Below are 140,086 nucleotides of genomic sequence, written 5' to 3' on the forward strand. Positions count from 1 at the left end.
CTGCCCCCCCATCACCCACCACAGGGATCACCTTGCGGGGACCAGGAGCTCGGCTGCCGTTTGAAGGCAGATCGGATGGAGACCCCCACACAGGTGCGGCCCAACCGACAGGCGTCGCCGCTCCCTCGGCCATATTTCTAGCATATGTTCGCCAAGCCTCCTTTACACCGGTTTTACACCAGTACGGTGCAGCCGTCCCAGTGCTCCCGGAGACCCGCTGACCATCCGGCACATTTCCGACAGCATGCGAGACAACCGCGTTTACATCTCAGATCTGCGGACAACCTGGAAACACCTGCAACGTGTAACCGCTGTGTGATCAACAAGAAGGGAGGATTCCTGTCAAGCTACACATTTTTGGAGACAAACATTTTGCAGTTTATTTGTTTATAGTTGCATTTCTTCTCTTAAGAAAGAAAATTTCTGCTGCGGAGTGAATGCAACCCGTGTTTCCACTCCGCGCCAATAGGTGGCAGTAAAGAGCACGAAAATGCAATGGAAACGACCGAGCGCCTTAATTCAACTCGCTTTCACAGTGTTCACAGCTCGTCTCACGTGTTTCTCGGTGTCGGCAATCGGGACGGGATGGGGAACGCGGTTTATGGGATGAAGTGGCCAAGGGACGGTGCTGAATCCTGAAAGATCTCCCCGGTGATAATGGATGTGGGATTTCGGTTATTTCAGTGTTTCGATTTCAAAATGTGACTCGCAACATTTTTGTTTCGGTGCAAATTGTAGCTCGTGAGAAATAAAAAGTAACGAGCAATTTCCTTTTTTACACAACCTCAGGAGCGAGCAGGTCGAAGGACAGTCGCATCATAGTAAAATGAGTCAGAGACAGACAGACTTTTAATCTAGTTTGTTAGGTATTTACTTGCTTTTTGGCCACATCACCGAAATGCCAGGCTTCAGAATTTGGCCTTTTCATGGATTCATCACATAATATTTACATTTATTCATTTAGCTGACAATTTTCTCCAGAGCCACTTATGATGTTAAGATACCTACCATTACTGACCCATTTATACAGCTGGGTAATTTTACTGGAACAATTTAGGGTAAGTACCTTGCTCAAGGGTCCTGCAGCTGGAGACGGGATTTGAACCTGCAACCTTTGGGTCCAAAGGCAGCAGATGCAAGAAGAGAATGCGTGTGACACATGTCAGCGCCGGGGCGTGTCAGGGCCGTTCTCACGACTCAGCAAACACTACGAGCTCTATTTTGCTGAGAAATGGGATGAGAATAATACGCGGCAGAGATATTATAATTCCCTGTTTATTTGGTTGTTTCCTCCTCGTCCAGCAGGGAGGAGAGAGAGACACGAAGCCCAGCTGTGAACAAACACCCCCATCTTCCTGAAGGTAGAGAATGTAACGATAAACCGAGGGAGGAAAACGTGGGCGATGACCCAACGTGACCTCTACGTGACGTCAGAGCAGCAGCGATGAACCTCAGTGCCGGCGCCTCCGGGACGGATCCAGAGAAACACACACTTTTTCACTGCATCCCATCTCCCCTCTTTCTCCGAGAAAAACCGGACTCTACAGAGCTCCGTCTTCTTTGCCGAACGGGTCTGCCTTTACCTTGATATTTACCACGCAGTTTAAGACCATGGGGTGCAGGGGGGTTACACCTCGAGGAAAGTTCAGTGACCGAAATCAGTGCCTTATTACTGACTGTAACATCGCCGTGTCATCACGCACTTCGTCAAGTGGAACCGTCACTAACAGCGCAGCATTAGCATCACGTGCTAGATCCTCTTCCCAAGGGTGGTGCCCCCGAGGGGACGCCCCCCCCCCCCCCCGCCCCACCTCCCGGTGCCTCGACCGACTCCTCCTGCAGCGGTAAACTGCACCTTTTGAAGTTTTAATGGAGCTCGGAAACCTGAGGAGGCCCTAAACCGCAACCGCGTTCCCGCAGGCCGGGTGGGCGGGGCTGGGGGGGGCACCTGCTGGACCCCAGAACTCAAACTTCTCACTTGTAAAAAAAAAAAAAAGATGACTGTAAAAGTAATAATTGCAGTTATTTTTAGGCAGATTTATTGAAATTTTAAAAGTAATGATGGGGGGTGGAGCAGGGTGTAGCGCCGGTGCCTCACAATCCTGAGCTGTACGTTTGGGCACGGGTTCGAATTCAGCTCGGTCGGTGTAGACTTTGCGTCTCCTCCCAGTGTCCGCGAGAGGTTTCTTACAGGCGCTCTGGTTTCCTCCCGCAGTCCAAAAATGTGTGTTTCAGGTGAGCTGATCAGTCTAAAATTGCTTTTGTGTGTGTGCTACACTGCTCTAGTGTCCAGGTGTCTGACTGACTGTAGGCAGATTACTGTACCGCATCTAACAGTGTAAGTCACCTTGGACGCAGGTGTTCGACAGACAGTAGTTAATAGTCACAGTGTGTTTTGCCTTCGAGAGAAGTGTCTATGGTTTAGCCCCCCCAACCAGACCCAGCGCCCCCCCCCGTGGCCCTCAGGTGGATGCGCCAGCCATGTGAAAGCAATCAGGGAGTCGTGTATCGATGTTAATGGGCCATGAAGGGGTAAATAAGACCTTGCGGCCATCAGCGATCGACACCCCCCCTCCACCTGCCCCCCCTGCACAAATCACACTTCTCATTAGCCACACATGGGGGGCGAGGGGACTGCCACTTTACCACGGTATTAAACTGAGCCTGAGTTTAAGAGAAACCGTAGTAAAGTTTATAGGAGCCGGAGGGCAGCGTTTGGAGGCGAGTCGCCGGGACCAATGAGGGCAGGAAGAAGAAACACTTTTCATGTCACTTTACTCGTCAAGGCGGCCGAGCTCTGAGGGACGGCTTGCGGACGCAACTCGACAGCGTTCCTCTAATTTGTCACACCTACGTGGATTAAGGAGCTCGTCGAGAAGTCAGGAACTGCCCGTGTGCGCAAACACGGTACAAGTGTGTATATATCGGTGTAAACGCTGGGAAGGAGCAGCACCGACCCTCCACTCACATCTCATCTTTGTCACGTTGTTGAAATATTTCAAGCGTCACATTTCACATGTATAAACAAAGGTGGCATCCTTTTCATCAACTCACCATCATTTACATTTATTTATTCAGCAGACGGGGGAGTGCGGTGGTGCAGTGGGTTGGACCACAGTCCTGCTCTCCGGTGGGTCTGGGGTTCGAGTCCCGCTTGGGGTGCCTTGCGACGGACTGGCGTCCCGTCCTGGGTGTGTCCCCTCCCCCTCCAGCCTTACGCCCTGTGTTGCCGGGTAGGCTCCGGTTCCCCGTGACCCCGTATGGGACAAGCGGTTCTGATAATGTGTGTGTGTGTGTGTGTGTGTGTGTGTATTCAGCAGACACTTTTCTCCAATGAACTCTATGTAGTGTTATCAGCCCACACACCTTATTCACCCAGGTGACTTACACTGCTAGATACTATACTTACACTGGGTCACTCCTCCATACATCAGTGAAACACACTCTCTCTGTCACTCACACACTGTGGGTGAACCTGAACAGCATGTCTTTGGACTGTGGGAGGAAACCAGAGCACTCGTAGACTTACGCTGCTAGATACACTACTTACACTGGGTCACTCATCCATACATCAGTGGAACACACTTTCTCTCTCTGTCACTCGCACACTATGGGTGAACCTCAACAGCATGTCTTTGGACTGTGGGAGGAAACCAGAGCACCTGGAGGAAACCCACACAGACACAGGGAGAACATGCAAACTCCACACAGACTGAGCAGGGATCAAACCCACATCCTCTCACACCACCCAGGTGCTGTCAGACAGCAGTGCTACTCGCTGTGCCACCATGCCACCTGGTATTTATTTGTTGACCTGATGATCATGTTTATCTCCAAAAGAACTACATTTATTTGGTCTTAAAAAAACAGTGCATCATAATAAAAGCAAACAGTTACATTCATTAATTTCTCCAAAGTGACTCACAGTGTTAAACTACTTAAAATTATTTACCCATTTATACAGCTGCATAACAGAAACTGAGGGGAAGTACCTTTCAGTGCGGTACATCGCTCACAGGTACTACAATTACAGGTGGGATTCGAACCTGCAACCAAGACAGCGCCTCTGACCACCACACTGCAAACTGACCATCATGTGGTCAGCTGGCCCTGGACTGGACTTCAGCTGGAGCAGACGCTCAGAACCCAAAGGTGTGTCCTTTTCTAGGGCGCTACTGTTAGTGTTCACAGTAAATTCACCCCTTGAACGTGGCAAACGGCGCGGATCGATGGTCCCGACCCGTCGGCGTCACTCGGAGTTTTCAACGCTTTGAACCGAGGGCAGGAGCAGCACGAGGACCCGGTGAGGCCCTTCAGCGTCTCCGCGGCGCGTCGCCTTTCCACACTCGCGTCCGAAGAGCCTCCGCTCCACACGGCTTCTTCACGTGCGAAAGGCGAGAGTCAGAGCGCTCTGTGCAGTGGGGGGAGGGGGGCAGCGAGGCTAAACCAAACAACCTTCTGAGTGGGTTCCTCTTCTCCCTGTTTGGAGCCATTCATGGCAACCCCCCCCCACCCCCGCGCTCTTGCTCCGAGCAGGACGAGTTCACGGAGGAGCAGAACGTGATACTGAACCAACACGGGAAGGAAAACAGGCTCACGGGAAGTTCGTTAAAAGGCACCGCGGTGACGGCGCGACGTGGGAAGGCGAAAGGCTCGGCTCCGTCTGTCTCGCCGCATGCAGACCCCCCCGCGGGGGTCAAAGGGGACGTCTCTAGGGCTTCGTAGCACCTGAAGACAGAGAGGAGAGGACGCAGAAATGTTCAAATCTGACACGGATCCATCAAAACTGGGGCCGCACAGCGGTGCAGCAGGTAGCGCGGAAGGACGTGGGTTCGAATCCGGCTCGGTCTGCGAGGAGCTTACACGTTCGCCACACGTTTGTGCGGCTCTCCCCCCATAGTCCACAAAGATAGAGATGGATTTTCAAGGCAATGGTGTAAGTCACCTTGGATGGAAAAGGTGCCAGCGCTACATCGTGTTCATTTAATGCAATTTGGAGAAAAGCGACAAGAATGAAGGTCAATAGGAGGGCAAAGAAATTAAGGACAATCATTTACTCATAATTAGAAATTTATTAATTGAATATACAGAATATTTATTCACCTCGTTTATTCATTAAATCAGCTCCCAAAACACGAGTCTTGGGCTGTAGAGCAACGTGACAGCACATCTGAAACCGAGTCGCTCTTCTCCAATCAAGGCAAGAAGTACACAACTGGTGGTGTAGTGTAGAGCTGTTCTCCATAGACCCAAAGGTTGCAGGTTCGAATCCTAGCTGCAGTACCCTTGAGCAAGGTACTTACCCTAAATTGCTGCAGTAAAACTCCCCAGCTGCTTAAAAGGGTGAACAACTGTGAGGCTCTTGGGAGAAAAGCACCGGCTAAATGAAAAACCGTAAATGAAGTCCACGAAAACGGGACAGTGTGAGAAGAAAGGTCATGGGTTCAAAGCCTCCCTTGAGGGAAAGGGATCTGCTCCCCGCAGGGGGCTTCGGGGCCTCATCAGCGCAGGCTCCCTCCCGCGTGTTTCCGGCCTCTCACGCACACGGCCGCTGAGACGCGCCGACTCCTTATCTGTGTTTCATATCAGCCCCTCGGAGAAGAATAAAGGCTCCACCATCTCAGGGTTCGAGTCCCTCGTCACAGTGGGAAGAGTGAAAGATGTGTCCTGCAGTGGGATGGCTGCGGTCCAGATCACCGCTCACCCGGCTATGAAAACAGCACACGCTCTGGCACCGGCACCGCATCGGATATTCGCTTTGAAAACCCGACGCCGAAACACGCGAAACCGGAGACAAGGACAACAAACGCGCTCGACATATTTTTAGCTTTGATTATAAAGTTTAGGACTTGATGAAAAAGCAAACAAACAGTCCTATTTAAAGAAATGTCATTTTCCTTAGAAATGCTTCGGTTCCAGACTCATTTGGGCCTTTTTTCCACACACGCTCAGGCTCTTCTTACGCTGCCACGTCACTCCTGGGGCTGTGATCGGCCAGCAGGGGGCGCAACGGTTAGAGTCGAAAGGTTATGGGTGGAAAATAATAAGAGTGAACATGCTGCTCCTTTAAAAAAATTACTCACGTGGAAAGCGCTCCAAAAATCTACGTGAGTTTAAACACAAAAAAAATAAAGTTTGTGCTCAAGTTACTGTGATTGAAATTATACTTTTTTTGAAATGGCTTCAAATATGTATTTTTAACTCATAAGAAATTTATCCACACACCTTGTAAATAAGCTCAATCTGCTGTGCCTATAAAATGAAAAACTGTCAACTAGAATCAAATAAAACTGTGTTATTATTAATTAACACACAGATAGCAGTGTAGTGGTTAGAACTGCAACCTTTGGGCCTAAAGGTCACAGGTTCAAATCCCCCTCCAGCCGCAGTACCCTTGAGCCAGGAACTTACCCTGAAATTGCTCCAGTAACATTACCCAGCTGTATAATTGGGTAAATCAGTGTACTTTGCTATGGAGAAAAGTGTTGCATAAATATAATTCAGCTAATTTCTCTGTCCCAGGTAATATATAAAATGTTTGCTTTGCACACTAAGCTACTTACACTTATTTAATCATTTATACAACTGGGTATATTTTACCAAAGCATTTCAGGGTAAGTACCTTGATCACAGGTACTGTAGCAGAAGTGAGGATTCGAACCTGTGCCTTTTGACTTTAAGGTAATGTCTCTAACCGCTGCATTCCCTAAAATAAGAAGTTATATTAATAATTTCCCATTTAGCAGAGGCTTTTCCAACTGAGCCCCCATTTAGCAAGGAGGCTATTTGTACTGCAGCCCTTCGGCGTAAGCGCATTGGTCAAGGGCAACACCGGGATTTGAACCCACAGCTGTTAAGGATCCAGACATTCGCCGTAAGTGCGACTCGACCGACTGTTCTATAACAGCAAAACTGAGTCAGAAAGCAAGAGTATAAAAAGAATTTAAAAAGGAAAAAGGCCGGTGAGACCAGGTGGTAAAAATCCAAAGAAAGGTAAAACCCCATCAGGCTACATTTAATTTAACATTCCATTCATTTGCTCTACAGTCAGTCCAGCTGATTCACCAGTATTACAATTATTAACAGTATTATATTACAGTACCTTATTGTGATACGTTTTTCAGATTGGAATCTTCAGGCAGTAAGAATTTCTATTCCTGTCAAAAATATTACCTATAATAAAAAAATCTTCTGAAATGATGTCGTATCGGACGCCTGAAATCCGCTGAAATCCGTTCTTTTATTGGGATTTCCTGCCCTCTAGTGGACAAGCAACATATACGCTGTTCGATGGAACATTATAAACATTTTAACGATTTCTTAAAAGTCAATCATTTGGACTGCTAGTTAGCTAGTTAGTTAGTTAGTTATAATAACGTCTGGGGCAAAATTTAACTGGTCCGAATACTGAATATTTACCGCGTTATAAGAACTTTAATAATGAGAAAAAGGTAGTCCATTGAAAAGGTAAAATTCATTTAATTCAATTAATAACCTAACCTAACCGATATTATTGCTGAACAATGTTCGTGCTTTTAAATAGTTCTTTGTATATGCGCACAGTCCATGCAGTAAAGAAACATCACGTTCTTTCCTGTTCGTGCGGGTGCGCTTTAGGCTTCCCGAGTCAAACTACATTTCCCACGATGCTTTGTGTTTTATCGACCAGCACATTCTTGGACTACGTTTCCCATGGAGCTTTGCGCCTTGTTTAAACGGGCTGGCAGTCGGCTGCTGTTACTATAGCGATACGCCGTCGATACCGCCATGGCCGCCAGTCCGTCGCGGGTGTTCGCTGCTGTGGTGCCCGCGGCGGGGGACTCTTTTCACAACGAGAACGCGGCGGGTTTGGACTGGAGCGTCGCTCCCCCGGGTCAGCGAAGCAAGCGTCCCGGTCCCGAGGTTCGAGTGACGGGCAGCGCCGAGCTGAGCAGACCGCCCGACCGGGCCACGCTCTGCATCCGCGTGCGGAGCCGCAAGGAGTGCGTCGGTGACGTCACCGACAGCGTCTCGAGGCGGCTCGAGTACATCCTGCAGACACTTAGACAGCGGCAGGTCAAGGTGCGTGTCGTGGCTCTGACCCCACACCTTTCTGGAGAAGCACGTGCTGACATTACTGATCCTCCCTGCCGCCTTTGAACGATTTCTGCAGCGAAGGAGCACTAACCAGGTCTTTTACACCCGGGTTCCTTCCCCACCCCCACGTAGGACGAACACAGGAGTGTGACCAGGACCGTGAGGCGGGACGACGGCTCCTACAGCATGGAGGCTGAGGTCAGGACTCTCGGACCTGCTCTCCTGGAGGGGTCACCCGAGGTCACCCGGGTCCGCGGAGCAGCGCTGTGACGCAAGGCCTTCTGCTGCTCCTACGTAGGACGTTTGGGCCAGTCGTTGACGTCGTGTGACTTGCAGCACATCAGGAAGCCTTAGGAACCTTAAGTTTTGTTCGGCACTGAGGACTCGTTTCGTTGCCCAAGTGATCCAAACATGAACTGCTTTTTCCAGCGGAGTCATCGGTGCTTTTCAGGGCGAGTTCCAACACACTTCGTCTTGTCTGGGTTACAAACCCCTCTTCAAAGGGAATATGAGCGAAACACACGTCTTACAAATCGAGGGTTCGATTTCTGGGGTCTTGTCCGCAGTTTCGGGTCTTTAACTGCGTCGGTCAGAGGGCTTAGAGCGGACCGCAGCCGCTCCAGTCACCTGTAGAACCTCTTTTTGTTTTTCTGCTTATGAGCACCGCATGTTGTTAACAGCCCACTTCCTGCCCCGCCGCCCAGGTCACGGTGGTCTTCACGGACTTCGTGAAGATGCAGGACGTGAGCAACACCCTGGTAGAGAAGCTGGACAGGAGTGTGTGCGTGAGCGTGCCGCAGTTCTCCCACAGCGCCGAGCACATCGATCGGTTGCGGTACGACTGACCCCGCCTCCTGACCTTGGCCCCACCCCCCAGCACATTCACAGCCACTCACCTGTCAGACAGCATCACAGAACCCCGCCCACTCCACAGTGGGCAGCTTAGACATTCGTTACAAAATACATTAGAAAATGCATTAATTTTAGGACTAAATTATCGATCTTTCACATCGGTTCTACAGTTACAACACCCAGCCTCCGGTGTAGTGCAGGGACAGCAGGTGGCGTAGTGCTTAAGAGCTGCTGCCTTCAACTGAAATGCCTCAGGTTTGAATCCCACCTACTGCTGTTGTGCTCTTGATCAAAGGATGTACCATGATTGATACAGTAGGAATTACCCAGCTGTATAAATGGTACCATATGTAGATTAACACTAAGTTGCTGTGGAGAAGTTTGAGAAAAATAAATCTGTGTGTGTGTGTTTTCCAGGCGCGAAACATGTGTGGCGGCAGTGGCCAGTGCTCAACACAAAGCCCGCGACGTGTGCAGGCTGTTGGGTCAGGCCCTGGGCCGGCCGCTCTTCGTCAGGGAGGAGGAGAGCCGGGAGTGGACCGGGGGGGTTGGCGAGAGGGATGGCGGCGGAGAGGACGACGGGGGGGACGCGTCCCTCCAGCAGCAGCTCACACAGGCCTCGGTGACAGTTTTCTCGCGGGTCTCCGCCTCCTTCCAGATCCAGCCGAAGAACAAAGGCACACAAGAGTGACGCGGTGGATGTCTTCTCCACTTTATTATATTTCAAATGCGTTAACAGCACCGTACGGCTGTGCCGGGAAAAGTCCTTCTCATTTACGGAGCAGTAAATATGAGGGCCACGTTCAGGAGCCTTTAAGGTCCAAACAGCGGTTCCACAGCCTTGTCCTACCAGAGCTGCTTTGTAAGGTGCCAGGAAAATTTACAGAGTAATAAAATGACCCTCTGATGGATGCTGACATCGAAACACAGCTGTGGAACACAGTTATATGTTTCACAGTTATGTTTTTCCATATCTTAGTAATTACCCCTTCTGTACAATTTACACTTTTGATTTTATAACACATTTACCTTTCATGGTTAAAAAAATAAAATGACAACATTCATACATTAAAACCTTCAGTTTTCCAGTTATATTGGAACACATTAAAAGTCTTCCATTGGGATGCATATTCATGTAAAGGATCCTGATCATAGAGTTTGGTTTCTGTTGTCCTGAGGGAGGAGCCGAGCAACAAGCCACGCCCACTGCGGTCTGACTCTGCCCCCAAGTCCATCAGTCCTCGGGGAACCGTTCCTGGAGCCACGGCTGCATGACGAAGCGTTCCCCGTCAAAGTGGCTGAAGTAATGATCCAAAGTGGGAATGCTGGGCTGCTAAAATACACCAGCGCTCAGTCGTAGCTCTACCCAGAATGCACTGGTGCAGACACTGCTCAGTCACATCAACCACGTCCTCCCACCCATCCCCAAAAAACAAACAAACCGAAATACCTGAAAGCCGGAGAAACGCATGAGCAACGTCTGCGGAAGGTACCCGACAAGGATCGATGACTGCCCCGGACCACTGAAGATCACCTTGTAGTGGGGGGTGTCCTCCACGGCTTGGAGCTGGAGAAGCACAGAGTGTGTTAACATGCCTTCACCGTGTGTTGAGCTACTGTGCTGACTGACACCATGCACGTTAACAGGGTAAATGTAGGTAAACTCGGCTCAGATCAACATGCGGTTCCAGAGGTTTTAGATGGGAGCAAGACGGATCCTATGGCACAGTGGTGGGTGGCATGATGGCCATCTTTGTTTGGGGGGGGTCTCTGCCTCCTAATAGGCTCATCGAGAGGTGTATCGGTAGCCTGCTGAGACTAAGGTAGAGGGTTTTATGTGGTTTGTCCACCATCCTTGTAGCGTGACTTTATCAGATAGAGACCTTGTGCCGAGCTATGATGCCAACCAGAGTGTGGACAGCAGCTCCAAGGCTACAGATGCTAAAGAACACCATCCTCTCGCTAGAGGAAACAGAAAGAGGTTGGTGGATTTCCTGAGCGAGTTTGCCGTGTTAGGGAGATCAGCCTCAGACTCCTCATACTCTCCGTAGAAAGATCTTCAGGATCCAGCAGAATGGACCGTCGTCCTTCTTCGATGCCGCTCTGCCAGTCAAGGTGAGCTACAGGAAAGTTCCGGAGGAGCGTAGGGTGCAGCGCAGACCATCCAAAGTTGCTTCTCTACCTTATCGAGTCTTTGTGGAGAACTGACAGAAGAACGGTAAACCACCACCATCTTTGTCCCCTTCCTGGCAGTAGATGTCGTGGGAGCCTTTCTGAGGAAGTCCCTCAGTGTTCTTCCTGGACGTGAAGATCAGAGTGACGACAAGCTGGGCATCTGGAACAGCTGCAGATGTTTCCACCATGCAGAGCCAGATGGATTTTGACACCTTCAAGAATACTTGAACCTTAACCGTAAGACTACATGCTTTATCGGATACCGAGGTAATATGTAGGTCAGCTGTGGCCATTGTTGGCGAGTCGTCTTCACCTGGCACCTTTATGAAATCCCCAGGAGAAAAGGACTCGGATACTACTGGTCACATGGACAACGAACAGGACTTTTTGCAGGTGACCAGGGGGTTGGCCGGGTATGTCGCCAGTACTGTGCTGGGGGTGCCACTTTTGATGGGCGCTCTCCAAAAGAGCAGAGTCAACTACCCGCCTCCCCAGTTGGACCAGATCACTCAGTTTTTTTTTTTAATCATTTGTCCGGGGAGGTGACTGCAGATTATCATGATGGCTTTGCGTGTTGAGTAATTTTGTTTTGTGTTCTGAGTCAGATGTAATAACTTTAAATAATGACATGTCATAATGGTAAAAACGGTGGGTAAAGGACAGATCCATCATGGTTTACTGTGCCTCGTGTGGAACCCCTCCCCCCCCGGAGAAGGTCTCACCTCGTGGCTCGCGTACATCCTCCTCTTCCATTCGGCTGGTGCCTTCAGCTTCTCGTCCCAGCTGACGATGACACCCACCATGCGGTTATTCTTATCCATGATGACCTCACCGACCCTGTGCAAGACGTGGGGGGGCCTGGGGCTGCGCACCTCCCTGGAGGCTGGAAGGGTAGGGGAGTGGGGTGGGGTGGGGTGGGGTGGGCGTTGCCTTGTTAACGGGCGAGATTGGTGTGAAATACTGCGGTGGCTGGAAACTCACCTCCAAAGTATCCCTGATCGTTGTCGTGGAGGAGAACCTCGAGAGCCACAGACTCGCCCTGGGGGTCCAGGTTCTCCTCGGCTGCAGGCGGTCTGCTGAGTGGGGGATGCCGCTGTGACCCCAGCCTTCATTCGACCCAATTTCACCCCCCCATTTGAACAAAGGTGACGAATCTGCTTACGTAAGAAGGTCGGAGACCCACTGCTTGATCCACTCTGTCCAACGTGTCACGCTTTTCCGTAAATCGTTCCAGACGGTAACAAGTCTGCAGAGACGGAGGGATGAAGAGTGAGGAAGGCGAAGGAAAAGTGGAGGGAATCGAGAGATGAGCTATGATGAACGTGGACGAGTGATGATGAACGGCAGCGAAGAGGGATTCCGAAGCGCAATGAATGAAGAGCTGTGAACAATGATGGTGAGGAGCGGAGAGAGTCGAGTTATGAAGATCAAGAGGGTGATGAAGAGGGATCAAGAACGACGTGAGAGCGATTAATACTGATGAGTGCTGTTGAAGAAGGGTGAAGAGCTACACTGATGAGCGATGAATGAAGGGGGAGGATTAAGCCTGGCAACGAAGACCGGTGGAGAGTCATGCTGAAGAGCGATGAAGGGTGACAACGGCGAATCGAGCGAGAAGCGGAACAAGCGATGAAGAAAAGGGATGAAGGAAAAGAGAAGAGAGGAAGGGAAAGTAATCAAGGGCCAAGAGTGACGAAGAGGAAGTAGTGCATTCGTTGTGCTCGAGAGTCAGGCATGTGCATCCAAACCTCTCCTCCGGCCCACGTGATGCACTTTTTGTACCGTTCTCCGACGAGGACCGACACGAGAAGTGTCCATCGTGACGATGAAGAGTGATTAAGAGAGGAACAGTGTTGACGATGATGATGAGGAGGCTACCGGTGCATGGCGCTCCTGCGCTCCGCCGCCGAGGTTCCGCTCCACCTGGCGATGAGAAGCTGGATGGGCAGCGCCGAGAGCAGCAGAGTCACGTGCAGAACCGGCACCGGGATGTGCGGCATCGCGACCTGGACACACTGACGGAGCGCTGAGTGCGGGTAAAATAAAGCAATAAAAGAAAGAAAAAAATAAGTAAGTAAGCGGTAAAAACATAGTGAGCGCGCAGTACAACACTTCTCACACACATAATTATTACTCATTGAAATTAGACATTATGATCATGTGCACACGTGACGTACCTAAAAACTTAGTCAGTGCATAAATTCCGAGCCACAAAAGTAAACGCCGGGTTTCATTATTGTGATTATTATTTTCTATTTTCATTAATATTAAGAATTTATTATGGCCACTCACCTGTTGCGCTCGTGTTTGTGTGAAAATCCCCGAAGCAGACACCCCGACAGCGAAGTGAAAGCACGGCGCCCGGACGCTCACATTTCCCACCTCTATTTACATAAAAACGCACTTTCGGTCCCGCACCTGCGCCACTCGAATTACTAAACAAACACTTTTATTCGCGTCCAATCGCTGCCGCCCACGAGAGGTTAGTGCGCCTCTGACACCGCGCCACGTCAGGACGGCGCGTCTCCGGGCCGCGGGTTTGAGGCGCAGGACAGGGCTCGGCCGCCAGGGGGCGCCGTTTCCGCTCCGCCCTGAAAAGGAGCGCTACGTTGTACACTTAGTCATTTCACAGTGTAACTGTGGCAGTTTCTCTTCCACTGCTTTGCAATATTCTAACGCTGTCGGTAAGCACAAGTTGTCAAATTAGTTTAGTGTTTATTGCACCAACAATACTTTATTTGAAGTGACTGTTCTATATCAAGGATCCCAGGGAAGTTTAATATCCATTTCTTTAAAAAAAAAAAAAAAAAAAAAAGACAAGATGTGGAAACACAACTGTTTTATTTCTTAAAAATATCAGTATGTACTAATATGACAGCAGTACTCCCTACACATACATTCTAGGTGAGGTTTTTTTTTTTTTTTAAGCCTTTTCATGTTTTTCTTATAAAAGTATCCAAACTAACATAGAAAGCCCACCCCTCAACAGTAGGACAAAATGTTCCAAACAGCGAGTAAGAAAAGTGTGGATGCGACACGTGTCGGGACAGATGGAAGCAGCGAGTTCCGTCCAGGTAGGACACAAAGAGTAAGGGTTCGACAAGCTGACCCCGTTTCGCCTCGCCCCCCCTCACCAGTCCCGTGAGCCGGGTTCCGTTACCTAGGCCATGTACAACAGGTTAACAGGCAGTCTGTCTGTTTTAAAAGGAGAGAAACTAGACAGCAATAAGTACAGGTCAAAATATTTAAGCACAATTAAATGCACCAGTATATCTACTGTATAGCTGCTCTTATAATGACAGGATATGATGTACACAAGAGCGACAACATGTAACAAGCAATATTTACATGTTAATTTGTTTTCCTACACAATATCAACCACCGTTTCTCATCACAAGACAAACTTACACCATGTTAAGCCTCCAGTGTCTCACCAAAAAGCTATTTGGTTCACTGAACCCGCTGACAGGGAATAAGCAAAACATTGTGGGGAAAAAAAATTAAGACATTCAAGAGAAGTCCTTCAAAATTAGCAGGACTGCACTACAGTGTTCATAAAAAATATAACTTACAAAAGAAACGCACGCCTCTAAAATCAGACAGTCTGCTGTTAGAGTTGGGTGTGAGGTGTCGCCGGGGTTCCCGACACCGCGAGTCCACAGAAGCAGACCAGACCCCGAGTAACAGAGCCACACCGTGAGGACAGAAAGAAACCCAAGAAGGGTACAAGGCACAATCATTGAACAGAGTGTGTGTGGGAATACGTCTCCTGCATCAGCATCAGACATGCCTGTCAAAGTGCACACAGATCCATGCAACGCTCAGTGAAACATGAGGAAAATCGCCACAGATGCGGCCACAGCCAATGGACAAGAACACAAAAAAAAAAAAAAAAAAAAAAAATACAGAAGTTAACCTAGTTTACAGCTTTCCGCCTAATAAATCAACATTGTGTTAAACTCCAAATATTGTAAGTGCATATTAAAGTTAAAGACATCTGTACCTTAGGTATTTCATAGCGTATATCTTGGCTACGTAGCGTCAACTGATGTGTACATTATGAACATCTGATATGCTTGACAATAACTTGTAATAACTTTGATTTCATGGTGAAAGCAAAGTTAGGTCATCCATGGGTTCCCCTCCTGACAGATGGCCTGGGGCTCATGCAGGGGGGCCCCTCGCCAGTGGGGGTGTCTTCCCACGGACAGAAACACGCTGAAAAACACTTGAATATCATGTCAGTCTTTGGCAAATGTTTGATGCTCTAAAACAAGGGGGGGGGGGATTAAAGATTATGGAATGACATCACCCCGTGCAGCTCTGGGTTCAGCGGTGTGGCCACAGAAGGCCACGGCCATGTCCATGTCCATCATTACGCAAAATGAACGTTCGCCTTCCCCATCGCGAGACATCGCGATGAAGGTCCTCACTGTCTCAGCCTCCACAAGTCTGGTGTCCGGAGACTCTTACTTCCTTCATCTTTTACTCCTTTTCGTCCAACCTTTCACCGCACTGGCTAACAGCCTTTTTTTTCCCTGCTCATTCCACATACCCAACGGCCATGAGTTGGAAAGTTACCAAAAAAATACAAATATATATAAAAATTTAAAGAAAAACATACAGGCCAGGTTATGCTGAAAAGTCATCCTGATACGAATTTACATTTTCCAAGGACAAAGGGAACTGCTGCTTCACAGGAAAATGCCTTGAGATCCCTTCTTCCACCCCAGAGAATGTGGGACCGTGTGTGCGGGGTTTCAGATGGAAAAACTGCAGGTGGAGGGAGCAACATCAACAGTGATTATGGTGATGTCACTTCCACTGTAACCAGCACAGCATCACTGCAGGGTACAGCATGGTACAGTGGGAAACTGCCACACTGTCTTCACATTGCAGTCCTGAGGGTGGCAGCACCACCCTCCTGCACCTGCAGCGAACACGTGGAGTGCTGGGAAGCTGCTGTGAACAGCTGGATCATACAGAATGTCTATCAGGGGACACTTGTTTGTATAAAAATACACAAAAAAAAAAAAAAAAAAAAAAAAAAACACCGTGGAATACGAGAGTGGGGGAGCTGAGCATAAAGAAGGTTCCTCCACAGCAGGTGCAAAGGAGTGATACTGCGGGGTAACAGGAACTCTAACCCAGGGCAGCACAGCCAGGCCAATAAGAGAGTGGAACGCCATTCTCCGTGCGATCTTTGGATTTGTCTTTTTTTAAAATCAAGTGCTGTTCTTGGAGGACGAGCATCCCAGCACTGAATAGCATAGGGTCAGCAGCTCTCAGCGAACAGCTTTTCTTTCTCAACCGCATTTAAACCAAAACAAAAAGTCGAGAACATGACCAAAGGCTAAAAGAAGAGGATGTATTGTACCTTAAATATTCCAGCATTTGTTTTGAGACACTTGCAAAAATCCACATCAGCTGCAGTTTACAGGTAGGGCTTTCACTCCAGGACTCATCATCATCAGGCTTCATCCCCTCATCATTGTATAGCTGATAGAAAAGTGGATCCCATATTATAGTTTTGGCAAGTCTGGTTTTGGGAAATCATTCATTTGAATGTCTACTGAGTCACTGTTGTACTTTCCTACACAGTGTTATGTTTTAAAAAAACCAAACATTTTCCATTCAAGGTAATTTTAAATAGTTCACAGTGGCTAAACTAGTTATTACTCATTTAGTCAGAGCTCCCAATCAAAGGCTAATAAGGCATAGAAATTACAACATTAGCACTCTCATGTGCACAGTAATGTGGTAAATGGGGTAATTACAACTAAATGTCAGACCTTGGGATCTCAACTCCACCACTTGGGGGCGAAACAGAGCTGCAGTCCAAGCCAGCAAGAGGACCTGTGCTTAAGAGCTCATCGCCCAACACTGACCCTCCAAGGTCTGCAAAGCAGGAGCAGCACGCTGTTGGTGTGATGTCATAGACGAGTCCTGTGTGACTGTTTGCTCTACCTGACAAACACAAGCATGTGACATGGACAACACTCCGTTTTGGCTTTCACAGGAGACAGTGTCAGAGTAACATGACCATTGGTCTAATGAACCCACTTGCAAGTCCCACCACAATCCCAGAGTGCCAGCTGGACACTGCGGACAGGGTGCGCCAGAGAGCGCCCTGCGTGGACTTTGTACGTGAACACATCTGCGCACACCCATCTGCTTGTGGCCGTGTGCCTACAAAGGCCTTTATAAAAGACAAACGTTTGAGGGCGAGAGGTGGAAAAGGGTAGATGTGATAATCATCCATTGCCATCAAACGACTGCAGTCAGGGTGCGATGAAGCTCTGGGAGCAGATGGACGGCGCATCGCCCCCATCCGTGATCTTCCGCAAAGGGCTGCACACATCACACAGAAGCATGTACAGCACTGTGGATTAAAGCTCCAGACACATCAATGAGCGATGAAGGTGAACAGGCAACATGAGCAATGTCAACCCTCAGAACTGTGGGAACATCGGAGACACTAAGGTAGTTAGCCGAGTAAAATAAATGTAAAAGAAACAATAGTTAAATAACTTCTGCGTTAAATTATATAAAGGCACAATTTATTGCTAAATTTAAAGACCTTTGTGTTCTCTCTCAAGACTGAGGACTAAAAAGAAGGGAAAAGTAACAAAAATGCAACTTAAATAAGTGTCAAAGCAATCCTAACAACCACCACATCTCTCAAAATAGTCATTTCACATTTTATACAGTTTTTGTACATTAATACACTAGTAGATGGCCAATCTCGTTAACCTCTAATACCCTACAAAAATATATTAAAAACAGAAGAACCAAATTCATTCACTTCAGGTAATGGCAATTTTGATCAACAGAGGCGGTATTAACAGGACAGGGAGTGGCACTGCCATAAGTCGACCGTGAAACTGGAGTAATTTGGGCTGTTGGGGTAGCGGGGGTGTTCACCCGCTTTACTTGGCTTGGCTTGCTTCACCAAACTCAGCAAGCTGAAGTCACACCAATGCCCGCAGACAGCTCCAGCGGGCACAAGTAGAAACCGTACAAAACATGAGCGATACAAAAAAGATGACAAGCACAGAGACACATTTTCAAGTCAATCTGAGCTTTTTTTTTTTTCTTTTAAAAAAAAAAAAAAAAGAAAAAAGAACCCCAAAAGTCTAAAGATGCAGTTCGAATCCACATCTGTGGCTGATCCAGGAGACTCGACGAGTTCCGCTTGGGACTCGGCGAACCAGTGTGAACCGGTGTGACCGTGTCTCCAATAGCAGGGCACTGTACCACACAAGCAGTGACTCGCTACACACGTCTCATCACGGAAAAGCAAAACATGTCAGTGTTGCTCAGATGGAGTGTTGGTATCTGAAATTCAGCGGAACCTCACGCTGCAGCGAGCACCTGGAGGTGCAGCGATTGCGATGGAGGGCGTCACGAGATCTGCACCGTGGAGTCATTTTGGTCCCGTGCCTCAGTTCACTGAAAGCACCGCGTTAGCAGCAAGTGTCACAGGCGTGTTTTGACCTGGGCAGCACAGGGCAGCCCGAGGTCCCCCTCACCAGCCGATCAGGTTCGCCTTGGCTTTCTCAGTCAGCTTGCGTACCCTGCCTTTGCTGGATGTGCCGAAGGTGATGGAGGCATCCTCAAAGAGCAGCTGCCTCTGCTCTTCCTCAGAGTCATCCTCATTGTAGAAGGCTGTCCTGCGGCCCTGGTTCCGGGTCTTCATGGGTGTCTTGGCAGCCGTCTCGGCCTCCTGTTCCTCCGGCTGCAGCGGCAGGCGCTCCGTCGCCCTGCGGTCCCCGTGTGGGGCGGGGGGCGTCGGCGCCTCCTCATTGTGCCGGCGGCTGCTTCTCCTGAGCACCCTGGGGCCGGAGGAGTCCTGCGAGGGCACGACTTTATCGGGAGACTTCAGAATCTTGGGCTTCCTGCCCCGGCGGGGGCGCCCCAAGTCCATAAGCCCTGCCCTACCCTCTGTGGGCGAGGAGGTAATTCCAGCTTCATCGCTGGCAGAATGGTCTCGTTCCTCCTCCAGCTCAGGTTCCAGCTCCAGCTCCGCAGAAAGCTCTGGCTCAACCTCCACTTCCGTGTTGTTCCATCGCTGCACCCCCCGCAGCGCCTCCAGCTCCTTCTTGCTCTTGCGGCCACGCTTCTTGCCTGGCAGCTTGTTAACTACTTCCACCTGCACCGGTGCCTCTGCCTTGGGCCTCCGGCCCCTCCTGCCCAAACCCAGGCTCATGTGACTGCTGTGGCCATTCAGCTGGACGCTGTTGTGTGAGACAGGACTTTGCTGGGGGGTCACTAAGAGGGGAAGTACAAGTACAAACTTACGTTGTCAACCCTGGCAAGCAGACCTATTGTACCATGCAGCTGTGAACAAGAATGTCGCAGCACCCCTACCTGGCTGACGAAGTGATGGAAGCCTCAAGGTCCGCCGTGTTGGCGTCCTGGAGTCATCAGTGGTCAGCGAGGAGCCCCTGGTGTAGTCACTGTCGCTGGAGAAACTGGGTGAGGAAGTAGAGTTATGTGCTCTGAGTTGCTTGTAGGGCGTCTCGGTCACTGAGCATGGAAAAGGGGGGATAAAAATAAGATTAAGATTAAAGGACAGTCAATTATGCAGACCTTTTATTAACCTTCTCATAACCTTCATACAGGCATGTGAAGACATCACTCCATTAACACGGTCACCTGGTTTACTGCGTGTGGACAACGCAGCACTGGTGGATGCTGACGTCGGCTCCGTAAGAGCGTGGTTTTCGTGCCGTGTTGCGCTGCGGGTGCGGACTGCTGCCAGGGGCTCCGCCCTTCCGTTCACCTGGGGCACGTTCTGTCTGAGGGCTGGGGGCCGAGAGGGTGCCTGCGACAGGGTGGGAACGCTAGAAGCCGAGGACTGAATGACCCTGGATGAGCGCCGTTTCCGCTCTGGGCTGTGGGAGACACGAGGGCAAATTCACTAGACACTAGGGGCACATAATCGGAGCCCACACACAGCAGGGTGTAACTGCAGCCCACTACACACCTGGAGGCAGTGCTGCTGGATGGAGAGGTGCTGCGGTGGCGTTTCATGCGCTGCCTCGTCAGCTTGTTGGCAGAGTGGAAGCGGTGGGCGGAACGGTAGTCCGACAGAATGGCAGACACATGCTCTTCAAAGAGCGCCGAGAGACGCAGGCTCATGCTGTAGATCTGCAGGAAGGTGAGCATTTGTGCCAACAGTCAGATGAAAGTGTTCCCTTTACACCGCTCAAAAGAGCAGGAAGCACACGAGAAAGGAATGCATAGAGCTTAAAGGGAACAATTTGCTATTTGTTCCTTTATCTGACGCTTTTACACAAGTCGAATTACATTGAGGTTTGTACGCTAAGCTAGTTGCAGCGATTTGTCCATTTATACACCTGGGTAATTGTTACTCTATCAATTCAAAGTAAGTACCTTCATCACACATACTGCAGCAGAAGTGGGGATTCAAACCTGGCTCTTCTGATCGCAAAAGGTAAGAGCTCTTACCGCTACGCCACATAATATCCTAACACCAGAATGCCTCTATACACTAACCCTACAGACAGAGGAGTGACTTTGTAATCCAGGAGAAGAAAAAAAAAAAAAAAAAACTTCAGTCCTCTGACACTGAAGCACTTCTCGTACCCGGGACTTCTTGCTGGGTGTGTACGCCTTGGAGTTACTGAATATGAGCCGGACATCTTTACACAGGTCCACGGGAGCCTCGTAGTCCCCATCCAGCAACCTCTTCAACACGGTGCCGAAGTCCATGGGTGTGTCGATGATGTCCCTGTAGTCCTTTGGAGGAATAAGAAGAGTCACAAATCTGACCACAACATTTCTGTGGAGCATCATGTCAACTGCAGAATTCCTTCTTTGAGCTTGCAGCAGAAAATATGACACGGGAACGTGCTGCATTAATGCACACACTGGTATAAAACACATCAATGCAGAGGGCAAAATACACAGAAGACAGGAGATTCTGTAGCTCATAGCAGGCTGTGCTTTGAGGCAACCTCGCTGGGCTGATACCGGGTACTGCTGCAGGTCCACAGGCTGCCGGAACGGCTCAGAGTCCTCGCACTGGAAGATGAGGTCCAGCAGCTCTTTGCAGCGGCTCTTCCAGGCCTTGATGTCATAAGATTGGGCCTTGTTCCGCAGCTTCCTCAGCATGGGCTTGTGCTCCTGGATGGAGGAGACAGGACACATGACACATTGCTTGCAGACAGGTGACCCCAGAAGCAGTAAAACGTGTGATACCTCACAAACAGTGGGATATACACATAACAGACCAAGGAATGAATAGGATTTAAGCTTCACTGTACCTTTTTCTTCCTTGTGGATGTTCCAGGAGTGTCTGCATCCTCCTCGTCCTCTTCATCGTCCTGTAAAAAAGATCAAACGGCAGCAGGTTCTGAGATCACCATCGCCTGGCCAGTATCCACTTGTAAAAGCAGAACAGAACACACTCCAAATCCCCCCACCCACTACAAACCTCTGTGTCTGAGAACACTTTTTTCTTCATACTGTTATACAAGGGAATAATATCGTTGCAACTTTGGTCCCTGAATCACAGAAAAAAAGAAATTAAAAATTAAAATTAAAACAGCACCTGATTTTTTTTTTTTTTTAACCCATAAAGGTTACCAGGATCAGGTAGTTTGTCTAGTTTGGTATATCAGTGAAACTGAGCATTCATGTACAAGTGCATGGAAGTTCATTAAGTGAAACTGAAGAGTAATTTCAGCACATAACACCCACTTGATGAACTGCAGCATTAAGTCTGACACGAATTTGGCTGCTCTGACGATGGGTGTCCCCGGCTCATTGAAGGTCTGGGCGTTGTGCTCAATGTAGCGCACCTCCCACATCAAAGAGGACATCCGCCTGCATGTGCAACACAAAGCCACAAAACAATAAGCCAAACGGAGAAAATCCACAGGTCCGATGGCAAGCAATCAGACAGCTGTGGGGCTGGACCTACCTGTAGAAGCGGTTCACGAGCCTCTCCTTGATGGTACTGAGGTCTGTTGGGTAGGCTACCACAGTGCAGTAGGTGGGATACGCATGCAGATCCACAGGGTAAGCAAAGGGTGCTGCAATGTCTGGATATGGACAGCGTGTGAAGCATGGTGACTGTTACACAAGGGACCTTTGGCTGGATGTCAGAGGAAATCCACTGTGCAGCAGCGTGCAGGGACGGCTGTGTACCTAGCGTGCAGAGCTGGTTGATCCCTGCAATGATGCGTTCACACTCGGCATCACGTGTGCGTGAACCCCACTCGCCCTCCAGTGGCACATATAGCAGCTCGTGGTGCTCCTCTTCGGTGAGGGGTACACTCATGCCCAGCTCCTCTGGGAACACAGCTAGTGGCAGAAACAAGCGGTCAGTACTGCACACTCTCCACAACAGACACGTCTGCCTAGGAATGAACTCCTGACATTACACCTCACATGGTCTCTACCTGAGCTCCCTGATGTCCGACGTGCAGCTGAAGACAGACATCCATCAGAAGTATGTCTCAGATGTGACACTTTTCTCAAAGAAATAAAAACTGGAAATGCAGCTTAGTGACCTAAAGCCATAGGTTGCCCCCATCCCCAAACCTTCAGCCACACTGTTAATACTACACCATTTCCATTAACAGTACTATTCATCTAAAAATGTGTACACCTCTATCTACTAATATCTCAAGTTTATATTGAATGCTTGTCAATGATGGAAGATATGTAGCGCAACACAAACTCACTAAAACGGTTTCTGATTAATTAAAGGGCCAAATATTTACTTACTCACGTGCCAACCAGAAGCTATAATACAGTCCTAATTCTCCAGTCTATCATTTTAATTCAGCATTTCCACACAAAAAAATACAGGATAAGAGAAACAAGCACACACATCAACCAAAACACCCAATCCAAACCCCTCCAGTACTCCCCTCAGAATAACTAAACTTTTGAGCAATTAAACAAAACGAAACAATATAAAACACAGATTGAGTTACGGCTGACTGTGGTTGAGCGCAAAGTCACCGTACTGACTGAATGAACCCCTATTAAGTCCAAACCTCATCTTCTGATTCGAAAGCCTTAAGGCCCCCCACCTCCACACACAGTTGAGCTCCTAGAAGATCAGGACTGAAGGAGGCCTTGGAGCCCAGAGTGAGTGCTCTAAGGTTCATAAAGCCATCACCTCTGAGATAGCTGTGAGAAAGAGAAAGCTAAAGTAGCTGCTGCATTTGCTTGCTTTTCATCGCTAATGGAGTTTTTAATTTTAGCCGCACATCAATATACGAGTTAATCTGGAAGTAATAAAGTAACACAGACACTTTAAAAATGTAGTCTACATACAACCTATGTATAATTATTTAAATATACACTGAACACTGTGCAGCGCATGTTCAGGTCCATTTGCTAGTGATCACCTGCTTATCCCTTCTTTACTGAAGCTACGACCAACCACCAGTGGCTTATTACAACTTACAGTAATTCTGCAAGCTGTATTTGTCTCTATGTAATATTTTATGCTCAGAATATTTATTTCCAGCTCCATAGTACCCTCAGAACAAAAACAAAAAAAACCACAAACCGCTTTGTCTAAACTACTTGAAATTACAAAAATCCCATAAAAACCCAGAGGTTTCTCCTACTGCAGACTCCTGTCTTTAACTGATGAGCTATTGATTTCCCCTGACAATCACAAACATACACACACAGCTTACAACAGCCACACATGAAACAATGAACTACTGCAGACAGCTGAAAAGCAAAAGAGATGCAGACACATCCTCTGGGGTTCATCACATTTCTGAGCTTCTGCACATTTCTACACAGACACACTCACCATCATTGGGGATGACCTCCATGTCCCAGGGACTCATCTTTTCTGTGTCTCCATTATCCCAGCTAGAGAGGCAGGGATGGAACACATCAGTGGAGATTTCTCCTTCTTAACATTTATCTGCAGCTTACCCATCTTGAGAAAATACACATGGGCACGCGCGCACAGAGACGTACCACACATTGTAGCACTGGAACAAGCTGTCAGGGTACTGCGCCTGGAAGGGCTCCTGACTCTCGATAGTACCGAACCACCAAGCGTCATCAATAACGGACCGAAAGCGGTCACCTGCAGGGTGGAGAAAGACAGGGTCAAACCCTAAAGCACAGCACATTCTGTGTTCCTGCCTGAACCCTGTGCACATCAAGGTCTCTGTGTTCAGTATTTGAAAACACTGTTCAGGTTATTTAATCAGTTCCAATTATTAAAGTTTTTTTCAGTTATAAAAACAACTGTACATTAGTAAAAGGAAAGCACACCGTAACCACTCACAGAACTCCTCATTTCTCTGTAGATGATTCATTCACTCATTTTGTCATTTCCCAGAATATGTTGCTCCCCCTTGTTCAGAGGGTGTGTTAAGCATATGCACACATAGACACACAGCAGCGCTATCCATCCATCGTTCTGACACATTCAGTTTACAAGCAGGAGTTTAGCTCATTACACAGAGATTTACACACTTCACCGCAGTAAATTCACCTTGATTTAACTGTACCTTGATACCATCTCAACATCTGTGCTACATATAGCAAAGCAATTCCTTACCCTGCCAAAAAGACTTTACAGTGCTCCGCCCTCCGCAAAACCAGAACCCCGTTCTTCCTCCACAAAGTGCAGAGAAAACACTTAAAATTAAGATTAATATCTGATTTCGCCTTCCACGTTAACTCCAGTTCTACAGTGAGTTCACAGCTGCCCCTCCAAAGGCTTCCATTAAAATGAGGTTCACAGTTGTGCTTTGTGCTCATTACATATCTCCTCACTGAGGGTCCTTTACAGGAGCATCCCATTGTACTGACACAGACCTATTCTCCACTGTCGGTGACGGACATCATCAAACTGCTGCCGCAGGACCAAGAAGTCGATCACATCAGGCATGTCGTGGTACCTGCGGAGAGGAAACGCTGATTGTTTCGAAATAACTGTGTGAACCGCTACACTCCAACCAGACCGCTTCACTCATGTACTTCTGCTCGCTTGGTAGTCCCATGCACGAAAAGTAAAAAGTGCGGAGATTCTCTGTTCTGGCTCTGTTGTGGTGGAATGACCCCCCCCTCGCCTTACTCAGAACTGCAGAAACTCTGTCTACATTCAAATTTCTCTGTAAATGTAATGAACTCAACCACTCTCACACTGCAAAATTACAGTAGTCTTTCTTTTTAAAAATCTAACTACTTTAACATTATGTATGAACAACTGTGCATCTGGGGGCAGAGACCCTTTGCAAATGATATGGAAAACTTGATTAAACTAACATGACAAACAAAAAAAAAAAAAAAATTGACACCATAATTTCACCTACTCTTGTCAAGATCATCATAGACACACACACTAACAAAGATAGAGATTAAAGGGCAGTAAAGAACTTGGAACCAAGTACTGTGTAGGTCAAACTGAATAACGGTGTTTATAAAATAACACTTACCCACCATTACAACATAAATAATAGCCCCAACACAAGCAGCAGACTCACTTCATGGAGAAAGAGCCTCCGGTGAGGCGGCCTGTGTCAGGATCCAGGAAGGCCAGCTTCAAGCAGCACAGCGTTGGCAGCCCCACCTCATATTTGAGGCCCACAATCTTCATCAGCTCCTGCTCCTGTCCAACACACAGCTCTGAGTGAAACAATATATGATCATGGCAGAAACCCCAGTGAGAACACACATTCCAGCTGGGAACACGGTATGTCACATCATCTCGTGCTAGAAGTCAGAAAATAAGGCTGAGAAAGCACAAAAGAACCTATCACATCCATCAACATCAGCTCGCAGCTTACTCTGAGCTCCATCTTGTGCCACGGCTGTTTCTTGGGGTTTATGCTGAAGATCTTGTTCTTCCTGGCCATCTCAACATAGGCTTCATGGCCCTGGCGAAAGTAGTAAACCTGCAGAAGAAACCACAGCGGTTCTGAGGTAAGCATGAGGAGGCTTCAGGGTTTCAACAGTAGGTCCTGCTGGGAAAGGGCAAGAGCCAGCGGGCTACCTCGTCACCCATCTGCGGATTGAAAGGACATCTCTGGGGAACTGTGGCGGTGATCCAATCTGAAGGCAGCCACTCCTCCAATGTAAGGCCCTGTTCCTGGAATTCACCCACAGGCAGCCTCTAATTGGGGCAATGGCAAGATAGAGACAGGGGTCAGCAGGGCCCCTGGGCATGGTACATTTTTTTGTACATAGTACAAACAAACAAACAAACAAAAAAAAAAAAGACACCTCATCCTTCTGCTCAAACGACCCCCCCCCCCGCCACACCACCACAGCCTCTCAAATACACAAAATAAAACCCAGCATATCTACCTGGATCAAAAACAGTGCAAAGTGTCGAGTAATCGACATCAAATAAACTACATACCTGTATATTTAAACAAGAAAACCGCAATTTCATTAGATTGTGAAAACTAGGGTAGATTTGACTGACGCATAAACAGTGGAAACAAAGTGGAGTACAGTTATCAGGTTTCACTTGACAACAGTGTGGAAAATAATCCAGCATAAAATGCACAGTTAGAGCAATAGGGTTTTTTTTTTTTTTTAAAAACAAAAAAGTGTAAGAGGGAAGAAGTAGAACCTTCCACTGCATCGAACCAAAGCACAATTTGGTAGAGAGAGAGAGTTGTGACAGAATGAGGATCCAAGTTGTGACACCTTTCTTTCATGTCATTCACTGTGTGCTGCGACACTGTCTTTGCTGCCATGGTCTGTCCGCTGTTATTGATCCTATTAATACAGGTATGAAATTAAACGATCCTCTCTGAAATCTAACCAAACTGTCCTAACCTTCATTCTCTCTTTGGCCTTCTTCTTCTTTGGTAGCGTGCTGTCTTTCTCCCTTTTGTCCTTCTTCTTGTCCTTTTTGCCATCTTTCTTCTTCTCCCCATCCTCCTCGGAGCTGCTGGCAGTCTTCTTCTTGTGTCGAACTGTCTTCTTTGGTGGCTCCAGGTTGATACCGGCATCAGCTGTCCAGTCAGAGTACTCGCTGGAATAATCACTGAAAAACAATTCAAGGATTCATTACCCTTCTTTTGTCGTCGACTCGATGCAGGGCCAAGTAGTGTCTCGCATGCATACACGGACCTGGAGCTGCTGTTGTCATCTGGCCAGGGTTCCTTCTCTTCCTTGTCCTCATCAGATGTGTCTCCACTGGGAGGCCGCACATCCTCTTCACCCTGCAGGAAAAACCCACGTCAGACTGACATCAGGGGGAGCCAAATAAAGCAATGGCAGGCAATGGGAATTAAAGGCAAAATCTGTCAAAGCGCAGGTGAGCAAGTAACAGTATCAGTGTCCACACCTCTGAGGAGCTGTCATCTTCGACAGGCTCACTCTGCCGGCTGTTCTCCTCTACAGCAGCCCGTGTGTGGTAGCTGTGCTGATTGGCCTGTGGTCTGCGAGGCTCGTCAGCAGGCGCCTCAGGTGCAGAACGTGGGGAGAAGGCCTGCGGTTGCAGTAGAGCTCAGTATCAGAGTGTCACCCAGCACCTCCCCTCCCTCTAACTGCACCAGAAGATCCCTTACTTTGGTCTCACGGTGAAGATGGCTGGCAAGGGATCGGCGCCGTCGCTCCCACCTGTAGCTATTGATCTCTTCCTCACCTCTAGCAGCTCTCCATGCCTCCTGTTTACTGCAGACACAGACAGAAGTGATTTCACTTATTTCATGTGATTAAAAATGCCTTTTTAACCTATAATAACCTCCATCAACATTACCACAATATAAACCTAAATAAAAACAACATTAAAAAAAATAAAAAATGCTTTCCACATGAATACATGGGGGGGTCCTCAGTACTCAGTGAAGTTTAAAATGAGCAGCCACATAAAAGCACACAAAAACATCTGTACCAACACAACACACTCTGACCATGCTTCCTCAATGAATGGAGTGGGGGCACCGTGCGCACACGTCAATGGTGTGTAGAGTACCTTGCAATGGCTGGGGGCAGCTCGGGAACCAGCACACGGCGGCTCCAGGCCACTAGGTCCCTCTCGGTGGCCATCTCACTCCGGGGTGCGTTGCTGTGCATCTGCCGCACACCTTCGATCTGCCCACTGCGACGCAGCCCCACATTGGGTGGGGAATGCACCTCTGTAGGAGAACTTACAGAACCTGGAGCAGAGAAAGGGTGACACCAAGGGACAGACAAACAAGACAAGATGGACCAATCAGAAACAGAGGTGGAGAGAAGATTCTGCTATTAGTGCTTTATTTGAATTTTGGCACCACTGGGAGGCCCAGACAAATATCTCTTCCAGATGATGATGATGATGTTTCATTATGTTTAACACTTACAATCATTTCACTGTACAGCAAACAGTCACAGCTGGTGGGCAAAACAGATCAATGGTGACATGCCTGACAAAGGTCTACATTATAACAGAGGCCCCAGCTGGGGAAAGAGGAATTAGTACACATAGCAGATGCCTGACACGCTGCTGCGGGGGTATCTCTACCACCAGGCACCAGATGAATGGGTCAGCAGGAGACTGAATGAGTAAACGAGTTAATGAACAACTTCCCTGGTGAATGTGAGAGAACTAGGAGGTGAGAGTGTTCAACACTTACCTCTGCTGGCTCTGCTTGTCCCGCTGCTCCCTGGTTCCCCAGACATTCGCTGGTCCTGTTCTTGCTGCAGTCTCTGGATCATGCTGTCTAGGGGACTTGAGCCATCACCTGCCTGTTGGCTCAGCACCTGGTTCAACCCTGTGGAAGGAAGCACTGGAGTGAGTTGTACCCTAAGATTCCTCAAAGAGATGCTCTGTCACTGTCCCTGCGTTCCTCCACAGTATGAACCTTACCACCCCCTATTCCTCGGGAAAGGCTGGAGATCTGAACCATTTATAGTATTTACATGAATCTAATACAAATCATACAGAAAACTGTACAGCATCAGGTATATAGCTATTACCATTTATATTTTTTAATTAAAAATGGGAAAACAACAAAAACAGACATCACAAAGGCTTTCAATAAACAAACTGGAAAAATCACAGCACCTGCATGTTGACACTGATAAGCATAAATGTAACTGCACCTCATTAAATTATCTCACACACACACAAAATATATTCTGCCAGCTTTACGTGTGAACACATTACCCAATATCTCCACCATGCAGCAGACTGTCTTTGCCGGAATGACACTTCCATACCAGACAGCCTGCATAGGAAGATCCCTCAAGAGATCCTATTCGAACCTCAGCGCTACCCAACACACACCTCTGACACACACACACACACACACACACACACACACACACACACACACACACAGAAACGGAAAGCCTACCTGAGGACATGACTTCCTCACACCCTCAGTGGAGCCTACAGGAGAACATCACACCCTCCCTTCAGAAAAGCCTACCTGAGGACGTGACCCCCATCTGAGGGATGAGCTGCTCTTCCCGGCAGTTTTCGCGGCCGGGCACCAGCCTCTGGAAGCGAGAGGGGTGGGGATTCCCGTCCACGTCCACCAGGAAGGGAGGGGGCATGAGGTGAGGTGCTTGCTGGGTCTGCTCATCCAGCACGTAGTTGTTGGCATCGCGGATCAACGGCCTGTAGTCAGTGTGGAAGAACATCTGATCTGCAATCTAAAACATTGAGAGGTGGCAGAATTCAATGGGCAAGCCTGCCACCGGGAATCATGGGACATTTTCAACAGCAGAGAGATATCAATGCATGCTTATCACTGACAAGTGAGACAAAAGAACAAAAGACACAGTGCCAATTTAGGGCGATTAACTCTGCAATTAACTAAAGCATATCTCAGCCATATAGAAAAGCAGAGCAAACTTAGCGAATGCGTGACGGACCGACGCTCACCTTGTCGTATTTGCTGCTAGAGCCAAAGCCAAAGATGAGCAGGTGGCCGTGGGAGTCGGTGCAGGCAAAGTGCTGCCCATCCGGGGAACATTTGCAGTCGAAGACGGCGCCGTGGCCCTGGCCCTCGATCTAAAACAGGAAACAGTCTTCAGCCTTCACAGCTTCATGCACACCAACTGCAACCAGAAAAACACTTAAAAGGCTAGAAACTCCCTGCAGTCAACAGCAAGGGTACCGGCAACGACATCCCAGTCACCCAACACCTAGCAGAGACTGCTCTGGTTCCCACCATATTGAAGTAAGAGCGGATCTTGACTCCTCTAGCCAGGTCCCACACAATGGCATTCCCATCATGGCCGGCGGAGAACAACACACGGGGATCGAAAGGGTGCGGCTCCAGTACGAAGACCTCATCTTCGTGGCCCTGCAGGCAGAGCAGTCTCAGGATTCAAACAACTGCCAAGCTATGAATTAAAAAACTTTCCATTACAATCAACATGTGCTTTAAATATTGGCTACAGCTACAAATATTAGACAGCAAAATGCAAACAAAGACACGCTGAGACCAGTTTCGCTGGGAATTTTCAACATTATATGCTACTGCAATTGCATTTGTACCCCTTCACTCCCTTTTATCCTGTATTTACTCTACCTTTATTCTTGTACCATGGTACACATTATACTGCTGTGGTAAAATTAGCTATTCTGCTGGACTATACAATTCAGGCCCTGGAAACTTTACCTGATTTCTAATAACAGTTTAGGTCCAACACAACATTCACAGGTTACAATATTGCTTTGGGGATAGTGAGACACCACAGCAGGCCTGACAAGTCTAGCTCACCATGAGGACATGGATCAAGGTTCCTGTGTAAGAGTTCCAAACTTTCAGTGTCAGGTTGTTTGCTGCGGTGATGACCGTGTTGTCATGACGATCCCAGGCAACCATCGTAACTTTCAGTTTAGTTACTTTGTCTTCCAGAGCTGGGGGGTTGCTCCTGGGGGGTGGGGGACGTGAAGCATGATAAATTTAATCACGGACCTCTTCAATATTTCACCTGACCTACTTCGTGGGCACAGGGGAAAAACAGGAGTGACAGGAGGCAAGAGGAGGAACAGTGGAAGAGAGAGGAGAGACTAGAGTGGAAGGACATAAAAGTAGTGTATATATATATATATATATATATATATATATATATATATATATATAATATATATATATAGAGAGAGAGAGAGAGAGAGAGACACCCGCAGAGAGCCACACTAGTTAGAGCTCATGTGAGTGGCTGAGAATGCAGGAGAACAGGTTCTCACCCCGGCAGCTTGGTGGCCATGTCTAAAAGAATGCTCCTCCATTCCTGCTGATGGAGCTGCCATATCCGGGCTGTGCCGTCTCGACTACCACTGACAAATCTGCAAACACACACAGGAACACAATATCACACATGCACACACACAGAAAAACTGACACAACTGTTCACATCTTAATGCCAAGCAATCCATCCTAATAAGAACTGGCATACGAATACTCTTATTTCTACAAATAAGAGAACCACACAATGTGTAAAACCCTTTATCAGAAAAAGGTCTTGTACATAAAAAGACATGCATTTGTCAGTAAATACTAAATACACATTACACCTTACTGTGTACTTTATACTCCACTGTCACACATACCTTACCTACTGTAGCGCTGGAAATACAGGATTATAATAAAACCCCTTTAAGATTATGCTGTTCTGAACTCGAGTACCTCCCACATTAGTTGAAATGTGTATTTAGACTCCTGCATGCACTCCCATTAAGGCTAACAATTAAAAACAGCTTCTTCTGGCATCTCTAACACAGCAGATGAACACCTGCTATGCCTTCCTTTAGCCAAGAGAATCTCTTGTCTGCAATGCACTGAGAACATTGCCACATTTGGGTCTGTAAAATCCTGCAGTGCCTCAGATCTCACAGAAGAGAGAGGATTTGTCATCTAGCCTGGGAAGAAAAATGGCTGGAAGGAAGGGATTCAGATCTTTGGTCCACTTCCACACAGGGAACCATGGAACTAACTGCACCAACCAGCCTGAAGTCCAATGCAACATGAAGAATATTCAGTAATACTAAAAAGATGAGCTGGCCACAAGGGTTGTGAGTTCAAACACTATAGTGAGAGGTAAAAACAAAGGTTAAAAAGCAAAGTAGCAAATGAGAACAGATTTCCACCCAACTCCCAGATGTGTGCTATGGCTGAAGAGTTAAACTGTTCCCAACATATGACAGACAACAGGCTGAGGAAGTGTCCACATGGATTGTGTCCACTAAGATGAGATGCATTCACCAGAGACAAAAACAAGCGTCAGGGAAATACAGCAGGGTGGATGTCCTGCTGTGGGACACGTCACCTGAATACTGCAGTTACATGGTCCACCTTCAGGAGATTTAGCTCAAAAGCGGTCATTGCAGAGCTATGGGTGGGGACTCTTTTCCACACCACCTTCTTTGCAACAATATCACAGTCATGCTTGTGACCACAGAGAATTCAGTTTTTTCATGCTTTAAAGGTGTCTCTCGAGATGCTCAACGTGGTATTTCCGAATACCACAGTCAATTTCGTCATGGGCTGCACTCACAAACCTAAAGGTCAACCGGCCCTAGCTACACAAGATCAGACAAAATGGACTCACAGGCTATTGTGTGACTGCTTCTGTTATGGAGTCTTTCCCTGCGCATCTGACCTCCTGTACTTCAGCAACATGCAGACTACTTGAGTCTCAAGGATCACAGGGCATTTTTCAGGTACATTTATGACCAAATCAGGGGAATTCAGACCCTTGTGTCACCGGTTATAGGACGCGGCATATTGGCAGGAATTACACATTCTGGAAATGTCACACATCCAATGGGAATCCACATATCCAAAATGAACCCCAAATACCCAAATGAAGTTAGATGTGAGAAAAATCAGAATGCTTACCGCTCACCACAGTTTGAAAACTGTATACTGTCCACTTTGTCCTAGCAAATAAAAATTGGAAAAAAAATTAAAGGGGGGGAAAAAAAGAAAATTCAGAATTTCATGGGGGGGAAAAAAAAAACAGAGCAACACACAGGTAAAAACTGGTGTCAAAAACAACCACTTACAGTATGTGATTCTAACTCTGATATCTTCTCAGGCTGCCCAGACCCAAAGAAGTACACGCGAATGACGTGATCCGTGCTTCCAGTAGCCAAGAACATACCCCCTGAGCACAAAAAACAAAAACCCACAAAAAATGATTGGAGATAATCTCCTCCATAATGAGGATGTCACAGGTCTGTGACTTCACTTTTGTCAGATTCCCAGATGTGAACATCTTATGTTTTCCTAAACAAAGACAGCTAAGGTCTTTGCATGAATCTTGGCATTCTGGGCTTAAATTTTGTTTTAGAATCATGTTTTAGGGAAATTTTGTCCCTGAAAATCTATATTCCAGATCTATTTTTAAAGAGGCCCTTTAAACTCCATGTTACTTGTCCCCTGTCCCCTATCAAATGAGACACACAGACAGAAAAATACAGAAATGGCAGGACGAAAAGAGTGCATACCAGCACTGAAAGAGGAGCAAATCATCTGGACTCCAGGACGTGGACGTTCTGTGAATTTGCTGGGTCGTGGGCTGCAAACACAAAGGAACATCTCAAAATTAAACCTTCCGCAATTAAACCACCTACACCCAGTACTGTCCCACACCTCCCTCCATCAAACCCTCTACAGCTGGAACCATCCCATTCCACATGCGCTCCGTTTCCTGGAACGGACCAGTGACACATGGTACGTACAACAATGAGATAATTCTGGAACTCTACCACGACTAACAAAAAGCAACTGTAGTTCCACCTCTGAGCAGCAAAGACTGCTTTTATACAGTGCCTCGCAAGGCATCATAATCTGTATTGCAGTAATTACTGTCACCTGAGGAATGATGTAAATTCACAGACAAATCATTTTCTTTTTTATGTTACTCTAGACACTCTACTCTTTATTAATGATTCCAACCAGCAGTGGAACTGACATATCACAATTTCCCAGAGAGTAATCGTGTTTTGCGGTCAACAACTACGCAGAAATGAAACTGAACTTCATTTATAATATACAGAGGATAGCAAAATAAAGAAAACAGCCAGCAGACTAATGCTTTGAATCTGTAAGATGCCTCAACAAAACAATAGTTAAACATTTTCGATGCACATCAAAGCATTCCCCCAAAAGAATTGGATTAAATTATACTGGTACAGACAGGTGTATACCACCTTGTTCAGAAAACAGGAAAGGAGCTGTGAGCCTCTAAACAGACACCTGGAGGATGAAAGGAGCTGTTGTGGGGGCAATATGTGACCCTCAAACACCAATGTCCATCTTTGCAGACTGTGGAGTAAGAAGAAGCTTACCTGAACTTCATTGTCCTCGGGTCCCACTGCCAGAAGCAAATGGAGCCATCGGCCCCGGTGGAGGACAGGTATCTCCTCGTTCCGCTGCACAACGGAGAGAACTGGAAGAGAGTAGGGCAGTGCAATAAGTCTTCCACACCAACAGGGGAGCCAAACTCTTACTGGGTTTTAAATTTTTTTTAAAAAAAAGGTTAAATAAAAATATGCCAGTTGCAAATGATGCATTTTACTTCAAGTTGCTTCCCATGAAAACAAAGCTGCCTTTTGTCTTTTTCGATAACTACAAAATGAAGCAATAGTGCCCCCTACCTGCAGGGAGGTGATGGAGGCGCCATGTCCGTCCAGCACTGCCAGCGGGGCACAGGTCTGCAGACACCACACACGAATCATTTTATCACAGCTGCCAGCGGCGATCATGGTGTTTTCGTAGTTGACAGCCATGTCGGAAATCTCGGCTGCATGGCCACGCAGTGTGCTCAGCAGTCTACCGTCATCCGTCGCCCAAATCTTTACCAGGCAGTCATCCGAGCCCTACATCCACAAGAAGAGGGGAGAGACTACCCTTCAGTTTCACCCACTGTTACAAAAACTTTAAAAAATAGAACTTAAAACACCCCCGATCTTAGCCGCCACACCGTCTCCTGTCGATACACGCTTCAGGGATTTCAGATGGGTTACAGGAAACACAGATTAAAAATGCTTTAACAGCAAACATCCACTTCAAAATTTAGTTCTTTGAAGTGCTTTTGCTTTAACAAGATCTGACGCCTGCTATTCTCCCACAATTTTTTTATAGCATTTTGTGAATAATGCTGAGCAACACAGATAGGAACCAGACAGGATCAGAAACATGAACACAGAATGGACTAAAGATTTCTGGTTTTTTTTGGGCATTATCCATCTTTTCCTTTAAAAAAAAAAAAAAAACCCACACAGATTCCAAATGCACTTCAGTATCCTCCACTGCCATACAGGCAAACAGGGAAAACAAAATATGTGATCAGTGGTGAAGTCTGCACTAACGAATGTATTAAAAATACAAACATTATTACTTCTTTAAAATATCTGCAGTGTGTCTGAAGAAAAAATGTGTTGGGGGGAAAAAGAAAAAAGGAAAAAAAAAAAAAAAAAAAAAAAATCACTGTCAACAGAAAGGCACCTGGGTCCCACAGATGGTTGCCAGGGAATTTAAATTAGTTCTATGTCTATTATTTTAAAGTCACTGAAAAACAAAGCCTTATCAACGTTAGTTCTACTTTTGCCAGTCACACTTCTACTACAGAAACTGCAGAATCACTGAAGAAAACTTTAAAAGGAATGAGAAGTTGTATATTTATATAGTTTCTGATTTTGTTAAAAAAAATATTTAAAAGTTCTTACTATAACGCTGTTGCACGGAGGGGAAAAAATGCCATCATTTGACATCTGGAGTGTTCAGAGTTGTAAAGGCATCTAACCTAAGTTGCTCGTTTATCCCACTACTGATTCCAAACTAGATACAGTTTTACTTAATTATACACCACCAGATCTTGCACATTATTACTTGTCACATTCACACAGAAATACAATTTCTACTTCTTTATCCTCTGTAATAATGCATTAAAGAAATGATCAATAATGCTGACATATTCTCATTAAAAATGCAATTGCTTAACAGACACCTGCCTGAGCAGCCATGTACACTTGTGCACCACGAACGCTCATAATATTAACCTGTGTGAAAATGATCGTGTATGGATATCACTAAATAGGTGCTCTTATTTTGGCAGTTGTGAATCTCTAAAAGCAACATGAGGGTCCACGGGTGTTAATACCCAATGACAAGGTGAAGACACCAGTAGCTGATCTTCACTGGCCTCAGTAAGAGGTTCTTCACACCTCTGCCTGCAGGGTACGGAGGACAGGACCTGTCCAGTGGAGATGAGCTTGGAGGCTTCTTAGTACCTCCACCTTGGCAGACTGGAAATCACAACGGGTATGAGTTGTGGCAGAGCCTGACTTGGACTTCAAATGGAGGAGCATAACTTGTAGTACTTAGAGCAATCTGGACATCACTCAACCTCTAGGGGGGAGACTGCTATGGGATCCTTGAAGCAGGTGCTTACATTTACATGTATTCATTTAGCAGACACTTTACTCCAAAGCGACGTACATCTCATAGAAAATACAACGGGTTCATTACATTGCCAGGAAAAGACAGATGCAGACATGTGATTCTTAAGTACAGCAAGTTTCATTCCACCATATGAATCACTGTACATCATAAGAGTAGCTGTAGAAAATTTTATCCAAATATTGACGACTCCTTCTTGGTATGTTTTTTTAAATATATATGACTTTTACAGGAGTAATTGCATGAAGGTTTATCCATTGTTTAACAGGCATGATCTCAAAGTCATAGAGCACTAACATTTTAGAAATTACATGAACATATTTACATTTATTTATTTAGCAGATGTTTTTCTCTGAAGCGACATCCAATGAACTCTATGTAGTGTTATCAGCCCACACACCTTATTCACCGTGGTGACTTACACTGCTAGATACACTACTTACACTGGCTCACTCGTCCATACATCAGTGGAACACAGTCTCTCTCTGTCACTCACACACTATGGAGGAGCCTGAACAGCATGTCTTTGGACTGTGGGAGGAAACCGGAGCACCTGGAGGAAACCCACACAGATGCGGGGAGAACATGCAACTCCACACAGACTGAGCAGGGATCAAACCCACATCCTCTTGCACCACCCAAGCACTGTAAGACAGAAGCGCTACTCGCTGTGCCACCGTGCCGAACTTAAGAGATCACACTCAAAGGAAGTCCAGAAGAGGTGAGTTTTAAGACCTTTTTTAAAATGTGGACAGAGATTCAGTAGTTATGAGAGAGAGGGGGAGGCCATCCCACCACAATGTTCTCAGTTCTGGCTCCCTTTGTGGTTCACCTTTTGTGTGTGGGACCACCAAGTGGACGCTTCACCCACAACTGGCTTAGCAAAACACAAAAATATGAGAAGAACAAAGTCACTGTAATTAACCCTAAAAAATTAACCTGAAAGCAAATAAACGTGGCAGTGAGGGTTAGATCTACAGTAAAGAGCATTTCACCCTCAGAGGGAGTTATGTGCACTAGGCTGGTAGGATGAGGAAAACGTGACAGAAACAGGTGAGCCTCCTCCCTGTCCCCACCCAAACCCAACCCTTAACCCTCATACCCATCCCTCTCCCTGCATAGAGAGGACACCAGAATGACTTAAGGGTAGGAAATCACATTTCATCATCCCTGAGCCTGGTGAGTAGGGAGGGCGCAGCAGGTTTGGCCTGTCCCTGCTCTCTGGTGGGTCTGGCGTTCGGGTCCCACTTGGGGTGCCTTGCGACGGACTGGCATACCGTCCTGGGTGTCCCCTCCCCCCTCCAGCCCTGCACCCTATGTTGCTGGGTTAGGTTCCGGTTCGCCGCGACCCTGCTCGGGACAAGCGGTTTCAGTCAATGTATGTATATGAGCCTGGTGACGAACAAGTATCACTCCTGTTGCGGGGCAAAGCCACCATCATCAATAAAGTGAGTTAAATAAAACTGCCCAATTTAAATTAAAAAAAACTTGTATAATTGAATAACTAACAAAGAATGTGTATTAAAGAAATTTTTGTAGCAGTGTTTAAAATGTCTGACTTGAGAATACTAAATGTGAACAACACTTCAAAGGACCTGTAAGTGGACTTGGCCATTGTCTGATGAAGGTCCCTGTGCTGATGCAGAGATTCAATGCACATTTCATCAAATTCAAGACTTAACAGTGGGATCCAAATCTTGTGGTTTTGTGAAGTTTGCTTTCATCTGTTTACACCATTAACCACAGACACTAGAGAGCCCAGCTTTGCAATTCTGCATCATGTAGTGGTCCCGGTTCTAATGACTGGGCCAGAGGCCAGCATCTCCCGACTGTCACACTGGGTGTAAAACCAGCTAGCCTACGACAACTGCTGCCACGCACATCAGCTAGGAAAACAGAAACACACATCTGAAAACGTGTGGTACAGAGCGTTGCAGTTGAGCCCTGCACAAAGTACTAATCAGATGAGTTTATTAAGGGATACATTCCCGTCAGTCTCCTTGTCCACAGTCCTCTTATAACTGTTATTCTCTTACTATTCCAGTACACTATAAATATTCTGTAAAGGACTTGAACATGCACTTTGGGGGGGGGGGGGGGGGGGGGGCAGTTCTGCTTGTTTCAGCTGAGCTTGCAGCCCTAGGCCCATGGCAGGGAATACATGCAGTGATACAAAAAAAAAAAAAAAAACAAATCTCTCTTCCTCTTCTGCTGCAGTCAAGTCCCAAAGAGGCATGCAGAAACACAGAGCAGTTACAACAGTAAGCGCAACACTTCACTTTTCCCCCAAAATGCTTTCATGTGTGAGTAAATAATGTCTGCTGGCATATCCCAGAACACAAAACAATAACCCAGACCACATTCAACAACAGGAGTGGTCTAACAATGAAGTGACTGCTCAGAGAGGTTAATAATTTAAAAAAAAAAAAAAAAAATATGCATAAAAGGAGGCAAAGCATAGCCCAGCACACCATCACTCACTGTGAAGATCCGCCGGCCTGTGCGGTCAAAGGTGACACAGTAGACAGAGGACAGGTGACCAAGGATCCGCTTGTGCATTTTCATGTGCTGGTAGACTGCAGTGGGGACCAGCTGGCCCAGCCGGTACTTTCCATTCAGCCGCCTTCCATGGATGGTCTCCACTGCAAACAAAAATCACTGGTCAAACAAAATACACACCCGCTACCACATGCTACATCCACGAATCACATCTCTCCATCACCATTTGGTCAGCCTTCTGATATATTATGCAGATCACACCTTTCTGTCATCCATAGGTCAGACTGTTAAATTCATAACCATTAACCACTCAAGTCTATTCCATTATACCTCATGGATCAAGGACTCACCCACTGAACCCAACTACAAGGTACAATACTAACTCTGAAAATACACAAGAACTAAGAACAAACACACCAAAACCATATTATGAAGACCAGCACCAATATCAAGAAGTTCTGCTAAAAACACTGGCTGATCTGCCGTCAGAAAATCCAACGTGTGGACTTCCATAAAAAGGAGCTTTTTTTCTCAAACCCACAAGACAGCATGTCAGACTGAGTGCAATTTTTTTTAAATGAAATACAACTCAAGTGCAGTCCAACCTTGGAAAGCCACGTGTCCTGTGGGAATGCATATAAATGCTTTATCAGCTCAATATTACCAGTACTGATTCCAACAACTAGAAAAAGCACTGCATCTTGGAAAATTACCCTACTCTGTGACAATAAAAGGGATATGCTGAGACCAGACTACAGTGTACCAACAAGATGAAGACTGGGGATGAGGAACCACACCTACCAATGTTCGGAGGTCTTCCATAAATGACAGGGGGCTCAGGGGGTCTACCGCAGTGTAAGGCAGCAAGTGCGGTGCCCTTCCACACCACATGCTTACAACCTGTGGTCACACATAAGCAAGGCATTAGAACCACAACCGTGCATGCACACAAACACGTGCACAAAGTACCAGCTTTTAAAATTCCATAGACAAAAACCACATAGACAGGCTACTAGGATACTGAGAAGTCATAAAACACATGCACACACAAAACCTTGTTGTATTTTATTTGAATTGGACTGAGAAGAAATGTCATGTTACTAAAACCTCTAATGCTCAGTACAGGAGAAAAAGCCTATCGGAGCTTGGCGCAGGCCGTTACACTGTGACCTGAGAGCGAACCAAAAGGTTCAGTCAAGGTGCTTCAAACAAAACAACCCACATTTGGACAGCTTACCAAGAGGTGCCCTACTAGTGCACCCATATGAACTGAGTGAGGGCCCATGAGGTGAAAGAAGAAGTGCTCTGCTCTTGGGTGCGACCACATCAACTATCTGATATTACCTGCAAATGGCTTGCAAGTGACAAACTACAAATTTCAACTCAATTTCAACGTCGCTTTAACACAATTATGCAACCAGTGGTCGAAGTAACATTTTCTTATAATACTGTAATACACACCCTTTTTGTTGATAATGACAATAATGAGAGTACTGTTATTTAAGGTAGCAAAAATCTGTAGCTATATGAAGTGAGTTATACCATAGCTGTGTACACCAGTCAGCTGTCACTGCATGAATCCAAACTCAAAAGCACTGCTGTGCTGATGAGCTAAGATGGAAAACCCAGCGTATTACAAAAAACATGCCAAATGCACACTCCTACCAATATGCACGCATAATCACAGCCAGACAGAAGCATTATGCAACAGCTCAACACACTCTTGTTGGTCCGTAGAAGCGACTGCCGGCCGGCCCCCAGCAGCGACTGGACCCCCGGGACGCTGGCGGGAACCTCCTTCTCCAGCAGCGGCCCGACAGCCTCGCAGATCCGTAGCAGGTGGTCCGGGGAAATGTGGGCATACTGCTTCACCTTGAGGGCAGGGGGATTAAGTGTGAGAGCAAGGCACTGTGAAATCGCTGCGATGCCAAGGCAAACAAGCAGGAAAAGACACTGCCATCCCTCCCTCGTTCAACAATCAGACTGCAAAAAGAAAGCAGGAAAACATCTAACCACAGCATAAGCAGTAACATGTTACAGATATTATAAAACTAGAAATATCTGGCCTTTAAACTATCAGCACAAAATCAAAGCTTTGTCAAAAACATGAAGAATTAATAACAATAATAATGTCTATGGGCTAAAAGTAGCAGCTGAACACGGACTTCTTGGCTGCTGGTTCACACCCCAGTCCCTGCCACAGCGGCAGTACCTCTGGTCAAAGGTACTTGCCCTGAATTGTTCTAGTAAAAATACCCAAACGTATAAATGGGTCAAACACGGCAAGTCAACCAACAACCAGCTTAACATGCTAAAACGCTTTACAAAAAAACGCCAGATAGTCAAACAGTATAATACTGTGACCCAAAGAAATTTGCGTATTTTACAATGTTTGTACAGCTGTTTTTCCACAGAATCCTGGATCGAGGCTTGCACACGATACAGAGTTCAGATCTTAACAGCACGGCTGTAGTGCCCTTTCCGGAACGGAATCGGACCTGATACTAAGTAAGTAATGACGCTGCCTGAGGACACGAGTTGACAGATGACCACCCAGCTGTTATACCATGAGATTCGGACCTTAGATTAGCTTCTTAGGTATCCAGATGTACAAATGTTACGGTGACTTGTCAGCTTTACATTAAGTTAGTGTGGGGGAAGCATCACTGAATGCAGGACACCATTAACACAGCATAATTTGTATTGTGTGTTTTTTTTTTTTTTAAACAGTGGTCTGGTTCAGGGATCAACTAAATCAAGGACACAACCAACTGGTCAAGAGCTGCATTAGCAAGTCATTTGTCCACTTTGTCAAAAATGTAATTATACATGAGATGTGTAGTTATTAAATATTATATTTCAATTAAAAAATCATACACATAACTCAAATCTAGAATGCATTCACTTGATGTGTGTACGCCTTTATCTAATAACTGGGGATTTGTCTCAGACGAATTTGCTTTTAAAGTAGAGAAATGATGTGAAGAATCCACTTTTGATTTCATTTACATCACCAGGCAGATGTACAAGATCATTTCTGTTTCTGTCCCAAACTAAACATGGCGAAAATTTACATTATTAAATGAGAGAATTAGACATTTCGTTATGACATTTCCTATTAAACTGTAGTATTTTTTTTAAATCAATACAAACACACCGTTACCAAAATCATGAGTTTAAAAACGTGGGACTTACTATCTTACATTTGTAAAAGTTTGCACAACATGTGACTTGTGAAAGCAGTGAGTGGGATGAAACTGTCCTTTGACTGATGATGGTCCGTTTCAACCAGTGATTCCCCCACCAAATAATTATTACCTCCCTACTGTATTGTTTAATTAATTACGCTGCTGTTTTGTCGCACCTGTGCACGCGCTGCCGTGACCCTCACCTGCACGGCGACCTCTTCCTCTTGCCGCTCGGTGACGTGCTGCTCCCGCCCTCCCCCGCGCGCCCCGTCAACGGTTTCATTCCGACTGGTCGCACGGGCTTCTCGCTCGCGCACTGCGCCGCACGCGGAGGGCCTCGATGGCGCTCTGCTCTGCTCTCTTCTCCGTCTCTGCCGTTCGCTCGGCTCGCGAGGGCGCGAGAGTCCCCTCCTCCTCCCCCTTCTCCTCCGGCGCGCGCGCGCGCCCGCTGCCTGCAGCGCGCAGCGCGTGACGTATCTTTATTTCCAGCACATTTTTGCTAAGTATTTACACCTTTAACACTCGCCCGCCGTCAAACTCCCGCTACTGGGTCACGGGGAAGTTGGGACCCGACTCCTTCACGTCCCCAGCCCGAGTTCGGTCCCGTTTCCGCGGTGTTAAAATGTGAAGTTTTGTGTCCGTTGTGAAAATTGCGGGAAATTCAATTTTTATTCGGCTCTAAAAGTTTCTCCTGACAGGAGCTCTCACCAAATCGTCGTAGGAGCCGCGGTGCTGCCGTCCCGTCCAGTCGGTCCGCTTGGGCAGCAGCTGTGGCGAAAGGAGAGCGCTGTCAGACACCCGCGTGTTCGAGAGACGAGCGGCGATTATGTATAAATACTGAAAACGAGAAAATGTGGGCAAGTGACGAGGGGCCGCGGAGCGCGAGAAGCGCGGCGGGAGCGGCGCGCGGAGTGGAGCGCGAGCCCAGCCTCCCTCGCTCCCTCCCCTCACCTCCTTCTCCTCCACTTCTCTGATGAGCGTCTGAAAAACGCAACAAAAACACGGAGTCACACAACGAGCCCCACCGTCAGAGCGCAGACATTCCCCCGGCCCGATTCACCCACCTGGGCGGCGGTCTCGCACGGTCCGGCTTCCAGAAAGCGAGCGATTAGGAAGTAGAGCTCTGAGGGAGAGAGGAGCCGTCAGCCTGGAAGGGGACGCGCTGCCCGCGGTTAAAGAAAAAAAAAAAAAAAAAAAAAAACCCACACAGACGGCCGCTCGCCGAGCCGTTCTACTCACCGGACGCCAGCCGGCCGACCTGGGCGCCGTCAGCAGCCATTTCGGGGCCGTTCGGCGGTCGAGGAGAGGCTGTGGGCGCGCTGCGAGGCGGGTGTCGGTGTGTGCCCTGTAGCTGTCACTGTTTGTTCTCCAGGAAGAGTCGCTCCTCCATTCAGCCAACACACGGGCACGGCGCGCAAGCACGCCCGCCTCGGCCCCCGCCTTCCGCGCTCCGCCATGTAGTCCCCGCGACCCGGGGCCCTCAGCCCGCCCGAACGGCGCCCTCAGCCCGCCGCACCGGGCCTTTTGCTCCTCCGACACCCGACGAGTGCGCGTGGCGCGTACCGGCCGTGCGGAGCCCCGATCGAGCGGCTTTGTGCGAGCGAGCCCAGCACGCAGCGGCCGGCGCACGAGCCCTCCGCGCAGGAATACCACGCATCGGGAGCGCGCACGCACGGGGGACGTGGAGGGAGGCAGAGAGCGGCCACATTGGGGGGAGGAATGGCCGCTGCGCCGTGCCACTGTTCTAGTGGAAACAAAGTGGCCGTTTACGCTGCGACACCGCCGCACGAGCCACCGCACGAAACACTGCAGCGAGTGTTCCTCTAACACTGTAGCGGTGTGACAGTGACACAGCCCCGGCGCCTGTGCGGAGCCGTCGCGCTTCGTGCGCAGCCGCTGCTCTTCGGCGGATCATAAAACAGCTGCCATCTTTTAAACACCCTAAAATATCTCTCATTACCGTTGAAACAATATATATGCGGGGGACATGAGTGATGCGTGTGTGTGGCCTCGTTATCTGCTCTTCATTAAACGTGACTAATGGAGGATCGGAGGTGTTTTTTGTGCAGAAATCCTCCATTAGTGTCCATAACATAAGTGGCAGTGAGATGGTGTGTGTGCGTGTGCGTGTGTGTGTGTCTCTGTGGAGGGGGGAGTGAATTAAAGCTCCGAGTTACAGGAATCCAGCTGTAATGGACGAAGACATGATCACAGTGCACGGAAAGAGCCAGAGACATGTTCACATTTAATACACCGTTATTAAACCAACTGGGCACTGAGGCTCACAGCACTGGTGTGGGAGTCAGAAACACTCATGAGAGTCCATGGGATTGTTGGTGTTACATTTTAGTGGAACACTCAGTGTTGGACAGTATTACAGTGTTACAGTTAGTGTTGCCTTTCAATGGAACAGTGTGACATTGAAGCGCTACAGTTATTGTTACCTGTCTGTTGCTGTTACTTTCGCTGTCAGTGTTCCTGCGTTTGTGTTACTGAACACATCCTCCCCTTCGCCCACCGCTCATCGTCCCTCGTGGAACACAACGCTGACAAATCGCTGCCCGCTGTGTTTCTCATGTAATGTGGCCGGATAACGTGATCCGAAACTGGTTGTTTTGTGATATGGTGATCATTGATTGTGATCCTTAATGTTGTGAAATATATAACTTATCAGCAATCCTGATTGACTACACCGTACAGAAGAATTGAATGAAGTCTTTTGTTAGTTTGACATTTTTCTAAACTCCCTGTATATCTTACAAATGTACCTGTTTTTACAGATTACCTTGTTTAACTGCAAAACTTCTTGAGTTCTAGTCCTGAAAATGTATTGCCACAATGTGCCTATTTTTAATAACTGCTGGCCACCTGGACACCCACTAACTTACCAAAATAGTTATTTTACCTGAATGCTCACTCTTACATGTGTCCAAGTCAGAAAATAAAACAGGCCAAGTGGATCTCTGGGCTGATTTATTTTTACCTCCTCAACCAAAAGTCTTTTTTTTTTTTTTTTCCCTACTGGGTACAAATGGGGTGTAAGTTTGCTGCAATAATTTTACAGCATCTACAATGAGACAGCATGGTGTATATGTTTTGCATAGTCATACAAAAAGTTAGTTGCCAGCATTTTATAATGTGCTTTAATTTTACATTTCTTAAACACAAAAGTTTCAAATGTTAGGGAAAGAATTGCTGTTACTCTCTTTCTATACAATGTTAATTGCTCCTAAATGAAATCTAGCCTCCAAGACTTGGACCCTGGCATCAAATGTGGGTATAATTATTAAAAATGATTGTATTATTTGCAATGTATTACTCAGGCACAAATGTATAATCCCCAGAAAGTCCTGGGGGGGGGGGGGTTATCCGGCATGAAAGGGAGGTCAGCACGTGTGCTGTAAGTTTGGCGGTGGTGTATACAGTAGGAGCGTTAACGCGACATCGTTCACGAACAGCATATGCTGATAAAGATGATTCTTAGCAGACGTCCAGCTTTAGCGGGACCTTCAGGGACGCTGTGAGCGAAACTCTCTACAGCGTCTGTGTAACCCTGTGCCGTGAGAGTTTCTCAAGTTTTTCCCATCACATTCTCACTCAGCAGTGTCACAAAGGCAGGCTACATGGTACTGTTACACAAAAGACACTGCTAACTGTCTTTTAGCTGGAAATGAGGAAGTGCATTTTCGTGACTGTGCAGCCATTGATAGAGTTCAGAAAACTTCCCCATCTTTAAGAGTGTCAGTGACACCTGCCCCTTAACATTGATAAAATACCATATAGGAATTTCCATAGGTACACTGATACAATTTTCAGTATGATCTATAACACTGTTTTGTCTTTCAGTAAATAGCACTATTGTTCCATTTTCATTAAAAACATCACATCATTGTGACAATGCTGGCAGCTTGTTTTGTGCAGTGACAGAGCTTGGTCACTAGGAGGCAGAGCTGCTCCTCACCTTCACAACAATGACCTTAGCATGTTTCAGTTTATCCAGAATAAAATGCTTTTTCTAACTTTTGGTGAAAGCATTTTGTACCAACATACAAGTGAACAGCAAACAGATGTGGGCATATCTTGACCAGTTAGTCTTAGTGCGTAACAGGCAACCTGACTCAGTGTTACCTGTTTGAGGAACGCGGGTGCCGCGTGACACAGAATCATCGTACTACACATGAGATCAGTGTCTCTTTTATTTTAAAATAGTTCCACAGAATAAACCTCAAACAGGCCGCAAATTCTCACAATATGCGCAGCACAGAAACTTTTAGTAAAAGCACCACTCGTTATTGCTACGAAAACTGCCAAGATTAAAATAGTCGTCATAAGAATTTAAAAAAAAAAAAAAAAATTAAAAAAAAAAAAGTCCCAACAAGTTCTACAAAGAAGAGTGAAACCAAATTACAGCAGAATATTGATGGAAACCACAGTCATGTGCATAAAAATGGCTGCAAAATCTCAGTAGGTCATCGGTGTGCAGACAGGTAGACACGGCATCTAGTGCATCTGCATTACAACTCCTGGGTCTGACGTTTACATGTACATTTATTCATTTAGCAGATGCTTCTCTCCAAAAAGACGTACGTCTCACAGAAACGTCGTATGATCAACCCGTACTGCTGCGGTTTGGTGCAGGGACCGCAGGTTGGTGCTGAACCCTGCTGTTGGACCCATGCAGATGTCCAAGCTGGGCTGATTTGCAGCCATTTTTAAAACCCTTCTCCCCACAAGCTGCTGTGCTGTTTCCTGCATGGGGGACAGTGGCAAGAGGCTGATGGAAAGGGAGAGCTTGACGAATAGACAGGAGTGACAGGGTTACTTGCACTACCACAGTAAAGTCTAAAAACATTTGCATTTACAAAATACTCAATAAAAATATCCTTCTTTCCCATTGTACAAGAGGTGCAGAAAATCAACTAAAAGTTCATCCACGATGCTTCGCTCAGTCCTTTGCTTCAGGGGGCACTGCAGCAGCCTCAGTTTCCTACAGGGGACACGGGACACAGAGCAAAACAGCATGGAGGTGAGGGAAGGCATGGCACGGCTCTGACTGCAGCCTTCATTCTCACCAGCATACAGTGAGACACAAGAAAGACAGAGAGGAGTTTCTATAGGATCAATAAACACTGAACGTTTGCAGAGCCCTTTCTTCCTTCAGTCCTCAGTGGTCCAGTCGCACACGGAGATGCAGGGACAACCGAGTCGTCTTCCTGGAACTGGGCGATTTGCAGGTCACCCCTGAGACACCACTTTAACCCAGCTGGACCATGATACACCAGAACACTGATAGCGAACATAAAAATATTAAAACCACCTCATTTCACACATGTAGGGCTCCAACACAAGAAACACAGTCTTCTTACATTGGGGTGTAGAGAAGACTGATCTGAAGAAGATATTCCCACAGCCATGGTTCCGGTGTAAGTGTAATCACGCAATCTGAGCCTACCGAAAGCAAACTGACAAACACACGCACGCACACACACACACACACACACACACACACACACACACACACACACACACACACACACACACACACACAGCACTCACAAAACCAGCATGTGTAAGTGAGCACCTCAGAGCAAAGCTAACACCTTACCAAACTGTCAGTCAGCAGGATTTTGAGCGCATGTTCTCACACACACAAGCCTACCCTTCACTTTTACAGTCCCACTCTGCCCCCTGACCCACAACAAGTTGGGTTCCATGATCCGAGAGGATGACACACTAATTGATGAGCGGGACACGCAGATCTGGAATATCATGGGTGGGAAACAGAGCAAAGGTCAAACTGGAAGGGGGGTGGCAGAGAATCTGAGGGGTGTCTGTCAGAGGGGAATGAGCGGAGCGTACCTCGTCATTCTTGGCCTCGCCATTCTCTGCAGGCACTTCCTGGGGCTTTTCTTCCTTCTTTCCCTTTGCTCCTTTCTTGCCCTTGGCCACCTTGTCATCTACCGACTTCTGCAAAACACAAAGTCCATCAGTGTCTAAACATACACACCTTGTGCGCGACAGGGTACGAGAGCAGGTCAGAACCTGGCACGCTAAAAGCACCAGGAAACTCCTCTCTCGGTGGAAACGTAAACCCGAGTTAAAGTTCGGAAAGCGCTCAAGCAGCTGCAATGAGATCTTGTCCATTAAGAGTCACAGGCCATTAACCCCAGGCCATTATTGGTTCTGGAACATTTCGGCTTCATTCTCAAAACCAGCACAAACACCATCCTGGTGTTGCTCTAGGCTCCTCACACTGGAGTGTGTGACCATAGCCACATTATAGGCCATAGCCATAGCCACATTATAGGCCCACACAGGCCTGGTTAGGTTACCTTGACAGCAGTCTTCTTGGGCTTCTCCTCAGGTTTGGGTGGAGCTGGTTTCTGTAGGGCAAAGCAGAGGAATATGGTCACAGTACACACACCCCAAACACAGCACCTGAGACAGGAGACCTAGGACATACCTGTAAAGGAAGCAGGAACTTCTACCAATGTTTAGTGCTAGATTAAAAAATTAGGTGTAGTCAGCATGTCACTTGATGTTCTGCTCCGTTTTACTTTGTCTGCTTCATTGAGCTGCTCCATCCAAAAATTCGATTTAAATGTCTACTCAGTTACATTACCATAATTCCGTTGTATGCATACAATGACAAAGTATCTCATCATCATAACTTTTCTTCCAACTGTCCACCTTTGTAATTATAAGCAAGTGAATTTGGACATTGTGTTGTACTTACACTCAAAGTGGAACAATGGATTAACAGTGGAAGTATGGGAGACTATACAGACAAATACAGGTGAACAAATTAAGTGCCGCTAAAGGCGTCAAGTGTTGAAGTGAATAAAGCATTTCCTCTAGTACTGTGATTTATAAGTAAATCATAATGGGGAAAAATGAAATGGGAAATAGAACTTCCACCTTTCTTGAAGACATGAATGCTAAGGAACATCAGGACTTACTGCAGACAACCTTTGGGAGCGTCTTGTCGGCTAAGGGAGAGAAAGGTCAAGTTAGTTATTGCCAGTTACAGTTTCACAGGTGAGCACCATAACACCATCCGCAGAGAAATCAAGAAGCGGGCAAAGCGGTCCATCGTAGGTCGATTCCCTACTCTGTACACCAAGGACACGGAGCTAGAAGGGCACAGAACAGAGACGTGACCTAAGCTAACAGGAGGCAAATGGCCAGGTCACATGTCACAGTGCTAGAAGGTGAAGTTCTTCAAGCATGTGTGGAGTCCTGCGAGTAGCTGATGCGTGGGGTAGGACAATGTAGAAAGGCCATATAAAAATCAGGCGGCAGGAACACCAGAAACAGCCCAGACAAATGGAATGAGATTAACTTCTTTGCTAATAAATGACAAAAAATACCAAGCTACTTTTTCAAATGATCGCGTGGCACTCCGGCACAGGCGTTGCACTACTGAACATGGATTCCATCCGTGCTGTTTGTATGGAGTTTGCATGTCCTCTCCATGTTTGCATTGGGCCTCCTCCAGGTGCTCCAGTTTCCCCTCACAGACCAAAGACATTGACTTCAGGTGAACTGGTGCCTCTAAAACTACTCTAAGTGTGTGACTGTGTTACACTGCTCTGTTGCGTGGATGAGCAGACATTTGTAAGCGGCTTAGTGAAGTCAGTCTAGCTTTGCAAGTTCCCTTGAGCAAAGGTGTCAGTTAAATACAAAATAATTATCATAACATTTCCATTAATCTGTAGGCAGAGAATACAATGTTACTTTTATTCATTTAGCTGACACTCCCCCCCCCAAACAACTGAAAATGTTAAGGTATTTACAATTATTTTTCCATTTAACACAGCTGGGTAATTTTACTGAAGCAATTTAGGGTAAGCACCTTGCTCAAGGGTACTACAGCCAGAGGTGGGAATCACACCTGCAACCCAGGGGTCCAAAGGAAATAACTCTAACCATTATACTACCAGCTGTTCAACTGCAGTTTACCTATAGATAAACTTTATTAGAAATTCTAGAAAAATTAATTTTACAAGTATATATAAGACTACAAAAGTTTAAAGGTTTTTGTTTCAAAATGACTGGAATCCATAAAAGTCGTAAATTTTAAAATCCATCTTAGAATTAGAAAGAAAGAAAAAAAAAAAGACTTCCTGTTCATGGACAGAGACATGGAGAAAATGACACGAATGTCCATGGTGATCCATCCATATCCATGGTAACTGAGCTCTACTTCCTACCACTCGGCAGGTCAAATAAAGCAGTTCTGCACAGAGGGTTTTATTACAGCGGAAAAAGTTCAGGCTGTCAAAGTAAATACATTTGTACTTTGTTGGTAAAGGTCACAAATGAGCGTGGACAGGAACCACTCACCTCCTGCTTCGTCACTTTAGTGGCATCTTTGCCTTCGGCACCCTCTGGAGACTGGGAAAAGAGACCGGAGTAACGTTATCGTAACGTCAGCGTAACACAGGGTAGGGTAAGAGCGCAGCGGCCACACGGCAAGGTTTTAAGTCCGTTCATTGCAGTACACGACGCAACCATGTGACCCTGTAACGAGACACTCTTCGGAACTCCCTTGCACGACAACACTGTACACTACTGCTCGTTCCGAAAAGCAAAACACACTTTGAGATACAGGACGGTCTCTCGCTGTTTGGCAACACAGACCCTTTCACGCACGGCAGCAGAAAACTGGGTTCTTCTACATCCTGAGACACATGGTTCACATGAGCTCAGGAACCAATCAGCGGGAAAACTCACTCTCTGCTTTTTGCACCAATAGAAATCAGTAGGAAATATCATTGTGTGCACTGTTCTCGTAATTATTCCATTTATTTTTAACATTTTTCCATAGCAGCTCTGTGTACAGGTTGCCTCAAATTGTAACATACCATTGCTAGTCATTTTTCTTCGCAGCTTCTTTTAGCCATACTGTGGTTTCCGGTATATTTACAGTTAAATTCAGACACTATTGAATGTTGAATTTTGAATCGACGCTGCGGTTTTCCCCGTCAAAAAAGAGTGAGTTGGACACCAGTATGGGGCACCGGTGACTCACTGCTGTCTTCACACACACATCGCACTGGCCCAGCAACACAAGTACACCATGAGAAAAGGGCCACTATTAAGGTAGGAGGGCAGAGATGTTTAAAACAGTATTAAATAAATAAATAAATCACACATTTACACTTAGCTGCTCCTTTCCTCCAACACAATTAATGTTAAATTGCTAACAACTATTTACAAAGCTTGGGAATTTTACTAGAGCAATTCAGGCTAAGCACCTTTCTCAAGGGTACTAGAGCTAGAGGTGGGATTCAAACCTGCAGCCTTTGGATCCAAAGGCTAGTCTGCTAGGAGCTGCCCCTTACCAACAGGCAGACCTCGTTGTGAACCTCAGGGGCTCTCGAGAGGATGAAGGGGCAGGGATAACAGCTGCCACTCCTGTCCCTGCACCGATCATCATGCTCCCACAACCTGCTTTCCTACAGAATGTAACTCCACGTAGACCCTTGTTTCTCCTCTCGCAGATCTGCTCATTACCATGTTTTGAATGGTGCAGCCTTGAGATGTTATGAACATAAATTGGATAACGAAACTCAGTGACCTGGCTTGGTAACTGAACGAGCTTTTAAGTGTTTAGTAACCTAATCACACCGATCACCCCCGAGTGTAAAATCTTCATTTCCAGTTTCTTCACCGATGTGTAGATATGGAAGTGCTGCTCTCAATATTTACTTCAACCGGCTACTTTCTGCAAGTTTATTAATCCAGGAAGAACCCAAGTTACCCAAAACTGTAAAGTTTCATGTGTGATGAACGGTCTGCTATCCTAAAAAGCACAAAGTGCGTTACGTCTGGCATTACAGCAAAAAAAAACCCACAAAAGACACATCGCTTCAGCTCCAAGAGAGGCCACAAGTGTCTCTTTGTAACATCAAGGAAGGAAACCAACTGCCTGCTGTCAAGCTCCTGAACCACAGGTTTTGTAGCCTAACTGAGCAACACACATTGTGTGGGGCGACACAGAGAACCAGTTTCATCACGTAAGAAAGCAGCATATTTTCCTATCAATGGTCTGCACATGAAAAATGAGTGAATAAGTGATGAGGCTGAGACAGTTGTGAGGACCTGCTCTCACAGCAGAGCTGAGGACCTTCTTGTACTGTTACAAGAACATAGCCCATCTATACTGATCCCATCCTCTGCAATAAATAAATAAAAACGTGCAGACAGTCATTGGTATTCTCCTGGTCCCGCTTCGATAAGACTTCTCGTGTCCACTTACAGACAGGCTCAAGTTTCCAGTGACCCCATCCTTTAATCAAAGCGTCAAACAACCAAAACGGTCAACTTCACTACCACCAAACATTTTAAAGCAATATTTGGGTAAGCATAACTTACAGAGCCATTTACTTTTTATTGGCGAATGTTCCATTAACCACTAACAGACCACAAATCCAGGCCATTAGCAAACCCTAACTCGGACCTCCAGGTCATCACCACGATTACATGCTGAAATCACTGTGGATTACATTGTTGTCTTTTTAGTAGCCCTTAGATTACCTGGTACATCTGGGTTGGAGTCAGCTACTCTGTGTTTGAATTCCTTATGCATTGTCTGCCTCATTTCTGCTCTACAACCAAATTTGATTCAAAGATCACTATAATGTATCTATGTTGTCCGATTATGATTTTTCTGAGAATTAAAAACTTACTATTCCTTTAATAGAAGGGGTGCAATGGCACAGCAGGCTTGGATGGATCCTGCTCTCTGGCAGGTCTGGGGTTCGAGTCCCACTTGGGGTGCCTTGTGACGGACTGGCGTCCCGTCCTGGGTGCGTCCCCTCCCCCTCCAGCCTTACGCCCTGTGCTGCCATGTTAGGCTCTGGTTCGCCGCGACCCTGCTTGGGACAAGCAGCTTCAGCAAGTGTGTGTGTGTATTCCTTTAATATTTTTTCATTCAGGGCAAGAATGCCACACTACAGAATAGTACGTCACCTCAGTTCTGAAGAGGTTATAAGTGAAATGACTTCAAAATGAACTATTAGACAAAATACTCAGTGGATCTTTATGTGATAGCTGAGTTATGAAAATGCAACGATAAAAAGGGCTTTCTCAGTTATTCTTAAACGCATTTTCTTGGTCTAGTTTCAAATATTGGTTTGGAGAGGGGCAAACGCAACCTGTGTTTACCTGTGTTTACCTGTGTTTACCTGTGTTTACCTGTGTTTACCTGTGTTTACCCTCAGAGCCAACAGATGGCAGTAAAGAACACTCAATTTGAACAAGGCTGTAGAGCCACCTTAATTTAACTCACTTCCACACATTCTCCGGTTTTCCTGACTATGGGTGGTAAACATTAAGAAGAATGTTACACACAATTAAGGGATGAATCTGTCATAAGTCAGCAGTGAATACGAGTCTGTGGATACATTTTTATTTTCAGTAATTTTAGTTTTATTACATCTCAAGGTTCAAATATTGAATACAACACATTTTTACAGAAGAACCTAACCAGGATATAAACAGACATCTGTATCATTAACCTTTTATTGGATGTCTACATTCATATGTTGCACCACTGGAAGGTTATATTAAAACACTAGTGCTAGACATCTAAACTGATTTACACCCATTTCTCACATAACGCATAAATTTGGGGCCAGCTGGTAGTGTAGTGGTTAGAGTTACTGCCTTTGGATCCAAAGGTTGCAGGTTTGATCTCCAGCTGTAGCACCCTTGAGGAAGGCACTTACCCTAAATTGCTCTAGTAAAATTACCCAGCTGTATAAATGGGAAGGGGGGTGGGGTGCACAGCAGGTTTGATGGGGTTCTGCTTTCCGGTGGGTCTGGGGTTCGAGTCCTGATTGGAGTGCATTGCAATAGACTGGGGTCCTGTCCTGGGTGTGTCCCCTCCCCCTCCAGCCTTGTGCGGTGCTGCCAGGTTAGGCTCTGGCTCCCCGCGACCCCACATGGGACAAGCGGTTTCAGGTGGTGTGTGTATAAATGGGTAAGTAATCGCAAGTCACTTTGGAGAATAATAGCATCAGCTAAATGAATAAATGTAAGTTTGTCCACACAAGATCATGAATGTGCACAGGATACCAGGCAGCTACCTAGTACTGACACACTGCACTGTGACACTTTGGATCCCATCATGTGTTTATGATGCAAAGAAATAAAAGTTCACAAGGTCTTTCACTCTGCAAAGTCCACAGACACAACTCAGGGATGCAGATATTACTATGACATATCTAATCCTCTCTCTGGCTGCAATATCTTTAGCAAGGTGCTTACCATGAATTGCTCTATGGATGGGTAAATCATGCCAAATCAGTTGGAGTAAAACGTTCAGCTAAATTACTTAATAGCACTGAATGTGAAACTTGTTATTTTCACCTTAATTAGTGAATGCGTTTGGTTGACACTAGATTCTAGAATCATTGTGACAGGAAGAAAGTCTATTCTGTAGCTGGGTTCTGTTTCTGCATGTAGTGTCAGCAAGTTTTGCAGAGTACAAGGCATAGAATGATGATTAGCAGGCAGTGGGGAAATGCCGGTTATGCAAGTTAATAATATGACTTTGAACTTGAAGGCGGCGAATCCAGTTAGAAGCGCCGCTGTACCGAATAACAAGCCCGTTGTATGAAAAGGTCATATCTAGCCGCTGCAGACATTAATATTGCATCGGACCTCGACATGTGAAAAAATAAAATGTGCATTCGGTTAACGCACTATGACTATCATCATCCATCGGACATCGCCGCACTACTACGCCAGATACACTGACTGTATATGATACAGTGTATTGTTGGATGGCTACACTGACATACGGGTCTGTGACCCGCGGCGCGGGGAGGGGCGGAGGAAGGAGGACCGCCGCTGGGAGCAGCGAAACAGTCCAACAGTAAAAATGGCTTTTCACCGGAGCGAGACCCTCCGCGGAGCCCGGAAGCGCCGCCCTAACGGTCCCGCGGACGAGCACGAGCAGAGAGGCGCGCGCGGAAACGACACAATCTCTCTGTCGCCAATATCGCGAAATGTTTCGAAGGGGGGGAAAAACAGACACGTTAACACATACAGGAGGGGGGAGAAGACCCCGACATGATTTTTTTTTTTTTTTCCCCCCACCAGAGCGAGGAGCGCGAAGAAATCCTGAATGTGTTTCACGGGGGGGGTGGTGAGGAGGAAAAACCCGACATGTTGCACAGGAGTGAGGAGAAAACGCGACATGTTTCGCCTCAGGAGGCGCGAGCGTCGAAAACTTCACCTGCTGCACGATTTCGCATCATATTTCCGAATAAAGAGCGCCGCTATTTTCGCTTAGTTCTAAAGTCTATCTATTGCTAGCGGTAAACAAGAGAAAAATGAGCTCACCTTTCTTTTCGGCATGTTCTCGGATCCACCTGGTGTGTTTACCTCTAGTTCGGAGCGAAAGATACGTGCAAGGCGCGAGTTTAACCAACCCGAAATACAGGATCAATATCTAAACACCTCAAATAATTACATGTTAATAATATGCGGCATTCGAACTCCACCTACCCGCAGATTATTGGCTAGATCGATGATATATCGCTTCCTTTTCAACGTTTCGATTCGTTTCACTCCCAGTATGCAAATTTGCTGAACACGGACACTGGGCGAAATTTTAAAACCGGGCTCGAATACCTTTTTCCCATTGGTTGCGCGCTCTTTATCTGGAGCTTCTTATTGGCTGTAAGCCATGCACAATGCGGAGCGTTCTCGCGGCAGTGTGGGAAACGTAGGCTGTTGTGTCGCATTGTGCGCGAAAGAGCCCAGCAAGGTGCTGTGAGAGTTCACGCGGCCTTTCTGTCCGCGCACGTATTTATCTAGCGCAGCTCAACAAATGATGATTTTTGCAGCGATATTCTGTTCGTTTTTGCTGCAACAAATGCAAAGTCACGGTGATAAACTATGGCATTTAATAGTAAACATCGTCTGTCTTTTTTTAAACTAACAATGAATGCACGTAATAAAAAGATGTATAAGTAAAAGTGTAATTGTTGAATCAATAAACTGCCTGTGATTTATTAAGTCATTCCTTTTCTAAACTAAATCCAGTTTAACACTAAAGCGTTTAAACACATTAGGACCCCATCATGATCACGTCTGTCTAGCTTGGCAGGTGTTTTACATAAACAAAGAGGCCCTTTACATCTGCGCATGGTATTCATGCATACTTTTGCTTCTAAATTCAGCACATTCACAAAGGTGACATTTGGGTTGTAGAACCCAAATGAATCTGCGAGCCTCAAGTTGAGGTCAGCAACTCCTTTAATGGCTTAAGATAAAAACACTTTGTAACGTTCTCTTTCAGCGCCAAACATGTTGCTGATGTGTAAAACCCTTTACTGTGTCCTGGTGCTTCTAGTACAATGTGCATGTTCTGTTCCAGATGTTGGTTGATCCACTGTAGAAAAAGGTAGCACATCACACAGGCCTCGGTGCCTCCGAGTGCCACAATGGCGGCGTCACATGGCAGCGGAATGCGGCCGCCGGCCCACAATGCCAAGCGCCGGCGCCCGCCTCCATCTCCACAGTTCAGGAAGCTGCGGCAAACCTCTGCCGTGACTTATCTGTGGCTTCCGTGTCATGAAATGAGTTCACTGGCTCAGCAGAAAAATGCTTCGTTTGTCTTCTTCCCACAAAAGCGGCGCATTTCTAGAGCCGTGTCTATTGGGGCCTGATCTTTTCACGGGCCCCCACACAACAGCAGGAACACATCGGCATCCTCCCACAAGGCCAAATCATACACTCCGCCAGAGGAGCGTGGCACCATTACAGGTGGTTGCACTTCAAGCACAGCGGGAATTTACCTGCCTTGCGGGTTCTTCCTGATTGCTGCTCAGGGCAATAAAGAATCGCTGCACCGTTCTGTGTCAAACATAAGCAAGCACCGTACTTGAATTTGCCCAAAAGTCACTGCGACTATGAATTAAGGAGATATTGATGCTTCGGTTTCCGGACTGGGAGGTCACCGCTGGAAGAGGTGGAGCGGCTGAATGTCGAAGAGATCCGAGGGCTACGGGCTCTTTCCAGTGAAACAAAACAGGTTAATGCGCCGGATACAAAAGGGTTGGAAACGGGATTAATTATCTGTGCGAAAGAAAATTTCCTTATTGCAGGCCAACTGCCGCAGAGCTGACTAATTTTTTGAAGTTTCACAAGTTCCCGCAGTTCTGTTTCTGACAATTTCAATGTCCTGCAACTGAGAGCAACTCTCCCGGCGGTCTGCTGTTTAAAATAGTTTATGAGCTTTTATTTTACATAAACCATTGATAATCCGCTTTGAGTATCCCCCCCATCCTCCTTCATCTTCTTAACCACAGCAACCCCTCCCCCATGACCCATATAGGTGAAAGGGATCCAAGAAAACAGAACCATGAACTAAAATATTTTTTAAAAAATTAATAAAAATTAGTAGACACAGAGAGGCCCAGAAAACCACCCATCGTTTTGGTCGTTTGCCCTCCCTCCTTCAGCATACCAAATACGTGTTCATAATTAATTCATTTCTGAATCACAACCCATTCAACAACAAGTCACAAAACGTCAGGCCAAAGTGCACATGTGGCATCAATACATAAACAAAAAGAGACAACAGTGAGGAGTCACAAGATCGAGAGCATCACGGGACAAGAAATAGAGGATGCTGAACTACGGATGAGTGTTCAAACATCATTTTAGATTGCTCTGCGTTCCAGAAATAAAGCAAAATCACATGCTGTCATTATTCATTTATTGGAATAATCAGCAACATTAACACAAGTATAAAATACAGATTTGTACTACACACATCGCAGATAAATGTGTGGAATAAATGATGTTTTCTTTCCTGAATCCTTCATAAATATTTAGTGCAAAAAGGTATATATCTTGTAGGATACCCCTAAATGAAACAAAAGTGGGGGTAGATGGAGTCGGGGCTGAGACCGTACCTTGGCGAAACAAGTGCATCTCTGGGGCTTTCTCTTCCGTATCAGTCATTACATGATATTTCCAGACATACTTTACATTTATTCGTTTAGCCAGGGTTTTTCCTCCAAAGCAATGTACAATTCAGGGTACAGAAAGGTGCATTTGTCAACAGAAACTAATATTGCCAGGTTGTCTTTCGCTACGGTCATTATTTAAAATACATTTGTAAATATAAATCTTTCCGTTTTGATTGTTTTTTTGTACTTCACGCAAAATGTTTTACTAAGAAAAATGCAAATATAAGTGCTGTGCTAAAAATTAAACTGCTATTAACATTGTGCTATGACACTAAACCTTTCCTCCTTCCGTCACAGCGCTCAAAATAATAAAATCGAAAATGTTTTACAGCCTCCTCTCGGAGAAGCATGAAAACTTGGCAAAGTGAAATTACTGTACTATTCCAAGAGTGCCCAAACCATAGTGATTCACTTCTTCAACTGGCCAATTCATCACTGAGCCCATATCCTTAAATCAGTCACAGAGCTGTATAAAAAATACAAAACGTGTTTCGTCATCAAAAGGAGGTTGTATTCAAAGTGGAAACGTAAAAATGCAGCATCCCGCTTGGCGTGGAACTGCCTGAACTACTGTAACAGTACAGTGTTTACCGCGTGTTCCTTGTTCTGGGATTCACCCATGGACTCAGTTAACGGTTCTGATTTACCTCCACTAGCATTTGGCTTCACTTCTCCAACCGGCTCCCTGACCACGCGGTCGGGTCCCTCCGCTGGACCCCGAATCCTCCCGCGATCCTGAGTTGTTGCGGGACCGCGGGGCGCAGGGCTTCATCCGCACGTTCGCCACGCAGCCATCGCGAGGGAAGTGGCCCGGACAGGATCGTCTGCAATTTCCTGCCATCGGCACTTAGTGAGAAACACGGTCGTGCCGTTTCATCACCGCTAAGAAGCTGACAAAGAGTGCGAACGTCCTTCGGTAAGAAAAACTGTACACGCATCAGTTTCTATCAAATTGAACTTACTCGTTTCCGCCTAACGCTACCAGGCGGAGAAATGCTTCCATAAATCATCGTTTCTGGATATATGTGAAGAGAGATACGCGAGAGGGTGAAGGCTGTGACCTGAGCTTGGGTTAAAGGGTCACTTCCTCGACATCGTCGTCGAAAGAGGTCGCGGTCCTCGGCGCCGCGCGACTCTCGGCCCCCGTGCCGCAACCAGCTGCCTGGCCTCTATCAAATGGGAACGAGTCGTCCCGTTTCCTGCCGCTCTCGCCCAGGACGGACTGGACGGCGCCGGGGGTGCTCAGGACCTCCATCTTGCTGCAGCCGGCGGCACTGGAACTGATGCTGCTGCTGGAGCCAAAGAGCTGCTGCATCAGGGCAGACTTCCTGTCCTTCACCGAAGGGGCGGCTACACCCGGGCCATCCCTGTGTCTCTCCTCCGCCCCATCGCCCCTCGCCCCCGGGGGTCCGGGCGGCCCCGCCTTCCCCGCAGGTCGGCCGAACGAAGGAGCGTAGCTGCCGAACATGAACTCCTCGCTAGAACCGAGCGCCAGCAGGCCCCGCCTCCCCAAAGGCTCCGCCTTCCTCGGTGGCTCTCGACCACCGTTCTGGAAGGTCTCCCCAGGGTCGGTGAAGCCGAAGACGGACCCGTTCTGGTTCCTGGACCCCGAGAGCCGCGGTGAGGTCGGCAACGGCCTGAGCAGGGCGTCCCGGTCCTGCTCATCGATCTCTCGCATCTTGGCCAGGAGATGGTCCTTCCTGCTGAGCTCCTCCTCTTCCCGCTCTTGCACCTGAGGCCAGTTTTGGACAGTCCTCTTTTCCTCCTCCTTGTGGAGCATGAAGTCATTCCTCCTCCTGTCTCCATCGTCTTTCTTCAGGCCTGGTTTACAGAGGAGACACCGGTCAGTCATCTCCTCAACCGTATGTTCTACAGGAGATCGCAAAGGGGAAATTACATGGTTCCAGGAGAGCAGTGTTTACTCATTTCTGATGAAATCCAGTCCCAACATTTAAAAAAAAAAAAAAACTCAAATACTGTAAATCTAAAGTCGTCCGGCTTGGAGAAACAGGAATACGGTCAGGCGTGAGGCGGAGGAACTCACGGTCCAAAATGGACAGTTCTCGGGACGTTGCTTCGATCAGGGGGGTGGAGGTCAGATCTATGGTGGATGGAGATACACCTTGATTACACCCGGGTACAACGCTGTACCGCGCCTGTACCCCACGCGAGCTCAGTGCCGCGACATATGGCAAAGCTGAACGAGTCAGAGCTCATCAATTATTCCAACTGTAGGTAAGAAACAAAGAGAAGACTGTAGAGCATTTTGTAAAGTGTGCCGTGAAAGGTTTTTTAAGGATTCTGTGAATAATACAAACATCAAACGCCGAAGAGCGGAATTATCGTGATGAGAAGAAATACAAAAGACAGACGCTTGACAGCTCGGAGAATGAGCAACAATAAAATTAAGTAGATGGGCGTGATGGTGCAGCAAACATCCCTGAAGGAACATCACAGCGCACGGGGACCTGAGCGTCTCGGCAGGAAACTCAGAAAGCGGATCGACTTTGAGATGACAGCAGCAGGAGACAGACACCCTGGTGAATCCATATGGCTGAAAAGCTCACGTTGAAGGTCTTTATCTGAAGACCTCGCGTTGAAGATCTGTACCTAAAGACCTTGTGTAAAAAGACCTCGAGCTCAAGCTTCTGACCTCCTCTCAGTTTTCTGGGCTTCTCCTCCAACTCTAGGACCTCATGTTCCTGGTGTCGCTCCTCTCGCCTCTCTCTGTCTGCTGCCTTGGGCCTCTTCTCCCTCTCTGGAGCCTCCTGTTGTACCGAGAGGAGACACCTGGTTACTGCACCCGCCCAGCAGGCCCTTCTTCAGCCTTCCAACCTGTAGGAACCCCTGCCCTCAGCTTGAAGCAAGACAGTCCACACACATGACCCACCGTACTGAGAGGTGTGAAGATCTCATGGCACAAAGCAAGCGTGAAACTTCACTGCAGTCCAGCTACACAGATCAGACAAGACATGAGGGGCACTTGCCTTCAAGGAGAGGTAGTCATCACCTCGGGGGGCCTCTTCTCTGTCCACTACGCCAGGGGGTGGTGTGGGGAACTCCAGGGAGAGCATCCTGTCCTCCGTCTGCACGCTTTTGGTCGTGCTCCTCGTTGATCCTGACAAGGGTGGTACCAGTTATTGAACTGCGATCATGGAGCTCCATCACCGAGAGCGCTTCCAGCTGGACACCCAACAGGGTGGCTCTGGTGCTCAAACAGGCCTCCACATTACAGTCATTCAAATATCTGCTGCTGGCCCTAATGATGAAACCCAAGAGCCAAGTACAATATCCACATGTGAGGATGTTCTGCGACAGCACAAATATGGGGTAAAATTCGCAGGAGACCCTGGGGGGAGGGGGCGGGGTTAAATGTTCTCAGCAGGAGACACCTGAGAGGAGCTCAGCGGCCGGTCCACCTCTTTTCTTAGCGGCACTGTCGGGATCTCTCTTGGGTGCCGCTCGCATTCGGTTGGCGTAGATGTTGCGGGTGTCGAGCTCCTTCTCCTTTTCCTGGGGAGATGGAAATACACAACGGAAGCGTCAAAGGGGCACCGTGCTGTCCCGACACTGCCGGCAAGGAGAGGACATCCAAGCAGACGCGGCGGTTCGGCAGACAGGAAGCAGGGTACGAGCGACGCGTGAGCGGACGGGAAGGGAAACGGACTCTTCACCTTGAGCTTGAGGCCGAGTCGCTCGAGCTCCGCGTTGAGGGTCTTCACTTCCGTCTGGAACTCATGGGACTTTTTCCTCTCTGCTGCCAAATGCCGCTGGAAGCTGCTGCTGCTGAGTTCCAAACTCCTTTCCAGCTCCTGCCAACACGCACACGGTTAAGGATTCGTTTTCTGACATGGACTGAAGGTGGCGGCTCTTAGGGACGCGAAAAGGGGAAATCGTCCGGAAAAGAGCTGCGCTTGAGCGCGACCATAACCAGCGAACCCAATAACATAACCGATGACTTTCCTTCTTCCAAGTGAGATCAGTCGATCATCTTGAGACAAAGAATAAAGAACCCATACCCCACCCCACCACCACCACCCTCTCGGCCTGACATGGGTTCAGTGAAAGAACTCTAGATGTAAGATTTCATTTTATTCCAACCATTTCACGAGGACAGTCGCTGGAAAGATGAGGGAGTATCAGGAGAATGATGATAATTGTGCGACATGAAGTAGGTCAGCCGAAAACAAGACTAGATTTCAACATTTAACTCCAGAGAAAAACAAGAGACGACGACGAGCGGCAGAATCTCTTTATTTCGCTATTAAATGTCTCCCCACTTACGGAAAACCTGGCCTCGTGTCCATCACCCGTGCAGAGGAACCCAGGATGACATCCTGTTGACCCCGTAACCATGGCGACGCTAATGCAACCGGACCGGAAATCTGCTCGTAATTTCAGTTGACTTTGACTTCCTACTTGAAAATCGGTAACCGTTAAATAAAACAAACGCCCTCCCGCTTATTTACGGGTTTCGTACCCTGCGAATCGAGTGCGGCTGTAATACACAATACTTTGTAGTACTTAAGTAAAACTACTGCATGACCGAAAACGTCATCTCCAAACCGCTGCTGTTTGGCTGCTCGTTACTGCCTTATGTCCCTGGGCACGTGAGCGCAGGGAATTAAATTAAATGAGCTCGAAGACGTTCGCATCTTCGAACGTTCGTATCTTCGGGGATTCGAAACGCCGCCGCTCGAGGAGACGGTAAGCGAACACGGGACGCCGGCGACCCAGACGATCGGATGACGAGCGCTTCTCCTCGTCTCCGGCCGGCGTCTGCTTGCGTGATCCCGGGGGGTCTGCGAGGGCCGTACCTTCACTCTGCGCTCGCTCTCGCCGAGCCGACCCTCCACCTGCTCCAGTTTACGCGCCAGTTCCTCCCTCTCCCCTAGGCGGCGATCTTCCGCCAGCCGGCGCAGCTTCTGGAGGGCGGTCCGGCAGCGGTGCAGCTCGTCCTGCGCGTCCCGCAGGCGCCTTTCGGCGTCCCTCTCCCGCTCCCGGCTGCGCCGCAGCCTCTCCCGCAGCACGTGCACCTCGCCGCTGTGCCGCGAGATCAGCTGGGTGATCTCGCTCTCCGTGTCCTCGAACCGGTTCAACGCCCTCTCCTGGCGGAGCTGCAGCTGCCGCAGCACCTTGTTCTCCTTCTGCAGCTGCTGCAGCCGCAGCTGCGTCTCCGCCAGCTCGTTCTTGAGCTCGTTGATCTTGAGGAGCCTGGCCGACAGCATGCGCTTGGTGACCAGGTCCAGGTCCTTCGGGGACGGGTCCTTGTTCAAGCTCTGAGAGCGGACGCCGCCCCGCTGCACGGGCACACCTGGGCGCAGGTGACGGGACCCTACCTTCTGCAGGCCTGCGGGACACAGAGAACATCGGAAGCCCATCCCGGCACAACTCTTTCCACCTCAGCATCCTGTAAGAAAATTCCAGCGCTAGAAAACCACTAAAGTGACATTTATTCGATTATCAGACACTTCCCTCTGTATCCAAGGTGACTTACGGTGTTAGATGTGCTACAGTAAACGGCCTACAGCATTTCCACATCAGTGTAACACACACACACACACACACACACACACACACACACACACACACACACTAAGGGCAATTCGGAGTCACCAGTCCACCTGAAGCACAGGCCGTTAAGAGCGTGGGAGGAAACCAGAGCACCTGGAGGAAACTTGCGCAAACACAAGGAGGACATGCGAACTCCACACAGACTGATCTGGAATCGAACCCACGTCCGAATACAGGACGGGTGCTGTGAAGAGCCAGCGCTACCTTCCGCGCCCCCGTTTTAAGATGCAGCGGTGAAGCGTGGCCCACGAATGAGGAATTTGCACATAAAAGTCAAATAATGTCACCGCAATCATCATCGACGTGACCGTTGTCAGTGACCACACCTATATTTATTTCCCTGATGATTTTCTGCAGAGAGACTTACATTAAGCTACTTGCAATTATTTACCTGTTTATAGAGCAGGGTAATATTTACCGGAGCAGTTCAGGGTAAGGATCTTGACCAAGGGCACTGCAGCAGGAGGTGGCATTTGAACCTGGGTTCGTCCCAAGGCGGCATCTCCAACCACTACGCCACCTGCTGGCCACGTTTACTTACTAACACACATTCAGCTCCAGAGCCTGGGGGTTATTGAGGTCACCGCAGCCATAGGCGACCCAGCAAAGCCGATCCCCAGGAATAAACAGGAGAATGACACGCTTGTCCTCCACATCACCGCTACACTATTTTTACCACATTTGGTGTTAGGGAAGGGCGTTCCCTGGGAAACATGTTGAACACTGCCATCTGCAGGAAGGCAAATACTCCCCCCAGTTCCAGAGAATGTGGGGAAAGTAAAAATCTTGAAAGCTCTGAATGACTTCCCCCTCTCACTCAGAGCTGCTGAATCCCTCTCTACATTTAGGAAAAAATTTGTTTAATAATTGAAAAAGGTTATTCGCACCTAATGGTGGTTTATATGCCGGCATGTGCCAACTCGCCTGTACTCTAGAACCCTGTGTCTGCTTCCAAATCTCTCCTTCTGTTGGGCTAACGCATTTTTACACTGTTCTAGGAGATGTATGTCGCCTGAGAAAAAAAAGTTTCCGCTAAAGGAATATATGCGAACGTAAAGTGTTCAGATACTACAGAACACGTGACGCCTCGTCCTCTTCACCTTACGGACGCAACTGGCTGGACGTCCGTTCATAACTATTCTGTTTCGTTTGTCCAGTCATTAGTAATTAATAAAATCTTGACAGTGCAGTCTTCCCTCCAAATTTAAAAAAAATTAGGCTCGAAAAAAGTCACAAATATGTGATTCCTGTGTATGTCGAATGAATGAATGTATAATAAATAAAAGAACTTTGTAAAGTTTTTTATTTTAATATTTTTATTAACATCAAGGTACAATAAAATTTAAAACGACTGGAAATATAAATTTGTTGTCTCTGCAGGGTCCTCCTCAGTTTGGATCGCACCATAAAAATGTGTAACGTCGCTCATCTTGTTATTGCTCACAAGCTCTCGTGGACACGAGATATGAACGGTAAACATCGTGGAACGGCGTTGAATTTAGGCGGCCCCCACTCCTATTTTTTCTGGGCGCTCACTACTGCCCCCTATCAGCTCGGACGGCAAACACACGTCTCTGATAAAAGTTTTCAAAAAAAAAGCTAAGCATGGAAAATGGAAGGGATAATAAAAATATTGCATTTGTGACCGTAGTGGTCGGGTCAGCGAGTCAGCCCCGTGATCGGTCGGTCACCAGTGACCAAACGGAGGGTTTTGTTGTCGGGACTCCGTGGGTCCTCTGGATTTTGGAAAGCCACACCGAGGACATACCTCTTTTGAGCAACGGGCTGCCGGAGATCCGTTTGGCTCGGCCCACGGTCCGAGGGCCGGGGGACAAAGAGCGAGAGCTTCCTGACAGCGAGCTGCGGGAGAGGGAGCCGTTCTCATAGTCCTCCGAGTTGTAGGAGCCACTGTCGCGGTCGTGGTCCTGCGTCCTGGTTCGGGCCGAGTCGCTCGCTGGACTCCCCCTGCCGTTCTTCTCCTTGGTCTTGCTCTGCTGCGTTTTGAAGGAGGCGTCGGAGTCTCCGGCAACGCTCCCACGGGACGCGTCCCTATTGCCCTCGATGGAGCGCTGCATGCTGGGAAGGTTCTGGCAGAGCTGAGCAGGTGGCCTGCAGAACGGGAAGAACTGTTAGGTGTTCGCCTTTCGCCAAAGTGATTTACAGTGGTAAGCCACTTACACTGATTTACCCAGTTATACAGCTGGGTAATTTGACTGAAGCAATTTAGGGTAAGTACCTTGTTCAAGGGTACTACAGCTGGAGCTGGGATTCAAACCTCTGACCACTGGGTTCAAAGGCAGCAGCATTAACCACTACACTACAATTAACCGTTTTAACTCAACAGCTACATTGAAGAGAGAGAGACGACTGTGTGATGATCAATACCTCTACAAAGTATCATTAATCCGAGCTGTAAGGGTCAATTTGCGGAACTGCTCTATGTGGGATAGTGGAGACACAGCCAACACCCTGCACCGTGCGCGTTTCCCTTCGGCAACGCATCTTCTGCGTCTACTTAGACATCAAGAACCTTCTCCAAGGTACAACAGAAAGGCTCTTCCTGGGACTCGAACCCACAACCTACAGGTTACAAATGTTTGCTTAACTACCACGACCTGTACGTGGCTGCCAGTGTAAATGTGACAGAATCTATGCTGTCATTTTTGTAAAGCTCTTCTTGTGGTAAAAGTCACTGAATGATCCTCCGTGGGTTCTAGTCCCGCATTTCGCCCTCGTTCACACGCATCCAGCGCTGGGGGGGGGCGACGCGAAACACATGTGAGCAGCGGATCTCTTCATTTACCGCAACTTATTCATACACACGAAGTCCCAGCTCAAGTGATAAACCAATGAGCTTCGCATCGGTTTCCTCAGACTGATCAATAAGTCACTGCAATGAAATGAAGAGATTACAGGGGACAGGTGACGATCTGGGTCGCGGTCCCCACCTAAACCCAACAACCACCTGGCCGACAGGTGAGCGGCTCACGGCCCTGATGGCGGTGATCTAATTCAGGGTAAAACAGCAGAGCACAGACAGGTGAAGGTGGCATTCTCAGAGACAGAGACATGAATCTGGTAACCAGGTCCAGGTTGGTGGGTAAATGAAGGTAAAGTAACCAGGAGGTGGAAAAGAGGTAGGAAAGTATAACAGCAGGATGGGCGGCTTTGATCCTTGGGTTGCTGTTACTGTTAGTCACACACACCTGAACACGAGCCTGTTATCCCGCTAGATCATCATCATCATCATCATCATCATCATCGCTCTTCTTCATTAAATCTCGGCCGCGTTGATCCCTTTGCGGACGAAGTGCTGCCTGCGAGCGGTCACTCCGTCTGCTTCCGCTCGAACCCGTCCCGTCCCGTCCCGTCCCGTCCCGTCCCTAGCCCCGGGTCCACCGTGTACCCACGATCTGTCCCCGCTCTACCGCTGCCTGCTGGCTCCCCATGTCCTCCAGTCCGTCCCCACCCGAAGGCCCGGCGCCGAGGAAATGGCCGCCGCTCCGCTCCGCTCAGCAGCTCAGCTGCCCGTCCGCCGCCTCATCTCTCCCTCCGTCTCGCTCGGTCTCCTTCCGCCCTGCGGATCGAACCGCGGGTTCCACGAGTGGGCAGATCGGTTCTCCGCTCCGCGTGTTCCGCGCAGAAACTGAGAAAGGGCCCCTTTTTTTTTCCCACTCCGCTAATCCGCGACTCCTCTTCCGCCTGTCCGCGAATGACGCGCTGTCATGGCAACGGCCGGGCGCCATGGCAACCTGCGGAGCCCCGCGAACCACGTGCTCCCCTGGAAGCTAACGCTGCTCCGCCTGGTAGTCCCCTGCAGTGCTCCAGTAGAAAACACGCAGCTGTATAAATAGTTAAATCATTTGTGTGTTAGTAGTGTACAAACGTAACATCTCAAAGAGCGAAATAAATAAATAAATAAATGTAGCTTAATCGTTTAACCTCGGAGCCACTTCTAAGTTACTTCGTTCATCAGACGCTTTACTGTGTAGCGTTGAGCCCACCTTATAATTCGCCAAGGTGCCTTACACTGCTAGATACACTACTTACAATGGGTCACTCCTCCACTCATCAGTGAAACACACTGATTTAGAGCCACCAACCCGACCTTAACAACATGTCTTTGGATTGTGGGAGGAAACCGGAGCACTCTCTCGCAGGGGGAGAACATGCGAACTCCCCACAGATTGAGCAGGGATCGCTTCACTAATGCATGGATGTGTAGTGTATCTGGCAGTGTAAGTCACCTTGGTGAATAAGGTGTGTGGGCTGATAGCATTACATACTAGTTCGTTGGAAGTCGCTTTGGAGAAAAGCATCTGCTAAATAAATAAATGTAAATGTAAATAAATGTAAACCCACCTCCTCTCGCACCACACAGGTACTATCAGCCCTGCACGCTGCGCCACCGTGCCACTTTTGATCGTTTATGGTGGGGGATATGTTTAAATTAAATATTTGAGTTTTTTCGTTCGTGGATTAAGATGGTCTTTTCTGACCGCGAGTACATTCCTTACTTTCTGGAGTAGGTGATTCATAATGTAACGTCACGTGGGGGAATGCTCAAGTGGGTGTAATTATTATTTTTTTAAAAAAAAAACGACGCTGTTGAAGTTAATGAATAAATTTCTTTAATAAGTGACTTCCGGGTGGATTTAAACTGCTTGACTGTTTTTCTGACAAGGGTCGCAAAGTGAAATGTCGCCCAATACAAAAAGTTTAGAAGAGAAAAAAGCAAACTACTCGTCCCAGAATGCTTTGCCGGTAGTACGTTGAAACAGGGTTGAACTACATGTCCCAGAAGACTCTATCACGACTGCGCTCACAACACTGCTCAAACTACATGTCCCAGAATCCTCGAGTCCCAATCCGGTGGCTGTCGCTCTGCGAGGTACCGGAGGGGGGAGTGTGGACCGCAGACGCGCTCTCTCCGCTCTCATTATAACACACGCCCCGCGGCGTCCCCCCCCCCCCCCCCACTCATTTCCACGCGCTCTGCGGGAATTTGCGGGAATCCGTTCGGATAAGTAAACAAGCGGAGCACGAAGAGGGACGAGCGCATGAAGAGGTGAAGCTGTGCGCGTTGCTGTAGGATGGTCGTGCGGCTTTTCATCGCCTCCTCCTCCGGCTCCGTGGTGGTGAGTGAGTCCAACACAACAATATATTACAATTGACTTTATTTGTCAGCAACGCCGTGGTATCATCAGATTACTTAATTTGAATTAAATAAATGAGTTAATTCACAACAGTCCTCCGCTGTGCAGCAGAGTAATTAATTTGAGCCACCCGGCAGCTTTTACAAATTTTATAATAAAATAATTCAATTATTTATCACTCCGGCGCTGCGTTATATGATTTATTCATTTATTTATTAGTTCCGTTCCATATAAATTTTTATTCTAATTTTTTTCTTTTCTTTTTATAAATTATCATGTCTCAGATAGAAAGTTTCCTTAGATGGTCCGTTTTTCTATCCTGACTCCGCATTATCGGCCACACTATTTTGCTTCTCATCATGGGCTTGTAATTTAATTGGAAAAAACTTGAAGGTTTCTGGGTTTCCAGACATTTTGATTTCCAAGTTGTTTTCGCAGTTTATAAATATATGTCCCCTCATCTCCTTGTGGACTGTTTGCCATTTAAACATTTTTCACCTGCCCTTCCATCCTGGTGCTCAGTGCTCCTGCAGGGTCCTGCACGTTTCCAAGTAGATCCAGCAGTTGTGCCGTGGCGTGGTGGGGAGGATGAGGAGGACGGGGTGGGTGGAGCTGCATGAGAGATGATGAGAAGGATGAGGGTGAGGAGGTTCTGTTACGGCCTCTTCCAGCAGCAGAACCCTCCACTCTGGTCCGATCCCCGGTCACGGTCCCCATGTCCCTCTGAGTCCAGCAGCCGTCGCTTCGCTTTTGCCTTCTGGACTTTGACACTTTTATCGGAATAATGGGGGGGGGGTGTTGACATTAGTGTGTCTCCATCACTCGGGGTGCCCTTAGTTCATGTAGGTGCCGGAGGGAAGCGGCCCTGAGCTTCTAGAAGAAGCTTCTCGTGTGAACCGAGCGAGAAACATTTCACGTTACGCTTCCACTTCTTTGTTGATCTGACACGTTTCTCCCAAGTGACTTACTCTGGTAAGCTTACGCTGATTTGTGCAGCAGGGTAATTTTTCCTGTATCAATACATGCTGAGTACCTCATTCGAGGGTAACGTAGCCTGGGGTGGGTTTCAGACGTGGGTCCTTGGAATGCAAGGCAGTAGCTCCAACCACTGTGCCACACTACAGCAGTTGCAAGCATGGGATTTGAACCGGCAGCCTTTATGATCCCAGTCATTTATCCCTCATCGCTACACCAGCAGCTGTGTGATTTTTAGATTCTGTGTGTCCTGTAGATAGTTTGTTTGGCACAATCCTGAGTTTTGATCATTCGCTGTTTGTTCTGCCTGCTGCTCATTTGGTTGAGCTTCAAGAGTGATTCACAGCATATGGTAGGTGTGTGTGTGTGTGTGTGTGTGTGTGTGTTCGCGCGTGCGGCTTATCTGAGGGACGCGGGAGTCTCGTGATGTCCACACACACACAGAGCGAGAGCGACCCTCCGTGGCAGAGGCCCCATGACCTCAAACCCATGTGAGGTTAATTCTCTTTGAGGAGCAGTGATGTAAACAGTGGGGTGGGGGTGGAGCTGGAGCTGGAGCTGGAGTTGGGTGGGGGGTGGGGGTTCGAGCCACAGCGCCGCTGCTTTAATGAGTCTCAAGTGGTCATGCGGTTCTCTTGAACTCCTCTGTAAAATGAGACGGACGAAGTTTCCAGAAACGGAGCTTTAACCGTTTTCCGTTGATCCTGATTTACAGTTTGCCTTTCGGTTATTTCTGCCTGTTTCCAAAAGCTCTCTTTCCCATAATCCTCCATAAATATTTATTCGTCCCGAGGAGTCAATCTGTGAGAGAAGAGTCTGGAAAGCTGGAGGCGGAGCGGATGCGCGGTGTCCCGTGAGCGTCCCCTGGGCGCACGCCTGCACCTCCCGCGCCCCCCGTACCCCCCCCAGGGCTGTGGGCAGCGTAAACAGTGAGATCACCGCGAACTGGACACATCTGAACAATTTCACATAAACGCGGTGATGTGTCTTTGATAGCGGAGCTCAAGTGTGCGCGCCGGGAGGGTGTGCGTTTGGCGACCGAACGCAGGCGTGTCCCGTCCGACCTCATTCGGACGGGTTGCGTTCCGTGAAACATCGATCCAGTAGAAACCTTTTCGATTCATTTATCTGACACTTTTCTTCAAAGTGGTTTACAGTTATTTACCCATCTATAAACAGGGTAAATACCTTGATTGGGGTTCTGCAGCACGGGGTGGGATTCGAACCTATGACTTCTGAGCCCACAGGCACAAAGCTCTGCCTATGAAGAAACCCAAATGGCCCCATATTGATACCAGTGACTCTGATTAGTCTAGTGGCTCAGCTCAGTGGCGCCCCCTACTGATCGCTGCACTACCAACACAGGGCTCCTCCATCACTGCCAACAGTAGAGTTGCAGGGCCTTGAACTCAGGTGTCTGGTGCCTTGAGCAGGTTTCTCACCTTGAGGGTGTGGCTCCTGCACCTGCTCATTTGCATATATTCATTCACAATTACTGACCCATTTATATTATACAGCTGGGTAATTTTACTGGAGCAATATGGGGAAGTACCTTGCTCAAGGGTACTACAGCCGGAGGAGGGGATTGAACCCGCGACCTCCGGATCCAAAGTTAGACCCCCTTCTCTCGCGTGTCTAAGAGCGTTAGGTTTGTATACGATGTTTTCCGCCATCAGCCCAGGTTCAAGTGCCGCATCTGTTGCGGTACCCATGATCGAAGTGCTTACCCTGAATTGATGCAGTAAAAATGACCCTGCTGTATAAACGGGTAAATCGGTGTAAGCAGCTGAGGTCAAACCTCAGCTTTGTTTGGGCGGTGTGCGCGTGGCGGTGCGGGCGCCAGGGTGGGGCACTATGGGGAAGCGCGCGCTTCGCTCTGCGTCCATCCCAGGGATGAAAAAGCGGGGCTTTCGCGTGCGGCTCTCGGCGTCGCTGTCCCTCCGCGGTGATTTATGCGGAACGACGCCCACGTCGGGTGGCCGCTCTTCCGTTAATGCGGCGCATCTAGGGTCTTCGTCCTGCTCCTGCGAACGGTGAGAACGTCAGTCGGAGGAGCTCGGGGACGATCTGCTTCGCGACGTTGCGTCCGCGGCGGGACGGGGTAGGTGAGAAGCATCGCCTCCGCGGCGAGCTGCGCGTCCGGCCTCCCTGTGGTCCGCGGCAGAAGGACCTCCTCTGAGATTCCGCCGTGAGGAAGGCGATATGATGCATCAGCAGTTCACCATCAGCGCCAAGGCACCCTTCTCCTGACTCATCGCTTACCTTCTCATCATCTGCATTCCAGCGGAGGACCGACCCTCGGCCGCGTACCTGAGCGGGGGTGGGGGTCGAGTTTCTGCATCGCTGCTGGGTGCTCTGTAAACATCTCATAACATGTTAGTGGAATTCTAAATCTCAAAAGAGCCTGGAAATAAATAAATAGGATTAGTACTGGACTGGTTTATGAGGCCATTCCTGAATTCTGGGGGGGGGGGGTGCTGCCTTTGCTGAGTCAGCATTTCTCCGCCGAGATACTCATCATACCTCACCCCCCCCAAGGTGGCAGTAACCAAAGTTCTTCTTGAATGGTCTTCGCAGGAGCTCAGGAAGAGGTTGAGCTCCATGTTGGACCGGTTTCGATCTTCTCGATCCTGCCGTGAACGCGAGACCGTTTGCGCTCCTGCTTCGACGTCGAAGGGCTTAGCCCGGAACTCTCGACCTCGTGACGCCCTCCAGCTGAGCATCGCGACCAGATGGGGCTCGTCGTTCCGCTTCAGTTTCACTCCGCTCCCAAGTGCAGCCAAGCACACGTGACCGACGGAGAGCCTTGGGACGCATCTCCGCGGGGCTTTGGCCCGTGTCCGCAATTAGCATATTGTGGTGCTGATGCTGCGTGTTGATTGGCTGGCAGAGAGCAGTCCCTTGGCTCCGCCCACAGAGCGGTACCTTAATAAGACGATGTCGTTCCTGTTGGCCGGGGCGCGATGCCAGGAGGCCTCCGGCGGCGGGATGGATTTGCATTAGCGGCTGTGCTGAGAGTGGACGTGCCGGTCGATCGGACCCGTCCGTGTGACCGGACGCCCGGCAGCTCTCGGTCCGTCGGGATTAAGAGCAGGGAGAAAATCGGAGGATTTTCCCGCTCTGCACGTCATCCCTGAATATGTGATCCGAGGCTCCGATCCGAGGCCGCGATCATCTCTACCTGCCCTGCTCGCCTTTCCCGGCACCTGGATTCAGGGTAGCAGCTGTTCATCTCGTTGGATTTCAACAAGCAACATGTGGACGTCACACTCGTCAATAGTGCGCGTTGGAGAGTGCGGCACGAAGGGCTCTTCTGAGTGCGGCGGTGTGTTTGTTGGTTTCCACCACGGAGGTGCTCCCGTCCGCCTCGAGACACACACGCAGCACCGCTGCTCGTTCGTCTCTCACTCATCGCTCGTTGTGAAGGCTGGACTTTGGGCGTAGCGCAGTGGACTTCAGTCTGGAGAGAAAAACACAGTAATTCCTGGTAAAACCCTGATGTGAGACAAACGTGGAGCAGAACTAGTGTAGGAAGTTGGCGCTTAACCCCATTTTTTTTTTTTTTTTTGTCCACGTCCTTTCGTGCAGATCAAGAAGAGGCAGCAGGCCATCGTGGGCTTCCTGGAGGCCAACCGGATCCCCTTCGAGGCGGTGGACATCACCATGTTGGAGGATCAGAGGCTCTGGATGTACCGGAACATTCCTGAGGACAAGCACCCTGAGAAGGGGAACCCACTGCCCCCGCAGATCTTCAGCGACCAGCAGTACTGCGGAGTACGTCCGTCCGCCCGTCCCCGGAGCACCTCGCACATCCGTCACACTTTTACTAATAAACCCGGCGCCGGCTGGGATGCGACTGGGTTTGAGGTCACGGCATCGCAGCTACAACTGTGTGCGTGTTGCGCTGAGACAGGTGCGTCAGGAGAAAGGAGCACATAAGTGAAAAGTACGGTAGTAGCGAGACGAGTCGCTGTGGAGCCTAGTGGCCGCGGGCGGGAAGGGGCTCGGGTGCGAGAGCAGTGTGTCGCTGAAGGTGCTTCTCTGTTCAGCCCAGGTGGGGGTTGTGTGTTTTGTTTGCGACGCATGCTACTTGCGACAGCTCTCAAATCCCCGACGTGTGGTGGTAGCACCTAATGACTGCTGCTCCGTCTGCTACTTCTTATTTACAGCGAGTAGCGCTGCCGTCTCGCAGCGCCTGGGTGGTGCGGGAGGACATAGGTTCAAATCCCGCTCAGGCTGTGTGGAGTTTGTATGTCCTCTGAGTGCTCTGGTTTCCTCCCACACTCCAAAGACATGCTGTTCAGGTTGAGTGACAGAGAGAGTGTGTGTGTTCCACTGATGTATGGATGAGTGACCCAGTGTAAGTAGTGTATCTAGCAGTGTAAGTCACCGCTCGTCCCTCTGCTCGCACCGCTCGCTCTCCGCGCCGGACCGAATGCTCGAAGCGGGCTTTTCAGACCTGCCCTCGAAACAATGATGACTGAAGCGCTGCAGCTGCCCCCGGGGACTCGGGTGCTGACTGCGCAGACTGGCGCCTCTAATCCTAATCCTGTCTGAGCGACAATAGATTATTGGACTCGCCGCATGTGCCTCCATGCCTGGCCTTTGCCTCTTGGCATCACCCGCTGTCTGGGCCTGCCCCTCCCCCGCCGTCCCTGATCGCCAAGGCCACGAGCCTGAGCTCCGCCCCCTTGTATTAGCTCCGCCCCCTGCCCGGGCTCCGGTCCGGTGTTGCCGAACCCGTAACCTCGCGGTTCCGCGGAGAGTCCGACCTCGAAGCCCCCAGTCGTTGGATGCAATATTGGAGGATCATATGAAGGACACACACGTCGCACGTGGGGGGAATTCATATTTCATAAACGAGAGGTTCCACATCCCCTTCCCTCTCCCTTCCAGTGTGTGATCCTCACCCTTTGCCCTCCCCCCCTTTTTTTTTTTTTTGCAGGATTATGAGGATTTCTTCCAGGCCAAAGAGAACAACACTGTGTTTTCCTTCCTCCGGCTGCCGTCCCACCCTGCCAGCCAGGTGGGTCCCGGCTCAGAGACACCAAGGTGGCCTTTTGGCACATTCCAGCGTTAAATTTGTCTCTTTGCGTCTGTCTTATGGCGAGAAAATAAATAGAAGGGGCAGCAGGTGGCGCAGTGGTTACGGGACCCGGGTTCAATCCCGCCTCCGGCTGTAGTGCCCTTGATCAAGACGCTTACCCTGAATTGATGCGGTAAAAATTACCCTGCTGTGTGAAGGGGTTAACGGTGTAAGTGGCTTTGTAGAAAACCCGCAGCGAAATAAAAATATATTTATGAAGGAAACATGCATTTTTAATGCACTGAAAGGCTCTCGGCGCTCACTGGTCTACCAGTGTCCATGTTGTCCACAGAGACTGGGGGGGGTTTCCACAGGAGAGCCTTGATGTGCAGATTTCATCTGAATTATAATTAATTAATGATAATTATTTCTAATAATTATTGATGATTAATTATGATTACTACAATAACTATAATAATTATTACTGGCGTGTGAGAAGCTGAAACTTCTTGGACAGGAGGTTCACACGACGTTAAGAGGCACCTCTCGCGCTTTCAAGCTAATAATTTTGTCCGTTGTCCTCGATTTGACCGAGTGGCGATGGGGACGATCGGCGTCCCGTCCGTGGAACCGTTGGTGGACGTGTGGGAGGTGAGGAGTTTGCGAAAAGGGACGTCTGGCATCTGGGTGCTTCAGGAGGCGACGACCAAGAGGACAGACTCTTGGGACAGATGCGTCCCCCCCCGTGCTCCGGATGGAGAGGAGCAGCGCACACCTGCTCATGGACACTCCGGTGTCTTCGGTGGACTGCAGTCATCCGCTTTGCTTTTTAACTCCCTGCCTCTCCTCTTTCCCACAGGACTCCAAATCCTAGACGTCCCGCGTTCGTCGATTCTGGACAGTTCTGTCCAACGTCCCAACATCCCCAAACACGTTGTCCCTTCCTGTTCCTGCCGCCGTTGGCCAAACCTTGCCTTGTCCCTCGCCACGCAAAGGACTGGACCTAATGTATGTAGCAGCTCGCCTGTGATGCGACTTGCACTTTGGGGGGGGTCCAGCACTAAGAGGAAAGTCCCCGGACTACCAACCCCCCACCCCCCAAGGTGTCCCCCACACAGCACTGTGGATTCAGCACGAACCTCAGGTCAGAATCGTGGAGCGGGAGGAGTGTGAGGAGTGTCCAGGCACCGTCCTCGGTCCCTTTCCATTTGTCACTGTGGCTGTTTTCCCAGAAGGCCCTGCGTGTTCCTCACACGTGCTCTCGCCGGACTGCTGAAGCAGCACAGAAGGTGTCGTGTCACGCTGTCGCAATGGAACACCACACACGGAGTGCGCGGGCACACACTCTCTCTCGCTCGCTCGCTCGCTCACTCACTCACTCACACGCACACAGAGCATGCAAGCAGCCTTCTGTGCTTGTCCTTCGCCTGAGAGAGTTACATGGACCTGGGGTGGCTTGCTAACACATAAAACACCACACACACACACACACACACTCCTTCTCCATGTTTCCTTTTCCAGTTTCTAAACAGATTTCCCGTTTGCTGTCAAGGTTCCTCACAGTTCAGAGTATCTCAGATTCCCACCTTTCGTTGCGACTCCCCAGCCCAGGTGTAACTTACCCCCAGGGTGTGTATAGAAACTCGCCGATGTGCGTTTGCGGCACCCGGATCTCCGGTCACTCTGGTTAGCCGCACGTGGTCATTAAGGCCACTTGTGCTGCTGGAGTCCGTTGTTCTCGCATGTGTCCAGGGCACACGGGGACACGCGGCGGCTCTCTGTCCGTCACTTGATTAATAACGAAAGGAGACGGCGAGCTGCTCCGTCGGTACGAAACGGGGACCGGAGCGAATGGGAACCCAGCAGTTCGGTCACTTAACGTCCCGCTCAACGCAGCAGCTGAGACAATCGGTCAGTCACTTGATCAATCGGTCGATCGATCGATCACCATCGGGTCCGCTTAGTGTCCCGATGGCACCGAACCCATGAACTTGGCTTTTCTACGGCCCGTTAATTCATCTCGAGGTTCGCCGCTTGACGACGACGTCGCTCGCACTTCGCCGAACCGAAGCGAGACGCCGAACCCCACTGTGCGTGTTTAATGCAGTAATTTCCCACTCCGTACCTTTCGGATGTAGCCGAAACTGCGAGAAGGTAAATATCGCATAAATCCTTTCGATAATTTCCAGCGATCGGGTCAAACCGTGTGACACATATGCAAATGAAGTGATATAAGTGTATTATGTGCTTTCTGTGTTATGAGCTGCGACCGGAAGCCCTGCATGTCTCGCTGTCCGTCTCTCCTGCTTGTGTACGGAAAGGAAGGGGTCGGAGGGGGTCGCGTCGCGTCTGGGTGGGAGCTGCGGAGGATGTGCCTTAACCGCTGTTGTATCGTGTCGTCGTACTGCTCACGTGGTGATGTTGTCAGCTTAGCGCCGCATGAACGACCAAAGCGCCCCAGCCGGGGGGGCGGGGGGTTGCCCTCTAGTCACTGTGATGCATCGGTGTGTCTCCAGCGTGTGTCTGCAATACAACAAATAAAGGTGGAAATGAAGACGGATGCAGTGTGTCTCTCTCTCTCTCTCCTCGCTTCCGTCGTCGGCCTCCGGGGGCTCGTTCCTCTATCAACTCCATCAGGAACCTGAACGCCGGACGAACGCAACGTCCAAACTCTTTGACATCGGGTGTTTAAGGGCCGATGGACGTTGATGTCCGCTGCGCTCATCCCTCGCGCAACGGGGACGGTTTATGTGAACATCCACCCTTCTTCATACAACAGCCTTATTATTCAGTACAACAGCATTTTTCCCTGCTTTCTAGTCACTTTACTTCCACAGGGGCACTGCTTATACAAGGAATTTTGGGACAGGAAAACACACTTTAGCCCCTCGGTGATGTCATACTGACTGTTTTCTCACTAAATCCCTGCAAAATAAGGACCAAAATGAAATGGACGAAGAGTAACGTTAAAAGATTATTTTGAAATCAAGTTTTTGTCCAGGAGCTGATTTCCCCCCCCATAAGAAATAAAGTTAATTCGATGTCCTCAACACAGGAATCCACCTAAAAGGGTGATTTCATAGTACAAATTAACCCCTTTGTCCTGTCATGAACACATTTCACTCACAAAAATGAATCAAAATATATGCTAATTATTTCTCCTGCATAAGATATTTTCATCGCTCGGTACACACGCTGTATGTTTCATAAATATTGCAGAGGGCAGTTAATTATTTATGATTAACTTCCCTCTACGATATTCATCAAATATATTGAGTGATGTGACGTTATGTATCTTGCAGAGAAATCAGGTGAACATGGACAATCACCAACTTGAATATTTCCTTTTACTTTAGTTTTTGGTAGTACATCTTGTAGTACACACACACACACACACACACACACACACTATCAGTTAATTCTGTGCTGCTCGACAGTTAACAAGTATTCACTTGAGCTTCAGGAATTCCTCCACTTTCTCATCCTCCACAGCTTCAGAGAACTTCGAATAGTCCTGCAACGAGAGAGAAGAGTCGGTGCAGGAGACTGAATCAGTCACTGTACGCACTGCACAGTGGAGGACACACACGCATCACATGTGGGGGGGGGGGGGGGATTGAGTTTGTGAGTCTCACCCCCTGAAACAATTCGATCAAGTGAGTTTTATGGAAAACATTTGTTATATGTCATGTTTAAGAGGCCATTCAGTATCTAACCCTCTACCATCAATACCACTTTACAGCCTGATTGTTACTTAAAAAAAAAAAAAAAAAAAATTACTTATTTTCACCAGTCATGTGTGTTTTTTTTAATGTACCTTCTAGTTTTAATTTCTACTATTACAGGAAAGTATAGCACAGCAAGTAGCGCTGCTGTCTCACAGTGCCTGGGTGGTGCAAGAGGACATGGGTTTAATCCCCACTCTGTGTAGTTTGCATGTTCTCCCTGTGTCTGTGTGGGTTTCCTCCCACACTACAAAGACATGCTGTTTAGGTTCACCCATAGTGTGTGAGTGAAGAGAGTGTGTTCTGCTGATGTATGGATGAGTGACCCAGTGTAAGTCTTAGGGTGCTCTGGTTTCCTCCCACAGTCCAGACATGCTGTTCAGGTTCCTCCATAGTGTGTGAGTGACAGAGTGTGTGTGTGTGTGTGTGTTCCACTGATGTATGGATGAGTGACCCAGTGTAAGTAGTGTATCTAGCAGTGTAAATTACCCTGGTGAATAAGGTGTGTGGGCTCATAACACTACATAAAATTCATTGGAAGTTGCTTTGGAGAAAAGTGTCTGCTAAATAAATAAATATAAATGTAAGTATGAGAACATGAATATGTCAGAAGAATACCAGAGAACTTCTTTGCACAGAACATTGATAGAAACTGTAACTGTTGACTGTGGGTTTGCAGTATGTGTCAGTAGAATGTATCCTTTGGATAAAAGTGACTTGAGCGACCACTAAAAATCAGTGAATTATGGAGAAGTTTGTCTCATATCTACTTTACACCAAAAGGAAAAACAGGGAGTGAGGCTTTTTTTTTTTTTTGCTTAGCTTTTGTGTTTCAAAAATACAGCTCCAAAGCTGTTCAACTAGTTTTAGACGGACAAACAATTACATACAGTACATATATATAGATTTTTTTCCTGCCAGTGTGTTATAAAATAATGGGATGTGTCCTTTGCGAAAAGCCAACAGGGGTGTGGACCAACAGCAGCGAGCGAAACCCCGCCGTGTCAGTCCAGGCGTTAACGCTGCTGACTGCGGTCGGATTAGCTGAGCCCGTGGAGCTCGGGGACGAGCCGGGCAAACCCAGACGTGACACAACACGTGTTTGCAGAAAGCACCTGGGAGTGTCGCGAACCCATGTGACCCGCAGCCGTAAACTTCCAGAACAAACTCGATAAGATCAACCGGTCTTCTCCGCCTCTCCACCTATCGCTCTGCATGCACGTTTCAGAACCGGAAACGAGATCGCTTTCCCCAGGGTACGGGGGGCTCTTTGCACCCGGGACCCCTGATCAGGCCACGCCGAGGGACGCGCGTCCCGGAGCAGGACGGGGAACCTGCACTTACGCCGCAGTAGACGCCCTTGTTGAACACCTGCGGCGGCAGCGCGCTGGGGTTGCCCGTTTTTCGCCGCATGTCCTCCTTGGCGCTGTTGCTCGCGGAGATGTCCACGGCTTCATACTTTATCTTCTTGCTGTCCAGATACTGAAAGATCGCACTCTGCTGCTGTTTGAGCTGAAAAAAAGCAAATGAATGAATGTTTTGGAAGCAGAAGAAACACTGGACTGTCAGATGTGCTCGAGCAATCGTGCGGCGTTACCCAGATACTCACATCTCGAGAGCCACTGACGCTGGAATAGTAGATGATTATCGACATGACGGCGTCCGGCACTTCTCCCTGGAACGGCACTGCTCTTGTAAGAGCAGCGGATCAGCTTCTGGTTAGGCTCCCCTGTAGGTCACGCCCCTGGGCCTTGCCCACCTGTTGGCCTCACCCACTTCAGCAGGTGACTCATGTCAGAACCGGCTCTGCCCCCTACAGAAGCGCCGGGACTAAGATGGAAGTTTGCAGATGCTGGACGTGAACCTTCACACCTCTGCGCACAGACAATGCTGAGAAATGAACACTTTTGTTCAGGAGCTTACCTCATCGTTGAAATCAGATGAAATTATTTCTCACCGACTGGTTTATTTCAGGGTTGGACCGGGTCCTGCTCTCTGGTGGGTCTGGGGTTCAAGTCCCGCTTGGGGTGCCTTGCGACGGACTGGCGTCCCGTCCTGGGTGTGTCCCCTCTCCCTCCGGCCTTACGCCCTGTGTTGCCGGGTTAGGCTCCGGCTCCCCGCGACCCCGTATGGGACAAGCGGTTCAGATGACGTGTGTGTGTGTTTTATTTCATCGTGTCCTAACGACATCGTCAAGGGTTCAAGTCAGCTTCAAAATCCTAATAGTTTTACATGGCTTTGGAACCTCTCTGGCCCTTGCAGTCTTCATACACTTGACTTTGTCCTCTTGCAGGTCCTTCAATCCCACTGTATGGCTTCTTCTGCAATGACCCTGAACTGTCGGATTCTGTCCCCCAAAATATCAGGGATTCTCCAATTTGCTCAGCACTTTAAATCCAGGCTTAAGACCGACATGTTTAGAACTGATTTTACAGACACATGTATTCTCTACTTTCCCTTTCTATATAATCAGTTATTTCACTATTATTTTATTAATATTTTTTGGTCTTTTGTGGATGCTTACTATCATTCATTCATTCATTTTAGTTGATTCATATTAGAAATACATTTATGCTGTTTTATTATTGTAACATAGCTGTGTTTTTCACAGTGAAGCACGGTGAGGCTGCTTTTAAAGGTGCTAGAAATAAAGTTAGTTATTAACCTTGTATGTTTAATACCAGAGCTGTTTTATTGGCACAATCCTTTTAGCTACACAATTATATCTAGACGCGTTCACATAACTGAAGTCCCTCCTCATCTCTCTCGCTGCAGTATATAGACTCAAGGACCTATAAAATACCAGTGAGGGGCAGCCAGTAAGAAAATTATTATTTAATCTGTGTTGAAAAGTTGATTCACTGCATCTTTATAAGCGGTGCGAAAAGTGCAGGTTGTTAAACGTGTAGATTTGAAATACCGCCATCTCGTGTAAAAATACAGCCATTACAACTGAAAGAATCAATAGTGAAAAGCTCCACTACTAGTTTTCGCGTGGCCCGAAAGGGCGAATCCCTCTAATATTGTTGTGATAGCAAATGCCTGCATATAATAAATTCTACAATGGGAGCAATATTTGGAAAAAAAAGGATTACTGTACTTTAAACTGATTCCGCAGGCATTGATATGGTCACCTCGATGTAAGCTCATGCTGAGGTCCTTGAACTCCGCTGCATTGCCAGAATGTCTTTAACAGAAAAAATTAAACTCTGTTAAAACTGATTATGTGAGCACCTTCCAATTATGTGTTTTTTTAATTATATCGCCTGCGTCACCAAAATATCCTCAACTGTCAACGGCTTCTACAGGCATTGGGGTAGACACCTCATCGTCATTTCTCAGCGGGGTCCTTTCTGGTTTAAATTTTTTGCGTCGCCTGAATGACGTCCTCTTTTCGTGCCCTCAGAGAGAGGATCGGGTGAGTTTCCCCGTCGTATATGGAATCGAAAAAAAATACTAACCATCCGAATGTTTAAGAATACCGAAATGAAATTGCCACCAACAACGTTAATGAAACATGTCACGTGTGTTTGTATTTTAGAAATTAAGCTCCAGCATCCATCGATAAACCACAATGGCCGAGGAAGGGTAAGTGAGTCGTTTGAGTTAACGTTTAATATGTCTCGGTGCACTTCAGCGAATTAGTGTAGATTTTCTTTTTTTTTAAAACGAAAGTCTGGAGGTGCTGCGAAACTTTAGTAGACAAAGTTCGGAAGTGTAGCGTTGGTAATGGGGCAGCCTTGGCAATTGAATTAGTCAGTGTTTTGCGGTGTCGTTTCGCGCTGCTGAAAGTTCTTATGACACGTGACGTGTATGTAACATTGTTACTGTCAGTGACTTAAAGAGCCACCAAAGTCGGCGTGGAAATGATGATTTTTCTCTTTAGTCGGATACCCCTTCACTCTAAATCATGAGTGAGAACCACCATCTGACACGCCGAGACTGGAGCACGTGGGGGTCCTGATCATGATCCTCCCGCGCCTGGTCCTGGCCGCTTTCCCACCGTCTTGGTGCTCATCTTGTTTCCCTGCCTCTTTTTCCCCTCCCGTCCCGAAGCATCGCAGCCGGAGGTGTGATGGATGTGAACACCGCTCTCCCAGAAGTGCTGAAGACCGCACTCATCCACGACGGCTTGGCCCGCGGGATCCGTGAAGCCGCCAAGGCGCTGGACAAGTACGTTTCCTCTGCTCTGTGACGGCCGGCCGCGGGCAGCACGGCCCTAGGTGTGACGGCAGACAGACTTCTTCGAGACCGACTCCCCCCCCCCCATTGCAGTATCTGGGATGATATTTTGGCTCCCTCTGCTGAGACTTGTGAGGAGATCTGCCATCGTTACCCAATAATATCTGAGATCTGTGCTGAGGCCTCTGTGGGGAAACATGTCACGCTGATGTCTGAAGTGCGAGCTCCTAGCATGATCGCCGCTCTCTGCTTGTAGGCGTCAGGCCCATCTCTGCGTTCTTGCCGCCAACTGCGACGAGCCCATGTACGTGAAGCTAGTGGAAGCCCTGTGTGCTGAGCACCAGATCAACCTCATCAAGGTAAGGGCCACCTGGCCTCGTTGCTGCAGGTCCAGGGTTGGTTTTGCTGCCCAGCGAGGAGCTCGGGGATGTTCGAAGTCCAGTGTGAGCACTGGTTGTTCAAATGCTGTAGCTGTGATGAGAACTTGGCTCCCTCTACTGAGAGCTGTGAGGAGATCTGCCATCGTTACCCAATATTCTCTGAGATACAGCCCCCTGTGAGAACTGGGAGCAGTAACCCCCCTCCCCTTTGACATTGTATTCATGACTAGCTCTTTCCCGCAGGTTGATGACAACAAAAAACTGGGCGAGTGGGTGGGCCTCTGCAAGATTGACCGGGAAGGCAAGCCCCGCAAGGTGGTTGGCTGCAGCTGTGTCGTTATCAAGGTAAGACAGAGTAAACGGATGGTCACGATGCCAGATAAAGGCAGGGACTGCGCTCAGTGCCACGCTCCTGTTTGCTTTCCCTGGCTGAGACTATGTGCCTGTGTACGAGCCTCAAGAGGGTGCTCTGTCCTCTTTGAGGTCCCTAAAATGGCAACAAAGTATAGGGCTGATGACTTGTTTCTGTAGAAGCTTCTGTGGTGTCTTTTCATGAGTGTGACTTTGTTACTCTGCTGCTGCTCCACCAGCCTGTGTGACTCCACTAATCGCTGTGCTCTCCGTAGGACTACGGCAAGGAGTCGCAGGCCAAGGATGTCATTGAGGAGTACTTCAAGTCAAAGAAATAAGATGTGAATAAAAGCTTGGAATTGTTTGAAAATTTTTGGTTTTATTTAGGTTTAAATTTGCTAAACAGGTGTGTTTGTGTAATATGAACTGACCTAACCTTTAATTTTCCTCGGAGGGAAGATGTTTTGTCTTCATCCATGTGTCATAGCTGACAAATTGCCAGGACAAAGCTATTTGTGAATAGTGTTAGTGTAGTTAGTGGTACCAGGTATGAAAACTGACTGGGTGAGGTCTTCTGTACCTCCTAAGAAGCATCTGGGGGGAAGGTCACTGCAGTTTGACTTTGCATGGTCACTCCTGTTCAGGAAGGTCTTGGAGGTGATGTTGCCCTACTGCATATCACCTACTGTAATTGGAAATTTGAGGAAAGTATCAAGTTGCCCTGGACATTGGATGTGATGTACAATACATCTACCTTTGTTCTTTTTGTGGACATTGTGTCCCCCCTGCTCTGCCCACAGCTCAGTAGGCGGTGAGCTTAACATAGCAACTGTAAGGCAGCACAAGACCTTGTTGATGCTGTGCCACCTATGAAATCTAGAGACAATTAGTAAGAAGCCCTATTCACCTAGGGAACTCAAAGCTTGCAAGGGATTGTCACCTCCAAAAATTAACCAAAGTGGTTTTTTTTTTTTTTTTTAATCTGCAGTTTCTAAAAACAATGACAAAGGAACACACAAACACTTCTAAAGGCACACCAAATCCATCTGCACATCCTCATCCCAGAAACTTATAAAAGACAAGTTTAAGCTTTATTTCTCAAACTTACATTTCCACATTAAACTAGTGCCTAAAATAATTTACACAAAGGATCAATCTAGATTTGATTTTTATTCATAGTGCAGAGCTATTGCTAGTTTTGCAGAGGGTGGGGGGAGGTACAGTCTAAGCTTGGTTGAGAACAAGTGTCATGTCACATGGAGATGTTGGGGGTGGTGGAGTTCAGGTTGGAAGTGCTTGCTGCAGCCTCTCCAGGCCACGAAGGGATGTTCGTATATAGGCAGCAGTGTCCATCACCCCAGTCTTCTCGAGAAACTCGGACCTTGTGAAGACCTCAAGCAGGACTCCGTTGCAGGGGCCCAGTTTCCTGCTTGCAAGCAGAGTCTGTGTCTTTAGAGAGTTCTTAAAGGCTGGAGGTTTGGATCACAAGAGTCGCCGCAGTGTACAGTTATAAATAGAAAAGGACATCCAGCTTCGTGGTGCAGTTACAGGTACTCTAGTTCCAGTGCTTGGTGCAGTGCCAGGAGGTCCGAATGACTGGATATCCTCCAGAACGGCATGTTGTGCTGCGGCAAGGAAAAGCAGCAGTTATGTTCGGCAGCAGAAACATCTGGACGGACCTTCACGCACACATCTCCTCTGTCATGCAAGGCAGGTGTCCCAGCCGTGTGCCCCTTTGCAGAAGGCGCCGCACACCAGAGCATGCAAACAGAAGAACCAAAGGTGCCTCCACCCAAAATGAAACGTCAAACTGGAAGGAGCCCATCTACAATCGTTTTAACATCGCCAGGCGAGTGCTGCATGATTGGACAGGAAGCTGGCAGATGGAGCAAATATCTCTCTGCTGTAGGATGTTACATACATTTAATATTGCTGCAACACACAGAACAGACCTGAAGCTTAGAGCTGCTGGTTCAGTCTCCTCATATAACTTAACATTTTGTTCCTCAAGATTTGAATTCAGAATCAACACATGGTGATATAAGCACACTGACAGATTTTTTCAAATTAATTTCTCTAATTGAGATTAAAGAGCTGTTGCTGAAGACCACACTTTAGGTCCAGATCCCCTGAAGAGAAACACGTCTCCATTCAGTCACCTTGTGTTGGTCCTTTTGCAGCACATGTGGGCTGTGTGCACACGAGTGTGAGTGTGTTTGATGACAGCTGAGGCCAGAAGGTGGTGCAACGAGAAGAGGTTCTCACGTCACTCGTGGAAGGCGAGAGCCCTGAGGAGTCTGAGTGAGTTTTGCAATAGAGACACAACGGGCCAGATTGCAGCGAGTCTCTGGAAGACTGCACCGAGAGGCTGAAGCGACACTACCCTGCTGTGCATACGGTGTGTGTTTGATGTGCTGACGCTGAGCTCAGTGCTCTTTAGTGTGCGTCCGTGCGCACACAGTGACTTTGCTAACCTTCCAGCTCTTAAAATCAAGGTGGTGATCTAACAGAGGATCCAGATATCTGGATGGAAAATGCACAGTGAAAATCTTCAAGAAGCTCTTCTGTAGTTTGCGTAGGGAGCGTGTGTGTTGGATGTTGTGTCAGGTAGGATACGTATATGGATGGATCCCCTGCTCAATCTGGCCCTTGGTCTGTATTGGTGGAAATCACACCATGGGCACACGTGAGACAAGGCTACTGGCGCAGACACACCCCCGCCGCCTCCAGAGCCATTACCTTTTTGGCTGCCTGCTCCTCTTCCACACCATCCCCAATTACAACATATACTACTTTCCTGCCAAACCTCTGCATAATGCGCTCAAAGCAACTCTCTTTCCCTGGAAGATAAACAAGGAGAAGTTCAGAAGGGTCTTTACCTGGGTGGCCGCATGCTCCTCGTCCCGACCGTCGCCAATGACAACATATGTAACGTTAGCGCCAAACCTGGACACTATACGCTCAAAACAGCTCTCTTTCCCTGGAAAACAATGCAGTGCTTAACCTTCGTTTACAGGGCCCCTGGGGGGGAGGCTGGCTTCCTCAAACGGGATGAGAGCAGTGAACACGCACGCACGCACGCACGCAGCTCTCCTGGCTCCTCCTCCTCCACTAAAAGAGAGGGAAACGTGGTCTGGGTTTCACAGCACTGTGATCCTCTGCCTTCTACTGTTAGACAGTGAACCCAAAACACACTGATCTTTAACCACTGTGTCAAGTGTGAGATGACAGCGGTTACGCCTCCAACTGAGAGACACAGGTATGAATGTTAATTTCCTTCTGCTCGGTGCCTGTGCAATGCACGGTTAGCATGATTGGTTATGGAGAATCTCAAAAAGAAAAAAAAAAAAAATCACATTAAATTTGAATTCTGACAAGGAACACTTGTTTAATGTACTCATGACAGACTGCTGACGTACCCCCAGTAACTCACTCTTCAGCTACTTTTGCAGTATTAACAGTGATCATTACATTTGAACATTTAACAGTTCAACCTTTTCCCCCATGTATTCATTCATGTAGATGGAAATTTGTCAATGAATTTATATGTAGCTCTGCTCAAGGGTACAACAGCAGGACCACCTTTAGGTTCCAGCTGTTTGACCACAGCACTGCCACATGTCCTCGCTCGTTTCACTAAACGATGAGCCATTTGATGAGGAAGCCAGGCTCCGCCCACAGTACAGCCACAGGGAAGTGGTTTGTTTCTGATTTAACCCACAGTAGTTAAAGGCACAGATCTTGACAATGCAGGAATGAGGGTGCGGATAAGGATGGAGGGAAGTGCTCTTTGGCTCCGTACCTATTTTGGTGGCGCTGTATATGTTCTCAATGGGGAAGACAGAGCCCAGGCTGTGTAGAAGCACTTTAGCAAGTGCTGGTATGAGCTGTGTTGTAGTGACCAGAACGTTGACACAGTTACTCCTGGAAGAAAACAGGAAGGACAACACTGCCATCACATCTGATGCTGACAGTAAACCTGGACTTACTGTGCTTTCCCACACATTCATAGTCTTCCCAGTTCTGTATCAGAAAACAGTCTTTCTTGAAGCAGAGGATCACCAAAATAAGCTCCTCCCACAGGCTACCTTGAACTCTGCCACCCATTTCCCAGCCTAAGTGAGCTCAGGTGTGCTGCTGGGTGGGGAGGGGGATGGCAGTACCTGGAGCTAATGATGGAGAGGGACTTGAGGGCACTGGTGAGCCAAGAGTCGGTGAGGGCTTCTACCTCTGCCCGGAGTTGCAGCCACGCCTCCCGCTTGGCGGGTCCGAGCAAGCCTTCAGATGACAAACAAGGCTAATGAGAGGGAGTCCACGTGGACCACTCCACTGAAACACGTCTTTGCCCACCGACCATAAAAACCCCTCACCCAATCATGGAGCGGGTAGAAGGTACAGTGTACCCTATGGACTGCAGGTAAGGGGCATCAGACCCCCTGTATCACAGAATACCTTGTCAGTGCTGTGCTGATAGAACAGAGAAGCAATGTTCCTCTGGACCTCAAATACAACCTTTTATTACACTTCTGACAAAAGACAGAACACAGTGAATGCGGTGAAAGAGCTCTCTACTCCTTACTCTTCTTCCAATGTGTCACAATTGAACAGAGTGTTCAGCCATTAGTATGCTGGTTAGAAGTACCTTTGGAGTCGGAGGTTGCAGGTTCAGATCTAATTTCCTGCTGTAGTACCTTTGATCCAGGTACATTAGAACTGTTCCAGTAACAATTAGCCAACTCTATAAATGGGTAAGTAACTGTACGTAGCTTGATGTTGTAAATAGTTTGAGAAATGTCAGATGACTGTTCCTTTACATTTATTCAGTTAACAAATGAGAGCGTCAATGACAGTAGTGAGACGATGAATAAAAATAAAACAGTTCCAGAATTGCCTAATACTGCTGTGCGTGAGGTGTTGAACCTGGCAGTGCGGTGAAACCTGCTATGGTGTTTGCTTTCTTTCTACAGGACTGAACTCTCACACTGCACTCCACTAAACACACTGTAAATAAGAGAGGGGGGGGGGAAAAAAAAAAAAAAAAAAAAAAACTTTTACCCAAGAATTCAGGAACATTTTCTGCATTTGCTTATTATGGTTAGCTGTTACCTGTAATGCCATTTCTGTGCTTACTAACTAACTAACGCTTAGCACTTTACAGATGTAGGCACACGAAAGCTTACCCCCGACATTGTTTTTGTACGTGCTATACAACTCTTTTACTCTTCGGTAGCGAAATGCCAACTTCCGCATCCAATCCACCCCACCTCTGACGCCCGTCGCTAGGCAGAGGTTAGCGCTGGTTGCAGCTGCATGGAAGCCATCAGTTGCAAAACTGTAAGTACTGTCAATAATAATAATAATGATGTTTTATTTTAATGCTGTTAGACTGACATTGTCTATATCCCTCTTTATATACAATAACATTTCATATTATAAAATAAGGGCAATGTCTTACATTTTTAGTTCATTATCAATGCCCAAATGTACATTATACCTAAAATAACTTTTTCCACTCCTTTTAAAGCAGTACTTTCTGTAAACATACAGCTCAGCACATGAGAGCAGGTCACATGTTCCAAACAGGCACCGGGTGTAGCAACTTCTTACCTCAAGTCCTGGCCATTGTCATCAGATGACACATCATCAATGTGAACCTGGTCACACTCCTGCGAAGCAGAGCTCCTGGTGAGTACGAGTCCTTCACAACAAACCGTGTGTGTGGTGTGTGCGAGTTGGGGGGGAGGGAGAGACCCCAGACAATCAGGGATCAGCTGAGTTCTACAGCCAGAAGGTGACTTCCAGTAAATCACATCTGAACCACACAGGGGCAGCAGACTCACACTGAATTAGTGTGCGGGACCAGCCCAAGTGTATCCAGCTGGGGCTCTCGCCCACCCCCACCACACCATTCACCCCCACTCCCTGTGCTAGAGACGTGTGCTGGGTAAACAAATGATGCTTCATCAGCTCATTTGATTCCTAACAGTGAGAGGAGCTTCACCACGTGGCTACAACAATAGCAGCAGCTGAAAGACAGTGCATGCAGAATAGAGCCTCTCAGTATTATTAACAGGCAAACTCATTTCTTATGAACACCATGGCAAAGAATAATTCTCTTTTGAATAACTTCCTCAGAGAGAGAGAGAGAGAGAGAGAGAGAGAGAGAGAGAAAGGGAGAAAGGATTCTTTCATTCAGGTGTTGTTCCAGAGGAATGCAAACAGTAGGTTAATGCATCAATTAATGCTCATTCCAGTTCAAAACTTGATGGGTAAAAAAGTACAATGTTTTTAGGGCACTCCAGGTATTTACATTTTTCTTTGGAGAGCTACACATTGACAGCTTATAATGAATTTTGCAGACAAAGAAAACAGTGGGTGTAGCAAAACTGAAACAAGCAACATGGAGGGTATGGCCATAGGCTGCATATTGACCACAGGAGTAAAAAAGGGAAGTAGCTGCTGGATTTATTCACCTCGAGATCATTGAAGAAGAGATGGGTATCAGCCAGGTTGAAGATCATCTCCTCCATGCGCAAACCCAGGGTCACGGCCATCGGAGGGTCCTGAATGAACAGAGGTAAAAGAAATATTTATAAGCTCCTTCCAGCTGACATGTCCACAGCACCCATCCAAGCCTTGTTTACACAGTTCCTTGTAAACAGCTGTTTATGTTTTGTCTAGGCAAGGTACATGTTTTAATTTTAGCTAAGTTCAGACAAATAATATGAAAAATGTCAACTAAATTTATCAAAATTTCTCTGAGCAGCAAGAATTTCAATCAGTCTGGCAACCCAGAACCACTTAATGAAGCTTCCTCTGTAATTGGTTGTACAGTAAGTGCAGTCATCGTCCTATAATGAGTTGCGGAACCGCAGTCCACGATGACAGAGGCTACACTTGTCTCACCCATCGGCAGAGTTCAGTGAAGCACAAAACCTACCAGGCCAACTGGAGATTAGCTGCAAAAAACCATCACCCGTAAGCGGTTGGCATGGGTGAAATGCCAAACCTCGTGATCCGCAGTCACAGTCAGCAGTCCAGAATAGACTCACTGCAGCCTGGCCCAGAGTCCCTCCGCTTCATTCATGGTGAGAGCAATGCCCCCTCAGGATCACACTTCCCCTCTGGAGCCCCCTGCTATGTCATGGGTTACAGATCCCACTGGACAGGGCAGCCAGCAGTTTCTCCAGTTGGGCACAGGACATAAAAAGACCATTTGCACGCTGATAAGAGGGTGTAGCTCTAATAGTCTTATTCTACATAATACCACAGTAACAAACTGTGAGCTCACATGCCATACTGGTAGAGATTCATTAAGACAGGAATTAAACACCATAGCAATATGTTTAGTACTAATTAATATTCCATTAAATATTTATGTTATATTTAAGTGTAAACCAGATGTGCTGTTTTGGTGTTCTGTGGGAGACTTTTCTGCATCATTCACTTTTAAGGTTGAAATAATTAGAGGTGCAACACGAAATACAATTAAGTTGCTGGCGGTGGTGACCGCAGAGACCACAGAAATAGATGGGGTGCTGCACCAGGCTCTGAATAGAAACAGCTGTCACAGTCTTTCTTGAAGGCAGAATGAGAGGAACATGCTAAGGTGTGAAAACTGAATCCAGTTCAAGTGTCTCCTCTCCTTCCCCTCTTCTACCGAGCTGATGTTTAACAGCACCACTCACACAACACACAGTCTTCTTTCTCAATCAAAATATGAAGCATCTAAGGTGTAATTTGTTTACATTCGGTAATGGGGATGAAAATGTTACTCATCCTCCATTTCTGGTCAGTGACCCGCACACAAATTTATGAACTGAACAAAGCATCGGGGGGGAAAAAAAAAAAATAAATAACTCAGATTACACAAATGTGAAAGATCTATTAATGTGGCCAGTACTTCTGATAGATGAAAACCAGAAGATGCAACAATGAACAGTCAGCGCAGAAGTTCAGGCCTCTCTCTCACACCCTCTCACACACACACACACACACACACACAGATCTGGGATGCTCGTTATATCAGCCGAAAAGCAAAAATTGAGATATGACGACGTGACGGCGGGTCCAGGGAGTCCAACTCCTTCTCACAGCACTAAGTAATTTGTTGCCAGAGAAATTCGTAATTTCACTTGACATTTCCAAAAATTCCTACATTATGACTGAATGCAACATCTAATATTTCAATTGGTAATTTCCTATATCCTACATTTCCCAGTCATCTCTGCTGCTGGATTTAAATGGTTCATTTTGGAGAGGAAGGGTCTGCTAATCTGTCACTCTTGTTGCACAGAATCTTACTGCGTTTAGAACCCATCACCCTAAAAACAGAACTTTCCACATATGCAATGGTATGGTGGAGGACAAGAGTATGTGACAAATGAGTGTCTGCATCCAAATTTCTCCCTCTGTTGATCTAAAGTGCTTTTTGTACTGTTCTCAGATACACGTTGCTTTGGAGGAAAGGGTCTGCTACAGGAATAAATGTAAATGTAAGAACATTTTTAGACTAAACCAGCCTGTCACACAGAAGCAGTCTAAACCAAAGTCCCAGGTTTCATTAGATCTGACAGGAAACTGTCCGATTCCACCAAGGTTCCCTATAACCCAGCTGCTACTGGTTTGCCACAGAATCTTGCTCAGAGCATCAGCAGCTTGAAACCCTTCGCCAGCTGTCCGTGTGCTTCTCCCACCCTCTGCACCATTTGGAACACCTCCTTATTCACTTTTACTCTCTTGGCGGAGTAGACGTTGTCATTAGAGAAGGATCACTGCAATGCTGACTGCTGTTTGGCTTTGTAGGAGGGTGAGTATCATTCACACACAGTTTCATCACTCATGGCTGACAAGCGCCAGCAGTCAGAATGAAATATGACGGACTTTGGCAGGTAAACTGGTCCCTTTCTGCCTGTGATGACGTTTGGTTTTAGAGTGTCTTCTCTTTGGATGTGGACATGGCCTTGGTGTGCTGCTACACATGTCCAATTTCCATGCTCCTACAGATTGGTCTTTTTGTCCTACAAGTATGTCTTCTTGCCGCTCAGGTGGGTTTTGCCACAGGTGAGAGTCCTTACCTTACCGTACTTCTGTGCGTATGAGCCAGTGAGGAGGGAATGGAACACAATGATTGTCTCATCCAGGTCCCACACAAACACACGCTGCAGAGTGGAAGAACAAGGACAGCTCATTATGCTTGTCCAATAGGGTCACCTCCTCTTCTGACCCTTAAGTGTTACTAACATGACATTCAGTGTTTATTTACTGGATCACCACCATTTTATTTCTTTATTCAAAGGCAAAATACAAATGGGGGAATTTATTATTTGCAAGTTTTTCTGATTGTACAGTAAACTACTGTACCTTACTGTCTTTCAACATTACTATGAAAAGAGCTGCTCATAAGGTTTTCATGTTTACAAGCTGCAAAAATTGTGAGAACAGTCAAATTCTGCATTCCCTGTGCTGGACTCAAACTAGCCTCTACTGAGTAGTTTAAGAGCAGCGAAGCACCTGCTTTACCCTCTGTACCATTGTGTCCAGCTATTGATCAGGAGTTTCACCCAAAAAACCTCCAGAGACGATCTTTCACACTGAAAGCCAATGTATACAGTGGGTCTCGTGGGAATGCTGTGTATCTACCTCCAGGTCACTGTCAGGCGGAGGAGATGGATTGTTCTTCCTCCCTCGGCCACGAGTCTTGGACCCAGAACTTCGGCAGCTTCTCTCATCCAGGTCTTTGATCGGGGTGGAGGGGCTCTGCACCGTGTCAAAATCTGCTGCAGACAGAGGAGAGACTAATTAATGCACAAGCACAGAAGCAAGCATCCATGCGCACACACTTTCTCCACGACATCACTGAGATTCCATTCAGAAAAAAATTAAAAGTGTTAAAAAAATGCAAGTTTCCCCTCTGTCTTGCAGCATTTCACTGACATATAAAACACATGTATGCACACCCACACACAGCTTCCGAACCATCAGCATACCTAGCAGAGCACAGCCAAGACAGGTAACTGGAACCAGATGTGAGGGAAGCTCATATGTTATTATGTCTGAGAGGGTGAAAGGCTGAGGTTTGGGGTGGGAGATTGAACGTGCGTGCGTGCGTGAGTGAGTGAGAGAGAGAGAGAGAGAGAGAGTTAGAGATTGAAAAAGAATGATAAGCTTCCCCAATCACAGGCTTGGAGTTCCCCCAAGAACAACAGCAAAAAAACAAGAATGTCGATGTCCAGAAACCAGAAAGGCTCCAGCTCCTGCTCTCTGCTTTAATACAAGACCCAGAATGCCTCCAATCACAGGTCTGAGCTCTAACATAAATAAAGGATATTGGAGAGGGCAGAGGGTTGGGTTCCTGAGCACGGCACTCTGCACTCCAACCTGTTTCCGTTCCCTTAAATAAAAAAAAAAAAAAACCTCCTGTCTGAAATCATCAAGCTTGGAGATGGAGTCTGACACGGATGGACTGAATCACAAAACAGTTAATTTATTCAGATTTCACAAAAAGGTGTTCCATTTTGTACAAAATAAATATGACCATATGTTGTTTTTCACATGTACATTTTCTACCATGATAAAAAGAGAAAGATATTCTGAACTGTGTGTTTAGTTATAAAGTAAAAATCTCATTGGAATGAGAAAGAAAAAAATATGGGTAAAAAAAGTGAGTGTTCACTCTGCTCTGTAGTCAAACACATTAAATGTATTGACACTGAGAAAGAAGTCTGTAGCTCTGCTCCTCAGATCAAGCATTAAAATTCAGCAGAAAAAAACTTCAGTTGAGGTTTTAAAAATAGAAAATCCTTACAATTATGTAAAAAGAAAAACTGGAAACAGATTACAGGTCACTTTTCTGTTCATATTGTCACACAGCATTTTTACAAGAATCTGAACAGGCTAAATAAAGGATGAAGGGAAAACCGCAGCCTGAGCTCTGAGTTGGGAGGCTGGCAAGTATGTGAAGTGTTGGAGGCCACTGCACACCAGCAGAAATTTATTAGTCACACAAAAGAATACAAACGCGAACAAGACGTTCTTAAACAAATGATTTCCTTTAGAGCACTGGGCCCACAGAGTGGGGCCCTTCTTTTGGATCGAAACAAAAACTATCAATTTGGTCCTGAAGGATGTGGAATGCGAATGTGACCATGTGCCTATAAGACCGAATCCGTTGGGCTCAGCGAGCAGGACTCACCCTGGTGGAGCTCTGCTGCCTGCCCTGCAAGGGTAGGTACTGAGTCCTGCAGCTGGTAGGTGGAGGAGGCAGAGCTTGTGCTATCCAGGGCGGGGCTGGAGGTCACGTAGGCTCCATAGGTGGAAGCTGAATAGTACTGGGCGTACTGGTTTTGGCCGAAAGCCGTGTAAGATGGATAGTCCTGGAGAAACAGCAACTGCCGTTTAGAGTCAGGAACAACAGGTGAGAAGCCATCATGATGAGAAAGGCACAACGGATCAACCAGCTTACAGTCAACAAGATAACAGACTCTTTCCCAAGAGCACCATTCTGGGAAGGACTCAAGCATCCTTGGTCTCATCAGACCCACTTTATTATTCCTTCCAATATTTTTACTAGGTACAACACACTGTTTCCATGCTGGTTTCACCTGAAGGGTCTGTCATGGGCTGTTTTTATGGCTAGCCAATAAAGCTATTCCTGGGCCATTAAGAGGAAGATCAGCTGGACCAATAAAAGGTTTCTGTGTATACATCTCCTTTGGGGCATCTTGGGTTGCAGTTAACATCAAGAAGGTTATGCCTTCACTTCAACTGCCATATTCTAGAGTACTGACACAAAGTCTGTCATAAACCCTTGAGGACAGAGTACACGGGTGAAAAGACCTGGAGTACCCTGAGAGACGTGACAAAGAGCAAGAGTACCTGCTGAGAGCTGCTGAAGTTTGCAGTGTTAGACACAGAGTTGTTACTGGCATAGAGGCCTGAGGACGGTGTGAAACCGGAGGCTGCAACAGAGCGGGGAGAAAGGCACAGGAACTCACCTGGGTCATTTACTCATTAGAACAACTATGACACACAATTTACAAGAGCTGCACTTTCTGAGAAACGTCAATGGAAACGAACCATGCAGCATGTGACTTTTCTACAAGTCAACGTCACTCGTGTCACTCATTTGGTATGCATAATTTATGTGGGTGGATCGAAGTGTGTGTGTGGACCTGTGGCAAAAGTCCCAGTAGGAGTATGGACTCTAATGTCTGGCAGAAGGTGTGTACAGACTATCCATTTCCATGTTACCACATGAGCCCCTAGCTGGAGCCAGGGAGCTCATACTAGAAAAATGTACAGTGTTACAAGTAAATACAGGTATGAACCCAAGTGTATGTATGAATACAGCTCAGAGAACTAGTGTATATTAATATTGCCACCATTGTGAATACTGACCTGGCATCTGATAGGGTGAGTAGGGGGTTTGTCCAGGCTGGGGGGTGCTGAACCCAGGGCTATACGTAAGACCAGTCTGTAGGGGGGGCTGCGGCTGAGACAGACCACCCTCAGTCTTAATTCCTGGTAACATGACACCCAGATCTGCTCAAGAAACAAAACATCAAATTACCTCACTGAGAAATGCAAACAATTAAATACCAAATCACTTTGCAAACTGAACAAAGTACAACATCTTTGTGGATGAACATACTCAGTTCCACCCTGAATGCCCCCATGTAGGACCTCTAACTTTCTTGAAGCAGGATCAGTAGCTGTGGCAACACACCGTAAGTGGATAGTCCATAAGGCTGCCCGGTCTGGGAGTAGGCTGTGTACACAGTGGACTGCTGCATGCTGCTGAACTGCGACTGGCCTGCATACACTGGCACAGACTGAGCAGCTGGTGCAGACAGAATGTGAGGGTACGGCCTGAGAAGAGAGGGGCAAGACTGCAGTCACACACTGTGTGCGTGTGTGTGCCAAAGCTACTATACCCTGAAAATAAACTTGTAGAAATGTCTGTCTGAAGCAAAATGGCAAAGTATAGAACTGCTGGGTTTTTTTTTTTTTTTTTAAACAAACTATGATGTATTTCTCAAGTTTTGTTAAATCAGGATGATTTGTCTTTCAGTCATTACAAAGAGGTGCAAATAAAGCATGAAGTGGAAAAACTCAGAACAAGAAGTGAGAGGTAACTACTTCCTGTACAGGGCCCACCGGCACTCACTTGGAAGGGTAGAGAGGGGGTGAGTACTGCTGTGTGGATCTTGGACTGTAGCCGCTGCTTGTGATCACTGTAGAAAGACAACCTTCAGTCAGAGAAGCACCAGAGCTCACATGTCCTTCTCCACAGACAGAGAATAAAACATTTCAGCACAGACACTCTTAATGATGACAATGTGCCTAAATTGCACTACGGTAAGAGGTATCCAGCAAATATAAATTCTGTACATGGATTCTGTGCAAAGTGGACATAAATTTTCCTTAATGCCAATTGCCATCATCAAACAGCCACAATGTTACTGACATCTACAATGGTGGATGGAGCCATCCTGGTCCCGTCGAACAGATCAAATCAAACAGCCCCACATTTCACCCCGTGTTTTAGGCCATCTGCGACTCATTGGCTGTTTGACAGAATAAAGAGCTGCAGGGATCAATCACACTTCCTCTTCAAAGCCTGATAAACCTCCGTTTTTCATTATCCCATTAAAAACCAACTGTTTTCCTTTCTGGGCTCCCAAGAGTAAAATGTCATTGGACATATAAACCAGTTAGTGGGAACACCGTCCTGCCTCAACTTTGTCTGCTGAAAGTAGACTGTGCTGCAATGACTTCCTGCTCCCTGCAGGGGGCAGTGCCTTCAACAACCAGCATCTTCCAGTCTGACGGAGCCCCACACACTCTTTATACATGAACCTTAAATTTTGGTCCCCAGAAAACACAACTGTACCTGGAAGATGGTGAGTACAAGTCCCACACTGATGAAAGCACAGACGGACTTTCTACCCTGACAACTTGGCACACAAACATTGAGAGAAACGCCAAAGCAGACGCTGTGCTGCCACAGCAGGTACAGCTGCATGGTTGCTGTTCAGATCTGAATGGTTTCATGAGCCTCCTACAGCCGGCGACCCAGCAGCAGATGGCCCACTTGGAAAACATGTCAACATCTATATCAACCCTGCCTCAAAGCCAGGAGCTTGCAATGCACCATGCAGAGGCACACACAAATGCAAACAAAAACACTCCCACGGCTCACAGCAATCAACCGAACTTCAGTTAGATGCCAGATCTTAAAGATTAAAAGCAGATATCCAGTCACACTGAAATTGTTAAGAAAAATGAATGACATTGACCAGAGCATTACAGAGCTTTTATACAAACTGCAGCTACTTATATAAATTCACAACATACTGAAACACAAGAATAATGCGTGTGCATGTGTGTGTGTGTGAGAGAGAGAGAGAGATAGAGAGAGAGAGAGAGAGAGAGTGATTTGCGCACACACTCTGCTGGGCCTCTGCATAACGAACCCCGCAGTGCTTGGCATTGCGCTGCCAAGGGTCCGCCCACCAGACTTCTCCAGTAACCCTCCCTGCCTGCTCCTCCAACCAGCCCAATTCTGCACTGCTGGTCTCATTTGACTCACACTCTTTACACACTCATTACACCCCTTCAGTTAGGCCCCACCACCAAGAGGCCAAAGGTCAGTCAAATATGAGAAGCGAGTGTCTGCGGTGAAGCGTCCACATGCACTGCAGTCCGGCAAACCGCACCAGGAAGAGGGGAGTTGCTCTCACAGCTGTATGCTGAGTGCTGCATCCCAACAGCAAACGCTGCATTTGCTTGCTTGGCCCAAGACTCTGAGCTTTAGTGTCACAATAGACTTGAAGGTTCCATGTCCCCCAAAGAGCTCCTGCATGCCTGACCTCACCTGAGCTGGCGTAGGTATCCAGCGCGGTGTCCACCGAGGTACTGGCAGGCTCGCTATTCAGGGGCTCTGTCTTTACTGCAATGTGAAGGGACAAGAGGACAATGTGATGTCTCCCCTGGGCATGAGCGACAGTTAAATGTCAAAGAGGCACCCATTTAGCCAATTGCCGTACTAGAAATTCTCATCTTTCTGTATGTAAATCTTTGTGCCATATGGTATTTGTGTATCGAATCAGGAGGAACCATTGTGACACAACACGCAGGTCCTGAGTCCCAGTCTACAGATTACCACCACACAGATGCTGCCCACTGTTTAGGAGTTCAAAGAGGTCTTCTGCATGGACACTATAATCATAGCGGTGACATGTACCACTAATTTCTCTCTGTCCTCATCCCAGGACATACACAGCTAGATGACCACAGCAAACCAAAACGCAGACAGACATGCATGTTAGCGTGTCTAAACACACACAGCACACTACAAGATCTGTACTCAGGAATACAAACACACAGCTCACACTATGGGGTCTGTAAACACAAAAAACAGACACACAGCACACTCTGGGGTGCGTACTGGGCGTAGAAGATGAGGTGCTACAGGACAGCAGCCAGTCCGCAGTGTTGAGAATTGTCATGCTCTCTCCTGGGGGTGAAGGAACAGTCACTGAACAGCAGCTGCATGAGGGGGTTCAGCTGACATAAGAAGAACCGCAGTGTCAACACGTAACCTGACAATTTCCAAAATAAACACACCTACTGATATGTTCAGTGGAATAAACAAGGAAGATGCATGGGAAGATGAACAGAAGGGGACTAAAAAAAATTGTTTTGTTTGATGAGGAATGGAAGCTTATATAATGGGCACAATATATCACCAGAGATGATTACTGTCTTGTTGCCATGCTCTCTTCAACAGGCTCTGCCCACACAGATGCCAAAACATTGGTTTCAACACATTTTACCTACATGGCCACCATGATACTGTCTTCACCAGGACCTACCAGCGCCGGCTGAGAGCGAGCCTGGTGAAAACCAGTCACCTCCAGTAAGGAGCAATGTGACAAGCGATGAGTACAGTGCTGGTGATGCATCATGTGAAGAATGTAGAGTGTGAAGCTTGTGAAGTTCATACCACATCAGCCTGAACTTTCTGTTAAAATCATTTGTTTTTCCCCCACTCAGGACATTAATGGATATTACAGCTATGCTTTTTAAAGCTCATTTGTTACAAAGGGCTGTTTTAATAAAAGTACACTGCCCAAAATTTTTAAAGAAAGTGTTGTAAAAAAAGGGGTGGACAATTTTAATGACAAAAACAACAGGAGAATATTTAAAGTGGTCTTAGAGATGTGCTAAACGAGGGCAGAGCTCTTGTTCATCATCTAAATAGAAACAGCTCACCATAAGCAGCATTTCATTGTTCTAGAAGAATACACAACAGAAGGACCTTTTGGTGGTGGCATATAGACAAAAACCATGTGTAATTTTTTTTTTTTTTTTTGAATAAAAAGAGTATCCAGCTTGGCATGGACATTGTTTCCATATGGCTTTTGTGAAAATATGACTAGCCCAAAACCAACAACCTGCTGGTCCTGAAAAGTTGAGAAATCCTGGTGGTACTGAGAAAAGTCACTTACCTCCAGTGCCATTAGATGTGATGGGTGCCTCACTCAAGTTGGTCTTGTCGAGTTTGGAGCCTGAGGACTCAGAGCCAGTGACTTGGCTATGAGGACTGGCCAAGTCCTGCATTTCCATAGGCCTGGATGGAGAGCAGAGAGAACAACACCGTGGGGGCACATCCTGCAAGAGCAGCACTTCCAAACTCAACTACAGTATTTTCACACCCACAGCCCGTATCACCTTCTCAAAAAATAAACTGTGGTGTTCCAAGAAAAATTCCTTTCCAGCTAGCACGTCAGGATTCCGGACATTTCACATCATAAGCTGCAAAATGTAGCACAAAATATGGATAGAGGAGTGAGTGTCTAATTTTTTTTTTTTTTTTTTTTTTTTTAACATGAATAGAGGCATAACGACCAGGTTGGCATGGTGGCACAGCGAATAGCACTGCTGTCTTACAGTGCCTGGGTGGTGTGAAAAGATGTGGGTTCGATTCCCACTCAGTCTGTGTGGAGTTTGCACGTTCTCCCCATTACATTTATTTACTTAGCAGATGCTTTTCTCCAAACCGACTTCCAACGAACTCTATGTAGTGTTACCAGCCCACACACATTATTCACCAAGGCGACTTATACTGCTAGATACACTACTTACAATGGGTCACTCATCCATACATCAGTGGAATACACGCTGTCACTCACACACTACGGGTGAACCTGAAAAGCATGTCTTTGGACTGTGGGAGGAAACCGGAGCACCCGGAGGAAACCCACGCAGACATGGGGAAAACATGCAAACTATACACAGACTGAGCGGGGATCGAACACCAGACAGCAGCCTCTCACATCCTTTCACACCAGACAGCAGCGCTACTCGCTGTGCCACCATGCTGCCCCATGCCTGTGTGGGTTCACCCATAGTGTGAGAGTGAGAGAGCGTGTTTCACTGATGTATGGAAGAATGACCCATTGTAAGTAGTGTACAGCACTAGCATTGTAAGTCACCTTGATGAATAAGGTATGGGCTGGTCACACTACATGGAGTTCGCTGGAAGCTGTTTTAGAGAAAAGCGTCTGCTAAACGAAAAAATGTAAACAAGTAGAATGGCCCGGGACAGATGGCACACAGAAAGGCAGAGATTAAAAGACATGATCTTTGCTTCATGTTTGTGCTCTGCACCTCTATGTGAACAGAAAGCAAACACACACACAAAGATATGCTAGCAGACTGACACAGAGATGTATGTGGAGCAGTAGTGTGCTTGGTAGATGCTTAATCCTCACAGAGGTGTGAAGGGTGCTACCAAGGCTTGGGGGCTGTGGGGGTCTGCTGTGCTTCAGAAGGTCTGAGATGGACAGCTTGTCTCATCAAAGGACTGGCCTTTGCTGGCCACACACAAAACAGCCAGTGCTGAGTGACAGCCATTGACAGTAGAAGGAGAGCTGATAACATCTTCACAGGTGAGTTCCAGCCACTTTCAGCTCAGACTGATGAACACAAATGGGGCTTTGGGAAGGCAGAGGCGGAGAAAAGACAACACTGCTGCCATGAACGCTTCCCAAGGGGAAATGCCCCAGGATATTACATTTTTGTGTGGCGTGTCACTGGATATGCCTGCAGGCCACAGCCATGCTCACACACACAGCTTCACTGTTTCATGCGGGTGTTTTCACTGGCTCTGTGGGCAGTTTGATTCAAATACAAAGAAAAACCCAGAGGTCCTGGGTGGAGGGAGGCCATTTGTGAGGTATCATCATGTATAAAAATAAAAGTTGAAATGATGTGTGCATTGAAACCAACTATGACTTCCCAACAGCACTAATTCTAAAGATTTTAAATTTAAACTGAAAACAGAATGATGTCAAATGTGCTTGCTGAGGCTGTCATGTGTTTTTTCAGCATTTAAAATGAGAGCCACCGCACTGGTTCCATGACTGCTCTCTCTGCCTCTCTTCTTTAAAACATAGTCCACCTGTGTGTTCCTCATATAATGTACATGTAAACGTGTGGCTAAAGGTGCTTACCTGCTGTCAGAGGACTCTGAAACATGCAAATCACTCTGCGTTTTTTTCACCTGTGACAAAAGAGGATATCAGATGTTACTTCCTCCTACAAACTGAGTTTTGCTCATTCTTTCTGCCTGGCACCCAGTCTAATCCTGAGCACCACAAGTACTCAGACCTGTAACTAGAGGTAACAGAACAGCAAACTGCATTCAGACATGTCACAAATAACAAAAAATGATGTAAACCCAGCACAAACAAAACTCAGAGGGTGACCAGGAATTAGGCAGGAAGAGAACACAATGTGGACAGTAGCAGTCTCACCTTACTTGACCATGAAGATGAGGCAATCAATCCTGCAGAACTTACAAATTAACTAGTTTATACATCTAATCCTGTTGGGATTTAAATACACTTTAAAAGGGGTTTTAGATAATTTAGTCAAGATAGGAACCTCAGCTTGTTCCATTTCCTGTAAGCTGTAAAGGTTAGAACTTTTCAGGTCAAAACCTCCCATTGGGTCAGATCCAGAGAGCTTTACTGGGGACTCTGAGGTCCTCTGCTGTGCCAGACTTCCAGCTGTCCACAGAACAGCGGTCTGCTGCTGCGGTCCTGCCAACGATGACCTCTGAAGTCATCCTTGTAATTTTGATGAGCAGCTTTTTGAAGTGCCTGCCGTGCTTAGAGCAACAGAAAGTAAGCAATCAAAAGTGTTTTTTTTTTCCTCCCGTTCATCTCCAGCTGCTTTTAAACAGTTCCAGATTCACGGAAAGCGTTGTTTGTTATAAAAAGACTTTCTGGTTGTAAAACAAGAGTGATTTCATTCCGAAGTGAAAATGTTGAGTTGGTAGAGAATTAACAACAGTGAAGGAGGAGGACCTTGGAGGAGTTTTAAACACTTTTCTGCCAACAAAACTGAAGATATTCATTTTCATCAATAATTTAAGACCAACCTCATGACTAGCAGGTCACCTCTGGGTCACCTTCAACAATTCGGTGACATCACGGTGGGATGTGGTAGTAGGGACCTGATCAAAAATTCACAAAATTCAAACACAGGTGGTCTCATTCTTCAGAGTCCTTGTTCTGTCTGCATCTGAGGCACACTTTGGAAACTTAATGTATAAACCTTTGTGAATCTTCGGCCTTCTCCTCATTCTCACCACATGTTATTAATGGTAGCCCAGAAGGAGCAGAACACAGGAAAATCAGCTCTGCTGCTCCCACATTAACTTTCTGTTCCACTCCAGCACAGTTTGGGTTCCTTTCCTTGTCCCACTCCAGTGTGGTGTAGGATCAGCTCAGCTCCCAAGCAAGGTGAGGCCACAGTCCAACTATTTTAGCAGCAGCTCTTGAATGTCTGTGTTCCCACTGCAACATCCCTCCTCAGACCACAGACAGCTGGAAAACCATGCTGGATTACAGAGGTCCAGTAAGGAAAGAATGAGAACTACTGAACGCATTCTAGGCTGAAATGATTGATACCTACAGAACAGCAACCAAAATGAACTGTTAAATATGGGGTTTCTTTCCTTGAAAAAGAACAAATACAGTGAAAATCACTTAAACACTGAAGACTAAAAAGATCACTAAATTAAAAAAATATAATGCAAACAAATTGCTCAAAGGATGTTGAAAGTAAATTAGGAGGAGATCATCTTTTCTAATTTTATACTTATGAAATGGTAAGCATGTTGATTATATTGTAGTGACTTGAATTTTAGAACCAACATACACAATGGCAGAGGAGCCCTCATTTTATTCCCCATATTGAACAATAATCCCCATCTCAACTTGCAACAAGTTCTACAAACAAAAAGCAACAAACAAGAGAAGGCTGGTTTCTCACTAAAGAAGGTCTGTCCCCAGGGCTAGCTAAAGTGCTGAGTACCCAAAATCATATAATCACATAAGCCTGATCATCATACTGTCTAGAAAAAAAAGCGGTCAGACACAGTGAACAACATGTGCTGAATGAAAACACTACACAACAAAACACATGAATCAGTGAAACATAAGCAAACATTTCACCAATTGAGGAAGCCATCACTGGGAATTCTTATTACAGTATGAAGGCTTGGTTACACATCTCACTGAGTATTATTCACATTTATTGAATGAAACGTGACAACAGTAAACAGTGGTACATCTCAAAACTCATAAAGAGCTCTGGACACAGACACAGTTGCCTATAGAAGTTCAATTCAGTACAATGACATTTTTGACCATTACACAGTTATTTTACTTTCACAACAAGTGGACAAAGAATTGATATAAGAATGCCAGTCACCTTTTGCCCTCATGTTATTTCAGCCAGTGGCAGGTTTTTAAAAGGAACCAATTAGTGGAGATGAACCGCAGTTGCTATGTGGCTTTTAGGCTCCTTTCCACACTGGTACACAAATTTTCAATCAGAGGAAGCAATTTTAAAAAGTGAGGATAATACAAATTATTAATAAACGGAAGGCATTTTTCAGAAAATCATTTTTGTAGGTTTTAGTTTCAGGAAAAAGAACTGCTTCTCTCCAATACTTCTGCTATCCTAAACAAAAATCACATTTATGAATTACAGTCAGACAAGCTATGTTCAAAATTGCCTTTTTGCCCCCTCCACTTATCTGCATAAAAGACTTTTGCAGATTACTCCATGAGAACCTTCAGTGATTTCCTTCTCATTAACTTAATTATGAGGGGTTCAGAGCTACAGAAAAAAGGTTAACTGACAAAACCTGGATTTGCACACTGCTGTATCACCTCCACACCAATCTGCTGCCGATGGCCTCAGATGAACAGGTTAGCATGCCTGTTCTGTGGCTACACACACACCCACACTGAGAGCTTGCAAGCCACAGTGCGGTGACAGCAGGTACTTATTAAAATTCTTCCCTCTATTTTTGAGGAACTAATTATAACAGTAAATCTTCAACAAGTTTGCAAATTTTCTGCAGCTGCCATGTAATGGCAAAGCAAACAAACCGAGGGCAGCTGAAGCGAAGCTCTGATTAAAGGCCACATTCCCGAGAGGTGAGCTTGGCCTCCTGTCTTCAAAAGCAGGGTTTCTAAAAGTGCAGTGTAAGGCACACTGGCACATAGACGCCATGCTTCGAACCTCGGCCACTTCCTTCCACAAACAGGGCTGGGGGGCCGCGGAGAGCCAATGAAAGCTGGCAGCACGCACAATTGACCAGTTCACCCGTTACATGTAAGGCAACCCACACAAGGCAAGGTTCACCATTAAAAATGCACGTTGTTGCTGCAGCGCTAATTGCTAACCTATCGCTCAGCACAGCAGTACTGAAACCATTATTTGCCTATTTTCGACAAGACCAAAAACGATGCTTAAAGATTTTTTTCATCATCAAAGCGTTCCAATGCAGGGAAAGAAAGAAAGAAAGAAAGAAAGAAAGAAAGAAAGAAAGAAAGAGTTCAGTTTTTCCTCTGTGGCTTATATGACATACATTTTAACTAACAGACAAGGCCTCTGCTGCATGGCTGCAATCTCATACGGCAGCGCTCCTCAGAGCTCGTTCTCCACGATGGCCTTGTTTTCAGTCTGTGCAGCAGAGCCACTGTATTCCATTATTACTTTCTTGTGAGATCAGTTGGCCCCCAAAGTCACACAACTCCATGCTCAACTAATAGGTATAAATGTGTATATTGGTATGATATGTCAAAGTCTACCAACTAACTTCTGTCACCAAGTGTATATCACTTTCTGTCTCACTTAGACCAGGTCTCAAATCACCGCTGACCTTTGGCCTTGTGACCCTTGACCTGACCCTCCAGGTAAGAATGAGGCCACCAGTCTAGCACCCCAAAACCCCGCAGGCAGAAATAACTAGAAAAAGATGAAACTGGTCAGGACCAAACAAAGTGAACAGTCTATGTTTACCTGTCCTGAGAAAATGTGAAATTTAAAAGTTTAATTTTAAACAGAATTTTTATTTTTATTCATTATTATTATTAATTCATTATTTATTCAAACAAAACAGCAATATTTTGCTAAAAATGGTAGATTAATTTATAATCCTCACAAACATAACCATAGTTAGACAAGATGATATTAGGTTTGTCTCGTACATCTATGCAAACGATAGCTCAAGTCCACATGTGGAGTCCTCATTTCAGCCTGAGTGACAAGAATGCATCAGATGATGAGAAAGCTAGTTGGGTCTTTTGGAGCATGTTTAGGTGTCTGCAGAGGTCTTGGAAAGAGTCGGAGGGCAGCAGAAACATGACGGTGGCTAAATTGCCAACGTTACAAGAAACATAACGGAGGGGATGCTGCCAAAGTAACGTTAACCCTGCCTGCAGCAAACAGTCCATAGGCTTGTACCATGAATTGTTCACAGTGACAATGTGGATAACATGACCATCTACACAGAATAGATGGTACCAGCTGGAGTCCTTGTTGTGCCATGGGGAATGAAGCCCAACATGGGAAGCATGGATAGAAGGACAGGGGGCTTGGATGATATTAGGGTCAGTGCACTGACTTCTAACCATTATTGTCCACTGACATTCAAAAGACAGACATGTTAAGTTCTTTTGTTTAGAACCTTTTTTCCTATATGAAGATCAAAATATTCAATTATTTAAAAAATAGTTTTACTGTAAATAAAATGTTTGAAGATCAAGTGAGCCAAAATGATCAAATTTTAATTAAGAATAAAAAAAAAACACATTTAAACATTTTTAGGATATGTTTAAAATCTACTCTCCAAATATCATAAAAACAATACAGATAGGAAACAAGTAATATGTAATTGAAAAAATAAACAGGAAAAAAAGTGTCAGTAAAGACTTTACATTTACATGGATAATATTAGTTACCCCATAAAAAAAAAAAAAAAATACTGGCATACTTTAGCCAAAGAAGCAGAAGTCAGACATGTAACGTCTGTTTATCTAAGGATACTTAAATTGTTATTTGATGAACAATTTCTTGGGAAATTTTACTTGGCTAAGTGCATACAAACCTGGAATTACAGAGTAAGAAAAGACACAAGAGTCTATAAAAATGTATTTCAACTTCTCTCAATAACTTAAGTTAAAGGTAAATTAAAAACCAGAGTAAAACACCTGCCTTACCTTACTCTGCCATTGGGATTAAAGAATAAAGGGTTCCTATGGAAAGACCATGTTTTTGGTTCTCAGGTTTGCGGTCAGCAGACAGGTCCCCCCCCCCCACAAGACTGGACTTCCTCCTGCCCAACCGTGCTACCAAGTCCCACGAGTAAGCAGCCCAGTGCCTCTACAGTCTGTCCCAAAATTACCAGGGCAGAAGATGAACAGCTCAGGTCAGAGGTTCTTCTTCCTGCATTCTGAGGCCTCCCTGTCGGCAGCTCCTGTCTTTCACTGGATTTCCAGTGTCTCGCATTTATCCAGGACTTCTGCACTGGTGCCTGATCAACCCCTCCTCCACCTGGCTCTACCGCAGCTGGAGGTCTGCAGTAACTGTTCAATGCCTGTGTTGACTCGCTGTGGGTGCAGGTCAAACATTAGACACAGCCCTTTGGCTTCATTCAGAACTGCGCTACTCCAAATGGTAGGAGATCTCTCTCTCTCTCTCTCACACACACACCACTGGAATCTGCCATTCTCCCCTGTCTTACAGAAGTTACATCTTCTCATTATTACTTCTTGCAGCCTATTAAAAATAATAATTTTGGCGGAAAGACAAACATAGAAAAGTTTTATTATATGTCCGTAGAGGCCACAAATACCTGCATACTAATGTTCTCATTACCAAACTAAACATATACAGACACACTCCTCCAGTGGAGCGCCTACATTAATCCCCTTTGTTTCTAATGTTTACTCACAAAATGGTGTTTCCAACCATTAAACTATAAATATGTATTAAATACATTTTCCATCCATATCTGTGTTTAATTATACACCTGTGAATAATGGAATATTTATTTTTGGTCAGTACTGTGATTAAAAGAGCTCAGACAAGAGTGGTAAATGGAAGTAAATGCGTCAGCTGAAGAAATCTTGGAATACACTCTGTATTTTCTATGATTTTGTCTGTTCCTTTAACATATCCTTCCCACAGAAAGGACTCAAGCTGGCTGGTGGTTACGGCACGAGGCAGGGATGAGATACCTGTGGCGCGGGGCAGAGGTGAGACAGCTACCGCCCTGGCACCAGGAAAACTGAAGGTGGCAGTCTTCCCCAGCATGAGCTCCAAGGCGCTAATCAGACAACCCTGAGTGAAAGTCACACCAGCGTGTCGCCTCAGAGCCTTTTTAGTGACAAACGGCGTCCGTCTATGTTGGAGCCAATAAAACGTGATGGATGAACAAGCAAGAAACCCTTGTCAGTGAAGATTAGGACATTTAAGGCATCACTTGACAACTCAAGCACTTTATTATTAGAATGACCCCCAGTGGGATCTGCAGTGGTCATTAATAAACTTTGTCACCAAAGTGCTTTCTCAGCCATAGATAAGACACTTGGGAGACTCACATAAACACTACCTGCCGAGTCGATAAATTTGTGAGCAACAAATCTGGAAAGCTCCTGTAATTTAGGTCTCTTATCCCTATTGTCTGGTTACTGTCCATGTTCAACTGTAAAACAGCAAGACAGAGAAACACCTAAAGGAGAAAAATCACACACACTACCTCAGATGTACATAACAAGGAGAAAAGCCTTTCTGAGAGCCCCTTGTACTACCGAAAGTACTTTCTGAAAGCACTTCCACATTAAAACTGACAGGCTGCGGAAGGTGACTTCATAGGTCTTGTCTGACCACATGTATACAGTCTGTCATCACCTGTTTTCTCCTCCATCTATCAAACACACACTGATGGTTGTACATCTCACTCTGACCTCTGAAAAGTATCAGATAATGCAAAACAATGATCTGTACATTGGATTTATACATCTTTGGGAATAAAATAAAGAGAAAATCAATGAGAATTAAAAGGTCATTCCTCACAAGGAGCCATACAGAAGAAACCTCCGAGTCTACTAGTGAATCCCCCTGTGACAGTGCCTATGGTAATCTACTTTACTGATTTACCAAAGGCTTTTCCTCAAAGTGGTGTACAAATTGAAGTAAACTGAACTATTTTCAAAAGTTACCAAAGCCCAGCTTGCCTGACACCACTGTTTTCCTGTTACACATTACTCAAGCACCAACCTATAGAAAGGACAGTCAGATAGGAGATGATCATGACAGGTGGTGTGATGCAAATTTCCATAGTTGTCAAGAGATAAAGAGAGAAATGGGTCAGAAATTGCAATGTATCGTTACAGGGCTCCTGAGCTCTCATGTTGAGTTTATCTGATGGTTTACATGAGAAAAAACCAAAACCTGGAAGCCACATCAGGGGACAACAGTTGGCAAAGTTCACGAGGAGAAACAATTACAGATTGAAAGGGCAGAGCCTGAATGGATCCCAAAGACGAAGCCCAGCACCAGATGGGCCAGCGTTGTACTGAATGGGTCACAGAGATGGAGCCCAGCACCATATGGGTAATGTGTCCATCCCTTCATCACTGATATTCTATGCTCATCACCATGGACACATTATCAGCAGCTGTCCTGCCTTGGGCAGGTATGTTGTTCTTCAGGCATAACCACTTTCAAGCCTGTGATGTGTGTCTGCCAGTCTGCTTCTCCCCCAAGACTGTCCAGACCATGTGGTGTTGTGTGTTTGGGTTGTTACCACAGCAGTAATGCAATCCTCCTCTGTTCCAGTCCCATGCCCCTCCCCCACATCAGCATGCCTATGGTTCTGTAAAACTATCCTACCTTATTCTCTTCAAAGCCTCCTGGTTCTCTGTTCCCTGGAGGCTGTGGTGAGAAGGTGCCAAGGGGCTGAGTCAGGACAGAGCTGCCTGTCCAATACAAACACCTTCTGGCACCAGGACACAAAACCACCATGAACCAAACACCTGTTGGCACCAGGACACAACTCAACCACCATGATCCAAACACCTGTTGGCACCAGGATAGAACACAACCACCACCACAACACTAAAACCTTCTGAAGCCAGGGCACAATGCAAACCACCATAATCCAATCACCTACTAGCACCACAGCACAACATTGGCATGATGACACAAAGACCTGGCAGCACTAGGGAATGACCTGGTCAAGTCTATGCACACGATGAAGGACTCAAAACCAACATCAAGTACATTACTGCTTCGCTAATATTTTGACCCTTAGCTACAAAACATAAATTAGAGAAGTTCAAATAATCACCCTCCACCAAGCCTACTGACATTTAACCCATTTCACTGTTCTTGCTTATGACAAAATCAGAAACTCCTCCACAGTGCACCACACCCAAACTCTTTCAAACATATAGCAGCACATGTTTTCCTGTGTATGAGTGCGGTTCTGGAACCATCATGTCTTCTGTATAATGTTATAGCAAGCCATTAGTCTTGATATAATTGATAAGTGATCTAAATGTTTAATGAAAAATTCTGAGTGGCTAAAGGAAACTGAACGCCCACACACACTAATACTGCCTGGGTATATAAATACTACAGCATTCTCTCAATGCTCTGCCAAGGCCTGAATCCCCATTTGCTACGAAGGGTGTGCTTTATTTCGGTTTAGTGATCCAGGCAAATTAAAACCCACTGACGGACACGGACACGACGTGTGTGATTTGGAATCGCTGCAAACCTTATTCCTGGACACATGCTGTTAATTGTAAACCATTTGGCCCGTCAAGGGCTTTGCTGATCTAATGTGATCAGACCGTGGAAGCTGGGTCTGCAGGCAACTCACACCTGCCTTCAGCTGACAGGAATTCCTCCCACACCTCCTTCATAACAGCGACCTATAACTGGACCTCCTGGCTGGCAGCAGAGGAAGCAAAGTGACGCAGGAAAGGATTAATAACAAAACTTAACAATGTAAGTCATCTCAAAACCTTCAAGTCTTCTGTTATTGCTCCATGTCCATGGCAATGAAGCGTCTGGAGCCAAAATAACATATTCCGGTGAGGGACAGAGAGACACTGAGCTCACCAGAAAGAGCGTCTCTCTGTGGGATGGGTGAAACCCAACACCACAACGCTCATATCACAATGCAATAATGAAGCACAGCACCTACTGCAGGAACACCATTTCGCCCTTGTTTCAAACCATCCTGAAGGAAAATCAATGGGCAGCATGGATTATAGCTTCAATAACCGAGGGAAACTTTATATAAAAAAGCACTCTAGCATTAAAGACCATCAGAGGAGGTCCTTCCTTCAAAGAGAAGAGACAAAGATATCATTATTTATTTATGGAGTCCTGTGTCCGTGTCAGCACCTAGTTAATAATTAAAATTAATCTCATTACTGCAGATATTCATTTCAGGATAATTCAATTAAATGATGAATTGGCTCCCAGATGCCTGTGTACATGTTAAATAATGCTAATGATGACATCAGATTTTGAGGAATTTAGGCCCAGACCAAGACTGCATTACTTAGGACTGACCACCATCTTGGTAGGAGGACCGCAGCCCGAGTGCTGTGTCCTCCTCACACGCGAAGGCAATCCAAGAGATGAGACACTGCCATCAAGATGTTTAATTACAGTCCTCTCATTTGACATATGGGGTATATTCTATCAAAGTTGGAAAAACGTTCTTCCTAGGGTATACGGCACGTTTCCCAGTGCTTCATCCCCTAAAGCACAGTCACTGGCATACTTGTTTTCAACCTGCATGGTGCCCAGTCAGGCCTGGGAATCCCCATCTTGCTCATGCCCATCACATATCAGGTGGCTTCCCGCACAGCGACACCAAGTCATCGTTGCATCGGATCAGGCAGCGAACACGGCTGTGATACTGATATGATTTCCTTCACCCTTGTCTGTCACCCAGTGGCTCATTCATTCTACATGGTTGTCACCCTACCCTCCCTTTAGCAGGCCAATGCCACTTTGCCGTTTCTTTATTTGTAAGAATCATTTAAAAGCACAAGTTGGTGAAGATGTGAGTTTTGTCTCTGTGTATACAATTGCCTTTTCCATAATTATTCAACTTTATAATGATTTAAAATGAGAATTGTACTGAAATAAATGGCTTTTATTGCTTTTGCTTCATTAAAAAGTTTTAGGTCAGACCGCTATTATAGAATAATCACCATCTACAGCTAAAATTCTTGATAATAAACACCTATAGAAAAAAAAAATATATATAAATGTGCATATCTGCAATTATTTCAAAGCTTCAATAAGATCCACAAGAGTCAAAATACAAATTTAACATATTTAGGTTAGAAAATAAAATTCAGTGACATTTTTAAATCCAGTTTTGAAATTTCTGATATAACTGAGCATGAATGGATTATTATCATTGTTATCTTGCAACCAGAAGGTATTTGGTTCAAATCCCACTCCAGAGGAAAAAAAATGCCCAGCTATATAAATGGTAAATCATTGTAAGTACCTTAGTGCACAAACCTAACATTATAAGTCACCTTGGGGAAGAGTGTCAGATTAAATGTATGATCACTTTCAATTACATTGTTTCACAGACATACCATAGACCTGAGCGCTAGGAAAGGCTGAGAAATATGGCAAACGAGACCGACATCTCCCATAATCCAGACCTATAACATGTGACCCAGTTCCCTGTATGCTGCTCCCTTATAGCAGCTTCAAGTTTGCAAACAAATGTTTCTCAACTGTCCAATGAAAACATACATGGAGATATAGACATATGTACATATACCTCTACACACAGGTTGTACAATAGCCTAGAACTGCTAATAGAGCACACAACAAATTAAAGATCAAATTCTATCACCAAAGAAACAGAGGTTCAGTCCATGAGATAGACAATTTTTGATAGAACACACAGTACGATGGCATAGCAAAAAAAAACCATGTGTCAAACCTAGCCATCTGAACACAAGACAGAAAAAAGAAAGGGCAAAAATACTATATTATTTTCAGCTGTACCCGTATATGTACTTAAAACTAATGCTTTCTGAAATACTGACAATTTACATTTTAACAAATGCCATGTTACAGGTCCCTTGCCTCAGCCATTAGTTCAACATCCTGAACTTCAATGTTATTACAGAGCAGCATACAAAGTCCATATTCCATTTGTTCATTTCATTACAGGGTTAGACTTGCACAGATGCACTTCTGAAGTAAGCATGCTGTTAAAGACTTGGCTTTGGAAACACACTATGAAGCCATTTCCACAGAAACAGGTCAGTTGTTCATTTCACCCATTCTACCCAGACAGAGCTGCACAACCTGGATTGCCATAATTGCAGAAGGAAAAATACAGACAATAAAATTTCACAATCTGTACTGTAGTGTGACAGCAAGGGAATTCACTAAAACCCAGACCACCTGTAAGGAATATCATATGGCATGGCTCTGTGAGCAAATTTCCCCACACATAATATAGCACTCTATCATATTTGCAAATAATGCAAACTACATCTTGCAATACTCTGACATAAATACACACAGTGCATCTCTGTTCCTATATATATTTATTTATAAAACTTAAGTGCAAACTGAGGGAGAGACTAGTGCTGTTATTCTTCCACAGGTAAAAAGAAGCAGAGTAAAAAGCCCTTTTTCCTCCACCTTGATTGATCCTCGGTATTCCAACTAAACCCCAGCAGACCAGCTCAGCTTACACTCAGGAATGTGCGACTTCAACAATGAACACAGCCGGACTTGGCTGATGTGGACAAAGCAGACCAGGTGTTCGCCAGTGTCTACACTCCAACATACATGGAAACAGCACAAGCATATGATTTACACAGCTGTGATGTGCTGAAGTTCGGCATCATTGCATTCCTACTCTTTAAATTGGGTCAAAGAAGCCGTACCAGGGATTCTGTTCAGTCTACTGAAACAGAATGTGGCAATTTCTGGGAGGGAGGGAGGGAGGGAGGGGGTGGGATTTTTGATAATCAATTAAAAAATGCTGATTTTCACATTAATAAAGACTATGAAACAGAAACAGTCCAGAAGTCAGCATACTAGCTGCTCCAGATCCACTAAATACTATTTGCCATAAAAGTGATCCTCCAAAAATCACTTTAAAATGGGGAAAGTCATAGATTTTTTAGTGTTTCATCATATATAAAATGAAACAGGCTGTTTTTTGCCAAGCTGTACCCAACTGGATCTTTGTATACAGACTTACGTATCAGCTGGTCACAGATCCAGAGCACTGAAAACACAGAAAACACTGCATGTCTGTATATATGTACATCAAAGGTGTTATGGGCACATTTGAGTCTCCACTGGGGTTCTCTCAACATTAAACATTTTAAATGAAGAATGACACATGCCACATGATGCAGAGGAAAGTTATCCAAGACCCTGAAGACATCCGCATCTAGGTGTCTTAATGGAGATCCAGGGAATTCAGCTGCAGTGTTTAAAATGTACCGATGAAGCGCCCTTCTTTCAACAACATTAAAACTGAGCTCTTACCGATAGCAAAAGAAATATTATCATAGAGTTAACCTGTATCTACAGCTTATCATTGTTTGGGGAATTAAGGCAGAACAGATATCTCTCCCTCAAACCTGCCAAATCCGTTCCATTCATGCGGAGTTGAAAAGGGCGTCTCCTTCGGCCATTTTTCACGTCATCTCTAAACAGCTGCATAAATCTGCATCACATTATCCATCACAATGTGCTTTGTATTTCCTATCTGACTCAATCTTACATGCAGCTACTCATGTAATGTGTGTCGGCAAGAACAGTGGTATCGGACAAACTGAGTGCACTTTGAAAATCGGGGTCGGCATCTAAAGCAGATTGCCTTTGTGAAATGCACTTTTGTTTACTTACAGTTGTGCGTCACTTTGGAGAAACTTTTCTCCAAAGTAAATAAATATAAATGTAATGAAGAACAACTGTCCCGAAGAAATTAAATACAAACACGTACACAGTCTATACTGTGCTTATGCATCACACTAGATTGCACCGGACCCTAAATGAAACTCCATCTAAGAAGCTTTACAAGCACCATGTTGAAGTTTTCGCCCTACTTACCGCTATTGTTAGCTGTGGGGTTGGCACAGCACAGAATGACAAACCTGAGTCATTAGAACAAGACTCCTGGATGAAATTACACCTGTTACTCACAAATGCCTAAGAAACTCGAAACGGCTCAGCATGCTGCCAAATTATTTTTGTAACAATAATGTCTGATCTTTAAACAAATGAAAATGGGTCGGCAAAGATGAGGTGTCACAAATCCTGCAAATCCAGGACAATCACTTTAATACAAATGATGAATTACTGCAAAAATATCTTCTTTGGATTATATTCAATCTTAACTTTGGATCAGGAAAAAATTTTAACAAAATTAAATTTTAATGCCATTAAATTCCTAAATCTGGCTGATTCTTCATTTAAGAAAATTACACTTTAAACTTCTGTTTACGCATCTACCTGGAATGCTGTGAGCAGATCATATTTTATTACTTAGAAATAAAAACAACCTGGTGAAAGATGAATCAATATATTATTAGTTTTTCAGTATGTATTCATCTTACGGGATTCATCTCACATCTGAATTACACAAGTAATCAAACATCTTAAACACAAATGTATTTACTTCAGTTTACAGTTATAATCACCAGCTTCAAGCACAGAAATTCAGATTGACCATCAAACTACAGACATCACAATCAGCTTCAGTCACTCTGAATGACTGTCAGACTACAGGCACCACAATCATCTTTACAAATCAACAGCACAGAGATTCTGGACACAGCTGATCATTTAGCTCATTCCAAAATTAAGAAATGTTTTTAATTTTATCTATTTCTTAATGCAAAACATCTGACTGATGAAACAGACAAACACCTGGGAGACCTGAAAGAAGGTATATACTGAAAAGTCATACTAATATCATACAAGAAAACAAAATTATACCACATTTCAATCAAAATGTCAGGCATGAAGAAACATACAAAAATATGAAAGTTGTGTTATTATATTGTGAAATATAGGTTTCACATTATTCAATAATAACACTTTGAAAACGTACAAACCATCTTTTTGTCTTATTGCAAGCTGTCACAGGGACAATTTTCTAAAAATTAGCACAATAAATTTAGACTTTCTGTGTTCTAGTGGAAGTAGCTTTTTTTTTGGTTAGCCAACATTATGAAGACTTGTGAAAATACTCACAGACTGTTCATTGAGGGCATGTGTGTTTTCCATTGGTCCTCTGCTTCCACTCCTCTCCTGGATCCAGTCAAATGTCTGTAGCAATACAGCAATAAAGACACTTATTGAGAAACTCCATGGCACAGCTTTCATTCACCAGACACACACTCATGTCAAGTTTCCTGCTGCCCGACATGAGCATAACCAAGCATACCTCAATGGATGGTATGGCACAAGATTCAACAGATTTAACCTGTGTTCTAGGTAAGGTCCTAAACAAGGTGAATTACCTCAGCATGACATGACTTTGTGCCTAAGTGCATTCTTTGAGGATTATATGAAACAGGCTTAACTGAAAGGTCTTGTTCCACTAGCGCGATAGAGTTCCAATAGAACGTAAGATATAATACAACATATCTACTGGCTCTTGAAGCCTAATAAAATTGTTGTGATTGTTCACATATCAAGAGTTTTAAGAGAGAACTAGACAAGCAGAAGACTTGATATCTGTGATAATCGATTTCATCTGCAGCTGCTTACCTATCGAAACAAATTTGTCATTTTTTGCCAAAATGTAACAAATACTAACAATTTTAGCACAAAAAAAAAAAAAAAAAAAAAAGACTAGAAGATTGAAAATCAGTATCATTCAAATGTAGTCAGATCATATTGCAGTTAAGGTATGGTAATCAGGCATCAGGCCCTCTCAGCTGCCTCCCACGGTCAGTGCAAGCAAGCGAGTCCTTGGCGCCAGGGTTGGGGATCAGGGCTGTGGTGGTGTCGGCTCTCAGGGGCCTTGGCATTTCCCCATCAGAGCAAACAAAGCCTGGACTTCTACACACTTGCACAGAAAACCACGTTACCTCAGAGTTTCAAAGGTGACAAGTGTGTAACATGTTCCACCTCTGACTGAAACTAAGAATCACATCCCGCTGTGCTTTTGGAAGGGTTTGAATCTCTCCAAGCCTGGTGGTCATGCTGTTGTATCACGCTCCAACACTGCATGAAAGCTGAGCAGTGATTAAGGATTGAAAGGCACTCATGTTTTTATTTTTAATTCTACCTGCAGGTATATTCATTTGTTTTATTCATTAATTTGCACATTTTGTTATACAATATTCTGAATGTCACTGCAATACATCACAGTTTTTTTAAAATGTATTTTGTGCTTTCTATTTCATATCAAAGACAGAAATAGGTCACCTTCAATGTTTCACATGATGAACTGATAAACTTCTTAAATTTTCTCAATACCAGGGGACAATTACACTGATTTTATTTAGCACTCCTAGATTCTCAAATTATTCAAAGTGTAGATTTGAGAATATTATTCTTTTTTAAACAACCTAAGCAATAATACCACTCATCTCCATTGACAGAACAACTGAAATGCTAAATATCACTTAATTTTATAAGTGTCATAGACACTCCTTCACATACAATGGTTTTCAATGTATTATAAACAGTATATTTAACAAAAATAAATAGTATTTATATTTATACTAATATATAGCATAATCTAGTATTTGCCATGGATTTTGATGCAAACAGTATTTATTAAAAAAAACAAATTCATTTGAGAAAACTGACATTTATCAGAATCAAACTGCTCACACTATTTTAAATTGGAAGTGTTTAGAACTACAGTTCAGGTCTCTGTACTGAATTCATATCTTCATCGATGATTGAAAAACATCCCAAAAACAATACAGAAAATGGTGTATCTTAAGACTTAATGGTATGTAAACAAGAAAGAAGGTTTTCTAAGAGTATCTCACCCTTTCCATAAGAATCTGGACAGGCTCTGAGCAGGGCATTGACAAAATATTTCATGAAATTTGGCACCGTGATTTATGACCTAATATTTATTTGTTAATTAAGGTACACGCAGAAGCACAACACCAGCTCCTCAACACAAAATACCGAATTATGATCACAAAATACAAATTAAAATAATCAACAATAACAGATTCTACATTTTTAATGAAAATTACTACAATTAAATATTCTTTAGATACCTGAGAATTAAATGTATTTTAACAACAAACTTGAGAAATTAATTTACACAATACTACTACGTAGAGAATAACTGGAACATGCATTTAATTCATATAAATAATTTCTCACAAATAAAAGCAAAACCCAGCGTTATTATTCGTCCTTTAGGACGGCAGGATTTAATTCACATAAGTACGACGCTTAGATTTTACACTGAAACTTAAAGAGCGGTATTCAAACGTGATTTGAAAGTACGACGTTTAACTTACGCGTGTGTTAATTTCTCTAACGCGCTATTAACTTAAGTGAATTATTATGTCCATGTTTACGAGAACAGAAAAATAAGGTCAAACTAATGTTACAAACACGTAAAAAAATGTCTAGCAGATATTTGGTTTAACCGCCAGATTACTTCAGTAATTTTGGAATGTCTAAATTAAAACGCATCTATCTAAAACTGACTGCATCCCACAGTCGAGCCCGCAAACATGGTTTGATATTTAAATAAAACGCGTTTGAGGACTGCTGTCTATTACTACTACTACTACTAATAATAATAATAATAACAATAATAATAACAACAACAACAACAACAACAATAATCATCATGGCAGAGAAACAGGCGGGTGGTCACTCCATTCATATCCCGTGAATGTTCAAGACAAGTGAGACTCGCTCCGCGCCACGGTCTCTATCAGAACGGTCACATGGTCCACACAGGAGTGCAATGACAGCACACCGGGGGACACAGGAGAACACACTCCACGTGTCCAACCTCACAAAATGCAGACGGATTGTCAAAACCATCTCAGCAGCGAAAGCAGACCACCAAGGCAAGAAGTGAACGAAGCCCCTGCTCTTCTGATGGTGCAGGTTCTACTTGCCTGGTCAAGTCCGTACTGACGTGAAGCAGCTCAACCTCAAGTGTCGTGGACGGTTGCGGTCCAGTACAGTCCACCAATAACAGCAGTCCCTCCACAGCAGTCCCCATGAGCGCTTACACCCCAACAGCTTCAACAGTCCATCCATGATGATCCAGCCCCAGGAGCCTCAACAGCACCACACGAATTTTTACCAACCGAACACCTCCGAAAATCCCCACCGCCACCCCAATAATAATCCCTACACCCTCACCCTCGGAAGCTTGCCTGTTCCCCTACTTTAGCACAGTGGCACAGGGACCCTTTAGTTTAGAATAAATAACCACCGTAAACAATTCTGATAATTTCAGCAGAGACACAGTTTGTGAAGGAGACGGTCAAGTGTGCCGACCTGACGTGGTGGAGCTCCCAGCCTGGCTTCAGAAAAACAGCTCTGCCTTCTCTTCTCTTCATATGTTCATCGCAGCGACGTGTGGACTCGCACAGTTTAGGGCTGTCTGTCCTCTTCCTTGGTTGTTTGTTTGTTTGTTTATCTCTTTCTCGACACCGATGCGCTGCTGCTCCTGGCTGAGTGAGGAACTCACAACAACAAGGCTGAGCAAACCCCGTTTCAAGGTAACTCACACATTAAAAAAATTACATTAACAATCCTCCGGCGTGGACTGCGGGGGGAAAAAAAATTCCCCCTTCCTAAAAAGCGTTTTTATTTATTTAATTTTTCCCCCCTCAGTTCCAAACTTTCTGAAGACTCACACCGACGCGCCTCACCGTTGATCTCCTCGCGCCGCAGTCCATTTAATCGCGCGACAACGCGCATGCGCGGGAGCCGTTCTGGTGGCGCGCGGATGATCGCCCACTCGCGCCGCGCACCCGGGCTGTTGTGGGTCGGCGGGCAACCTGTCCTGCAGGATGGGTTGGGTTCAAGTCCCCGCAAAGTAATCACAGTAAATGTAGAGAAAATGGAGAGTAAGGGATGAGCAGGTCGAGCTGAAGAGTGGTCGTATGCAACGTAAAAAAGAAAAAAATACAATGAGAACTAAACAAAATTGCACTCTGCAATAAATTAAAGAAGATAAACGGTCATATGAGGAAGTCAAAATAGGAAGTGTAATTTAATCAGAAAAAAAAGTATTTCTCATAAAACTGTGAATCTGCTATAGCGAGCCATTGTTATAAGTCCTGGTGAAGTCGTAGAGAGTGGTGGGTAACTTGGATAATGTGGATCCCCAGTTTGAGAGTAAAGTAATGCTGATCACTGACTAACTCAACCCAAGCGCCACATGATGTCTTACCTGTCATTGATGACTTGTTTTATCCAAAGAATGTGAAAAAATTATAACAATAACAGCTTTTAAATGAGGCCAGAAAGTTCTCTTTTTTCTTTTCTGGAAGGTTCTCTGTCCACTCATCCTACTCCAGCCTGTGCGCATATGGAACGAAGGCCTCTCCAGCTTTCCCCACACTTCTCGGTGTAAATTTACACACAAGGCTGCTGTAAATAAACATGATTTAATGCGCTAAACGCTATCATACGGCTCAGTGTTAGCATTAGCGTTAGCCTTAGCATCCTGCCTGCTGTGGTACTGAGGTAAAAACCACGCAGTACGCGGTAGCTGTGGATATGGGCCGGAGCGGTGAAATGAACTGTGTTATTATCACAACAGTCAAAAGAAAGTTAAGGATGCCGAATTCTAAACAGTCAGCGTACGCACAAATTTACAGTACATAGGCTACATATATATTTACGTACGTACAGTACATACATAAATAGATGCGCGCATCCGTCACGAGCACGACAAGCACATGTTTGAAGCACATGATTTTAAATAAACATGCAGAAAAAAATAATAATCCTAAACTGGGTCATTTTTAGCTCCACCAAGAAATAATGAGCTCCAGGGGAAGCGAACAAACAATAAACTGTTGTTTTGGCTTTTGTTTGTGCACAGATGTGCCTGACGCTGTTTTTAATAACCCCGCTCTCGGTTGGTGACATTCCGCAGTCTGTGTTCGCGGACCGCTAAGAGCAACCGCATCAAACGCCATACGTGTAAACACAGTGTGAAAACACATGGGAAATACATGGAACACATCAGTGTGTAAGAACCAAGAACAACATTCAGTGTGTTGGCAAAGTTCAGCTTTTCCGCTCAGCGCTCTGCTCCCTGACTGGAATCACTTTTACTCTTAGTGTGCAGTTTAACCCATTTTACCCCCACTGTGCTGAGTGACATGCTCCAGGGCAAGGTCGTTTCTCAGGGGAACCCTGTTCAGTGGTACAGCAGGGGACGTACTGGTTAGAGCTGTTGCCTTTGGACTCAGTGGATCCAGCTTCAAATCCCACCTGCTGCTCTAGTACCATGGATCAAGGTGCTAACCCAGAACTGCTCTCCTCTATAAATGGGGAAATATAGGTAAATCAGTGTAAGCTGCCAGGGAACATGGTGGTGTGGTGGATTTGACCAGGTCCTGCTCTGTGGTGGGTCTGGGGTTTGAGTCCTCCTTGGGGTACCTTGTGATGGACTGGTGTCCTGTCCTGGGTGTGTCCCCTCCCCCTCTAGCCTTACACCCCATGTTGCTGGGTTAGGCTCTGTCTTCCTGTGACCCTGCATGGGACAAGTGATTTCAGAGTGTGTGTGAGCTGCTTTGGGGGGGAAAAGCATCAACTAAATAAATGGATTTTAATACAGAACAGCTATCCTTCTAGGATGTGATCCTGTGGGTGGAGTTCCCGGACTACTAGATTACCTGGGAAATCAGTCTGGTTTCTATGCAATCAAAACCGGTCATTCTCACTGACTGAATGAAAAATGACACAAAGTACAGTTTGTGCCATATATCCTGTTCAGACAAAGCATGCAGTGAAACATGAGGGGCAGCAGGTGGCGTAGTGGCTAGAATCATTGCCTTGCAGCTGCAGGACCGAGGTTCAGATCCCACCTCATGGTGTCAAAGCAGGACCGCTTGTAGCATAATGGTTAGAGCTGGTGCTTTTAGACCTAAAGGTCACAGGTTCAAGGCTCATCTCCAGCTGTAGTGGACTTGAGGAAGGTCCTTACCTGAATTGCTCTACTAAAAACTACCTAGCTATATAAATGGGTAAATACCTACAAGTAGCTCAATGTCATAAGTTACTTTGGAAAACTTTGTCAGTGACATGAATTAGTTTAAGACCCTTGATCAGGGTATTTACTCTGAGTTGATAAAGTACAAATTACCCTTAGGAAATAGGTGAAAGTAACTGTAAATTACCTTGGTGTAAAGTGTCACATGCATGAAAATAGGAGTTAGTTTTCCAGCCAATATTTGTGTTTTAAAAAACCACAGTAAAGGTGTCACGCTCATGTCTCCGTTCTGTATCTGAAATCTCTGCTGCAGCATCTCCTAACTTTCGAAGGGCACAGAAGTCAGTGTGATGCATGATTATTTTTAAATCAAGGCTGTGTGTTTCATTAACACAGCAGGCAGCTGTCAGATTCTTCAGTTTTATTACAGAAACACTTATTTGGATTCTGGCTGGAGCACCACGCTGGGTCTGGTCCGGCCCAGAACCAGATCCCCGTACGAACGTGGGGCATATGGTGACGTCACCGTGTCCATCCAATCACCCACACGGGTTTACAAATTACACCGGGCTTTATGCATTTATATGATTTGTTTAAAGTCCTTTGGGGCGCCCTGCTTGTTTGTTCTCTGGAATGTTCTCTAGTATGGGCCAAATTTCCAGCGTTTTCCTGCTCCAAGCACTCGAGCCGCGGCTCCGCTTTGCGGTGTGGACGGCTGCCTGGTGGGCTGCGGAGCAGACGGACCCTCCCAGCTGCTCTCTGGCCTGCCGCTCACCAACCACCACCAGCTAACGGAAGAGCTGAGAAAAATCTTTATTCCTCCCTTTATTCCAAAAGCACAATGCAGACGAGTCACTCTGTCACTTTTCATATTTAATATTCTGTCCCCAAATCCAGAAAATGAATGCCTTCTATTTAACCACAGAATTTACAGTATTCTTACACACCACAGGCCCCAGTATGACAAGAGTAAATCCTGTAATTTATGGTAGACGAACAAATAAATTTAATACAAATAAATCTGATAAATATGTTAAAGGGTGGCCTGTGATAAATTGCACTGCTTACAGTATGCTCAAGACCGCAATGCAAGATATTGGCATGAACAAGAGAGCATTTTTGTATTTTTTCATATTTTTTTTAAATTTGTTTTTCAGAATTTTCCAAAAAAAAAGAAAAACATGTTTCATTAAATGGTGACGTGAAACCGAATTTGTTAAAAAAGATCAGCTAAATATTTAAAATGGTACACCTCTGGAAACAAAAATATTATTTGGAAATGTGGTACTGGAAGGAGTTGCATTCTTTGCACCAGCCTCCATCCCCTCAGTTACACTTTATAAGTATTTTATCTCACTGTGTATTTTTCTTGTCTAATAGTAGGATATTTGGTGCAATAAAACATAATTTGTTAAAAAATTGCTTAGTTTCAGTATGTCAAGTAATTCTATTTACTCAACAGAAAAAAAAACAGTTTAAAATATAAAACATAGTAATATTTTTAATACAAAAATATGTGAAAATTTGTTCAGATTAAAAAATTTTTATTTGCATATAATAAGATTACTTTCATGCATGTGGTACATTGCAGTGAGCGGGCAGTGGCATGACCCTTCCCCCACCACTATAATTTCGGTCATGCAGGGATGGGCCACAATCACGCTCGGGTGGCTCTTCAAAAGTTTGCCCAAAACACTGGGTGATAATGTAGCGCTTCAAGCTCTTTCTCCCACAGAGCCTCGCAAGGCACTCGGACACCACGGTCCGTGACGTTGAGCCCAGAACCCCACAAACTGTTTTACACAGTGGTCTATGAAACGTGTACCTCGCCACAGCTTTCCAGTTTATATGCTGACTCATCCCTTTATTCATAAATCATTGAGTTTTAAAGAGTTGTGCAACAGTTTATTACTTTATTGAATTTCACTTCGTGGACCTCTATGTCAGACCAAGTGGTATTTTGTGTTCTGTACTGCCGTCCAAAAAGTTCTCAGAGGATCACAACTGTGACCATGACCCTGGCAGGGACAGAGACTACATCCACAGCATTACGTTCGCTTGTAGCAGCAGTAAGAGCCACCCTGAGAGTACGGAACCGCAGCACATAATCGCAGTGCAGTACAGAACCGCAGAAGGGAACCCCAGAAAAGTGCAGAACCGTAATAGGGAAACCCAAGAGAGTACGGAACCCCAGTACAGTTCATCCTCACATGAACGGACCCTCCTCGCCCCTTTTGGCATGGAAACGCGACTGATTCATTGCATCGTACATGTGATTTTTGAAAATGATTTGAAAAAATTGCCTCAACGTGAAAATAATTTTGAAAACATGAAAATAACATGGAAATAATAACATGAAAGTAATTTCGGCGTACATAAATGAAATGACGTGTTTCAACAAAACATGGCATGGTATGATTAAAAAAAGACAGTGCTGTATGGGAGGGAAAATACAGCAGACTGGCACCTCACAAAATGTCTTGCGTTGTCTATGTGATGGTTTCTTACCAATTCTGTGTGTAATAAAATATGTTTTGTCTTTCATTTACGAAAGTAAGTGAAAGTAAGTTTGTGCTCCACTTTCTCAATGCTTTTAAAAAAAATCCTGGAAACTATATCCATATAGGGAGGTGTGGTGGCACAGTGGGTTGGACCGGGTCCTGCTCTCTAGTGGGTCTGGGGTTCAAGTCCTGCTTGGGGTGCCTTGTGATGGACTGGTGTCCCATCCTGGGTGTGTCCCCTCCCCTTCCGGCCTTATGCCCTGTGTTACCGGGTAGGTTCCGGTTCCCCGCGACCCCGTATGGGACAAGCGGTTCTGAAAATGTGTGTGTGTGTGTGTGTGTGTGTGTGTGTGTGTGTGTGTGTGTGTGTGTGTGTGTGTGTATCCATATATCTAATAATAATAATAGTGTGATTCTCCGGACTGTCTGATCATTCCAGTATCTTGCGGTCTGAGGTCTGGTCGTGTGCAAATGAACTGTATTAGCATTTCCAGTAATGGTGCCTGCAGTTAGGAGCACCCCAGTGCGAGACCCCCAGCAGTGGTGTTCCCGCTCACCGCATTCCCTGTTACCCCCAGTAACCGAAGCTCCTTGACTGGCTGGCGTGCTGTGGCACGAACGCTGGGAGATGAATGCAGTGTTGTGTTTCTCCCTGGCACAGGCGCACATGGATCACCTCTCGCTGACATCACCGTGCCACCGGTGAGGGAACCGGTGCAACGCGGAGCTGGGATTAGACGGCGGACTGGCACTCGGAGGTTCTGCCCAGTCGACGCTTTGATAAAGTCAGCGATGGAGGATGATGGACAGACCGAGCCCTGCTTCAGAACGTGCACCTGGAGCGCTCAAAAGGACTGAGAGAGAGTGGAGACGGGCAGGAACGAAGGAGAACGAGTGACGCGGTGCGACTCCCACCCCCGTGTACTGGGGACAAGGGACCCGCATGCTAACACAATGGTGCTGCTGCCTGATGACTGACGGGATCTTCAAAATAAATTAAAACTTCAGGCCGTGACAGAGCTGAAAATAGCCAGGGCTGTTGTTGATCCAAAAATCTCCTGCAGCATGTCCATGCAGGAGCTGGGCTGGGGCCCACCGCCCAGGGCCGGGCCCCCACCTCCCCCCGGCTCCCCGGATCCCCGGATCCCGGCCCCTTTCCCCAGCCGCCCCCCATGGCCGATGCAACCCGTGCAACCCTGGGGACGTCAGTGTGCAGGAATGAAAAGACCTTTTGATTGTTGACTTTTCTTTTGCAGCTAATTAGCAGGAACTAATTTGAAGGGTTCTTCTTAGAAGCTGTGCTCTGGACGACAGGGCCAGGTGGGTCTACTTTTTTAGACAGCTGTTACTTGGGAAAAAAATGCCGCATCTTGCCAAGTCAGACCCCATGATTCTTACGGGGGGTGAGAAAATGCCGTTGAGCTCAGGAGTATTTATAGATATGTAAGGAACTTTTGCCCGGGACTGTGCTGACGACGTAAAACAGGAAGACGTTTCCAGAAGTGTCTGTCAAACATAGTATAAAAATAATCGGCGCAAGACGGGCCAAGTCATTTGTGTCACAGCAGGCATGTGACAAAGCGGCATCTCGGCGTGATTTATTATCATTACTACAATCCCAAAGCGTGCGGATGCCCTGTCCTGAATCGGACTCCCGATGGGTTTCCCGAATGGCGTCAGAACAGCTTTTACTTCAGGGTCAAGGAGTTCCGTGTCGCAAAATATTCAAGACCTACAGATGAGAGGTTTAGGGCTATACATAGTGGTGCAAATGACAAATAAAAATAACGGAAACAAAAACAATAAGGATTCAGTACTCTGTGAATTCTTGGGGCAGCTGATACTGAAGGGGTTTAACCTGTTGCTTTTGGTTCCGGAGGTTCCAAATTGAAACCCTCTGCTGTGCTACCCTTTACCGAGGCAGTTACTCTAAATTACTGCAGTAAAAAAAAAAAAAAAAAAACCTCACTCTATAAATGGCTGAACAATTACAGGTTGCTAAATGACTAAATGTGAATGAATGAATCCTGTCTCGTGGTTCACTAGTGATATACTTATGTGTGCATGTGATGTGATGTGTGCGCACATACGTATACAGGGTTAGTCAAAAAGCTCTTCTGCAATAAGCTTTTTTATAATGTTTAAGCCTTTCATGAAAAAAATGCGTACTCCTGATCCTTTTCGACTCAGCCTCATGCAGAGGGGTAGTAGGTAACACAGTTAAGTCCATACAATCTCAAGGGCTCATGTTTGAATCCCACTCCTGCTGTAGTGCCTTAGATCAAGGGATTTATCTAAACTGATACAGCAATAATACCCTGCTGCATCCATGGGTAAATCGCCGTAAAGCACGTTGTTTAACTCTAAGTCGCCTTGGAAAATAGTGAGAGAAAAAGAAACGCTATATTTTAAACTTTCTCAAATTGTTCTCCAGTTATTTTCCAGTTTTTCTTCCCGTGGCCATGCGTGGGGTGGGGAAGCTAGGAGGTAAAACCCAACATCAGGTGCAGAGCGAGCATCCTCAGGCAGAGCTCTGCGACTGTGTGACCGTGTCCATGGGCTTGGACCTGAGCGCTCGGGAGGAAGCAGTAAAAGGCCCCTGTAAAAGTTGTAATGAACACATGCAGCTGCCTGCACTCTAATTGCTAGAGCAGGCCACCACTGGGGGGAACAAAGGAAATATTTAGCACATCATAAATTCCTCTAATGTCCTGCCGAGTGGCTTGAGTTCAAATTACATTCTTACAACTGTTATTTCTGAGTGGTCTTTCCCTCCGTGAAAGGGGCAGGTAAACCGGAAGCCCTGATTCCTGTTGACTTGTCCGAAACTCTGCACTTGAGTCCACCTCACGGCCTCATTCCTCCGTTTTTACCACCTGTATTTTTAAGGTGTTTCAATGTGGACTTCACTTTTAAAGAGCAAAACTAAATGTCTTTCCCGTAGGGGTATTCAGATCGTCATGGTTTCCTTCCGGGGTGGTGGTGTCGGACCCAAGTGCGGTGCACAGGTTGGTTTTTCTCAGGGGAAATCCGAAGACGTAGTCAATAGAACAGGCAAAGGGTCACCGACGTGCAAACGTGGTACCAAGGAGAATCCAAAGACATTTTCCGAGAGGCGAGTCGTAGGTCAAAGATACCGGAGAGACTAAGGAGGACAGGAATGGGAGCGAAGGGCAAGGACCAAAGGCTATGGGAGAGCAGACTCTTACACTGAGCCCAGGTACACCGAACTAAGGTTCCGCATCTGGTTGTGTTGCGGGCGCCCTTTCATCCTTGCGTCGGCTGATCGGTTGCAGGTGTCCCTCGTTGGTCGGAGGCGGTGGGCGTGACACAGATGAATTAACCAAAAGGATCAAAAATGACTTTTGAAAAGAGCTGCTGGTCTCCAACCAATCAGAGCAAGACCTCGTTAATCAATTAACTGTCATTCTGGCCAACGAGAGCAAGCGGATCGCTGTATCCCTCCGGACTTGAGCTTCTCGCAAAAGGAGCAAAAATGTACAACTTAAGATAATTTCCACAATTTGCAGCCAAAACATTTAATAGACACATGCAAGAGGTCTAAAGGAAAAACTTTAAATCGCCAATGATCTTGTTTTGGAAAAGCTCACTGGATCGTTTGTGAAGATCATTACAAGGCTCCTTATGCAGATGTGGAGAGCATTAGGAGCGATGGCAGACACAGCAGTGACACCATAGAGATGGAGTGGGGGTCCCATGTCCAGACAATGTGCTCCCCGGAGCTGCAGCGCTGGTGGGAAGGCTCCCAAAACCTCCTTCTCTCGCTCTCCGGCCAGACTTCAACTCATATAACTTCTGCAACTCTCAGCGATATTGAGCTCCCAGCGAAAGAAGAAAAGAAAAGAAGAAAGAAAAAAGAAGCCCCTCGACCCAAAGAAGATGACGGCAGCACAGCCATAAAGCGAACCTGCAGCGAATTCCGAGGGCGACGCTTCTCGACAAAGAACTCGCCGCGGCTGTTTTTCTCCGAGCGTCAGCCAGCAGAGTGGTTTACCATGCACTTGGCCCTCCTTTTCTCCATTATTTCCCTTACTTTACTGCAGAAATATGACTGCTTCTGGACAGTTTTATGGCAGCGCTCCTCTGAAGCTACTGCTGCCGGCCCAACATTTTGCTTCATGTAAATTGAATGTTTTATGGTTTTCTGCGTAATATTTTAGTATTGCATCAATGCATCAATCTCAGGAGACACGACCCCGGCAACACATTCCCTCCTTCAGCCGCAGTTTATAATCTCAAAACCAGTTTAACGGCCACATGCGAAAGCTATAGAGCGCGCTGAGAATGCGACGTGCTCTCTCCGAGCGGGGATGAAGTCAGCGCAGGGCAGGAAGTTCCCGTCCGTCTACCACGGCTCTGTTAAACACATCCAGCCCAATAAAACGGCGTTATGGACTTTGTGTGATCGAGAGTCATGCGGCCCTGATACGGATGGGAGCACCTCTCAAGTTAAGGCTAAGGCTCCCGATGCATCGTGAATAACGTCACGATGCCATGCACTATGTACTGTTGGACAGAGGTGGGGGAGGGTCCTAATGGAGCATTAGTGATTCCATGGTGCTCTATGTACTGTAGAACAGAGGTGAGGGAGGGTCCCTGCAAAGCGCTAATGATGTTTGAGCCCATCACACGCGTGGCTCAGTAGCATTTAATAGCTCTCAGTGGGGGGGAACACCCAACTAGGGGGTAATGAGAAAGGATGGGGCACCAGGTGTCCCACAGAGACGACCCATCCCTGCTGCTGGAGTGTCTTAAAGACCTTACTGCTGATCTGCTGTGCAGATGTTTGGGCCCCCACAGGGTGTGTCTGTCAACTTTGGCCATGCGTAGCCCACCCAGGGCCACCATGAGGGTCACACTGCTAACATCCCTGTATCGGGCTTCCAACTGATGCCCTCACCTGTCTGAAGGCGGAGCCGAGCAGCACTTACCCCGCAACTCATTGTGTTGCTCAGACCTTCTTCAGACCTCTCTGGTCCCACAGAAATGCATTAATCAGTGAGGAACTGTCAAATTTACAGCATATGTACAACATATATATGTTTTGGAAGTGTGCTTGCATGTGGGGAATTATGCTTGCGTGTCTGTATCGTATTCAGACACACTTATAATTCAAATAGCAAGTTAAGGTCACGTTTACAGGGGAGCGTCATCCACCCCAATATGAAGGACAGCGTCCCCTGGCTGTCACTGGGGAGCGCCTGAAACCCCCAGCACTTGTACGCACTGCACCTGTCTCACTGCGCTGCGGGGACCACCTTCCTCAGGGAAGAGCACCTGTCTGGGGGCCAAATCGTTTCCAGACCGCAGGGAGGTTTTGGCGCGCGGCGAACATCTCTTCGGTGACAGTAGAGCTGTGGAATGGCAGGCAGTCCGGTCCAAACCTCATTAGACGAGGCCCTTTGACGAGGGGACATCTGTCGGAGGCCCTCGTTAAAAAAGCGGGATTCGTTGGCACCGTGATCTGCCCGTTGGGTCTCACGTGGTTGCAGGTAACACAACTGAACGTGGTAAGACTGAAAATTACTGTATGTGGTGACCAGTGCTGCTCTTACTTATTAATCCAAGTCAGTTTATTTTAGAGAGAGCTCCTCTCACCGGGGTGACACCGGTCAATCTAGTCATCAAAGCTGGACAACTTTTCATTTATTTATCTTGCTGACACTTTTCTGCGAAATGACCATCAATGTGGAGCCATTGGCAGTTACAGCATTTACCCATTTACACAGCTTTTTACTCGTAAATTGACTCATTTACACTGCTGGGTATTTTTTTACCGTATCGATTCGGGATAAGTCTATGATGGACTAGTGTCCCGTCCAAGGTGTACCTCCATCTGCCTTGTGCCCAAAGCTTCCAGATAGGTTCCAGATCACCGCAACCCTGCGTGGGACAAAGCTGCTATTGAAATTGGATGAATAAACTCAGGTTAGGAACGTCGCTCGAGGGTACTACAGCAGAAAGTGCGACTCGAACCTGGATCCTGGTTCCAGTGAAAGCAGGGAAGAGAGGCGTATGAAAGGCGGTCGCATCTGAGATTGTTTCCCTTTCAACCCTGGACTTGACCTACCGAGAGGTCACACGGGACCAGGACCCTCACTTTCACCAGCCGCCGCTGCTCGCGGCAGGTTCGACGCGGAGAAGCGAAGTAGTGAATGAGCTGGAGCGCATGCTGCTCGGACCCTATTTCTGTCCTGCTCTTGTCCTCGTGGCCTTTCGTAACACGTTGAGCAGAATGGACTATTTTAAGGGGAGGACAAGTGTTCCTCCGGTGAGGGGTTGGGCAGGAGCGATGCACTAAAATTGGACCTTGTCAACAGGCTGTGCTGGCTGTGCTACTGTTGGGTGTGTGTTGGGTGTAGCTCGGCGTAGGGTGTGTGCCGTAAGCTGGATCTTGGCCATTTCAAAAGCAAACCAAAGACGCACCTGCTTGGGCTGAACACCCAAACACACACACACACACACACACACACACACACACAAATGACCTCTTCACCACTGAAGTTGGGTAGAGGTCAGAAGTCAGTGCCTCTTGGGGACCATAGCTGGACCACAGAAGGTTTCCCTCTCCTCCAGGGTGTGAGTGGCCTTCAGCAGAGCTGGGCTTTGGGATCAATACTCTCTCCTGTGACGGCATCAGGATATTGATTTCCAGTAAAACCGCTTTCTTACAGTTCGGGATGGTGGACAGTCAGACCGCAAAACATCGGGCGGCAAAGGAGTTTCTTTCTTCTCTTCCAAAGGCCTGAATAATAGAAGAGAGATTCAGCGATAAGGCACAAAAAGACATTTTGGGACCAGCGAAGCTGTGCGGTTAATGGCTGAAAGTCGAAACCTCTAATGACAGGAAGGACCTGCTCTCCGGGAACGAGCCGTACCGCCGTACAGTTCTGTGAACCAGCTGAGCAAAGTTGTTTACAGAAGCTGGGGCGGTAGACTTGTTATTTTTATTATTCTCCATCATTTTACTCGCACCTTTATCCGTGGTGACTTACTGTGATTTATGCCTTTATACAGCATGGTATTCTTAATGCATCAGTTCAGGGCAAACCTTAATCAAAGGTAATGCAGCAGGAGTGGGATTCGAACCAAGAACTTTCAGTTTGCAAGGTGAGGCTCTGACAACAACACAACCTGCTGCCCATCTACAGAATTTAAAGCACCACCATGTGAAATCACTCAAGGACACGGTAAAACCGAGAAAATCACGTCTCTATTTTCTTTTCTGTTTCCACCTGCTAGTGGAGGTGCACACTCTCACTCTTACTCTCACTTTCACTCTCTCACTGCGCCCCCACCCCCCCGGGGCAAATCTACCATGGGAAATACCTCTCAACCGTTGTTTTGGAAGCCAGCTGGAACTGAGTGAAGATTCAGTCACAACCCCAGAAAAGGACCTTTTTCCATATTTACATGTATCCATTTAGCAGACTCTTCTCTCCAAATTGCAAACAAAAGTGCATCGCTGACAAGCGGAGAGATACAGATGCAGGCACTCGATCCTCGAAGTTCAGTCACTGAGTCCAACACCACCGTTTTGCTGGGGAAAAACTGCACCAGTAGCTGCATGCAGAGATGATATGGAGTAAACTTTATCAAATTTAAACAAATGATCTACTTTACGGAGCTGTTTGGAGATCTGGATAGAAGTGGCTCTGGAAGAGATGTGTTTTGTGACCCTTCTTGAATGTTGAAAGGGATTCAGCAGTTCTGAGGGACGGGGGGGGGGGGGGGGGGGAGCTCACTCCACCATCGTTCTCTCATTTTTTGAGGATCCTTCCTGCTCCGTGAAGGTTGGCACACAGCTGCAGTCGCCTGGGAGACCCTGGTACCCCCGTGTTTACGGTGGAAGCTACGGGGTTTCACACAGCGCTCCTCCAGCTCTCTCCTTGGGCATGTCGGCAGCCAACGAGCGGCAGCAGCTGCAGCAGCACCCGCGGTAATTGGATGTGAAGTTGATTGGAATTTTAAGGCCTGTTTAATGGAGGTCGCTTGGCCCCGTGCCCGGGTCACGGCACCAGAACGAATAGATCTTTCCCTGCGACACACAGCTTAAACAAATGGTTTTGTTATCTGCGGAAGACATGTGTTGCGAATTACCTACGAGCTCATTCTGCATGACCGAAATGAATGCAACGCCAAGTGCGGGGAAACGGCCGTTGAGGTTCTCACCACAGATTCGCATTTTTCTGCTGCACCGAGCCGAACGGGGCCGTGCGACGACTGCTGCGCTCCGTCAATCCCAATTTCAACCAGAACGCAACGCGTTTGCTGGCTAGAATCCCAAACGGACACGACCGAGGTCCGGATGATCGACAGGCGCTCAGCCCTCAAGAGGAAACATCGACTCTCCCAGGGCTTGCAGCAGGAAGTGGGATTCGAACGGATCATTTGAGTGAAAGGCGGGAGCTAGAACCGCTATGCCACCTGCTGGCCCAGGTGCTCTGCTGTTTGGCTCTCAGAGTGACACAGTGAGAAGGTATTGAACTCAAACTGCATACAGATGCACACAAGCGCTACTTGCCAATGTTTGCATCTGGTGGATGACGCTATTTCGCCGCGAGTTACTCTGCCTTGGAGGGTAGCGGCCGAAACGGGACCCTTCCGGATGGGAATCCAGGACACTCTGAGCTTCAGCTCCTCAAGCAGTGGCGCGTTGTTTGCAGAGGAGTAACTGGGACCCCCGAAACAGGACCCCCTGCGCCTGGTTCTCCGCAGTGCAAACCAGAGAGGTGTCATAACCCTCCTCCGAAGCTGGTGATCCTACCTCAACGTCCAACTCCTGACAAGATCAGAGAAAACATCACGTTCGGTGGAGATGTCGGCTGCCCACCGTACAGCGTGTGTGTTGAAACCACTGTTTTAAACACCTACACTTGGACTGAGATTTTGCTCTGAATGGACCATTACCGAAGGGCTGTGATGGATGTCTAATTGATTTCGACAAAAGATGCGGAGAACATTTGTTGAGATGAGAGATTTCAGCACAGGCTGGTGGCGCTGAAAGATTTAAATATATTTAAAAATTCCCAATTCTCAACAAACCGTTGCTTGCAAGTGCAGCGCGACGCAGTGAGACACTGCGGGTCCATGAGAAGAACACTAAGGACCTTCTTCAGAAACACAGAGGTGATCCTGCAACCTGAGGTGCATGTGGACTTTTGTCTTCGGGACTCTGGGACGTGACATCAGCCCAGGGTTGGGGATCATATCTGGGTGGATCCCACGCCTTGGATTTGCCGGGTGGGTTAAATTATAAATGACAGGGGTCCTCTGCCGAGTTTCACTCTTGACCTCCTCATAGGCATCCTTACGTGAACTTCACATGGGAGCCCCTCACAGGGTCCCCAAGTGCCTCCATTTAATTATCAAAGCGAGGTGTAAATACAGCGCAGGCCTGATGCCGAGGAGCCAAATGTGGCAGTGAGACCTGTGGGCTGGTGCCGTGAGGACGGGAACGAGAGCCGCCAACACCCAAACCCCCGCTCCCCAGCATCCCCCTCCGCCCCTTCTCTGGGCCCCAAGGAATCCCGGGAAAACATGCCTGCTATGTTTTTACAGCTAATGAAGAGGACAAGGAAGGAATGGGGCAAAGCAAACCGGGGAAACGGAAAAAAAACGAAAGCTGAAAACTCGGAGAATCAATCTTCTGACCTCGCCTGACCCTGTTTCACCATGTCTACAGGTGATGTTACCGCTGAAGACATTAAAGTGTCTGAGATACATTCATCAAGGAAAAGGTTTGTTGAACCAGCAAAACTAACTATAATCAATGTTCAGTCATTTCTAATAGAATCAGAGACAGACACCAGAACAACCAGCTGACAAATTAGTCCGGTTCCAGAGACACAAAATTTGATTGCGGGGTTCAACTTTTCTTGAAGTCCTTGTTGAGCAAATGAGCATTTTAATATTTTAGATGATAATTCAGAGAACTAGGACGATGACAAGTTACATTTCAGTATAATTATTCCTCCTGAATATAGCATCCAGGGGTGGGATCCAGTTAACCAATTGGAGAAGAATCCAATTACCCAGCCAGGGGCATCATCCACTCAACCAACAGTGGTTGACCAGCATTGACCGCCAACATTGGTTAACCAAGAGTTTGGTTAACCAATCAGAGAAGAACCAGAATAACCAGCTTGGGGGAATCCAATTAACCAATCAGAGAAGAATCCAATTAACCAATCACAGAAGAATCCAATTAACCAGCTAAGAGTGGAATTTAGTTAGTCAGCTGGGGTAGAATGCAGCTGACCAACTCTGAATGGAATGCAATTAATTAACTTTGGGTTAGAATTGAATTAACCAAGCGAGATGGAATCCAGTTAACCAGTCAGAGACGAATCCAATCAACCAGCAGTGGTGGAGCTCAGTTAAACAAATGCTGGTATAGAAGAATTAGCCAGGTGGTATGGAATCCGGTTAAGCAACCAGAGGAGGATGGTGGTCCAGTTAACCAACTAGATTCCATGGTGGTGAACAAAGGAGAACCAGAGGAAGGAATCTTGGGCTGTAGGATGGTGTTGCAAACTGTTGTTTGCGTTTGTTAGCAGAAGCAGGTAGAAGACAATATTGTAAATTTATCACAAAAATATAATGACCCTGAGTCCAGAACCAGTCAGCATAACACCTCTGGGAAGGGTAATGGTCATTGCGTGAATAGTGTGGACAGCACTCTGGGTTTGTGTTGGTCTGCCAGGAGCATCTAAGAACTCAAACTGAACTACAGCTTTAAGACTGAAGATCAGCTTTACGGAGCTTCGAAAAACGCTGCAACTTTTTGGAATGTAGTTTTACATTTTTATTTTAGCTTGCTGTTTTATTAAAGCTGCTTTGGCTCAGTTTGGACTTAAGAAAATGATACACTTTAAAAAATTGTTCCGTGAACAAACAGAAGATTGATTATACTCCTTGGCAAGCGTGGATGTTGAATGTAATTATATCAGTTATTTTATTTCTGAGAATGAAATACATAAATTAATTGGGCAAAGATGCTCTGGTTTTGAAGGCCTCTGTCCTCATTTGCACTGTGCTGGGGGATAGTGGGAAAAGATAGTGCCACAAATGGTGATAATGAGCATCAGAAAGCAGGGAAGCAACACTTTCCACAAACATGGGGTGTGTGGGAGAAGGCGCTCCTCCCACCTGAAAGGCCTCCAGCGCAAATGTGTTCTCTGGCATGCTGGAGCAGACCAGACTGGGGCGCATTCCGCCAGGAGAAAAGGCTCTGGACTGAGACACGGTGATTTGTGGTAAAGCGAGGCACACAGTCATTCCATTGTTACATTTTTCACCCATATTTTGTACGTCTGGCAAACTCATCATCGTGGAAATGCATTCAGAAATCTAGAGGTTTGAATATGCAGAGTCCAGGATGTGAGGTTCCCCCGGTCGCCGTTCACAAAGGCGCTCCAGGAGAAGTTCCTTAGGTGAGCCGCGATGCGCCGGGTACAGGTCGCATTAGGAATCGCCTGTCTGCCGGTTTCACTCCTCCCTCGCAGATCACTAATCATATCAACGCAAAGGAACCCAATGAATATCTGGCCCTGATCATTCAAAGAACTCAAATGCAGATGAACAGGACATATTTTGGGTTCGTCTCCTGTGGAACTTCTTCGGAGAAGCGGCACTCGCGGGGTGCCGTCGTGCCTCTAAGGTCTGCCTCTGGATATTTCCGGAAAGACGACGGATGAAAGACCCGCTGCTTCCGAATCAGAATCGCGACCTCAGTGTCGGGCTCCCGCCGGAGAAGAAAAGAGACTCTTTGATGGAAACCTCTACTCCAGATCACAACTCTTCATCTTCGCATCACCCATGTGACGAGGCTTAATTCCCTCCCTCGGCATGTGAAAGTGCCCTTTAACGCCATCTGCACTGCGGCCCCCAGCACGCGTTGGATCCGGCGCCCTGCAGGAGCACCATCTTCGCAGAAAGTGCGCTCTGAAGGGAGGTCTGCTCCGAAACCATTAGGCCCGTTCTGTGAAACGTTTGACTAAACTGGTGCCATTAGTCACTTTCAGTTCCTGCTCTGTTTGCTTTGGCAGTGGAGCTGAGAATATAATGGATGTAACGAGTTAAATAAAAACAGAACATTAAATATACACGTCCCTGTATGAACTGATTACTTGTGAACTTGTGTTATGAGACAGACTTTTTTTTTTTTTTCCCCCCCCCACACAGTGAGAGAAGCCAGTTGCACTGATCGCTGAAGAAAGGACACGTTTACTCAACCCAGCAATGTTCGCCGGCTGGACGTCCGCACAGAGCGTGAACTCGGCTCAACATCCAACTCTTTTTATGGGAGATCGAGGTTCTGTCGGAAGGACCGGTCGAGCAGTCGGGTACGACTGACCGTCGCAACAAAACATGCGCACTTTTATTCACTCGCTTGAACCATGAACTTCACTCTGCTTGAGAGAAATGATGTCATGAAAATAGAAGCACAATGCTGATCATTTTTCTGAGGGACCAGTTAGGGTACCTTTGAGCAGTTGCTCCAAAGTACCTCACACTATAAGGAATATCAAAATAGATTAAACACATAGAGCCACGGCAGCCATTCAAAGTATGAACAGGGTGACCATAAATACCATGTCACTGTGTACAGCTACAACCCCAAATGCTGTCACCCTCAATCCTAATGGTTCTCCCCCAGTGTGGTAGGAACACGTATCTAGATTCTGATGGCATAGATGAAGTCCTTCTCAGGAAAAGAACATAGATGGAGTCTTCCTCTCTGTGAGGTCCTTCTGCAGACGAAGGTCATATGGTCTATTTCAGAAAAGATGAGCTATGAATGCACTGGTGAGGGGTACACAAGGGCCGTATGCTTTGTTGTAGTGTAGATGAGGACCCTGTGGTTTTTTTTTGTAGAGTAGATGAAGGTCATACACTCTGTTCCAGTATAGGTGGGGTCTGTATGGTCTCTCTCGGTGTACCTAAGGGCCGAATGGGCTGTCTCGGCACATGTAAGTGCTGTACGGCCTGTTTCGGTATAAAAGATGTCCGTATGAACTTTCTCATATTGTCGTATACATGAGGGCCCTGTGTTTTGTGTGGGTGTAGATGGGGGAGCTCTATGTTTCTTGCAGAGTAGATGAAGGTCGTATAACCTGCTTCACTATGGATGAGGTCTGTACAGTATGCCTCAGTGTACACAAGATGCTCTGTGGTTTGTTTGGTGTCCGTGAGGGTCATACGGTTTGTTGCGATATAGAGTAGTTCCCTATGGTTTGTCACAGAGCCGATAAGGGCAGCATGGTCTCTCATGGTACACGTTTCATCTAGAGCGTTCTCGTGTCCAGCAGGGATCCCAGGCTTCTGAGGACCCCTTGATTGCACGGTGCAGAATGTGCCCGTGTTCCCGGGATGGTCCATCTGCTCTCTGTTAGCATTCCCTTTTCCACACTCATTTTCTGTCTTGTGGTCTGGACTTCTTCAAAGCAAAGGCCCGAATTTTGTAGATCCCATTCGGTTCTCCAAGTATAACACTTTAATCAGAACTGATTGGTCCAGTTACATTTCCTGGCAATCAACAGATTGCATTGTTTCCTATTATTTAGGGATTTGGGCAAAATGTCCCTAATAATGAGCAGAGAGAGCCCTTGATAACCATATCAAAGAAGACTCCAGGAAAACATGTAATTTCGACATTTTGTGGTCTTGTGTTTTAAATTTTAAATAAACTGAAATTTTCTGTGATTACAGTCAAATAATTGAAAGCGCATTAAAACAGCTAACGAAATTCTGATTTGTGTATCAAAGACACAGTGATCCATCTCATGTCAGTTTAATCTTTAATTGTGATTCCCCCCCCCCCCCATCTCCAGCCACGATGGTCTACCTGTGTTCACTGCAACTCTCTGGCCCTCGCTTACAGGGCTGGCGAGGACAAAAAACAGCACACGTCTCCGAAACGTCGAAGACGCAAACATATTGATTTTCATTTTTCATCGTTTAATGAACACGAATAAACAGAACCCTTTTCCCATGGACCCCAAACCTTTGCGAAGGGATGGAGGGAAGCGTGCGGTCCAGGAAAACAGCACGGATGCGTGACCACAGTGGAACCACCGATGAGGATCAACCGAGGAACGCGGCAATTTGTGGTGGGGCGATCTGAACCAGTGGTCTGAGGGGCTTCTATAAACGCTGCATGGTCCCTTTATTTCAATCTCAGACATTGCGTGAAACTTTGTGTGAGAAGCTTGTAGTGGGAAAAGTTGGTTGACAAAAAATGGATTTTATTTTCTCAGCTCTGTGATGCACACTTAGGTAAGAATGTTGGACTTCAGAGCAGCAGCTGCAATCTGATGAGGACGACGATGAAGATGGTGAGCGAGAACAAGCCCGACATCAAATGAGTAAAACACCGGAGCGATTCCACATCTCGGTGCTCCTAATATCAGCCTCAGAAAGGTCAGAAGTAATTAGTCAAACCTTGTCCCTGTATGTTTTGGTCCAATTCTGGAAGAACCACAAAATTTTCTACAGCTGCTGACCACACCGATCAGCAGATGATCTGAGCGATGTGGTGTCCTCCACGACATGTCCTCCACAACCTCTTCAGACCTTTATAAGGAGGAAGGACATGGACCACTGGAGAGAGGGATGCTTCCCTAGCCCGACACCTGTCCATAAGTGAGACACGCACTCTTCGCCTTCTTCAGCCTAATCAAGTTATGGTCTTCTCGGCAGCCGATCTCAGACAACGCAGCGACACGTTTAAGAGCCTTGGAGATCTCCTAATAAATGAGAATCCAATGCATCTCTTGACTTTTACGACCCTGCTAAGGTGATCAATGGCGGTGTCGGGTTACAGATAATGCCTTTGCTTCTTCAATTGGGTTTCGACGGCCGAGGAGCAGCATCCCGCCCATAGCTGCCTGTCAGGGTGCCGCAGTGTGTTGGGTAAACATGATTGACAGCGTCCGATCTGTACCCTGTCGGTGGCTGGAGGTCAGTACTGGGAAGGGCTCCTGTTTTTTTAATGAGACTACGCGGCGTTGGGTTTCCTTTGTGTGCGTGTGAGTGTTGCTGGCTCTGTGATTGCCACATACAGTATTTAAAGGGAAGCGAGCGTCCCGGAGGCCCAGACGCTGAGTTCATTAATATCTGGCCAGGACCTTTGTCATTTAACATATTGAAATCTAGATGGTGCCACGGGAGACTGAAAGGAGCTCGGCGTCTTTCTTTTTTCTCTTTCTCTTCCTTTCTTCTGCAGACGTCTCCTGTGTAAAGCTCTTTGCAGGTAATGGATCTGCAAGGGAAATACGATCTGCAACCTCTCCACCCCCCTCCCACCCCCCCAACCCCCACCCGCTGGCAGACTCCTCGGTATTAACTGCCCTGTAATTCGTGGATTTTGGCCCCGGTGAGTTCACAGGGACGTCACATTAAATATTCCTCAAGGTCACTGGACGTGTGCGACGAGTCCTGCTTGCTGTC

General features: G+C 46.5%; 9 protein-coding genes and 3 non-coding genes across 23 annotated transcripts; 6 read left to right on the plus strand and 6 right to left on the minus strand.

The window, feature by feature from the left end:
* The first annotated feature begins 7,723 nt into the window (after positions 1-7,723).
* On the plus strand, positions 7,724-9,638 carry irak1bp1 (interleukin-1 receptor-associated kinase 1 binding protein 1). The gene is made up of 4 exons (XM_018729025.2): positions 7,724-8,061; positions 8,209-8,274; positions 8,781-8,911; positions 9,346-9,638. Exons 1-4 carry the CDS (start codon positions 7,768-7,770, stop codon positions 9,617-9,619), a joined length of 765 nt encoding a protein of 254 aa, XP_018584541.1. The 5' UTR covers positions 7,724-7,767; the 3' UTR covers positions 9,620-9,638.
* On the minus strand, positions 9,620-13,566 carry LOC114909851 (uncharacterized). Of its 3 annotated transcripts, none has more exons than XM_029249649.1 (7): positions 13,396-13,563; positions 12,982-13,129; positions 12,266-12,349; positions 12,085-12,176; positions 11,826-11,986; positions 10,379-10,495; positions 9,620-10,261 (listed from the first exon to the last, which is right to left on the minus strand). In XM_029249649.1, the coding sequence occupies exons 2-7, from the start codon at positions 13,101-13,103 to the stop codon at positions 10,163-10,165; spliced, it is 675 nt and encodes a 224-aa protein (XP_029105482.1). In that variant the 5' UTR covers positions 13,104-13,129; positions 13,396-13,563; the 3' UTR covers positions 9,620-10,162. The 3 variants fall into 3 exon arrangements, with proteins under 3 accessions (XP_029105482.1, XP_029105481.1, XP_029105483.1); XM_029249648.1 differs by having other exon boundaries at positions 9,922-10,261; positions 12,085-12,179; positions 13,396-13,564; XM_029249650.1 differs by having other exon boundaries at positions 10,144-10,258; positions 12,085-12,179; positions 13,396-13,566.
* A 409-nt stretch (positions 13,567-13,975) lies between these two features.
* On the minus strand, positions 13,976-43,795 carry phip (PHIP subunit of CUL4-Ring ligase complex). Of its 2 annotated transcripts, XM_029251477.1 has the most exons (41): positions 43,409-43,795; positions 43,234-43,292; positions 43,121-43,150; positions 42,878-42,937; positions 40,703-40,853; positions 39,783-39,881; positions 38,964-39,124; positions 34,679-34,900; positions 34,370-34,470; positions 33,527-33,597; positions 33,083-33,183; positions 32,916-32,956; positions 31,265-31,363; positions 30,795-30,948; positions 30,240-30,374; positions 29,951-30,079; positions 29,493-29,718; positions 28,695-28,832; positions 28,055-28,238; positions 27,648-27,753; positions 27,425-27,568; positions 27,208-27,299; positions 26,911-27,121; positions 26,117-26,236; positions 25,911-26,018; positions 25,608-25,732; positions 24,940-25,022; positions 24,088-24,199; positions 23,915-23,976; positions 22,536-22,562; positions 22,282-22,437; positions 22,055-22,175; positions 21,832-21,957; positions 21,566-21,635; positions 21,396-21,455; positions 21,103-21,255; positions 20,716-20,868; positions 20,093-20,256; positions 19,762-20,000; positions 19,474-19,632; positions 13,976-19,374 (listed from the first exon to the last, which is right to left on the minus strand). In XM_029251477.1, exons 1-41 carry the CDS (start codon positions 43,446-43,448, stop codon positions 18,632-18,634), a joined length of 5,535 nt encoding a protein of 1,844 aa, XP_029107310.1. In that variant the 5' UTR covers positions 43,449-43,795; the 3' UTR covers positions 13,976-18,631. The 2 variants fall into 2 exon arrangements, with proteins under 2 accessions (XP_029107310.1, XP_029107315.1); XM_029251482.1 differs by lacking the exon at positions 22,536-22,562.
* Positions 43,796-46,368: 2,573 nt separating this feature from the next.
* hmgn3 (high mobility group nucleosomal binding domain 3) lies at positions 46,369-55,670 on the minus strand. Its single transcript, XM_018729011.2, has 6 exons — positions 55,526-55,670; positions 50,516-50,566; positions 49,129-49,158; positions 48,502-48,552; positions 48,029-48,136; positions 46,369-47,156 (listed from the first exon to the last, which is right to left on the minus strand). Exons 1-6 carry the CDS (start codon positions 55,538-55,540, stop codon positions 47,115-47,117), a joined length of 297 nt encoding a protein of 98 aa, XP_018584527.1. The 5' UTR covers positions 55,541-55,670; the 3' UTR covers positions 46,369-47,114.
* A 2,316-nt stretch (positions 55,671-57,986) lies between these two features.
* Positions 57,987-67,442, minus strand: lca5 (lebercilin LCA5). Of its 2 annotated transcripts, XM_029258670.1 has the most exons (9): positions 66,945-67,442; positions 65,507-65,847; positions 62,982-63,514; positions 61,839-61,976; positions 61,557-61,677; positions 61,152-61,282; positions 60,818-60,932; positions 60,209-60,265; positions 57,987-59,985 (listed from the first exon to the last, which is right to left on the minus strand). In XM_029258670.1, the coding sequence occupies exons 2-9, from the start codon at positions 65,811-65,813 to the stop codon at positions 59,237-59,239; spliced, it is 2,151 nt and encodes a 716-aa protein (XP_029114503.1). In that variant the 5' UTR covers positions 65,814-65,847; positions 66,945-67,442; the 3' UTR covers positions 57,987-59,236. The 2 variants fall into 2 exon arrangements, with proteins under 2 accessions (XP_029114503.1, XP_029114507.1); XM_029258674.1 differs by lacking the exon at positions 60,209-60,265.
* A 1,182-nt stretch (positions 67,443-68,624) lies between these two features.
* sh3bgrl2 (SH3 domain binding glutamate-rich protein like 2) lies at positions 68,625-77,449 on the plus strand. Its single transcript, XM_018728747.2, has 4 exons — positions 68,625-68,876; positions 73,458-73,643; positions 74,815-74,895; positions 75,755-77,449. The coding sequence occupies exons 1-4, from the start codon at positions 68,832-68,834 to the stop codon at positions 75,767-75,769; spliced, it is 327 nt and encodes a 108-aa protein (XP_018584263.1). The 5' UTR covers positions 68,625-68,831; the 3' UTR covers positions 75,770-77,449.
* Positions 77,450-78,296: 847 nt separating this feature from the next.
* On the minus strand, positions 78,297-80,350 carry LOC108920185 (SH3 domain-binding glutamic acid-rich-like protein 3). Its single transcript, XM_018728760.2, has 3 exons — positions 80,230-80,350; positions 79,965-80,132; positions 78,297-78,409 (listed from the first exon to the last, which is right to left on the minus strand). Exons 1-3 carry the CDS (start codon positions 80,272-80,274, stop codon positions 78,344-78,346), a joined length of 279 nt encoding a protein of 92 aa, XP_018584276.1. The 5' UTR covers positions 80,275-80,350; the 3' UTR covers positions 78,297-78,343.
* Positions 80,351-81,984: 1,634 nt separating this feature from the next.
* On the plus strand, positions 81,985-83,903 carry rps12 (ribosomal protein S12). The gene is made up of 6 exons (XM_018729863.1): positions 81,985-82,038; positions 82,162-82,208; positions 82,677-82,793; positions 83,059-83,161; positions 83,426-83,527; positions 83,809-83,903. Exons 2-6 carry the CDS (start codon positions 82,195-82,197, stop codon positions 83,869-83,871), a joined length of 399 nt encoding a protein of 132 aa, XP_018585379.1. The 5' UTR covers positions 81,985-82,038; positions 82,162-82,194; the 3' UTR covers positions 83,872-83,903.
* On the plus strand, positions 82,479-82,557 carry LOC114912389 (small nucleolar RNA SNORD101). The gene has a single exon (XR_003798246.1). It is a non-coding gene; the product is annotated as a small nucleolar RNA SNORD101 (small nucleolar RNA).
* LOC114912393 (small nucleolar RNA SNORD100) lies at positions 82,894-82,975 on the plus strand. Its single transcript, XR_003798249.1, has one exon. It is a non-coding gene; the product is annotated as a small nucleolar RNA SNORD100 (small nucleolar RNA).
* On the plus strand, positions 83,267-83,353 carry LOC114912391 (small nucleolar RNA SNORD100). Its single transcript, XR_003798248.1, has one exon. It is a non-coding gene; the product is annotated as a small nucleolar RNA SNORD100 (small nucleolar RNA).
* Positions 83,904-84,521: 618 nt separating the features above from the next.
* eya4 (EYA transcriptional coactivator and phosphatase 4) lies at positions 84,522-120,354 on the minus strand. Of its 8 annotated transcripts, none has more exons than XM_018730413.1 (21): positions 120,339-120,354; positions 119,438-120,033; positions 116,189-116,263; positions 102,055-102,104; positions 100,048-100,169; positions 98,985-99,053; positions 98,412-98,486; positions 96,702-96,768; positions 96,261-96,403; positions 95,933-96,076; positions 95,411-95,493; positions 94,728-94,908; positions 93,176-93,309; positions 92,611-92,694; positions 90,007-90,096; positions 89,141-89,199; positions 88,714-88,874; positions 87,697-87,811; positions 87,336-87,457; positions 86,273-86,373; positions 84,522-85,158 (listed from the first exon to the last, which is right to left on the minus strand). In XM_018730413.1, exons 3-21 carry the CDS (start codon positions 116,219-116,221, stop codon positions 85,078-85,080), a joined length of 1,914 nt encoding a protein of 637 aa, XP_018585929.1. In that variant the 5' UTR covers positions 116,222-116,263; positions 119,438-120,033; positions 120,339-120,354; the 3' UTR covers positions 84,522-85,077. The 8 variants fall into 8 exon arrangements, with proteins under 8 accessions (XP_018585929.1, XP_018585930.1, XP_018585927.1 ...); XM_018730414.1 differs by lacking the exon at positions 86,273-86,373 and adding an exon at positions 86,413-86,513; XM_018730411.1 differs by having other exon boundaries at positions 93,176-93,312.
* Between the last annotated feature and the right edge of the window lie 19,732 nt (positions 120,355-140,086).

The sequence above is a fragment of the Scleropages formosus genome, chromosome 1 (genome assembly GCF_900964775.1).
Source record: "Scleropages formosus chromosome 1, fSclFor1.1, whole genome shotgun sequence".
NCBI classification, from domain to species: domain Eukaryota; kingdom Metazoa; phylum Chordata; class Actinopteri; order Osteoglossiformes; family Osteoglossidae; genus Scleropages; species Scleropages formosus.

Excerpts from the sequence above, each read along its gene's own strand:
- sh3bgrl2 (XM_018728747.2), top strand. The coding sequence starts at position 68,832 with ATGGTCGTGCGGCTTTTCATCGCCTCCTCCTCCGGCTCCGTGGTG. Across the intron at positions 68,877-73,457 it reads CCTCCTCCGGCTCCGTGGTG|ATCAAGAAGAGGCAGCAGGC; the intron begins GTGAGTGAGTCC and ends CCTTTCGTGCAG. Across the intron at positions 73,644-74,814 it reads GCGACCAGCAGTACTGCGGA|GATTATGAGGATTTCTTCCA; the intron begins GTACGTCCGTCC and ends TTTTTTTTGCAG.
- lca5 (XM_029258670.1), bottom strand. The coding sequence starts at position 65,813 with ATGCAGCGCTCCATCGAGGGCAATAGGGACGCGTCCCGTGGGAGCGTT. Across the intron at positions 61,678-61,838 it reads GACTCGGCCTCAAGCTCAAG|GAAAAGGAGAAGGAGCTCGA; the intron begins GTGAAGAGTCCG and ends CCATCTCCCCAG. Across the intron at positions 61,283-61,556 it reads GGCCGCTGAGCTCCTCTCAG|GATCAACGAGGAGCACGACC; the intron begins GTGTCTCCTGCT and ends CACCCTTGTCAG.
- phip (XM_029251477.1), bottom strand. The coding sequence starts at position 43,448 with ATGGCTGCTGACGGCGCCCAGGTCGGCCGGCTGGCGTCCG. Across the intron at positions 20,257-20,715 it reads CACCCAGCAAGAAGTCCCGG|ATCTACAGCATGAGCCTGCG; the intron begins GTACGAGAAGTG and ends ACCTTCCTGCAG. Across the intron at positions 20,001-20,092 it reads TCCAGCAGCACTGCCTCCAG|CCCAGAGCGGAAACGGCGCT; the intron begins GTGTGTAGTGGG and ends TGTCTCCCACAG.
- irak1bp1 (XM_018729025.2), top strand. The coding sequence starts at position 7,768 with ATGGCCGCCAGTCCGTCGCGGGTGTTCGCTGCTGTGGTGCCCGCGGCG. Across the intron at positions 8,062-8,208 it reads TTAGACAGCGGCAGGTCAAG|GACGAACACAGGAGTGTGAC; the intron begins GTGCGTGTCGTG and ends ACCCCCACGTAG. Across the intron at positions 8,912-9,345 it reads GAGCACATCGATCGGTTGCG|GCGCGAAACATGTGTGGCGG; the intron begins GTACGACTGACC and ends TGTGTTTTCCAG.
- LOC114909851 (XM_029249648.1), bottom strand. The coding sequence starts at position 13,103 with ATGCCGCACATCCCGGTGCCGGTTCTGCACGTGACTCTGCTGCTCTCG. Across the intron at positions 12,350-12,981 it reads CGCAGGAGCGCCATGCACCG|ACTTGTTACCGTCTGGAACG; the intron begins GTAGCCTCCTCA and ends CCGTCTCTGCAG. Across the intron at positions 12,180-12,265 it reads TGGGTCTCCGACCTTCTTAC|CAGACCGCCTGCAGCCGAGG; the intron begins GTAAGCAGATTC and ends TCCCCCACTCAG.
- eya4 (XM_018730409.2), bottom strand. The coding sequence starts at position 116,221 with ATGGAAAACACACATGCCCTCAATGAACAGTCT. Across the intron at positions 100,170-102,054 it reads TCAGAGTCCTCTGACAGCAG|GCCTATGGAAATGCAGGACT; the intron begins GTAAGCACCTTT and ends CTCTCCATCCAG. Across the intron at positions 96,769-98,411 it reads GGATACCTACGCCAGCTCAG|TGATCACAAGCAGCGGCTAC; the intron begins GTGAGGTCAGGC and ends GTCTTTCTACAG.
- rps12 (XM_018729863.1), top strand. Across the intron at positions 82,794-83,058 it reads GCCGCCAAGGCGCTGGACAA|GCGTCAGGCCCATCTCTGCG; the intron begins GTACGTTTCCTC and ends CTCTGCTTGTAG. Across the intron at positions 83,528-83,808 it reads GCAGCTGTGTCGTTATCAAG|GACTACGGCAAGGAGTCGCA; the intron begins GTAAGACAGAGT and ends TGCTCTCCGTAG.
- hmgn3 (XM_018729011.2), bottom strand. Across the intron at positions 49,159-50,515 it reads CTAAAGTGACGAAGCAGGAG|CCGACAAGACGCTCCCAAAG; the intron begins GTGAGTGGTTCC and ends TCTCTCCCTTAG. Across the intron at positions 48,553-49,128 it reads GCTCCCAAAGGTTGTCTGCA|AAACCAGCTCCACCCAAACC; the intron begins GTAAGTCCTGAT and ends TTTGCCCTACAG.
- LOC108920185 (XM_018728760.2), bottom strand. The coding sequence starts at position 80,274 with ATGTCGATAATCATCTACTATTCCAGCGTCAGTGGCTCTCGAGAT. Across the intron at positions 80,133-80,229 it reads GCGTCAGTGGCTCTCGAGAT|CTCAAACAGCAGCAGAGTGC; the intron begins GTGAGTATCTGG and ends GCTTTTTTTCAG. Across the intron at positions 78,410-79,964 it reads ACAAGGGCGTCTACTGCGGC|GACTATTCGAAGTTCTCTGA; the intron begins GTAAGTGCAGGT and ends CTCTCGTTGCAG.